This window comes from Alosa pseudoharengus, unplaced genomic scaffold, assembly GCF_046254945.1.
Source record: "Alosa pseudoharengus isolate Yale_2024_CS ecotype anadromous, Long Island Sound unplaced genomic scaffold, YU_APseudo_1.1 YU_APseudo_1.1_scf_9, whole genome shotgun sequence".
NCBI classification, from domain to species: Eukaryota; Metazoa; Chordata; class Actinopteri; order Clupeiformes; family Clupeidae; genus Alosa; species Alosa pseudoharengus.
The window spans coordinates 8254628-8390323 of NW_027468881.1; the positions used below are offsets into that span (position 1 = coordinate 8254628).

Sequence of the window (135696 nt, forward strand, 5' to 3'; positions counted from 1 at the left end):
CTTTTTAATATAGCAGAAACATTTAAATAAAATCACAACTATCAAGATATTAGGTGAAGGAATGTGTGTTTCCCTGGTCGTTAGAAAACAACGTATATTCGGCACAGTTAATTCAAAAGTACTATTATGCCGGTGAAATGGTTAGCTGATAGCTTACCTAAGCAAGCTAATCAATAGCAAGTCACATTATGTCCATTGACTTCAATGATAGCTATATAGCTTGCTAGCTAGCAACACTTCACAACCAAGTTAGCAATCAGCCAAAACAGATAGCAGATTTCATCTAGCTGTCTAAGGTTACCTATTTCCTAAAGAAGTATCATTAATCAACCACAACTGATGTGGTATTACAGCTTTTAGTAATAAGGCTGTTTTACATTAATTATAAAAACTACTTTTAAGTTCTCAGTTGAACTATGTAGTTTGCTTACTAGCTAACGTTAGCTGATATCGTAAGTGCTAACTGGATAGCTGCTAGCAGGGGCTGAAATCTCGATGATGGATATCGAAGGTACAGCTAGCTGAAAATCTGAAATCTCGCTCGCTTAAATGCCAGTCTCTCTTAAATTGAACAATAGATAGTAGCTGCGTTCACCTACCATTAAAAGCTCCTGTAAGTGTGTCGATTTCCATGGTCTTGGGTTGTATTGCTACTTAGCTAGTTCCTCCGAATCCTCCTGAAAACAGGCTGCTAACAGCGTCCCTGACAGAATTGCAGCAACACTTTAATATGGCGTTGATGATGTCATTACGTATACACAGAGCATGTCATGATGCTACATAACCTGCCTAAAAAATCTAAATATTTCCAGCAGCAACTAAACCACAGCTTCATAAGGGTTTCTATGCTGCTGCCTAATTTTGCTAACAAAGAAACTTACACATAGGTGCACATATAGACAGGTATACACAGACAGACACACAGACATAGGCCTATTGCAAAGGAGTATACAGTGCATGTATAAGTAGTGTGTAGGCTCTCATTAAAGTTTCTAATGACATACGCCTCAACACAGATTCAGGTAAAACATCAGTCCTAGGGCTACTGGACCTTAGTGCAGCATTTGACACTGTTGATCACAATATTTTACTACACAGACTAGAACACTGGGTTGGATTTACAGGCATAGTTATCAACTGGCTAAAATCATATCTACAAGAAAGGAGCTTCTTTGTTGCCATCGGAAACTGTACCTCAACACCAATGTCCTTGACCTGTGGTGTTCCCCAGGGGTCGATCTTGGGGCCACTATTATTCAACCTCTATATGCTCCCACTTGGACAAATCATTCAAAATAATTTGATTTCATATCATAGCTATGCAGATGACACACACATTTACTTAGCTCTATCACCAAACGACTATGGTCCTCTTGAATCTATGTGTCAGTGTATAGAACAAATCAAGACCTGGATGTCTCAAGATTTTCTTCAGCTAAACAAAGAAAAAAATGAAGTAATTATATTTGGTAAAAAGGAGGAAAGACTTAGGGTTGCCACTCTCCTTGACACAAAATGGTTGAAGGCAAAGGATACTGTTAAAAATCTTGGTGTATTAATTGACAGTGATCTAAATTTCAACAGCCACATGAAAGCGATAACCAAATCAACTTTTTACCACCTCAAAAATATCGCCAAACTCAGAGGGCTGATGTCAAAACATGACTTAGAAAAACTCATTCATGCATTTATCTCCAGCAGGGTTGATTACTGCAATGGACTGTTCACAGATCTTCCTAAAAAGACTATTAAACAGCTTCAGGTGATACAAAATGCAGCAGCTAGGATTCTAACAAAAACTAAAAGAACTGACCACATTACTCCAATTCTTAAGTCCTTGCACTGGCTTCCAGTAAGTCACAGAATTGACTTTAAAGCACTATTGCTTGTTTATAAATCAGTAAATGGAGCAGGACCTAAATACTTGTCAGACATGCTTCAGCAGTACACACCTTCTCGTCCTCTCAGGTCCCAGGTGAAAAACCTGCTAGTAAAACCTACAGTTAGAACTAAACATGGTGAAGAAGCTTTTAGCTGCTATGCGGCTCAGCTGTGGAACCAACTTTCGGATGACATCAAAAAGGCCCCAACTGTAGCCAGTTTTAAATCTAGACTTAAGACCAAACTGTTCTCAGATGCTTTCTGCTAACTGTGCCGAGTTACAAATTCTGAATCTGCCTTGATAATTATTCTACCTTGTCTTTTATTACTTTTTTTACTACTTTTGCCTTTGTTTTTGCTTACTAATTATTCTTTATTTTTAAATGATTTTACCTTGTGTTTTATGTTTTCTTTTTATTATGATCTTTACCTTTTAACTATTCTTTGACTATATATGCCCTTCTATGCTTTTATTTATTATTATTGTTTGGTTTTGTTTATGTAAAGCACATTGAATGACCTCTGTGTATGAAATGCGCTATATACTGTTAATAAACTTGACCTGACTTGACTTGACTAGGCCTATAATGGCACAAGTATACTTGTGCAATGTGGATAGAGAAGTACATTTGGCTTGAACTTGTATTGGCCTAGCCTACAATCACTGTGATTTTAAAATCCAATGTCATACATACTATCAGGGAAACCAATGTATTCGGTATAATGTTAGAGTCAAAGAACCAAATAATACTATTTAAAATAAATAATACAAAAAAAACAAAAGATCAATGGTACAATAACAAAATGTACAATGTTCTGTAAAACACTGGATTGTCAGTAGGCCTATTTACACAAAGTCATGTCAATGTAGGCTAGCTGATGAAGTGGCTGTCAATACACTATTGGTAGCCTATAGGTAGGACTAATATATTTGTATGTGCCTTAATTCTTGTTTAGGTGTTCCAAAATGAAATGTTGGTTAGAAATAGGCTTATAATAATTAGTACTGGGGCATAAGGACCGGGTCTGGCCCGGCATTATGTGTTCATGTGTCTGAGTTAGTTGTCAATGAAACTACAGAAAACGATTCTGACATTGGGGTTCGTTACAATACGTTACATTAGCATTTTCTTTTCTTCCATTGAGATTTTACAGGATTATGTTAATCCTATAGGATATCTTGATATTCCAACATTCCAATGGGATTTGTATTTTCTCTGTCACAGGATTCTCAACTGTTAGGCCTACTGGTTTTGTACCCTCATTGACACCAGGTTCGTACGGGTATTTCCAGGCTAGTTTTGTCCAGTAGGATTTCAATCAAGATCGATTTCTTATAGAATAGGGGTCTTATTAGGATTTAAATATAGGATTCCAACAGAAACAATCCTATAGGATTCCTATCATATTTTGGAACCACAATCCTATAGGAGTCGTACTAGGATTATCCTACAGGATTCCAACGGAAACAATCCTGTAGGATCCCCATCATAGAACCAAAATCCTGTAGGAGTCGCACTAGGATTATTCTATAGGATTCCTGGTTCCAAAATATGATAGGATTGTTTCTATTGGAATCCTTTATCATTTTTTACTAGGGTATATGCCAAGTTTCGTGGAATTTCATCTATGGGAGGCTATAAAATAAATTAATGTATGCGTTCAGTTAGTGACTGTACACCCATTGACCTGTAGATGGTGGTGTTGAGCAAAAGGTTGCTGGTAGAGGATGATACTGTCTCACGCACACTCTTTCTTGCACACCCACCCATAAACACACACATGCACACACACACACACACATGCACAGACACACACACACACATAAACACACCCGCACAATTACACACACACACGCACAGACACACACACATTCACACACACACACACATCCACAGACACGCACACACACACACATGCACACACATGCACATACTGCATTTCACATACTGCACTTCATGTCAACGAAGGGTAGGATGATTTTCACATGAAATGTAATACCCATTTCTTCTTGAAGCCGAAATAAACCTGAGAATGTTTATCGGACATGCTTGGCTTTTACCGCAGGTACGTTAATCTTACACCAGCTTAATGTTTTATCCATAGGAAAAATTATGTTACTGTTAGCATTGGTTGGGTGATGGAGACTAGTTTAATTGTTGGTGTATTTGTGAAACATAAACGCGGTTATACCAAGCAAATTGATGTATACCAATATATATATTGATATTGATATATACCAAACAGCACTGTAATTGTCTCTTTCAACTGCCATCTTATTATTTTCTGACCATACAACGCTAACGTTCGCTAACACGATTGTTTGCTAATGGAAGATATACATGAAAGGTAACCTGTCTACGATGCATCCTAAACACCGGGGTTTCTGCTTGCTAAATCATCTACATGAAATAAATGTGAGCATCTGAGCTAACGTTCATTCCCAAACACCCCCCAGGGGCGTTGCTAGTGTGAAGGTTATGGGTGTCATCACCACTTTTGCTGAAACATGATTCTACCCCCATCACTCCCCCCTCCCACACACACACACACACACACACACACGCGCACACACACTTTTTGTCACCAAAATGTACAAATGCAGGGAGTCAAAGAAAGCGGTCATTGAAAGCGGAGGTGCGCGCACCAAGCCACTTGCTGTTTTTGTGTAGACAGGCCCTTAGCTACACTTGACACACAACTGTTTTGTTCTCAGAGCATAAACTTTCTCTGTCTATGATCTGCAGCTTTTCTCAAACTAGCTAGCTCGCTACTTCCTCCCCCTCCCTCCCGTGCTGCTCCCGTACAATTTAAACTCTCCTAAACGCGCATCTCGTCTGTGATTTGCTGGAACAGTTTGTTATGTTTTTATGAGCTAGGTTTGCCCAGGTTGTTTTTGTTGCCGCTTTTGGAGCGTGGGCTGTCCACAGAGATCGCGTTTTTTACAGTGTATTCAGGACACAGATAGCTAGCGGTTAATTATTTTGCAGTAAGTGACATAAAATGTTTTAGCCTAAAAAACGCGTGGCATCACTTAGAGCACCTTTAATAGATATTATAGTTAGGCCTATGCATTAATAGCCCAGTGATACCTCGAAATTAAGCTGTTGTCTGTCAGGCAACTTATTTTAGCCTAACAGAGGTAGCCTATATCGTAGCAAATAGCCTATTGTGGTAACAGTTTTAAAAACATCCACTTTAAAAACATCCTCGCTGGAGTGAACGCAGACCATGGGCTTGCACAAATAAATTAATTAGTGAGATGATCTGCATCTCCATTCACCTAAAGCTGTGGTTGTGCTAACCCATTTGCACAAAACATAATTTCTGAAATGTTTTCTTCATTGATAACATGTCTCCATGTAGTGTAGTGTCAAGCAGTGAGGTGAATAATGTAGGCATACATGTCACATGAGCCACACAGAAGAGGGGCGCTGCTTGCTCTGTTCTGTCCCTCCCAAACTGCATTAAAATGGTGCGTTTAGCAACCAGAATTTCAATATTTTCCCAGGACACCCACCAATATCATCCGAACCCCCTCTCAGAAAATACTTCCCTATCCCAGAAGTTAATTTAGTTTTTGAAAAACTCAAATGTCGAAATCTGTATCGGCCCTCAAAATCCCATATCGGTCAGGCTCTATAAGAAGATGGAGACAAACTGACATACACACACACGCATGCACACACACACGCATCCACACGCAGACACACACACACACATCCACACAAACACACAGGCACGCACACTCGCACACACGTATGCATGCACACAGAGACACGCATGCACACAGAGACACACATGCACGCACACACAGGCATGCACATACAAGCAAGTTTCAAGAGGATGTAGTAGGAGATGGAGACAAATTGACAAGTGTGATTTATTTTCGCAGAACGGATGTACAGGACTGAGTGTCGTTCATATTTTGTACCGCTATGTGGTATATATCATAGTTTTGCTATGAAATGGTCAAAATGTCAAATGTTTGAGAGAAAATGTTGATATTAACCCGAAGGTGCCATTGCTAATTGGTACACTATTTCTTCTCCCCGTATAGTTAACTCTGGACCCTGCCATCACAGGGCCCTGTCTAACTCTCTCTGCAGATGGGAAACAAGTGAAGGTTGGAGTCAGTCGAGAATAGCCCTGACAACCCAAAGAGGTTTGACTATCCTGCAGTGCAGACTATCCAATGTTATCCTGCAGACTCACGTTATGTCAAAAAATAAAATAGTCAGTGTCACATTGCTTCTCTACTGTATTTGAACCCCCTTTGACCAGCACTGCCCTTGCAATCCTTTATCAGGCAGCCACAAACACAGACTTTTTGTATGTGCTTTGTTAGTGTTTATGTGTGACCTGCGAAAAAGTCTGTTTTTGCAATAAACCCAATTGCTGTCTTGTGACTTTTTTTTGTATCACTAACAAATATAAATATAAAAATATATTTGTACTATTTTTGAGTAATTTGAGCTACTTTTTCAATATCCTTAGATAACCAAAGATTTGACTATAATGTAGTTCAATTTTCTCCAAGCTATAAACTTTCAAAGTAGCTCAAACACATTGCAAGGTGACCCAGGAATGTTCTAGAGTAGGTTGTGAACAACTGACCACTTGTTTACTGAGTAAAAAAAGTCAATCTGTGTTCCAAAAGTCATCTGCCCCAAACTTTGATCCTTGCACTCGTAATTGCACATGGAGCCTTGCATAACTGACATACACCCTTAGTAATTATTACATTTCCATGATTTCTGTTCAATCCATCCTGCCACCGATTGTGAACCTTGTTGGTTCTTCAGTTGTTTACTAAGGCCTGATTGGTCTTTTCAATGGACCAAGGGCAAGACTCTAGTTACCACTTAATCCATTCCAAAACAACATGCGTGAACAGGGTTGGGAAGTAACTGAATACATGTATTCCATATTACACATTTAAAATACAAAATATGAGTAACTGTATTTAAACATTTTGGTTCGCTCTCATTTGGTTTCAGCTGTGTGGCAACACTGTACTTTATCCCTGAATGATATCAACATACAAACAACATAAGGTGATCAGGTAATTTATCTGATGAAGGTCTAAGACTGAAACGTTGTAATTTCTAATAAATAATTGCTTGCGGAATGGTCAGTTTGCGGGATTCTTTCTAAGCTCCTGATCTGCGACCTTCCAATGCACCTGCCCAACAAAATAGGTGTGCAAAAAGCCTTCCTACGTTGTAACATCAGGTGATTGAAAGTATATATATACCCCCACATGCAGTTTTTGTGAAATTGTATCTGTGTGCTCTGGTTGAATCCAGTCATCCATTGAAGTCAATAATCGTCTAAAAAGGTAATTACTTAGTGACCCTAGTTGTTGACTATTTGTGAGAAAAGAATCAATACCCAGACAAAAGAAAACTCATATCAGAGTTCAATGTAACTAAAAAAAATAAATTATCAGTGCAACTTTACTGGTAAGTAAAACACAAAACACACCATTGGTTAAGATAGTCTCTAACTTCTTTTGTTGCAAGTGAGCAAGAACTTAATTACTTTATAGACTCACATTGGTGATGTCAAAGAAAATAACTTGCTGACTTTTCACAAAGCCTGAGATAGCATGTTTAAAATGGACAAAGTACAGGAGAAAGGGGCAGAGTATTTCTGGCCTCAGCCAATGATGAGCAATGTTGCTATCACACTGAAGAGGATAAGAGAAGACTTAAAGACAGAAACAGAAGGGGCATTCATGTCATTCTTCTTGGAGCCTGCAAAGATGAAAAGAAGCTCAACCAGTCTGAGAGTGCGACTGCCAGCACTTGTGCTCCTGCTGGAGGTCATCATTGTGACACTTTACACTTTCTTCGTCACCTATGATGATGATGCCAATGCCAAACTGCAGAATAATCTCACCAAGCCAATGGAGAACTCGCTCTACCGTGACTATCCTTTCTTCACTGACATTCAAGTGATGATCTTCATTGGCTTCGGCTGCCTGCTGGCATTTTTCCGCCTATATGGATTTGGCGGCATGGTTTTTAATTTCCTGACAGCTACATTTGCTATCCAGTGGGCTATCCTTGTTCAGGGATATCTCCAGTTCTACAAAGAAGGCAAGATCCACCTTGGCGTGATAAACTTAATCAATGCCGAGTTTGCATGTGCAGTTGTGCTGATTTCATTCGGGGCAGTTCTGGGGAAGACCAGCCCTGTGCAGCTCCTGGTCATGGCTCTGCTGGAGGTGCCGGTTTTTGCCATCACTGAGTGGGCTGTGCTCACATACCTGAAGATCAACGATGCAGGTGGGTCCATCCTCATTCACCTCTTTGCGTGTTACTTTGGTCTGGGTGTCACATTTGCCCTGTACAGACCCTGTCTCAACCAGGGTCATGCCAAGGAGGTGACAAGCTACCAATCTGACATTTTGTCACTGATGGGAACACTGTTTCTATGGGTGTTCTGGCCTTCCTTTAATTCTGCCCTCACCCTAAAGGGCGATGACCAACACCGGGCTGTTCTGCATACCTTCATCGGACTGAGTGCCTCAACCCTCACTGCCTTTGCCCTTTCTGCAATGCTAAACAAGAATGGCAAGCTTACAATGGCCGACGTGCAGAATGTTACGCTGGCGGGGGGAGTGACTGTGGGCGCTTCAGTTGACATGATGATCAGTCCAGCTGCAGCCTACATGCTGGGGATGATAGGATGCACAGCATGCATGCTGGGATACAAATATCTGAGTCCTTTCATGTCCCAGCACTTCAGGATCCAAGACCAGTGTGGCATTCATAACCTCCACGGCCTGACAGGTCTCATCTCCAGTGCAGCAGGCATCGTGGCTATCCTGCTCGCCAGTGAGGACACCTACGGACCCAGCCTCTATGAGATCTTCTGCTACCGTGCACCCCAGGAGGGTGACCCTCGGCTTGAGGAACTGCAAAGCTTAATTCCGGGGCTTCAGCCAGGGCTAGGCCGCAGTGCCCGGGAGCAGGCGCTGTACCAGGTGACGGCAGTGTTTGGCACCATAGCAGTAGCAGCTGTAGGTGGGGTGTTGACAGGCCTGGTACTGAGACTGCCTTATCTGGCCTCCCCGGATGATGAGTCTTGCTTTGATGATGAGCTGTTCTTTGATGTGCCTCCAGACTACGACTACATGGCTGGCCAGGCTGGTTCATCATGTGTAAACACAGAAACCAAACTAGGAGACTCAAAGGACTAAGGACTGTCTCTAAACATACTCATTCAGGGCAAGTACAGGGAAAACTGCAGTTCAGATTGACATGTCATTACTTTAATGCAAGCAATGTTTAAGTTGCTATTTTATTTTTCTACTTTCTAAATAGTTACCTTAACTCATTGAATGCCAAGCTGTTTTCGGAAGCTTTGTCCTAGAGTGCCAGCAATCTAGACCATTGTTGATGATTTTTGTACAGCCACAGCATATTCTGTGTTATAGCTATGAACACATACAATGGCTCATTTAAAAGGTGAGACTTTAAGCTCTCAGTGGGTGCAAACCGTGTATTTCTACACGCCTCTGTTCCTGAGAAATCCCAAGCTAAACAGTGGCTAGTTTTCCTCAAAATCGCTGTTTTTTTCTAGAAATGGAGATATAACGTCTTTCATGAAATATGAAGTGTTGCCTGTAAACTTTCCAGGAAGTGATCCGCGAGACCTGGCGAGACTCCCACCTAGTGATAGACCCACGAAAATGGCCTGGTTTCGACCTGACGTGCATGCGTCACTGATTCGACCCAAAGCGGCAACCGAGTTATGATAAAATGTCCAGATAAAATGTCCAGATTGTGCGTTTTCATGAGTTTTCGATCGTCATATATTTCATTTCCATTCATTAAAGAGTTCCCAAAATCACATATAAGGTGTGTTAGAGTGTCTAGTTTCATAATAAAAAAAAAAGCTAAAAACGTAATATTAAATTTTTGGCACTCAACGCATGGGAAGGAAAAATTTTAGGAAGGTAACGATATTATTAAGCATCTAAATCATTAAAGGTTTGATCATTTTTTGTGACAGTTATGCTGTTATCTATTTTCTAAGAATTAATACTTCTAAAAAATTATATGAAAATATGTGGTATCACCGTGTTAGTCACAACTGCTTGTGTAACGTGGTAAATAAGTTATTACATGTATTTTACTTTTAAATCCTGCATACATGCGTAAAGACTTATTTAGTCATATTTCCTGACAGTCATTACAATGTGTGTGTGTGTTCTACAGCAAAAAGAATGATAACTGCTGTAGCTTGGGTAAAAACAGGCTCCACATTAAAAGTAATAGGCTATTGATTACCGTAATTCGATAATATTTTCTATCTTTGCAGAGGAAAAGTTTTGTGTAAAGGGAGTTAAAGGCCTGTCTCAAATACTAGCCGGTGCAGTTTGGCGATTTGGGAAAATAGAAGCCCGGGCTATTATTTGGAGTTTTACGGTACGTTAGATATCTCACCTTATAAGTATTATGCATAAACTTCCCTATAAGTCACATTTCTGCAATGTTTAGCACTTGCCACTTTTTTTAAATTACATTTATTTTGTTCAGGTGGACCAGGTTGTGAATCTTGTTATGAATGCATGCACGTGCATGACAATTTACCCATCTATAAGAAAGTTATATCTGACGTCTGATTATGAGGCAGGCTACTACATGGTATTATCAAAGTCAGTTATTTCTATTATCAAAGTTGTATTATAGGCCTACGCCTATAGTTTCACCAGAGAATGTCTAATAAGGGGAGAACCGCCACTCTCGGGAAACTTCCGGTTTCTGAACTGGTTGCAGTTCCTTTTCTGGTTCCACATGTGGGCGCTCACTAGGGTAGGAATTTCATGGCGGCCACGACGGCCATGGCCGTCGTAGCCCCTTGCGTTGGCCGTGAGGCCCCTTTTAAAATCAGAGGTTTACAGGCCACGGTGGCCTTGGTGCCCCCTTCTTTCACTATTCTGCTTTGCGTCCTACTAATAGCGATTTTTATTTAGCCTGTGGCCTGTCAAAATAATCTTAGCATTCACAGCGCAAATTAATTTAGTATTTTACGCAGTGGAGAAAGTGACAGCACAAGAAAGAAAGTGCGTCCAAATTCACCCATAGCCTATGCATCACACAGACATCACCAGTATGACATGAAAGAGCTTTTTCTCAGCTTTTAAACGATGTTACCCGATAATTGCTGTGTTGAACGGTTCGCCAGAAAAGTAAATATAATTCAATTTAATCATACATTCTACTGAAGGTTATGCGTCCATGATCTCCCTACCCATTCATCTCTGTGGAATACTTCACGAACCCTTCTTTTAACACATGACAAACCATAGCAAACAGCAGACCTTACCAAACACAAAGGTGTAAAGCAGTCCCCTGTACAGTTAGCCGTTCCAGAGTAATCCAGTTTTGAATTTGCAGTAAATTTCGACATGCATGGATGTCTCAAAATTTGTGCTTTAAGTTTTACAATGTGTTTAAATTGTTCCACATGATTTCATAACGGGCCAAATACAAAATAAATGTTACAAATATCGCCTAGATATTAGTAAATCAGAGGACAGCTGACTAAGAGTTTGTGAAAGTAGTGATCACAAAATGCTAAGCATGCATCTAGGCTATTTGAGTTTCTTAAAGCTGAGCTGTGCTTTTCTGTTCAATACATGATTTCATAGCAGGCCAAATATAAAATAAATGTTATATATTGCCTAGATATCTGTAATTATTAGATGATCAGATGATTTACAGTTCTATGTAATATGCCATGTTTCATGTTTTTGTAATGTTTCATAGGCAGTGATGCAGTGAATGGGCTAAATACAACTTTGATCATTTTTATAGCCTACTGTATAGTTAACTTTGGCCTTGGTGCCCTGACATGTGGCCTTTGTGCCCCCAAATATACCCAACTGAAGGCCAAGTGGCCTTGCCCCCAGAATGGTGAAATTCCAAGCCTGGCGCTCACAAATAAGTGCAGAATGAATGAGTAAGTATTATACTCTTTTGGAAATTTGGTCTCTGCATTTATCCCAATCCGTAAATTAGTGAAACACACACAGCACACAGTGAACACACAGTGAGGTGAAACACACACTAATCCCGGCACAGTGAGCTGCCTGCTTCAACAGCGGCGCTCGGGGAACAGTGAGGGGTTAGGTGCCTTGCTCAAGGGCACTTCAGCCGTGGCCCACTGGTCGGGGCTCGAACCGGCAACCCTCCGGTTACAAGTCCAGAGTGCTAACCAGTGGGCCACGGCTGCCCCAATGGAGGTCTATGGAGCTGTCCCCCTCAAATCCACTTTTCTCTGGATATAATTTTTTGCCCAGAAATTTGAATGTTGCATGCGAAAGAGGGAGAGAAAATACAGACCGCTGAGTAATATGTTTTTTGAGTCACTTATTTGATCTAAAAAGCCTTTCAAATGCGTCAATGACGTCATTCATTAGCAGAAAGCTAGTGTGTTGTGGGCAACAACGACCCAACCTGTAAGAAATCGAAAGGATGTAAGTACTCGTTCATTCAACTTTTGACCTATAATCCATATTGAGCTTGCAGAAACCACAATCAAATCTTCGATTTTTCAACGACAACCAGGTGAAAGAGACACATTTAGCCGTCTAGCTCCATAGACCCCCATTGTTTTTTGCACTTATTCGTGATCGCCCCTAGCGGAACTACAACGGATTGCAGGTACAATGGAGTTAATTGGGAGTGATCCGGCTCTCCGTAAACGGGCTCTGGTTTCACTCACCAGAAGATAGATCCTTCTAGTCGGCATCTAGTCATAATCGTCGTTACCGCCCCCAGTTGCCGTGGTTACCGTGGCTGAAACGCCCCCAAGGGGGAAAATGGAGTACAGAAAACACCTATAAAAATATGAAATCTTTTAGCAAACATCAATAAACGGCATGTTTGCACTGAGAGTTATCTGTGTGTCAACGAGGTTAAGGGTAACATTAAGTTCCCTCATTTTGCTAATTCCAGTTAAACGGCCAGAACTGTGAGTGTACTCATTGTAGAACTGCTTTCAATGGCCAGACTGTGTAGCTCGGTTTAGCAAACTAAGCCTTTTGCCATAACACCACATACATAAGTTGCATCTTAATTTACTCTCAGATGAATGCACATTCCCTACATTGTCTGTGGGAAAAGTTTAAACAAGTAATTTGTACTAGTTGGTTATGTTACACTGACGATATAAAGTTAGCCAGCTAGCAACCTAATGATGCTACCATCGAATATAGCTTCCAGAGAAATGTGTTGTCAACATTGCATACACCGGGCAGTTTATTCCTTTAAATTATTGTGTTCAGAAACAAGCAGAACTCCACCTGAATGTAAAACGAATGTATAAAGTCTAACTGCTAGCGAGTTCGCCCATTGACTTCCATTGTGTGATGTTAGCATGCTTTCCTCCTCATGGGGGGCGGTAACCTTTCCGAACGTCTTAACCGACTGTATGTATACTAATTGTGCAGACGCTGTATCATAAACACAAAACAAGCAGGGATATATCATGCTTACGAATGAAATAATAGCCTATATGAGAAATGGCAATGAGTTTCTCATCAGTTTTCCATGTGTTTATTCACATAGACTAATGTCAAACCTTCCAGTGGGAGCTTGTTTTATAACCTCTGAACAGCAAATATGTTGCAAATTTCACATGAAAGCACTTCCCCTTTATTAGCTGGATTAAGATATTCTCCTCTATTGTTCAATTCAAAACTAAAATCAGGAACATCTGAACTGAGATGTTGCTTGGCTGTGTGTGTACTGTAGTCTACAGGCCACTTAGCTGGTTCTGATTAAACTCAAAGCATTTTCAGGACAAAGATCTAGCAGCCTACTTGGACAAGAAAGAGCAATTAACACCACAGTGTTGGTAACGTCAATGATGGATTGGATGGAATGATGAACGTCTGGATGAATTTGCAATTATTTTTGTCACACCAGACATCTCTCTTACCAGAGATCACTGTGGGACAAAAGTCTGGTCCATTTGGCTGATTTAGCCTGTCAAATACTTGGAGCTATGAACAGAGTTATTTGAGGAACATTATTGAGGAACAGTCTTCATATCATGTGTGTTGCTAGTGCAAATGAGCTGATCAGGTGTCCATCGTGTTTGTAGAGATAGGCTACCATGAATGTCAAATGTGGACAGACAATCAAACAACAAAATCATGCTAACACACAGCACACCAAGGTCAATAGTAAAGGGAAATCGGCTATTTAGGTGGGAGTTCAACTAGACAGCATTTACATAATTATTTGGCAACATAGGCTACTTTTAGTGAAGATAAATCGCAGACCAAAATTAAAGGTGCGATTTGTAAAATTGTTACCGAACGTTCTGTAGGGAGAGCGGGGTTAGATGTCACACGGGTAAGTTGTCACATGTGTTAGATCTCAGCCACTCAAGGGCACTGGTCAAAACTGTTAATACAGAAATGATCAGAATTAGTGTCAGAGGTCATCTACGTTGGAATTTAAAATGAAAGATTTATTACCTTGATGTGAGACAACTTTAACTGTTTTTCATGTCTAAAAGTAAATTTTGAGACATTCAGTCTTTTTCTTCTAACTCATCACACAATGGGTTGACAATAAAATAATTAGTACCATTTAAAGGTATAAAGACAGAGCTACAATTCAGTTACCTTTCATCATAGCTATGCTAAAACATGTGGCTGCTGGCCATCAAAAGAGCTTGCAATGTCAGTTGGGGTTGGTTGTCACATTTTTTGTGGGGTTAGTTGTCACATGTTGGCCTATGGACTCTTCAGTATTTCATTATATCATCATATTACCTTGGTTTCAATAGGGATTTAATCTAAATAGTCTAAAAACCAACTTAAAACATAAAATACTGTAACGATTTGATAGCGAACCACACAGTTGTCCAATCAAAAGGTTTAATCACTGAGATCGGGAGCAGGGATACAGACCAAGACCAAGACCAAGACACCGAACACAATGCAAACAGGGCAGGTCAAGCACGCACACACACTACACATACAGGGGAGGACGCAGCCTCCCACACAAAAAGGATCACACACGAGGGAGAACTAAAAGGGAAACATGTTACAATAAAGACGCTAACATTACACACAAAACTAAGGAGAATAACGACATAAACCCCCCAAATGTTCGCTCTCGTATCCCAGGATCCCCTGCGCGGGAGAACGCTAACACTGTCTTTTTCGCCGACGTTACATAGCTCCCCCAACAAGCCATTGCCGTCCTCGGCAATGACCACGAGGTAGCCACATGCTAACGTCGGCGCGCGTCGCCCGCCACTCAGTTCAGTGCGACGGTACCGCCAACTCACGTGGGGTGCACACGCCGCAGGAGCTCACTCAACGGGGCGCCACGCTGCTAGCAATCCAGTTCGGGCGTGCTAGCAGCCACGTGGCCGACCCGCTCGTCACCGGCTCCCTCTCAGCAGCCGCCCTCAGGCTGCACTTTCCACGGCGTGACACCGCGGCACTCCTCCTCTCCAGACGGGGCCCTAGGTGGCCTTACAACCGTCGACACTGTACCAAGCACCGGGGTTCGAGGGGGGCCAGATGAAGCTGCGCCAACGCCACTCCGCTCCGTCGAGTCGCCGACCAGGACAGACAGGCACCGACTCCACAGCAACCGGACCGCGCTGAGCTCTCCCGCTGCAGCTACCGTCTTCGGCGTCCCTCCTCGTGTTGCCATCTCGCAGAGCCGTACTGCTTTGTTCCCGGCCCGTTCCACTCCTTCGCGGCCTCGGCGAAGGCACGACCCCCGAGTTGGCCGTGCTATCGAACTCCACACACAAACTTTTTTCAAAAAGGCGCCGGCCAACAGGCCAACTAGAACGGCCGCCCACACAGCACGGTGCCTCTCACATGCACCCAAAAGTTTTAAAGTTCAGAGGGCCTTTCCGACGAAGCTGCCCCACCGTCGTGAGTTCGCTGCCCTCAGCGGCTCCGTCAACCGTCCAACGTCTAGGAACCTCTTCCTCGCCGCACTCCCTCGGCTCTGCTCACGCGTCGCGGCTCGCAGCGGAGTCAGCGCCCAGGCCAGCGTCGTCTTCTCCGCGAACGCTTCTTCAGGCCCCTCTTCCGGCAAGAACTTCTCCCATGGCCGCACGCAGCTCCAGATGATAGCTCCTCTCCTCCGTCGGCTGTAGCGATAGAAGGCCCCGAGCTTTTTAGTAGCCCTTACAAGGGCTCTCCCTGGATCCTCTTGCGTGGGCCTCCACCCAGTGGTGAGGTCTCCCGCTCCCAGCTTCTCTCGCTGAGTGGAGGCCATGTTCGAAAGTCGCTTCTGACACCAATGTAACGATTTGATAGCGAACCACACAGTTGTCCAATCAAAAGGTTTAATCACTGAGATCGGGAGCAGGGATACAGACCAAGACCAAGACCAAGACACCGAACACAATGCAAACAGGGCAGGTCAAGCACGCACACACACTACACATACAGGGGAGGACGCAGCCTCCCACACAAAAAGGATCACACACGAGGGAGAACTAAAAGGGAAACATGTTACAATAAAGACGCTAACATTACACACAAAACTAAGGAGAATAACGACATAAACCCCCCAAATGTTCGCTCTCGTATCCCAGGATCCCCTGCGCGGGAGAACGCTAACACTGTCTTTTGCGCCGACGTTACAATACTAATGAAAAGAACATACATGATGTTTCCTGTTCATGTTCTCAACGCATAAGATGTATGTAGTTTTGCATTTCAATGAAATTAAACTTTTTACATTATTTTTAAGAATGTATCCATTTTTTCATTTTTATCCTATTGGAATAACATTGGGACAACTAACCCCATAGCGTGTGACAACCTACCCCGTGATGGGGATGATTGTCACATTTGCGCAGAGTGCATTTTGACAGCCCACATCCTTCTAACTGACAGGATTTGAGCAGATCAAGGTCCCTCCATTTGTACCTGACACATGAGGCTTCCTTTGTGTCCTGAAAGGGAATTTGTGCAGGACACGGTTTTTGTGGAAACTAATTTTAAGTAAAAAGTGTGACATCTAACCCCGCTCTCCTAGGCCAAAATCAAAACACTGGTGAACGTTCTCAAGACTACCAGACGAGCCTCTTCTGGGTTGCCAGAAGTAATGAAGATTAGCTAACGTTAGTTGACCTGCAGCTGCTTTAACGTTTTCTTCAACCATGACCCAGCTGATTTAGCTGAAGTTAGCGATGCAGATGAAGTTTAGCCTAGGCCAGGGATTCCCAAACTGTGGTACGGAGCTGCTTCTAGGGGGTACGCAAGATGAAAAGGGCGTCCCGCCTGCTAACTTCCGTATCCATCCAACTTCCGGGCGTGGATTGTCTATGGGAAATAACATGGCGTTTTGAAAGATCGTACCTGTCAAACTCTGTAGGTGACAAAGTAGAAAAAGCTGCTGGGTAGATTAGCCTACACACTTCTGCCATCTAGTTTCCACTGGATTTTTTGATTTTCGGTGCCGTTTAAGTAGTATAGTCTATAGTATACTACTTAAACGGCACCGACAATCAAAAAATCCAGTGGGAACTAGATGGCAGAAGTGTGCAATCTGCCCACCAGCTTTTTCAGCTTCGCTACCTACAGATGTTTTACCGGTATGATATTTCGAAACGCCATGTTATTTCCCATCATAGACAGTAAAAGACTTTAGCATTCCCAAAAGTATTAGCAAGGAGTCCCAAAAGTATTTCATTCAAAATGTGTGAACTCTGAACTCTGTGTCTTTGCATATACAGCTCAAGTTGTGAACAAGCAATATCCTACATATAATTTAAAGTTCTCAAACTATGAGAGTTTTATGAAGTGCTAGCAAAAACATCTGAAATCACCTGATGAGAACTTTCTGAACTCTATGAACATTTAAACGAGTGAATAAAAAATAGAAATAATTATCCCAGAAAGTCCCAGAAATATGACTTGAATAGAAGTTAGTTAGTTAGTTATTAACACTTTTAGAATACTTTGAGCACTGATGCAGTCAGCATAGGCCTCTTACATAGGGAGGGAAAGGGAAAACCAGCGCCCCAAGCAGTTGCGTTCCTATCGAAGAGCAGCTCCAATGTTAAGTCCCACAGACCTATTTTAAAGGACCAATGTAGGAAATAATGGAAAATAAACTGTAACCATTCCAAAAATGATCACCATTTGTTGTCAGAGAGTAAGGAAAATCGATGAATTGAAGTAATTGCTTATTTGAAAACATACTCTAACCTGTAAAACCCCGTAAAACCAATGAAAAAAAATTAGTTATGGGGCGGAATCTCTTGGAATTTTCGTTTATGTTTTGATTGAACGATTCATTCTAGAATAGCGTATTAATGGGCTAGCGCGTCCTCCCAGAGCCATATAAAGCCTTTATATGGCTCTGCGTCCTCCTATTTGGGTTGCCAAATTAGCAAAGGCCAACTGTCAAACGTCATGAACTCCTACGAGAGGCAGGCAAATTTCCAAAATTAAAACAAGAAACAAATTAAGTGGACATCGGAGGAGCTTCCTGAGATGGTGACGTCTTCGTCAAACGAAGAATATCAAGTCTGACGCAGAGCTGGCCATATTTTTCCACAACAGGTAGCCTAGGCCAGCGGTTCCCAAACTTTTCCCCGCATACCACCGCCTACATTCCGACTCGGCTCACCCCCCCCCGCGCGCGTTGACAATATTTGTCCGTTTCCTGGTTTTAGGTGTGTGCATTTGGTCATTTAAGAAGTTATGAAAAGTAGCCTGCATAGTAGCCTAACTACAGCCACATACAATATCTAATAATAGGCCTACAACAACGCCTGACAAGGATGTATTCGTTTGGACAACATTAGGCTATACAGACTAGAAAGGCTAGGCTACCTTTAGTTTGATAAATGTAAAGCCTAGCTTAATGTTACCTTTCTTGCCCATCTGAAATAACTCCTAGCTTTGCTCCTTCCCTCCTTCCTGTTTTTGTTGTTTTCAAAAACCTGTTATATCCACGAAACTTTCCCCCCACGGACCATCCAACGCATTCAAAACATAGACTGATTCAAAAGTAACGCATTCTATTAGCTATTCCAGGCGTCATGTTTAACAAGCTGCCCTTTTTTTTGATGAACACACAGAGTTTATAAATGATATCCTTTAATTTCATGTTTCCATATCATTATGACCTGATTCGAAATTATGTATTTATTCATGAATTAATTACAAAAGATTTAAAATTTTCATTTTACACCTGTCCGCCATTGACCTCTCCAGAATAAGTCCCGCCTCCGTAACTTCCGTATCCATCCAACTTCCGGGCGTGGATTGTCTATGAGAAATAACATGGCGTTTCGAAATATCATACCGGTAAAACATCTGTAGGTAGCGAAGTTGAAAAAGCTGGTGGGCAGATTGGCCTACACACTTCTGCCATATAGTTTCCACTGGATTTTTTGATTGTCGGTGCCGTTTAAGTAGTATACTATAGACTATACTACTTAAACGGCACCGAAAATCAAAAAATCCAGTGGAAACTAGATGGCAGAAGTGTGTAGGTCAATCTGCCCAGCAGCTTTTTTTAATTCGTCACCTACAGAGTTTGACAGGTACGATCTTTCAAAACGCCATGTTATTTCCCATAGACAATCCACGCCCGGAAGTTGGATGGATACGGAAGTTAGGAGGCGGGATATATTCTGGAGAAGTCTATTGACCTCTCCAGAATAAGTCCCGCCTCCGTAACTTCCGTATCCATCCAACTTCCTGGCGTGGATTGTCTATGGGAAGTTATTATTTTGATGTAATTTCGTCTGTTTACCCAGAAGGATGTACTTGGTATCAAATGATAGCTCTGTGTCTCCTCTTTCATCTGACATGCGTGGCATATCTATCCGATCACGGGTTCGTGAGTAGGGCCTAATTCAAACGTGGGTAATGGGTGTGCAGTGTTGGTTTTTGTACATTATGTTATTTTGCAGTCATGTCGTCTGTTCTTATAGCCCAGAAGCATCGATATACTTGGTACCAATAGATAGCCCTGTGTCTCCTCTTTCTTCTGATATGCTTACCATATCTATGCGATCACGGGTTCGCGAGTAATTCAAACGAGAGTAATGGGCGCGCAGGTGAACTGTAAATATGAATCAATTTGATTTAATTTCACGATTTTTTTGTCATACTTGATCGCACAGACAAGTGTTTAGTCTCGTTGGAAAGCCCCACTTCTGCTCTGTCACGCAATTAAGGTTTCATATCGCTGCGATGAACAGTTCCGGAGCAATGTAACAAAGAACTCAGGCAAAGCAGCCTGCCTCTGTCTGACCAGCTATGGGAAGAACCACACTAGTGGACTATCAGCAAATTATGTTTTTATAAAGTAGCATAGGCTAGGCCCTATTAGCCTACTTTTATTGGAGCCATCCGGAGATATGTGCCTAATATGCTTGCATTTCACCCGAATTTTATCGAAATATTTTTGTAACAGCGTTACCGCGGGCATCCGATTATTTTTGATCAGCCCCACATCAATGTCAGGGCCTAGGCTACCTAACAAGGACAGCCCAACGCAGCTCACTAGGGTATGATTCGTGACACATTCTAACATCTTATTAGCATTAATGTTACAACTCATCATCAACTCACCTGTTGTTACTGAGGTTAAGTAGTCTACTGTCAAGTGTTTTTAACAGATGACTTGAATTGTCCCGCTGCTGCTGCTGCTGCACTACACAGTAAAATTGTCAGAGTTGTTTTCAACTCTAATAGAGTCGATTCTGACTCTGTCATAGAGACCCATTGGTCCCACCCCACAGAGAGTAAATTTGACTCTTCTCCTAGAGCACATTTTTCAGAGTTAAATTTACTCTACAGAGAGTTGAAAAATCACCAAGATAAACTCCACAGGGAGTAAAGAAAAATCTACTCTATAAGCCAACAACTCTTTCCAGAGTCATCTTAACTCTTAATGGGGTAATCTTAGTTTATCTCTATTCAGAGTTTATTCCCAGCTACTCTTGCTAGAGTCACCATTTTGCTTGTCTTTATCAAGCTCTACAAAATCTGAAGGACATACAGACAAATTATTGAAAATATATTTATTACAAAATATTAAGTTAATGTATCAATATACAATATAAAAAGTTTCATTTTTTTTTCCTTTGGTAAATGCATGTACAACACATTTGGCATCAAATGGAACAAAGCCACTAGAACATAATATCAAGTTGTTGTTAGTGATACATTAGCTTACATACCAATTTTACTCACTCTACAGCCTGTACTGAAACATTCTAGCATCACCGACATGTTTAAGTCTACACATTCTAACAGTGAAGCTACACCAGGCGCGTAACTGAAGCGTTACGTTCGCATAGCGTCTGTTGCAACAATTAGCTGCCACTATAATCAATGGAGGTAGCTACACCAGACGTGATAGCGGCGCGTACGTTCGAAAAAAATAGACCATTCATTTAAAATGAATTTTACGCGTCGCGAACGGAACGCTTCAGTTACGCGCCTGGTGTAGCTCATACCTAAGGCATGATCCAATGGATGGGGCCTAGAACAGATTTTCAAGATGACTTAAAGTATGATTCATTTCCTCAACACTTTGCTTATCACTCAAAAAACTGAATAGTTTCCTTAACCTGTATCTCATGTACAGCAGAATGCATAACAGGAACCACTGTATCAAAATCTACCGCCAAATCATTACTTCTGTGTTCACTACAGTTATTTTCCAAAACATGAACATTATTAACGCTATACTCATGTAACATTTCCAAATGTTTTCTAAAAGCCAGAAAATGTCCCTGAAACACCCAGTCTCACCACACTTTAACCTGAGTGTTCTACCGGGACACAGCCCATGTGGTGATTCTGCTACCTGGATCCTTTTTTGCAGTTCGATGCTGGAGGAAGAAAGACCTTTACTCTGTTTAATAGTCTTCTCTTTGAACATAGTTGACTACCTCTCAAGAAGGTTCGCTGAAATCTCACCAAACAGTAACAGTCTTGCTCAATCTGATCCATTACATCCACGAATCGAGAGAATGTTGCAAGCATATGAGGTGATTGAGGGTCATGGACCATTTTTTCTGACGATAATCAAACGTTCACCTTCAGCCGCACAACTTCTTCATCAGAAGAATGCTTCATTAGAGATACCGCCTCTCTCAGCTGTTCTTCATTCAGGATTGGCTCGGGCACATCTTCAGAAGCTGGTCCTCCATTATGTTCATTGTGTGCTGGACTTTGTGGTTCCTGAGGCTTTCCTCTGAATTGTTTTAATGCGTCAGGCCAGGTACCCTGCTCCGCTGGCTGGATCATAGAAATGTTCCTATAAAACAGTGTAAAGTAGGGTGAGTTCCAGCATTAAGGGGAAATCCAGCGATTTTCCAAAAAGATCTCCATTTATTGGGTCACCGAGTATGTAAAACGAAAACAATCGGTTTTACATAGCTCGAGTTGCTAAAGCCAGCAGCTAAAGCGACTGTGCAGCTACAGCGCTACACTCTGGGGTCATGAACATTAGGGCTCAGGAACATGCCCCTAGAGTGTAGCACAGTAGCTTCCTTGCTGCATTTCGAGCTAAGTGAATCCGATTGTTTTTTTGTTTTGTTTTTTCCCCCCTGTACCGACAGTTCTCGGTGACCTTGAGAAATGGAGATCAATGTGAAATTCAGTGCACTGTAAACAATGTATTTGATCTTAAACAGATTCATTACAATTTGTATGCAGAAATACTTATGAAATGGTTTCATTTCAAGTTCAATCATTTAAAAGAGACAAATAATACTGTTCATCTGGTGGTGGAGATGCTGGGATTTAAAGTCAAAAGTCAAGCACAGCATGACAAATCCACACACTCACATCTGTGCAAAATTATCTTTTTATATAGCTTTCGGTCATGGGCCTTTTTCAGGATTCCTGAAGAGGGTCTATGACCGAAATCTAGAATAGAAAGATCATTTTGCACAGATCTGAGTGTGTGGAATTTTTTTGAAGAAAAAAAAATACCTCAGTGTGGGTTTCAGTTTAGGTTACCTTTGTGTTAATGGGCAGCATAAAGATTTTACCAATATTTAACAAGGGAAAAAATGCCACTTACTTGCTCTACCCCATCATCTCCCTTGGGCTTATTTGGAAACAAGGCAGTGGTGTCATCTGAATCACATAATGCATCTACTACAAAGCAGAGGACAGAATAAATCAGTTATATAGTCATGTCCAGTACCTGTGACGGCTGTATGTCATGTAGTCTTTGATGGCTGAGATTTTTAAACACTAAATAGGCTCAAAGACGGACATAATCAACATCCACAAACCCCACAGAGTGGAATTCCATCAAAACAATGTGTTGCAACCGCTGTTGATATATTCACAAAACTTGTACCAAGTTTTAACTACATTCCATATTACAACTCACCATCATCTTCTGCAGGCTTCAGCTTTAATACACCACATTTTGGATCCTTCACCACATCTTCAGACACATAGTTGTCAATCTTCTGTACCAAACTCATCATACATTTTAGCCCAGCTTGGTGTTTGGCTTAAATATCAAATTTCATGAACACTAAAATAAAAACAGAACATTACAAAAAAAACTGACAATAGACTTAAACAATGCAACAATTGAATAAATCAGTACCTTGGTTAAATAAATCCTCTAGAGTGGCATCAGTTTCCACCATTTTAATGTATCTGGTCTGCCTGGTATTTAACTTTCACCAACATCCTGAGAAAACATAAAATCAAACATTCAGACAAAATCAACACTACTTTTAAAACAGTTTCTTAAAAAAAAAAACAGGTAACAACTATCTCAGTGACACTGACTAAACTAGTAAATGTGGCACGTGCACCTGTTGGCACTTTGCACTGAACACGTGTCTTCTATGCTATCAATGATGCACATTCAGCAATCAACACGTCCTTGATAGTCAATTAATGCAGCTAGTTTTGAAATAACCAACTTGTGAAGGCCAAATTCATGCTTATGGATGCCTGTTTTACGTGAAACAAGCTTTTTGGTAGAGCATGAACTTTAAGCTAATTTGCCCTATTAATGACTGTTAATGTTAAGTAGCTAACAACAGTAACTGTTACCTCATTAAGCTAACCATAGCCTTCATTTGATATCTGATTTGCATTATGCTAAGCTGCCAATGAGAGCTACGTTGGCTGATAGGCTAGCTGCTAACCAAGTCAATGTTGACCATGAAAGACGATTATACTGGTATCATATTTGGTTGAGTAAATATTAACATGATAAAAAAAAACTTATAGCATTGTACAATACGGGAGCACGAATTGACATGTACCTCATGTTACACAGAGGTAACGTTAACGTTCATGTTAACTTTCAACCTTCGTTAGCAGTTAACTTAACGTTAACGTTAGCCCCTGAAGGTCAACACATTTCAGAATGATATCTTGACCATACATTTACGTTAAGTTACACTCCTCTTGCGCGTCACCGCTTATTGTTTATCATTTTCGAGGCATACTACGGAACATGTGAAATAAATCTCTAGTAAGTGTATTTTAGATGAACATCTACTCACCTTCAACTACACTTCAGAGAGATTCTTCTAACCAGGCTCCGCCGCATCGCTGCATTCTCTCAAATGGAAGGAAGTGGGTGATAGGCTACTAACGTTCGTCTCTGACGTGAAATGCCAGAGGGCACGTTCCGCCAGTTAGTAATTTGTCTGAGCCCTTACACACTTGCATGTAACAAACATACAGTACTTATAATTATTAGTATTATTATAATGTTTGTTCGCTTTGACTATTCTTTGTGAACAGCTATAGGCTTGATAACAGAGACTCCGTTTATAGATAGCTTAGCAGTATTTGCCTATTTTACTGTAGCACATGCTAGCCTACAAACTTGCAAGTAATTTTTTAGTAGCCTAGTCCAGAAAAAAATCTTAAAGCTACCGAATGACTTTGGAATAAACCAGAAGAAAACACTTGATTTTTTATGAATAATATCCAAATAATAATTAGGCAAACATCTCCCAAGAAATGTCTAAAATGGCGTCCAAATGAGAAAATGAGGTGGTTGATTAACTCTTGTGATTTTAACTCTGTTTTTTAACTAATATGCTAGAGTACATTTTACTCTAACTGTAGTAAATGTAACTCTATTAGAGTCAATAACAGTCTACTCTGTCATTTTAACTCTTGGGATTTTACTGTGTAGGCCTGATCAGAACCGTAGGCTACACTTCCTGACTGGGCCAATGGTCGTAGATAAAGTGCAGTAATTGGTTCAGTCCCTGCTTTGCAAAGTGTTGTCAAAGTGCCGTCGAAAACGGCAGCAATTCTTTTTTTTTTTTTTTTTTTTTTGACTTTTCACAGAACGGAGCTGGGGGGGCCAGCAGGGTGGCCAAGCTTTGACCAGTGGTGGCCGTGGCCCCCCCTGGCCACCATGTAGCTCCGCCCCTGGATGCGTCTCCAGCAACGCGATGCACGCAGCTGTGTGTGGGAGCCGTACATTTATGGACGTAGGCACGCTTCAATTAAACTGAAATACACATTTTGCGCATCATGTACAAAAATCCGGGACATTCAGTGTCCAGGATTTTTATTTTCCTGGACAGACCATGAAAATCCTGGACAATCAGGAAAAACCTGGACAGGTGGCAACCCTAGGTTAGAGTAATGTTGTCAAATAAGCCATTACTTCAATTCATCGTGTTTCCTTACTGTCTGACACATATGGTGATCATTTTTGGAATGGTTTCAGTTTATTTTCCATTATTTCCTACATACTGGTCCTTTAATTTACAACAATAGCCTATCATAGACTGTGTAAGAAAACGACTATGTATCGCCTAGTCAGCATCACTACCGTAATATTATAAGGAAACAGTAAAAATTCCTGCAACAATAACAGCTCGACGCTATGCAGGTGGCCGACAGGTAACGTAGCCTACGAAACAAGACAGCAAAACAGCACTAGCCCCTGCACAGTCCTTCGTGAAACCCCTTCTGCCTTCTCTGTCGTCAGTCAACGGCAGCCTTCTACCAAGCTGGTTCGCTGGCGAGTTACCCAGGAAGTCGACTGTGAGAAACAGAAGTTGCAGCTATCAACAGACACTTCGGTTTAGATTATATCCTGAAATATTTTGCTAACGTTACCTAAAGAAATACTGTGTGTGCATTTATTTAAAAAGCAACCACAGAACATTGAAGAGTGTCGAGTTTATAACTGAACTCTGTGACGGTGAGGAGACGAGCAGTTCGAAACTTGTCCTGTCAGGCCAGGCCTGGCCTTGCTAACTACGCAGCTAGTAAATATTAGCTTGTCGAGCTAGCTAGCCGGATACCTTGAGGAAGTCAACGATACTTGGGACGTAATTGAAAAGGTATGCTTTTGTATATTTTTTGTTTCTATAAGTTTGTTTGTGAATTACATCTGTATTATCACGATTTCGATAACTTATGCTAGCTACTTGTGATTGCAGCAATATTACCCACGCTGCGGCTTGTGGCTGGAATTAGCTTCCCAGCTAACGTTCTATGCAGCTAGCTACGACTTGTAAGCTAGCTAACCTTAGCTGACACGATTAACGTAGCTGTAGATTCGTGTCGTTCGTGTCATACCCAAAATAAATGAACCAAGCACGACGTTGAAAGACAAAAGTGTTCGACTTCTTTTCTTTTTGAGTCAATCAATTTGGAAGTCAGGGACCTCGAGACTGCTGATATTGGCCCTGTATGTAAATCAATGTTTCGTGTGCACCAAAAGGGTCTCCTTGGCGAAGTTATGGCAACCACGTTTAACATCTGTGTCAAGTATTTGTATTCTCTCAGGATTTAACTACTTATAAGTATATTCAACTCCAGGTGGTAATAGTGTGAAGTCCCTGGTAGTACTGGCTAGCCAAATGAACAGTAGAAATAACGCCAACACGCCAAGCATTTACGCCAGTAAAAAGATAAAAAAATAAAATAATAATTAAAAAAAGCAGAGCAGGAGGTATTAGCTGAGCTGGTTAGCTGCAACCAGTTAGCTTCTAACATTACTTTCAAATGCTGCTAGGCCTATAACGTGAATTTTACTAAAAGTTCACTTTCACAGAAGCTCTGAATAACAGTGCAACAATCAATAACGTTAATGAAAGGTTAAGTTGTATTTTGATTAATTAGCATTTGTTTTTATTTTTCATTGTTATAAGTAAATTTGCTATGATTATAACTTATGGGAAGTTTGAAATTGCCTTCACAACGATTACTAAAGGAGGCTGTTACATAATAGTCTTCACTCTCGAATTATTGATAACATGGTAAGAACCATGTTCTATGTGCAGTTTTGCAAACCAGATATATTTTGCCCCCAACTTCCCCTCTGTCCTCTTTTTATCTACATTTTCAGTGTATCAGACGTATACATTATGTTAATATTTTATGGGCAGAAATGTATGTCAAGGTGTGGGGCATATTGGTGTACACCATGATTATTTATTTATTTATTTATTCTTTTTTTACAATTTATCTTTGAATGAAATTGAAGGCCCCATGCTAGTGGGTTTTCTCTAACAAAATGCCAGTTGAGTTCCAGTCCTCTAAGCCTGACTAACTTTTAAATAGGTTGCACAGGTGCATGTAATGTTTCCACCAGCACATTGTCAAATTTAGGTGCAACCACCACCACACCTTATTGTTGCAGTGGGCTAACTTCATCAGCTGTCCTCCAGGCCCCTAGGCATTGCCTGCTTTGCCTCCTTTTCACAACACTGCCATTGCAGAGTGTGGTAAGACACACCTGTTAAATGTCAGGGGGGCTGTTACAAGTGCGAGCAACTTAACGATTAATCGGTTAGTTGTTGACTTAAATTAATCTCCATCTATTTTCATAATCGGTTATTCAGCCAATACATCCAAATTCTCTGAAGCTTCTTAAACTTTAATATTTTCAGCTTTACTTACTCTTCTATGACTGTGAGCTCAATATCTTTGGTGTGTGATAGGGTTGGGCAATATACCGAATGCTTGATATATCGCAGTTTGCTGTATGTGAGATACATTAAAGTGTTTTTGCAAAAAACCAAGTATTTCACCGTCATAATTTTTTTTAAGCGGCAACACTTGCTTTGGCAAATACGCACACATCTCACTTTCCCACACATGGTTTTCTTGTGCTAAATGTCCGTCTATGCTTCCTTCAGTGTGATTTTTAAAAAAACATTTTTTTTTATATTAAACTTATGAGATCCGAGCATTACGACAGATTAGGCTACTGTCTATGAGTGCATCTGACTTGAACCGGTCTGAAAATGTAAGCGCACCATGTCTTATTTATCAACCGATAACCGAAAGACTAATTAAAGGAGAATTCTGGTGTGATATTGACGTAAAGTGTGTTGAAACATGATGCCGAGTGTGAACGTTTGTCTTATAGCCCATCTCGGCTTGTCCCCTGCACTCTGAAATCTGGCGCTAGTTAGCCGATGCTACCAACAGCTTTTTCAATGGGGGTGCCTCGGGCATCTGCCTAGCCATGCAAATAAATTACTGTTTTACACCATTTACGAGGCTCAACATATCTCCACACTTCATTGGTAGACTTCCGAGGGCCCTGACATTTAAAACGAGACATTGAGAACTTTGAAAAAGCACTGGTAGTTTACTTACAAGACTATTTATGCCCACTACATATTCGCCGCACCCGACCGGTAGCGTGACAATGTGACGTCAAAATGACGTAGATCTCTCTGGTGCACCAGGATTTTGGTAGGGTAGCACACGGTAGCGCACCACTCTATTTTTTTCAGCTGAGCGCGACAAACTGGAAACCGGAAGATGGACTAGTTCGAGGGCAAGCGAGAGTTGCAGTGTTTTGTTACAGTCGTGAATTTTTAATAGTTTGCTGGATAAGTTAACAAAGTTACCAGCGAGAGTTGCAACACATGGAATTAAGAGGAAAGAATAGAGACTTTTTGCAGACCTTGGAAACTAGATGATAATGATGATGGTAGTTGTGAATAGCAGAAACCAAAGTCTGAAGTACCATCACAGAGGCTAGCTAGTGTTTCTTACTGCAGCTTCTTCTACTGTGTAACGTAGTTAGCGTTGGCCTTTTCACAACAGCGACACCTCTGTTCAGGATAAGACTGCAAGTAGTGTTGCGACCGCCACGCGCAAGTATAAATAGGTACGGCGCTCCTGTGACGTCACATTGTCGCGCTACCGGTCGGGAGTGGCGAGTATGTTGAGTGCTTTATACAGACTGTATCTTCACAAAGTTTAGCGTTTGCAGCCATCTTGAATTTAGTCACGATAAGTCGAGCGACAAGTAAGAATGAACAAGTATGATGAGGGATCAGATTCCAAAAATAATTCTGTGGAAATGCATGGATTCCAGTTTCTTCCAGTAGCAGCAACTGGAATCCATGCATTTCCACGGAATTATTTTTGGAATCTGATCCCTTATCATACCTGTTAATTCATACTCGTCGCTCTTCTTATCGTGACTAAATTCAAGATGGCAGTGAATGGTAAACTTACTGAAGGTACTGTCTGTATAAATCGTCTTGTAAATAAACTACCAGTGCTTTTTCAAAGTTCTCAATGTCTCGTTTTAAAAGACAGGGCCCTCGGAAGTCTACCAATGAAGTGTGGAGCTACTTTGAGCCGCGTAAATGGTGTAAAACAGTGATTTATTTGCATGGCTAGGCCAATGCCCGAGGCACCCCCATCGAAAACCTGTTGGTAGCATCGGCTAACTAGTGCCAGATTTCGGAGTGCGATATCACACCGAACTTCTCCTTTAAGACAAAGCGTTTGTGTTGCCATAGGAACAAGATAGAACTTATGGTCTGAGCGTTGCGTTGCGCTTGCCGCTGGCTAATGTGATCCCCGCCTTATGTTGACCAATTGCTGATTGCATTGCTGATTATTATAACTAAGCTACAACACATCCAGAATCAGCTTCACAACGTAAAATAATCACGAATGACAGGAAGTAAGATCATTGGATAAACACATTTTCACATTCCCAGCAGGCCTTTTTACCACAGCTTTACGGACAAATGTGGATGTTAAGATATTCACAATAATCTTCCTCCTTTTTGTAGATTCCACTGTCTCTCAGGACACAATGGCAGACGACTTTGATATTGAAGCCATGTTGGAAGCTCCTTACAAGAAGGTGAGTGCTTTGCTCTGGGTCTCGTTGGAAGGATGGTGCTAATGCACTACTGCACATCATGTGACAGAGTCTAATATACACTAGGCTGCTCATAGCTATTTTAATTTCATTGTTTAAAGTATGATTGTGTGTATCTGTCACTGTGAGAGTTTTGGTGTGTGGTGTGATACTTCAGACAAAATATCCAGAAACGTGAATAAATGCCCATCTATCTCTCTTTGTAGACTTGCCTAATGATATCTCACCTCTACTCCCCTGAATTCACCTTTGATTCCAGTGTGAACTGTGAAAAAAAGTAAGGTAGTAATTGCGCAATGTATTGATGTACTGTGATCCCCTAGGTAAAAAAACAGAGCCTCATCTTAGAACATCCAATCACCTATTCGGTCGCAACAAGGTGAATGCCCATGGATGTCACAGCGCATTTAACCTGACATGCCACAGAGACAGTATTCAGATTTTCTGTCGGCATGGCTTGAACATCATCTGGCCACGTTAGCTGTTTTGTTTTTTAAAAAGTGGCCAAAATGTTAATGTTTATGTTTTATCACTTGTCAGCTAATTTCTCACTGTGCCAAATTTGGCTCCTGGTGGTGACTTGTATTGGGCGGGTTGGTAGTGCTTTTGACAACATTCCATCTTTTACACATGCCACAGATTTACCACCATTTAAATATGAATACTGTCTCTTTACCAAAGTCTGTTGCTATGATTTTCAATTCGTAAAATCAGCATCTTTTTTGCATGCCTTTAATACCAGTAACATTTCAAAAAGTTGATATCTTTTTTTAAATTATCCTGTAAGCTAGAAACTTCATCAAAACTCATATGGCATCATAAACACAACTTATCTCCATCAGAAAAGTTTTTTGTCTGTACTCTTTCCAAGTGAAACTCACAAATACAAAAACACAAAACTAGCTTAGAGTGGATCACTCCATGCGACTGGTACAAAAAGAGACATGAGATGAATCTGAAATGAAGCTATAGGATTTATCTACTTTATTTTCCTTTTCTGATCTTTTCTCTACTTGAGGTTTTGACTGGTGGTCTTTTCCATTTAGCCTATGTTTTTGGTTTGGTTTTTGAAAATTCAGTTTTCTTTGATTCGGTTTCTGTTTGGGAGTCGATATTACTAAAGCAGTGTGAATCCCTGTTTGCTTCAGGGCGAGATGTGACAGAGGTGCCCTCGAGCTCTAACAGTCCAACAGCGAAAATGGGTGAAGATCTCATGGATTCTCAGCATCCACAGGAACTCTTTTAGCATGGCTACAGCGGGCTATAGGCATAACATTAGAGGGGTATTGGTACTCATCAAACAAGAGGAACCTTCACTGGACTTCATGGCTCACTATAGCATGCCTCGAATGGGAAACTCCATTGTAGAATCAGTGTATTTTCTGTTTGGAGACAGATTTGATTTATTGCTACTAACATAAATAAATAAATAAATGAAAAGCCATTGATAAAGAATTGGTTTGGGTGGGAGGAACGGGTATTTTATGACCAATCCCGCTTGTAGTAAGTAGTCCTGAGAGAGAAGTCTCCTTTTTCTGTAAGAGTAAACTCATTAAATGATCATATTCTGTATTTTCTCTTCCCCTCCCTGTTCCCCTGACGACTTGCTCTGTTTCCTCTGCGTCCTCATGATGTTCTTCTATCAACCCCGCTTAGGATGACCACAAATCCTCTAGTGCAAATGGCCACGAGGAGCGCAGCAAGAAGTAAGAAAAAGGCTCAAAATTATATTTTGAATAATGTATAATTTGTTCAGTGTTCAATTTTGAAGCACATATTATATTCCTTTTGGTGAAAGTGTCAAGTCCTGCGCTCAGTGTATGTGTGTGTGTGTGTGTGTGTGTGTGTGTGTGTGTGTGTGTGTAGGAAGCACAGGAGCCGCAGCAGGAGCCGGAGCGGCAGTCCCGAGCGTCGCCGGAGTAAGAGCCCAAAAGAACGCAAGAAGAAGAGGAGCCGCAGCCGAGACCGCCGGCGCTCGCGCAGCAGGGACAAGCGGCGCTCACGCAGCCGAGAGCGCGCGGGCCGGTACCGTGGACGGAAGAGCCCCTTGTACGTGTGAACTCTTACCTGCACCCCACACTCCCTCAGCCAGACACTATTGTGTTCTTTGTAAATATTTGCTTTGACATTAATCTGCAAGATTTCTGGAGAAGCACAACACACACTGTTAGTGAGTCTTTGCTCGATCAAATGGAAGGAAGTAAAAGTAGGTTAAAATTACTTAGCGCCACATGCAGCTCCTCTGTCTCATGTCAGTAGTCCTTTGGTGCTGCACTTATAACTCTTAGCTCTCTGATCTCTGCAGGAATGTGCTCTAAAACGGGCCAGTATAGTGAGGACCGTGATTTCCACGGATATTAGTTTCAGCACACACCAGGGTTACCCAAACAAAACTGTCATTGTAAGCAGTCAGTCACACTATCATAGTTCACACTTCGCTGTTGAAATTCTCTCATACCACTAGTAATTCAAAGCTGGTTGCTCATTCCTTAGTTCCTCTGAATGTTTACTAATCTTTGCTATAGTGTGTGCAATGTTTGAGGACATTTGCCTGTCCAACTAAATGGATATGTATACTACACAACACTAACCAATTGTTGCATTTAAACTTGTGAGGTAGTAAGACTGACATTGAAGCCCTTTCAGACTGAAAGTAATATTGTTAGGGGTTATGTCCTAACCCACTGAAAGCATTATGCCTAGGGCCATATACACTTCTTGAGGTTAAATGCCTTTAGAAGCTGTAACAATAACCCACCAATGTTTATAGCTTGTTTTGTACTACACAGTTCTGACTCTTGGGGGTGCTATTTCTCCAGTTTTGTCTTTTTTTCTGCTGCTTCAAAAGCAGTTTGAGATTAATACAGCGTTCCAGTTGTCTTGTAAGTGGTAACACTGGGTAACTGGGAATTGCGTCACATCCGAGTAATAAAATATGGATGTGTTCCAGTTTTAACCAGATCTAAAAACATGATGCTACTGTTTGTTAGCAATTGTCTGTTGTAAGTGATTATATAGCAATACCATAATAGTTAGTAATGATGCATTGCACAGTATTTTACACAAACTTAGCCATATATACACTACCAGTCAAAAGTTTGGAGACGCTTACACATTTCTATTCCACTGCATTATAGACAGAATACCAGCTGAGATCATTTGCATTGTTTTTTTTACTCAGTGCAGCAGTTTTTAGATTACATTATGTGCTTACATAATTGCAAAAGGGTTCTCCAATGTTTTCTCAGTTAGCCTTTGATATCAGATTAGTGAACAGAATTTACCTTTGCAACATTGGATGAATGGTTGCTGATAATGGGCAAAGTAGATATTGCATTAAAGATCAGCCATTTCTTTTACAACAGCAGAGAACCCTTTTGCAATTATGTAAGCACATAATGTAATCTGAAAACTGCTGCCCTGATTAAAAAAAAACAATGCAAATGATCTCAGTTAGTATTCTGTCTATAATGGAGTGGAATGGAAATTTCTAAGTGTCTCCAAACTTTTGACTGGTAGTGTGTGTGTATATGTCGCGTTTGGTTTCTCAGCATACGTAAATGCTGCCACCATCTTTGTCCAGTCATTTGACGTTCTGGACAAGCTCTGGTCGCGTCCTGAGCAGCTCAAAAGATGCTGGACTTTTGTGCTGCATTTGGTTATTCCAATGCAAGGCATTTAAAAAACTAAAGAGCAAGGAATAACATTTCACAGGTGATAAGCTGTTAAGATAGAACAGGCCTACTATGTATTATATTTATTTTCCTCCACATAAATAGTGTTGAATTATCCATTCCTACATGTAGTATATCTACCTTCAGATGTAAAATAACATCAAAGGCTATCAGTTGAGCAGTGTATGCGTTTAAGGCTTTATATCCCAAAAATCCTACAGCTTGTCATTACACTCCATTCCTTTGCCGGTAAGTGTTGACTGGACAAACGTGGCGGCTGCGTTGACGTATTCCATCGCATAGACTTTAGCGGACAAGGCGACATCTAGCTATATATTTATCTATGAAACGTAACAACATAGCGACAGATATAGGCTGCTTTACTATAGTTTCTATCACTGATTTAATGAGACACAAATAGGATAGAACAAGTGTGCATCTTCAGCCCTCATTTACTGTTAATGAACAAAGCCATCTTGAAAATTGACACTTGGGGTTTGATCGAGTAGGAATTGTAACTTCCAATTGCAACCCCCTACTTGTAACTGGGAAATATGACTGGGAATACAACTTATGAGTTAAACTGAAATGCAGCATAATTTCAGACTCTTTGTTGTATCAGCTGGTAGGGTGGCCCCTCAGACCCAGCTCTCTGCTGTTGTGCTACAGTAGTTGGGTTGTTGCTGCATGGTGTATGCTTCCAAAAAAAACACCTTGTTTTATATCACAGCTTTGGGGCGAAATTTAACGGTGGTCCTGGAGGGAAGATCGTCCCACCACATGCCACCAAACAAAGGTTTTTATGATCCTATTCCTCACTCGTGTGGGTGTTTGCCTGATGAATGTCTTGCTAATAATGAACACTAACACACACACACACACACACACACACACACACATAGACTTTTGGTAAAACCTGATCATGTATTTTATGCTGTGTCTCTTTTCCAGCCGACGACGCTCGCGAAGCAAAAGTCCCTTCAAGAAAGACAAAAGTCCCATCAGGTTTGTTTTTGTTTTTGTTGGTAAGCTGTAATGACTATATGATGTTATAGTGTTTGAGCAACCATACCATATTGCTTTTCTTTACATTTCATGATACAGCAAGTATTCCTAGTCAGTTTATTGTGATTTATTTCTTCCATATATTATATTTTTGTTTATGCTGGAGATCTCACCTGCCAACTTGGTGCGTTACATTTGTCCTCGACTGACTATCAATTTCTGCTGTTTTTGTTATAAGTGCAGATGTATCCACCAACATACAATTAATAATAAAATAAAATTCTATGTAAATCTATTGCAATACCACACCACTATGGAGCTGTTATACAACACTTTTTATGTCTACAAATATATGGTCGTCTTGTTTAGATTAGCTGAATCCTGTTACCTGCTTTTGAACCTCTGTTGTTCTTCACAGGCAACCCATAGACAACCTGACGCCTGAGGAGAGAGATGCACGCACTGTTTTCTGCATGCAGTTGGCAGCACGTATACGTCCCAGAGACTTGGAAGACTTCTTTTCGGCTGTTGGCAAAGTAGGCCACTAACCGTGCCATTCCTTGTCTTCATTTGTTTCCACCTTTTACTGCTTTTCCATAGCCCTTTGTTGTTGTTTACCTTTCTTGCTTTCATGTAGCCTGGCAGCAGGTTTTGCCAGGTTGGGTTTAACAGTGGTTACTAGGTGTCAAGTTGTGCAGGGTTCGTTTTCCCCAACTTGAAAAGGAGTTTGACTCATCTACATGGAGAAAAAACTGGATTCCACTCAGTTGTGTCCTTTTCCTCTTTTTTTTCCCTTTTATTCAGATTTCAGCAGCTTATTTCCAGATGCATTTTCAATGGACAGCAGTAAATTGATGGCAAGGATTAATTTCAATGAGGAATTGGTTGTTACTAGCTTGTCACTAGGTTCTCACTAGGTAAAAAACCTTCAAACATAACCAGAAAAGAAGAGAAACACACATCACTAGTACAAACCACACATGTGCAAAACATTTAAATATCTACCCTCCAGTATGAATTGCACAGTATTTGCAAAATATTACATCCCGATAGAAAAATATACATTTCAGTTTAAACTACACCTGATGGTTCACCAATGCATATTGCACAAGCCCATTAGCAGTAGCAAGTTAACTGATACCAATACCTACATGTCACCCATCATACTCTCACCATGCATTTTAAAACACGACATGCAAATTAACAATAACCAATTTATACCATTGTGTTCACTAGACAAACATTTATCAACAGAGTTACATAGCCATACACATGACCCCGAACACTACACTACGTGCATTATACACGCATGACCAAACTATTCCAGTAGCAGGAGCAGCATACTCCAATGGAACAGGTTCAGTTTCTTACCGGCTGCCTCTCCAGTCTTTGTATATGTAGTCAGCTCTGCACGGATGTCCACGGTGGTAAGTCTCACAGCAAACTTTCACCGTGGCCTTTTTAGCTTCTTTTCCCGGGTAGAGTCTGATTAGGCACCTGCGAGTTTCTGGGTTGCGTCGAGTGTATTACGTCACGCAATTTTAACACACAGGGCGGCAATAAGCTGCATTTTTTCAGTTATCTGATATTCTGTTTGTCAAGTGAACTTTTAACACCTCTTTATTAGATTTTTTTGTGCATTTTTTTTCCTTCTGTAAAACCCAAGCTTTACTAAACTGTAGTTTGACTTGACATTAGGTCTGGGTAGCCTGACGAGCCAGACCCACATTAAAATGTAGGGTCTGGGGACTCACCATTCGCAATGCTCAGTCCGAGGGGCGGGATAATCGGTTGTCTTTCAAATTCCCTCTGCACGCAATACGATAGGTTCACCCTTGATTTGCAAGGAACCTAACCACCACAAGTGTAAGTTGGGGTGTGCGATATACAGAGCCGGACAGTAACGGAGTACATTTACTTGAGTACAGTACTTGAGTACAATTTTGAGGGATCTGTACTTTACTCGAGTATCATTTTTGGGGAGTACTCATGATTTTACTCAAGTACATTTCAGAGGCAAATATTGTACTCTTTACTCCATTACATTTCTATCCATAACCGTGAGTACCCGTTACTACTTCTAAAAAAAAAAAAGAAAAATCTCGGAAACCTTCAATTTCTTGTTTCCCCCTCAAACGTGATTGGATTGTGCAGGCGCCACTGATTGGGACAGCCTATCAGCAATCCCCTTCAGCTTTCCGCCAAAGTCGTTACTCCATGGCAAGATTTAGATAGGAGACGAAACCATGGATGAAACATTGAAGAAGCAGCAGGACCATTCTAGGAATGTGCCAACATGTGGCCCCACCTCGCCAGACTACTTCAATTTTCTGAACAAGTTAATGATAGTTTTCGCTTCAAGTGTTTAATTTACAAAATAGTATTTTGTATTTGAAATACGTATTTTAAATACATGTATTAGAAATACTGCCCATCCCTGGCAACATGGTAAAAAGATGAAAATGACTTTTTGAAATTACTTCTTCATTTTACATTCTCCAAGGTATTAACATTAGCATTTTTCATAACTCCATGTAGGACGTTTCTGTACATAAATGTAAGCACTGTGGCAGTAGTAATGCAATATTTAGAAAATGTAGGCTACTCTTGTACTCTTGATACTCAAGTACTTCAGTACTTTTACTTAAGTAGACATCTGACTTGTACTTTTACTTGTACTTAAGTAAAATTTAGCAAAGGGTATCTGTACTCAAGTAATGAAGCTGTGTACTCTGTCCGCCTCTGGCGATATATATGGTCTATGATAATATAATATTGTAGTTTTAACAATGTGTGAACTGACATTATTGTGGCCGGTTTGCAACGAGGAAACTACTGGCTCCGCACACAGGACAGCTCACTGGTAAAGTCAAATTATAAAAAAGCACAATTTAACATTAAAGGATAATTCCAATATTTAGCACTTTGAGTCCCTTTTCTGGTTGGTTATGGATACACTAGAGTGGTGGACACTGACATTTTGACGATGGGTCCTGTCTTGACTTTCTGGCTCGTTTTGAATAGCCTTTGACTGTTTCAGAGTGGCTGGCTATGGGCATGCACTAAGGGTGTCACGATTTCGATTTTATTTCGAAATCGATCGAAAATACATCTCAATCTCGAACTTCGAACTTAAAAGTGGAATCGACGATGCAGCCACACCCCCAATGTCACGTCCAGCATGTATGCCAAGACGCACAAACACACATGCACGTGCTGAACTGCAGCGTCAACACTCCTCTAATTTTAGGCTGCAGCCAGTTGAAATATAGGCCTACACATCAACCTACCGAAATCAAAGCCCCTCTTGCTACTTTGAAATCACCGGTGTGGAAGTATTCGTTCATTCACGTCAATTAAAACTAACTTGGCCTACTCAACTTAGCAAGTGAAAAGATGGTCTAATTACAGTCCAAAGTTACTTTAAGGCTTAAAATGCACATTTATAAGTACATATTCCATGAACACTAACCTTGGGTCTCTTCGGAGTGTGCTGAAACAATCAAATTAACATTCTGTGTTGTTTCATTTTACTATGTTCACGTCTCTGTTTTAGCCTAAAGTTAGTTCTGTTTACATTACAACCTCGCGGTTGGAACGGTTTCAAAGCGGTTTCAAAATAAAAGCCCCCCGAAAAGGAAAAGGCCAAAAAGAGTAAATAACATATAAGGAATGCATTAATAGTAATATTTAAAAAAGATCGAAAATCGAATCGAATCGTGACTTTAAAATCGAAAATTACATCGAATCGAGGATTTGGAGAATCGTGACACCCCTAGCATGCACAAACATGTCCTTAAAACAACCCTTAACCTTCATTAACTGTGCAATTCACAGAGGGGTTAGTGGTGTTCGTTGATTATTAAAAACAAATCTATTGGCGCAATGTATGATTTAAATCCGTGTTATTTGCTATTGTGGAACTATTTTTTCAGATGCCTCACAAACTGTGTATAAACTTCCGCTCAATATTTGATTCTGAAGCATAGACAGTAAAAGAAGGTCTCGCGGAAAGACTACAACCAAATGTAAACAGACCCCCTTTCCGTTTCCAGTAGCGCAGTAATATCAACGAGTAATGAGTCTTCCAAAAGAAATCAATGGGATTTTACAAAATGCCAAATAAAACACGACAGAAACTGTGTTTCGCTACGCTACTTGTTTTGGAACATCAAGGGGGGCAGCCGTGGCCTACTGGTTAGCGCTTCGGACTTGTAACCGGAGGGTTGCCGGTTCGAACCCCAAACCAGTAGGCATGGCTGAAGTGCCCTTGAGCAAGGCTCCTAACCCCTCACTGCTCCCCAAGCGCCGCTGTTGTTGCAGGCAGCTCACTGCGCCGGGATTAGTGTGTGCTTCACCTCACTGTGTGTTCACTGTGTGCTGAGTGTGTTTCAATAATTCACGGATTGGGATAAATGCAGAGACCAAATATCCCTCACAGGATCAAAAGAGTATATATACTTATACTTTATACAATGAACATCACTAACCACTCGGTGAGTTGCACAGTTTTAAAAACGAACGTTAAGGATTGTTTTAAAGACATGTTTGAGCATGCCCATAGCCAGCCACTCTGAAACAGTCAAAGGCGATTCAAAACGAGTCAGAAAGTCTAGACCGGGACCCATCGTCAAAATTTCAGTGTCCACCACTCTAGTTCATCCAAAACAAACCAGAAAAGGGACTCAAAGAGCTGAATACCGGAATTATCCTTTAATTACAGAGTATATGGTTAGGAGGACAAGGCCATATAAATCTTCTAGGCGCTCTTATAACCTGTGGCCACTCAGTTTCCCCTAGAATGTTTTTGCAACGGAGCAGGCCAGTCCGCAACCTCCAAATAATAAGTCTCATTTTTTCCACTACTTAAAAACACATTAGTCAGGGGAGTAGAAATTATGGCAGAGAGATGTAAGGGTTTATGGAGGACTCTGGGTTTTATTTGGTGTACTATGACACCTGTGGTGAAAAAGCCAGGATGAAGGTATTTTGACAAGTAGTTTTAATTCAAAACATTTTCTTACAGTCTCAATCTTTCAATTCAAAGCACATTATGGGTAAATGTCATACAACTGTTGTTTAGTAGATGCAGTGCTTATGTCTTATCCCTCACTTCTTGCTCTATCGCAATAAAACATAATTAAATAGTTGGAGCAATGAAATGTAATTGTTTCATAACAATGAAAATGATATTAAGTTGCCATTCATCTCTGTTTACGCCATCCATTGTAGAACGCCTTGTAATGCATTTGCAATGCATTGCTGTAACCTGAAGGAGGCGACTTGTGTTTGCTTCTTTTGACCAAAAACCCAAGGGGTCTACCCTTTTGCTCTTTCATGTACTTGGCTGTGGTTATATTTTAGTTTGATTGTATTACATTGTAGTGTAATATTTATTTGTCTTAAAATGGTCTTCACAGGTGAGGGATGTGAGGATGATCTCAGACAGAAACTCCCGCAGGTCAAAGGGCATTGCCTATGTCGAATTTTTGGAGGCCACCTCTGTGCCACTGGCTATTGGACTGACGGGCCAGAGGCTACTTGGAGTGCCAATCATCGTGCAGGCCTCTCAGGTGGGCTTTGGACGTTATATTAGGGATGAGGCAACAGCAGTTTTAAGTGCCTTTACCTGTTATGCAGCACATGTTCCAGCCTGGGTCATTTACCCCTCTCCCCCCAACATTCAAAATAATTTTTATACTTCAGATTGTTATCTAGCCTAGTCATATTATACATCATTTGAAAGTTTGGACTCTTGGGAATCAGACATTCTTTGTAAGTCATTCCAGATCTGAACCCCTGAAGTATAATCCAAATACAAGCATGAAACTTAACAGTGTTGCCTTTCATTTGAGACCAAGATTATGCTTCTTCACAAAGGGGTTCATATGCAGTAAGCATTTGATTGTCAGTATGCATTTTGGATAACCAAAAGTCCTATAGGGAGTTTCCAAATGAAATGTGGTCAGTTCATAGACGCTTGTTATCCGAAAACAATATTCTAGCCTCTCAGTACATCACAGTTTTTCTGATTGTTTTCCAAGAAACTACAGTGTCTAAGCTTTCCAAAGTGTGTAGGAGCAATGATCTCCTACTGTAAGTAGATTATGTGCAATGTCAGGCAAAAAAAAGTGGGTCTGAGTATATAACCCTCTGCATGTGTGCATCACATCTGGAAATGACTTTATCTAATCTTGTTTTGTGAGCAGGCAGAGAAAAACAGGGCGGCTGCAGCGGCCAATAACCTCCAGAAGGGCAGTGCTGGCCCTATGCGCCTGTATGTGGGATCGCTCCACTTCAACATCACAGAAGACATGCTGAGGGGCATCTTCGAGCCTTTTGGCAGGGTATGCAGGAAAATAATTGTTATATTTAAATCATGATGTTTTCATGATCATTGGTCATAATTAACGGTTAATTTGATTAATTGCACAGCCCAACTTTGGTGTATGCCACATCATAGTTTGGCAATAATTTATGATCACTCTGCTTTCTGTGAGTTTTATTGTTGTATTATGTAATATTAGCTGATGTATCACACCCTGGCAACAATGCAGTGATTCTCTGTTAAAACATTCAGTGACTCCCTCAAAAATGCCAGCTTGTACAGTAAAACTAGTCTTTTCCTTATTATTGCATTGTGTGCCAGTCTTAACAAGAGACAAAAGGACTGGTAATACCCCTTAGTTGCCTGTCCCAAACAAGACTGTGTTTTTGTCCCACTTCAAACTGCGCAGGAATGTGCTTGTACTTGGTTGATGCTAGTGTGTCTGATCCTTTTCAGATTGAGAGCATTCAACTCATGATGGACAGTGAGACTGGACGCTCCAAAGGATACGGATTCATCTCTGTATGTTCCCTAAGCACTCTCAAACCCTTGTCCTTGGTTGTGCCGTTACTGTCAGATTTCAAAACAGAACATTTGACACTTTGTAATTTTGTGCACTTGTGTTTACATTTTGGTTGGTTTTGTTTGTCCATTGTGCGTCCATTAAGTTTGCAGATGCTGAGTGCGCCAAGAAGGCTCTAGATCAGCTGAACGGCTTTGAGCTGGCTGGCCGGCCCATGAAGGTGGGTCACGTGACTGAGAGAACGGACGCATCCACAGCCAGCTCCTTCCTGGACAATGATGAGTTGGAGCGCACCGGCATTGACCTGGGGACCACTGGCCGCTTACAGCTCATGGCCCGCCTTGCAGAAGGTAGGGAGAAATGATTGTGTGTGTGAGAAAACAGGGGGGTCTTAACTGGAATTAGCTAGTTTAGCATCTTTTTTGTTTTTTGTGTGTGCATGTGTGTACACTATCTCTGGATAGGTTAAATGCACAAGACAAATTTCCTTCTGGACAAATAAAATAACTCGTTTCAAGTGACAAGAAACTGTCTTTGAAGTAAACTCAAATATGGAATACATTTTGAAGGGCAAGCTGCCTATTACAGAACCAGAAAGGAAGATCTCTGGCAGATGCACGATAGGCTTGGTAAGCTGATGTTTGTGTGTGTGTGTTTTCAGGCACTGGCCTCCAGATCCCTCCAGCTGCCCAGCAAGCTCTTCAGATGAGCGGATCCATCCCTTTTGGCAACCTTGCAGCTGTAACAGGTCAGTCTAGTCATCCAGTCCTGCTCCACCCACCATAACCCCCCCCCCCCCCATCTCATCATTCCTCAGATCCATTTGCCTCCACTTCTGCTCCTCACTTTGCCTCACTGCATGATGCCTGAGTTGGCAACTGTCTACAGAATACTCTTGGATTGTCCCCCCCCCCCTTGTAGATATTTACCATTGTGAAATTCATATTTGTCATATTCCTCATGCATTTGCACACTGTGTTCTGCCACAGAAAAGCAGGGCATTCACTTTGCATTCCACTTGGCAATGGGTTTGAAGAATTAGGGTTAGCTTTTTTTATTATATCAGGGAAATAGTTGAGAGTAGGGATGTCCGATATTGGCTTTTTTGCCGATATCCGATATGCCGATATTGTCCAACTCTCAAATTTCGATTCCGATATCAGCCGATACCGATGTCGATATGTGGGTTATTTTTCCTCAAAACTAATTTAGGTAACATCATATATCTCCTGTTGTGGAATTAACACAACATGCTTAATGTTACTGTGATGCCCCACTGGATGCATTCTTGAATGCAACAAGGCTTTCCAAATGTTAACATTGTCTGTGCAAAATAAGAAAAATAATTCAACTTAATTTAGGGAAAAAGTGCCATGTTTATTTTGTATTTTTTAATTGTCTCAAACAACAGTTTGGATTACACTCTCCCTGAGATAATCTTGACAATGCCCACAACAAATAGGGCAAATTTGACTTCTTCACAAATGATAAAACATTGTACCTGAACAACTATGTGCAACATAGCAGAATGTAAAGCCAACTAAAATAACAGGCATAGTGTATGACAGGCTACCCTTTTTCTGTGTTAAATCAGCCTGCATTTGTAGGATGCTTCATGAACTGTTTCTTTAACTAAAACTCAATCACCTTAATTGAATGAATGCACAAATATGAGTCAATTACAATGTGGCAAGCAACTATACTGCACAATTTTGAAAACATTTGTTTGAGCTACAAAAAATACTTCAGGCTTGAGGTGAAGTACATAACGGGCCATACCCACAATCAGGCTTGGAATTTCACCATTTTAGGGGCAAGGCCACTTGGCCTTCAGTTGGGCATATTTGGTGGGGGGCACAAAGGCCACATGTCAGGGCACCAAGGCCAAAGTTAACTATACAGTAGTAGGCTATAAAAATTATCAAAGTTGTATTCACTGCAGTAGACCTGCATCACTGTATACAAAAACTTAAAACATGACACATTACATATAACTGTAAATCATCTGATCATCTAATATTTTCAGATATCTAGGCTATATTTAACATTTATTTTATATTTGGCCTGTTATGAAATCATGTATTGAACAATTTAAGCACAGCTCAGCTTTAAGAAACTCAAATAGCCTAGATGTATGCTTAGCATTTTGTGATCATTAAGGCTACTTTCACAAACTCTTACAGTCAGCTGTCCTCTGATTTACCGATATCTAGGCGACATTTGTAATATTTGTTTTGTATTTGGCCCGTTATGAAATAATGTGGAACAATTTAAACACAGTGTAAAACTTAATCCCAAATTTGGAGACATCCATGTATGTTGAAATTTACTGCAAATTCAAAACGGGATTAGTCTGGAACGGCTAACTGTAGCCTACAGGGGACTGATTTACACCTTTCTGTTCGGTAAGGTCTGCTGTTTATTCTGATATATGGTTTGTCATATGTTAAACGAAGGGTTCTGAAGTATTCCACCGAGATGAATGGGTAGGGAGATGGACGCAAAACCTTCAGTAGAATTTATGATTGAATGATATTATTTACTTTTCTCGCGAACCGTTCACCACAGCAATTAGCGGCTAACATCGTTTAAAAGTTGAGAAAAAGCTCTTTCATGTGATACTTGTGATGTCTGTGTGATGAGTAGGCTACTTCGCGAGTAGTTCAACTGAGAAGAATGGGTTAATTTGGACGCACTTTCTTGCGCTGTCACTTTCTCCACTGCGTAATTTGGCCATAGGTTAAATATATATCGCTATTAGTAGGACGCAAAAGCAGAATATTTAAAGAAGGGGGCACCAAGGCCACCGTGGCCTGTAAACCTCTGATTTTCAAAGGGGCGTCACGGCCAACTCAAGGGGCTACGACGGCCATGGCCAATTCCAAACCACAGACATAATGTTGAAACAGAGCGAGCAAGTTTGTTACTGCAGCCATCCACGCTTGTTTGTATGCTTCAAGACGCAGCTTGATGAGGTCATCATCTGTGCGCCGGTAAACGCTTCAGGAGCGCATAGGCACTATTTGGGTGTAACGCAAGCATTATTTTATCGGTTTTAAGGCAAAAAAAATCCGATAACGATATTAACAGATAATACATTTTTATGCTAATATCGGGCCGATAATATCGGTGGGCCGATATTATCGGACATCTCTAGTTGAGAGTGTAGAAGTATTACTCTGATGGGAACATCTGCTTATCACATGGAGGTGCTGAGTGATGCTGAGACATTTGAGACAGATAGATGGACAGAGTTATTTAATTTTGTTTATCCCAGAGAGTCTAGTCAGACGTGGTGCAGATGAATGGAAGCCTGAATAGATTGGCATGGTTCTGAACAAAGGTTTTGATATTTCTAAAATGTCTAAAAGTAGGACAAGTTCTTTCAGAGGTGTATTTATAAACAGAGATGTAATACTGTCTGTCTACAGTATCTGACAGTATAACTCACTGGATCTGGAATAGTATAAGCTAGATATATTGGTTTGTATGGGTGTTTATATTCTCGATAAAATCACCATAATTTCCCCTTTGACAAGTACAGTCTATGGGTTCCACTTGGTGAAGACAAAACCATGTGGTTGTAGTTGCTTAATGAAGATGCCATACAACTATTCTGATCAGTCAGATAAAACGGCAAAACACTTTACAGTTTAACAGGGCTTAAATTTCACTGCGGGCTTTGCGCATAATTTGTTCAAGTCCCGCAACTCTAGCCATCATAATGCGAGAAATTCCCGCATACACTTTTACAGCCTGTCTAATGACGTTGATATAATCATGAAGTGGTGTGAATTCGGTGCTATTGACCGGACACACACGCGGAGAGAGAGAGAGAGAGAGGGAGAGAGAGAACCACTTTGCGCTGACGCAAATAGGCTATGCAACCATGGCAAACTTTTACATCTGGAAAGAGCTCCTTGGTAACTATCCTGCTAGCTCAGGTCACGTCAACACTTGATCCCAGAAAGATTGTCTTCGACTTGTTAGTTTTTTGAACATTTATTTTATCTAGTGACATAGAAAACATAATGAATTGCATCCACATATTCTTATGCACTATGCACAACTTTTATTCACTAGCGACTAGCCTAAAACCATCAGGCTGAAGGGAGGCTAATTACTCTCACTTTTTTCTTAAAGTGACAGGCACTCAATTACACCTACTCATCACCCATAGATATATATATACTGACAGTATATATATCTATGCTCATCACCAATGTGCACTCAATTAGACCTACACACCACATTAAAGATATGCCTAAGTGTTATAGTATAAACGTCAATATGAAGCATTTAAATTACTAAATATGTTTAGCTACTAGTAATTACTAGTAAAATGCTATACATTAAAAAATACATTATTAACTAAATACACTATATATGAATTTAACATTGTGTGTATGGAGAGAGTCAAGCAGAATCTAGGATGTCCACTGTTGTGAATGATCCCACTACAGTATATATTACTGATGATGTCAGGGTGGTGGGGGCCCCAAAATCAAACACATTTTGAAAAAAGTATCGAAGAAGTATCGAAATCGCAATTCTTGACTTGGTATCAGAAATTGTGTAAATTCCCCCTACATGAATAACCTAAGGGGGGAATTCCCGCCTATTTTGAAAAATGAATTTTAAGTCCTGGTTTAATGTTGAGGTCAGCTGGCTGGAGTGAGTGCCCCTACATACTATGTGCTGAATCATGGAAAAATGCCTGAATAAATGGTCAAATATTCAGGGTCATTTTTGAGTTAATATCAGTTTTTAACTAGTTGTCCCAAACCGGAAGCTCAGTTGACTTTGGCTATAGGATATATATATATATATTAGGGGTGTGAATCTCTCATGTAAAAGACGATACGATTCGCATCTAGATACATGGGCACGATTCGATACAAGAAAAGATACATGTTCATAAAAAACAATTCAGTATGATTCAATGTGATTCGATGCAGTTCAAGAATGGAAAGCATTCTGAAATAATTTTTTATCATTTGCTGAAGGTGCACATTAATTTTACATTATCAATTATCATGGTCATGGTTGTCTATTAGGCAAAAAAAATGTGTGAATATGATTACCTAAACTGAGGTTTGTATCATATACTGTATTGAAATGAAAAAAGAATAGTCTACATTTCAGTCGAGCACAGCAGCCAAATACAACATGAAAATATTTTTTTTTATAAACTTAGATTTTATAGATTTTATAGAGTTATATCTGATTGTTTTCAAGGAGCTGTAGCCTTTTGTTGAGGTAAGACAAAACCAAAATAAAATAAAACAGTGCTTAAGACACTCTTGGCCTTTTCTCATATAGCCTACAAGAATAAAATAGGCCTACATATCAGTGAACTCTCTGGGCTTATTTTGCTCCAACGGTAGACCTAATGCAGAAACTTATAATGCCACTGAGTGAATATGAACAAAATAATAATAATTTATGCATAGTTTTAGCAGCAAAGGCCAAATTATTATTTAATATTAAGGAAATGAATCTTGAATTTCCCCTTGGGGATCAATAAAGTATCTATCTAACTATCTTATCTATCTAAATCCCTTCATCAAACGCAAGGCTACTCCACAGACTATCGTTGCTGTTTAGGAATGCTATAGTAAGTGTTTAATTTCGCGCTGGATTTTGAAAAACAAAAGAGTAAAAACTGTCAAACAAACGACCCATCTTTTGTCACAAGTAGACAAGAGACAAGTAGAGAGGCGGCTGGTATCTTTCCATCCATTGTCTAAGTAAACAGGAAGTCTACACATCAACTAGACATCAGTCATTCTGACAGTAGCTTCCCACTCACTCACCCACCCACCCATAGTTGAGAGATGACAGAAACTACAGTTTGCATTTGAGATGAGCCTTTCCATTGGTCTGTGCTTTTTGTGCATGTGTTTGTGGTCATCTCCTCACTCACTCACCACCAGTATCTGATCTTCTTCTTCTGTGTGCTGATTGAGCACATGCTGTAATCTCTCTTCTTCTGATCCTTAGATTTACAAGCCATGTTGATTCAACCCCCAGAAGGTGAATTTGATTTACCCGTCTAATTTTAAAAGAACAAAAAAAACCAAGACATGATATCCTTTTTTGCTTTCATATGCTGCTTCTTTCAATGTCACGGCACAGTCCACAAGGATGTAAATTCCTCTTAAAACGTCTGGTCTCATTAATATTCTAGTGATTCATTGGTATTTTGTGGTATGGCATCATTTTTTGGAGTTAAAAGTGGTATGGCATATTTTTTGGAGTTTATTTATAAGTAATTTGGTTTGTTATAGTGTTGGACAAGCGCTTCTGTTGTCTTAATTATTTATTGTTCCACTTCTCTGTAGCAAATGCATCCTTAAATGGTACATTCGGACCACAGAGAGATGTTAACTCAAACCAGCCTCATGGCCATTTTAAAAGAGTATCATTATTTTACTGATTGTGTTAAACGGAGAATTGTAACAGACCTTTACAAGATCACTTCAATTGCCATACAGAGACCTGAGTTATTGTGCTGTTAATGTATCAGAATGATTCTGCCAGCTCTCAGCTCCCTTTTTGTAGCTCTCAGTTGGAGTGAACTTGTGTTGTGTTTCTTCTGTTGTAGCGGCCGGAGCCCCAACGCTGAACTTGCCCAGTATGAACCAGGCCATGAACCTGCCCACCCAGCCCCTGGCCACACACTGCCTTCAGCTCTCCAACATGTTCAGCCCACAATCGTGAGTGACCTCTTCTCTCAGGACATCAGTACTTTCTGACAATATCCCCTTTGATGCACAGATGTCAACTTTATTAGTGCTAAAATCTAAATGGCTATGAACGCTACTAGAAGACTTATTTCAGTATATTCTTCAAAAGCTGCTCTTTTGTAACGGGTGCGAGTTAAGTGAAAAGTAAGGTAAGAAAGGAAAAATAATTGAAAAAAAGCATGCCCTGAAGAAAGCCATTATTAAATTGGCAATCTTGCAGCATATTTCAAATGGTTAACATCATATTCAATACAAAGGTAAAGGAAGCTAATGTATTGTGTAGTAGTCTAGGTTAGACATGAGATATGTTGCTCCATCCCCACAGAATTAGAAAGACTATTCCATTGTCTTTATCAACAGCAGTTGGTACCTGTAAGCTATTTCAGCCTGAATTCTTCAAAGCACTGGGGTTTTGTGTAAAGTAATATAAGCAGTAGGTTTGTTTTGTAGCCAAGTTTTCAATAAAAAAGGGGGATTTAGTGAATTACTTCAAGTTCTAAATATTGTAAGAAACTATTACAAAGCTTTACTAGCCCACAAAATTTTTAGGATATAGCAAAGTGACTGAAGGCATATAGGCATATCGACTGAAGAAGAGTGAGGCTACCACTTCAGATAGGATTTCTTGTTCTCACACAAAGGCTAATGAATTGACTCATTTGGACCACCCTGGGTGTTAGCAACGGGTTGTGCCCGATTGATTGTGATTGGTAGCCTAATCGATCTGCTTGATCGACCAAGGTCAGGAGGCAGGTAGAGAAGTAGAGGAGGGTATCGCGGGTTTGACATAAAACAGGGCTTACAAGTTATCACGGACTCTGCCGAAATTCAGATGTGGGCCAGGCCATTTACAATTTGAAAATTGATAATGAGTTTTTTGCCGGTCTGGAAGGGCAGGGCTCCAGAGTGCGACCAATTTGGTCGCATATGCGACCTAATTTTTAAAAGTGCGACTAAAAAAAATCAGAGGTCACAGATAGTGAAGGGGGGGCCTCCCCTCTGATTGGCCGTGGCCCAGTGCCTGTGTGTAAAAATTTATAGGAGTTATTGCAGATGAGAAGACGTCTTAAAATTGCGAACAATGCATACAAGGCCTTTCTGAACGACATAGATACAGATATTGCCGAAAAGGAGTGCACCATTGACCGCAGTTACATGCAGGGAGTAACCCGGTTTTCAACAGCAATATTCGTTTTGCGCGGGAGTTGTGTAAACTCATTCTGATAGCATCAATCAATTTAATCCGGTATTTGGCGCAAAACGAATATCGCAGCTACATTTAAAGCCCGAATATTCCCTGCATGTATAACTGTGGTCATTGTGTACGGTGAATTGAATGGACACATTTAGATCGAGCATGGCAAGTCATTGCAATAGCCTATAATAATAGGCCTACCATTTCGTTACTGCATTAACCATAGTGATGTTCTTATTGAAAATTTAAAAATACTAAAATTAAGGCGAGACACGGCAGGTGGAAACATCGTTTTTTCATGCACTGGTCAATTTCGAGATTTTGAGCTAGTCTGTTACCTTAGCATGTATTCTATCACACTAATACAACAAAAAAGTCCGATTTACACATTTAGGTGTTTATTTCATTATATTGTGTCTACTCGCGCCTGTATATTTATCCTAAATTCAGCAAAAGTTAGCATTCTAACCTTGCATGCACTCCCGCGACTGTGACCCAAAACATATCGTGTGTAGTACCGTTGGAAAGCTCTGTTTTTCCTGTATCACGCTATGTGATCCATATATGGACACTTCCTTTGTATCAGCAACCAATCGCGAAAGTTTAAAGACGAGTCTAGGCTGAGAACGGAATCTCATTGGCTGTCTTTCAAGGCTGTTTTCTCAAAACGAGTTTCCTCTCCCACTCTGAGCAAGGAAACTCCACTTCAGAAGCACTTACATACACCAAACTTTCTAGACTTATGCCTAACTATATTTCGAAGATATTTACAGAGGGGTTTGTTGATATATTATTCCTAGCCTGACTTACATGACATTTTATGCCTAAAAACATGGCAAAAATCGATTTTTTAGGGCTATTGACATTATATTCTGATTTACAGGATAACTAAAGTAGATATTCATAAATCCCTCTGTAAATTTTTCAACATCTATTATCTGAACACAATGAAAACATAATTTTTAACCTGGCTGTATCCAATGCTCAGGTTTCTTGTTTTAAAATGTATGCAAATTAGCACACATTTAATTAGATAATGCCTAATTTGCATATGTAAACATTAAATTACAGAAAACTTGTAATACATTTTTTTCTCATATTAATGTAAGTAATCAACTGGGTAAGTTTCATAGTGATATCTGCTTGTTAAAAATGTTACCCTATTCACCTGTAGTGTCTCGCCTTAAAAAGTAAATTGCATTGTGGGGCTGTCATGATTATTGCTATCATTGCAAAATCACATAAAAATTCCCCAGGCTACTTGGAACATCTCTTTAAATTGTGCTCATACATTTCTATGGAAGATGCTAGTCTGGCGAGCTGGTTTAGCCAAGGCCTAAAGATCATGAAGGATAGTATGTAAGACATTGAGCCATGAGATGTGCAGTTTGAAGCCCTTAAAAGATGTGCACTGTTAATTTACTCACTGTTATTTTTATTTAATTCATCTTGATGTTTTAAGTTTAAATTTCAGCTCAGTGGAGCACTTAAAGCACCAACACTTCATTAAGTTACTTTTCTTGTAGAATTGTAAATCATAAGTCATAGGACAACCTATATAGGACAGTAATTAAGGATAAAAAGTGAACCTGCTGCGGTGTTAAATGCGATGTGGTTGAAAATTTGAATGCACCTAACTTTTGTGCTGGTGCACCTAAGAAAAAAAGTTAGGCGCACCAGTGCAAAAAGTTAGTCTGGAGCCCTGAAGGGAATACTCAACATTGTCAAGAATGTCGGCACCAGTAGAGTAAAAATCCTGATATACAATGGCTGGCAACCCCTGCCAAAGTTCCTGGCATGCAACTGCTATTGTAAAGTAGAGGGGAGCTCCAATTTCAAATTAATTTACCTGCCATGTTCCATGTGGGTTGGATGCACTCTTTAATAACTGTTATCTCCCTATAGTGAAAATGAACCTGGCTGGGATAAAGAGATCCAGGATGATGTCATTGAAGAGTGCAACAAACATGGAGGAATAGTCCACATATATGTGGACAAAAACTCTCCTCAGGTGAGTTCATAAAATATGCAATACATTGCTGTATTCTGGTTTGAGAACAGAAATTGTAAGTAAAATGGTATATTGAGAACAGAAATTGTAAGTGAAATGGTATATTGACTTGCTATAATGGTGTTGGCAAGGGTGGGGTCCAGACCTTGAAAAGTGTAAGGTTTGCAAGGATTAAAGTTCTCCGTCGTAGGACGGATTTCCGTCAATTTGATTTTAGAAATGTCATATTTGAGATCGATGCAGATCCGATGAGAAAAAAAAATAGGAGGGGGGCGACTGTCACCTTTGCTTTTCCTTTTTTAAGGCAACTACAAATATTAGGGTAAATGTTTAAAGACCTTAGCCTAGAAATCTAGACGCACAATATAGGATGGCCCGCCAGGCTATAAAGACCTAATAATGTTCTTGAGAACTTTCTGTGTCTCAATCAGTGACCGCTCAAGAAGATAGCCTACGTCAGCCATGAGTTTCGCTTTGTTTATGTTGTAGCTACACATCTCAAGCGTTTGCTTAAAAAAAAAAAGAACACGTATGGAGGACTATAACGGTCTAAAAGTTGGATTATAGTGACACAATCGAGACAGCTGATGAGGTTGGCCAATCCGTTTAACTTTTTTGGATAAGAGAAGAAGCGTAGGCTGTGTTCTTTCCGTGCATCAATGTACACAATTTCTTACTATCGCGAACTCTCAGGAGAGGTCATTCGTTTTGGATGTCACATATGACTTGAACAGATAGCCTGCTATGCCACCCGATGTAGGCTACTATTATTGTTACAGTTTTTAATCAGTGCAACCAGGGTAGGAATTTCACGACGGCCATGGCCGTCGTAGCCCCTTGCGTTGGCCGTGAAGCCCCTTTGAAAATTATAGGTTTACAGGCCACGGTGGCCTTGGTGCCCCCTTCTTTCAATATTCTGCTTGGTGTCCTACTAATAGCGATTTTTATTTAGCCTGTGGCCTATCAAAATAATCTTAGCATTCACAGCGCAAATTAATTTAGTCTTTTACGCAGTGGAGAAAGTGACAGCGCAAGAAAGTGCGTCCAAATTCACCCATTCTTCTCAGTTGAACTATTCGCGAAGTAGCCTATTCATCACACAGACATCACAAGTATCACATGAAAGAGCTTTTCTCAGCTTTTAAACGATGTTAGCCGATAATTGCTGTGTTGAACGGTTCGCGAGAAAAGTAAATAATATAATTAAATTTAATCATACATTCTACTGAAGGTTTTGCGTCCATGATCTCCCTACCCATTCATCTCGGTGGAATACTTCACGAACCCTTCTTTTAACACATGACAAACCACATTTCAGAATAAACAGCAGACCTTACCGAACACAAAGGTGTAAAGCAGTCCCCTGTACAGTTAGCCGTTCCAGAGTAATTGGGGGCCAAGCAGCGAAGCTGCGAAGGCACCCATTGTGTTTCTATGTTTTCTTATTGGGGGCCAAGCAGCGAAGCTGCGAAGGCACCCATTGTGTTTCTATTTTTTCTTATTATTATTATTATTATTATTATTACGCTTCCGTCATTGAAGTCAATGGCAGCCCATAGAACCGTCTGGTGAAAAGTTCTGAAATTTGGAACACTGATTGGGGACAGTCTCATGATTAATTACACCAAGTTTCATGATGGCAACTCAAGCACTCTAGCGCCACCAACAGGCCAAAGTTGGACGTGCGTTCACGCATGTAACTTTTGACCCGTATGGCCGATTGTCAAAAATGATGTATCGTTGGAATCCTTGGACCAAGCCGAGTTCAACGCACCCTATGACGTCAATTTCCGCCATGATGGATTTTCCGCCATATTGGATTTCATCAAAAACACTTAAAAGTCTTCACAGGTCACAAATTTTGTCCGATCGATACCAAATTTCACAGATATCATCTACAGACCATGCCTCATTAATGCATTGCTTTTTGGAACAATTGACAGTAGCATGTGGCTGTAACCGCCAATCGAAACTTGCGGCAAAGCCGCCAAACAGGAAGTGAGCTCATATCTCAGCAACCCTTGCATGTATCACAGCCAAACTCGGTGCATGGACTCAAGACCCAATCATGGGGACGCTCAAGAAATCTGGTGACCTTTGACCTCTAGGGGGCGCTGTAATTAAGACACATGCCTTTTGGCCTGTAGCTGCAGTTGTGCTTAGAATTAAAACGCACAAGTGGTGTCTGGTAATACTGTTGGAGTTCCTTAGGCCGACCCAAGTCAAATTGTGATGTCATCGTAATTGATTCGGCCGCCATATTGGATTTAATCAAAAAAACGTACAAGTTTTCGCAGGTCACAAATTTCAGCGGATCCTTACCAAAATTGGCAGAGAACATCTTCAGACCATGCCTTATGAGTGCATTGCTTTCTGGACCAATTGACAGAAGCATTAGGCTGTAACAGTCAATCGAAATTTGCGGCGAAGCCGCCAAACAGGAAGTGAGCTCATATCTCAGCAACCCTTACATGTATCAAAGCCAAACTTGGGGCATGGACTCAGGACCCAACCAGGGGGACGCTCAAGGAATCTGGTGACCTTTGACCTCTAGGGGGCGCTGTAATTAAGAAACATGCCTTTTGGCCTGTAGCTGCTCTTGTTGCCCTATTGTTGCTGCCCTATTTCAGCCCTGTTGATCCCGGGTGTCTGCTGAGTTCTATTTTGTCACCGTGGCTACTCCGGCCTATACTGCTTGGCCCCCTCATTGCTGCTTGCAGCTATATTTATTATTATTATTATTATTACGCTTCCGTCATTGAAGTCAATGGCAGCCCATAGAACCGTCTGGTGAAAAGTTCTGAAATTTGGCACACTGATTAAGGGCAGTCTCATGATTAATTTCACCAAGTTTCATACCGGCACCTTGAGCGCTCTAGCGCCACCAACAGGCCAAAGTTGGATGTGCGTTCACGCACGTAACTTTTGACCCGTTGATCCGATTGTCAAAAATTAGGTATTGTTAGAATCCTTGGACCAAGCTGAGTTCAACGCACCCTGTGACGTCATTTTCCGCCATGATGGATTTTCCGCCATTTTGGATTTCATCAAAAACACTTAAAAGTCTTCACAGGTCACAAATTTTGTCCGATCGACACCAAACCTGACACACATGATCTTCAGACCAAGCCTCACAAAAGTTATTCCTTTTCGTCTTCGCAACTCAAACCGTTCGCCCGTAACAGCCAATCGAAGTTTGCGGCAAAGCCGCCAAACAGGAAGTGAGCACATATCTCAGCAACCCATCCACCTATCATAACCAAACTTAGTACATGGACTCAGGACCCAATCAGGGGAACGCTCAAGAAATCTGGTGACCTTTGACCTCTAGGGGGCGTTGTAATTAAGAAACATGCCTTTTGGCCTGTAGCTGCAGTTGTGCTTAGAATTAAAACGCACTAGTGGTGTCTGGTAATACTGTTGGAGGTCCTTAGGCCGACCCATGTCGACTTGTGATGTCATCGTAATTGATTCGGCCGCCATATTGGATTTAATCAAAAACACGTACAAGCTTTCGCAGGTCACAAATTTCAGCGGATCCTCACCAAAATTGGCTGAGACCATCTTCAGGCCATGCCTTATCAGTGCATTGATTTTTGGAACAATTGACAGTAGCATGCGGCTGTAACAGCCAATCAAAACTTGCGGAGAAGCCGCCAAACAGGAAGTGAGCTCATATCACAGCAACCCTTGCATGTATCAAAGCCAAACTTGGTGCATGGACTCAGGACCAAATCAGGGGGACGCTCAATAAATCTGGTGACCTTTGACCTCTAGGGGGCGCTGTAATTAAGAAACATGCCTTTTGGCCTGTAGCTGCAGTTGTGCTTAGAATTAAAATGCACTAGTGGTTTCAGGTAATACTGTTGAAGGTCCTTAGGCCGACCCATGTCGACTTGTGATGTCATCGTAATTGATTCGGCTGCCATATTGGATTTAATCAAAAACACGTACAAGTTTTCGCAGGTCACAAATTTCAGCGGACCCTCACCAAAATTGGCAGAGACCATCTTCAGACCATGCTTTATCAGTGCATTGCTTTTTGGAACAATTGACAGTAGCATGCGGCTGTAACAGCCAATCAAAACTTGTGGCGAAGCCGCCAAACAGGAAGTGAGCTCATATCTCAGCAACCCTTGCATGTATAAAAGCCAAACTTGGTGCATGGACTCAGGACCCAATCAGGGGGACGCTCAAGAAATCTGGTGACCTTTGACCTCTAGGGGGCGCTGTAATTAAGAAACATGCCTTTTGGCCTGTAGCTGCTGTTGTGTTTGGAATTAAAATGTACTAGTGGTGTCTGGTAATACTGTTGGAGGTCCTTAGGCCGACCCAGGCCAAGAAAAGCATTCGCCCGTAACAGCCAATCGAAATTGGTGGCGAAGCCGACAAACAGGAAGTGAGCTCATATCTCAGCAACCCTGCCATGTATCATAACCAAACTTACTACATATATTCATGACCCCATTACGAGGACGCTCATAAAATTTGGTGACCTTTGACCTGTAGGGGGGGCTGCCATTAGCAATATTGCATTTTAATGTGTAGTTGCTGATGTGTTTTATCAATCTTTTATTTTTTGATGTGAAACTGATGACAACATGTTCCATCCAGTTAATTCTAATGCGTGCGTGCAAGGGCAGGGCAGGACGGGGTCGGACGGGGTGGGGTGATTAGGTGGGGGGGGCTGGCTGGCGGAGGCGGTGGCAATACTCAGCCCTGTTTCAGCCCTGTTGATCCCGGGTGTCTGCTGAGTTCTATCTTGTCATCGTGGCTACTCCGGCCTATTCTGCTTGGCCCCCTCATTGCTGCTTGCAGCTATATTTCAGTTTTGAATTTGCAGTAGGCTAAATTTCGACATGCATGGATGTCTCCAAATTTGGGCTTTAAGTTTTACAATGTGTTTAAATTGTTCCACATGATTTAATAACGGGCCAAATACAAAATGAATGTTACAAATATTGCCTAGATATTGGTAAATCAGAGGACAGCTGACTAAGAGTTTGTGAAAGTAGCCTTAATGATCACAAAATGCTAAGCATGCATCTAGGCTATTTGAGTTTCTTAAAGCTGAGCTGTGCTACATTTAAATTGTTCAATACATGATTTCATAGCAGGCCAAATATAAAATAAATTTTATATATAGCCTAGATATCTGTTTTTATTAGATGATCAGATGATTTACAGTTCTATGTATGTCATGTTTCATGTTTTTGTAATGTTTCATACAGTGATGCAGGTCTACTGCAGTGAATAGGCTAAATACAACTTTGATCATTTTTATAGCCTACTATTGTATAGTTAACTTTGGCCTTGGTGCCCTGACATGTGGCCTTTGTGCCCCCCACCAAATATGCCCAACTGAAGGCCAAGTGGCCTTGCCCCCAGAATGGTGAAATTCCAAGCCTGAGTGCAACTACATTATGTGTAAAGCGACGCAATATAAACCTTAGCCTATGCAATTTATTATCCCGTCTGTTATGACAACAATGTTTTTCACAATTTGCGACGGAAGGTTTTAACTGAGCGTGTTAACATAAAATAATAATAATATTGTCATCATTGCGAACTGTCGAGTAAGGGGGTCATCGTGTTTGTGACGCACAGCCTTGTAGCCTATTTTGCTTAGGCCTCACTTTTAACGACAGTAGGTTGTGAGTGTATGTTGACAAAAAATAATCATGCAATTAAAATAGTCAACTTAAAACTTTGCTATAAAATATTATTAATTTATAGCACAAAACCATAACCAGTAGGCCTACCAGAACCTCGCATATTAGCGTTATGATTTGTGTGCGTCTGTTTGGCAAGGCCACTAGCTGTCATGGATGCGTTGTTGCTAAAGGAAGGCAGGTGTCAAAAGTTAAAAAATAAATGGAGATGGGCAGCTGTTGGACACGGAGGAGAAGCCATGGTGTAAAGAAATTAAAGTGCCAGGGGTGCTTTTGCGCGGTTCGCTGCAAGAAAATTGTTTATGGATGCAATAGGAAAACGTTTTAGCACGCCACCAATCAGAAGACCGCCATAAGGTTAACGTTCGTGCACTTCAGGACATCTTCCCTACCTGGTGCAACTAGCCACCACGACAGAGGTAGGCTACGTTTATCTATGGCTGACCGTTTTTACGTTTAGAAAGTAGGCTACGCATGTTCTTTCATAGCGCAACACGACCTGTCCTTCACCATATCGCAACCTCTTGTCAACCTTATACAATCTGTTGCTGAAGACAAAAGCGCCGTCTCCCGATTGTCGTTATCAAATGCGCAGACCTCCTGCATGAGCACACACAGTATTGCTGCTCATTGGAAAACTGAGTTGTCTGTAAAACTCAAAATTACCATGTTTTCATTAAATGCGGATGAGGCAACAAATGGAAATATGAACAATATCTAGAATGTTCTGATTTGTTACTTTGATGAGGAAATGGGAAGTCTTGCAAACTTGATTTTATAGATTTTACTTGGTGTTGAATTGCATATTAACAAGAAAAAAATCTCCCCTTTAAACACTTTTGGCCTGAAGTAATTAAATAAGAGTGTGTTAAAGCCTTTCTACAATATTGCTGCAGTAGAAAAGAACAGTAATGGCTAATCAGCAATGGTCAGGGATGGTACTAAAATATATTTTTGTTCATCAGGAAAACTCAATCTCAATCAAGAACACTCTCAATTCGCCTTATTCACATGGTGGCCATTGGCGGCTAAAACGAGGCTACAGAGTACACAAACCATAGGATTGTTATGTTCTATGCATTCACCTGTAGGTGGCATTAATTATATAGTAAGTGTACCCTGTAGCCTCGTTTTGGTTTAAACAATGGCCGCCGTGTGAATAAGGTGAATACTCCCTTTACTTTGCTGTTTGCATCCAATACCAATAGGTCGCGACCGCAAAAGGGGTGCTATCTCTATAGGTAGATATGAACAACGTATGACTTATGGCCTGAAAAAAGTTCAGTCAAACGATTTTTTTTCACTTTAATCCCTGGGTTTGGTAGCTGTATTATCACTCGTCATGCTTGAAAAGCCCTAAAAAAATACCTCTTACGGCCTCCTTCCTTCCTCTTTTTTCAAGAAAACTAATGAAAGTAGAGACTCCACTTTTTGTACTTTTCTTCTCAGGAGGCAATACTGAGGTGGTATGCCTGGGCAATAAATCGATAGTCGTATGTATCGCCATAGACAATTCATGAATAGCAATAAGAAAATTGTTTGCGTGGCATTTACACTTCGGATGCAAGGGTAAACTTCAAAGGTCTCCCTCCCCGTCACGTAAAACGCCCATCATGACCCAAATTCTTTGATAATATATATATATATATATATATATATATATATATATATATATATATATATATATATATAGTATAATATATATATATATATATATATATATATATATATATATAATGTGTAATGAGTGACGTATAGCAAATAGCCTGATCAGCCTCTAGTCTAATCATTTGAAAAAAAATTGAGGTTAAAGAAGCACAGATTTCATGATAAATCATTTTGGCCTAAGTAATGACAGCCTCTAAACAAGGAGTGTGTGTCCCATATCTTCAGCAATGCTACTGGTGTTACTGCTTAACTGTGTGTGTATTAGGGCTGGGACAACGCGTCGACGTAATCGATGACATCGACGCAAAAAAATACGTCGACGCAAAATATGAGCGTCGATTCGTCAAGCATAACGTGTGCTGCTAAATATTTTGAATTTTACACCTTCAGTGTTTTCCAATCTGTGGCTGGGCACCACAAAATCAAAACTGGCCACCACACATTGATGTTCTATGTTGTAGGCCTACTATTTAAATTAAAGATAAGATAAAATAATTTCATTGAGCTGCACTTTTTACTCACACAGCCTTTCCTCGCCCCGCCCGCTCTTAACGAGCCCGCTGCTCCTCCTCTGCATGTGCATTTAACAAAATATTTATGATTGTTGAAGGATTGTTGTTGCCACATAGAAGCACTGCATAGAACACAGTGGGCTAAATTGCTATTAAATCCGCTTAGCATCGTGACCATGCTGCGCAAATTTGCAGCATTAAAACTGCTGCATTAAAGTTAAAGTAAACTCTGCTAAGGTCTTATCACAACATAGTTTAGTCTCCTCAATGTACTAAGTTAAGTTACAGTATGCAATCAAGCAGTATCTCAAAGCTAACGTTAGCATACTGTTTGGGTGTCAAGTTTAGCATGCTTACTTGCAGCTGCTTATTCGTTACTAATGCATGGCTCATTTTATTGACTGAATGTTTGCAAAATCCCGATGTAAATGGAAAAGTGTTTTCCAAGACTCAAAAGTGCTTGTCCAAAGGAGAAGTACGAACCGTTATTTGAACTAACTACGTTATGAATTGCATCCACACATCAGCAGCCTTTTAACTGTGTTAATGTTAATTGCAAGGATTCCCACACGAACGTTTTAAAATGACAGGCACTCAATTAGACACCGAACCGAAATCGAATCGGACTGAAAAAATGAATTGTTAGATTAATCGATGCATCGAAAAAATAATCGCTAGATTAATCGTTTATCCCAGCCCTAGTGTGTATGTGTGGGGTGTGTCTGGCATAGAGAAGCAGTGTTAAAATTATAAAATTTTAATGAATTCAGGGTTCCTAAAAAAAAAACCTGGAAAAGTATGGAATTTGATTTTATTAATTTCCAGGTCTGGATAAGTATGGAAAAAAGAAACAAGGGTATGGAGAAATATTTGTGTTTCCAGACTATTGCATCTACAGTACTAATCACTTCACTCAGGTCATAATAAACCATTCCTACTGTTGTGTAGCTTAAGATGTCAGTCCACATCATCAAGATACAATTGAATGGGGGTCCTCAGAAAAAAATCTCTCCCACAAGGGGACCCTGGTACCAAAACCAAATCGAAAACCCCAGTTCTATGCACGTGCCCTATACCTAGCTCTGCTATTTTCGGCTAAAACACTGGTGGACTTTTTTGATTTTGTAAAAGTTACCAAGACATGGATACTGCATTATCTGATAAACTGTTATTGCAAACAAATAATACTGTTTACGGTGTTTTCTGAGGCCTCTGCCAGCAGTGCACTAGTCTCCAACATATGTAGTATGCTGTATCAAATGTGAGTGCACCTTCCAACACAGCACTTCCCCATCGAAAAGTATCCAACAATGGGCAAGTGTTTTCTGAGGGCTAACGAGTTAATAATAAACATTATTATACACAGTGTTGGGAACGTTACTTTAAAAAAGTAATTAGTTATAGTTACTCACTACTTGTTCCAAAAAGTAACTGAGTTAGTAACTGAATTACTCTATGATAAGAGTAACTCGTTACCAGGGAAAGTAACTATTTGCGTTACTGTTACAAAAAAAAGTTGCTATATGTCAAAAAATTTGGATTTTTTTGAGCAGTTTTGAGCAGCCAGTTGAAATGAGTAGAACAGACAGGTGTTTGTAGGCTACATAACTTTCGATATTTATTAGATAGATAGATAGATAGATATAGATAGATAGATGATTTATTAATCCCAAAGGGGAAATTCAAAGATATTGCACATCCACAGACCTACGGTTGACTGTGTCGTAGGTCTTAGGTTGCCTGTGTCATAGGTTTTTGTTGCGAGGCAGAAAGATCGAGCTTTTGCTGCTTGGAGGACTTTGCTTCGAGTCCTTCTTTGCTAGTGGATGGCGAGCTATCATCTGTGGTGGAGGTATCGGTGTTTTTTGGCCACTAGCTTTAGATGTGTGTGTGAGATGCTTCATTAAATTACAGTTGCTTACAACAGATGTCGACAAAGTCTTCGCTTCGACATAATGTACACATTACATGCACGTTCTTGCCTTTGACCACAATGAATTTGAAGTAGTGCTTATATCTCCACCTTGAAAATGCCAACTTTTCATCGTCGGATTGCTCCTGACCTGCTGTTTCGTCGAATCTCTTTTAGTGTTGCGTGTGTGTGTGTGTGTGTGTGTGTGTGGCGCGTGTGTGCTGGCAAGTGTGTAAAATCACTGGCTCTAATTGGCTATCATGAAACATGACTCTGCCTTAGCCAATTATAATCGCCTACGTCGTTATTAACCCACCTCCTCACTAGCTGTGAGCCAGGGGTGCGTTCGGATTACACAGTTTATTCAATCAATGCATAGTAACGCACCGCATTTAACGTCCAGTAACGTTAACGGCGTTGTAACGACAGGAAAAATAATTAGTTAGATTACCCCGTTACTGAAAAAATAACGTCGTTACCTAACGCTGTTCTTTTAAACGGCGTTATTCCAAACACTGATTATACAGCTCTTCACAATGCTAATAGAACACTCCATTGACAATATCTAGAATACGGTCAGAAAAATCTACCGAGAAGTTTGAACATTTGAGTATGGAAAAAGTATGGAATTTTTAAATGGAAAATGTGTAGGAACCCTGTGAGTTTCTGTTGAATTTCTGTGTGTGTGTGTGATCAGTTAGATATCGGTTAGAGATTAGGGCTTAAGTCTGTTGTACCAGCCTACTCTTTGGTGTTTTAATGCCCTTCTCTGAAATTTATCAGTCTGCTGAAACCTCATCCCTCTCACCCTCAGGGCAACGTGTATGTCAAATGTCCAACTATTCCTACCGCAATGGCAGCAGTCAACGCCCTCCATGGACGCTGGTTTGCAGGTTAGACGTTACTTTCAGTTGCTTATTTTTCTCCAGTTTTGATTTACTCTATGCTGTTCCATGTGTATACTCACTGAAGGCTGCTAAAGTGCTGTGTTGTATGATCTGTGGTTTTGTCACACTCAGGAAAAATGATCACGGCTGCCTATGTGCCCCTGCCCACGTACCATAACTTGTTCCCGGACTCTGTGACGGCCACACAGCTCCTGATGCCCACACGCCGGTGATGCCCAGTCGCTGCTGTGTCTAAACATGTACATAACGTTCCGCTCAGAGGGGGCTTCCTTTACGGCCTCCGCGTCTCTTCAAAAGTATGACCCCCACCCCAAACCACACACACGTACGGTGGGACTGATTTAGTGTAGTTGTCAGAGAATCTGGGAAAGAGACTGCCGACGGCTAATGGCTGTGACAAACTGGTTTTATGAAGTTTTATTTAGCCTGATATCAGTGCCCACAGTATCCCTTTCATGACTGGAGTGTTTGGGGTGGCTCTCATGGTAGAGAGATTATTTTGAAGGCTGCAGCAGTTCTTTATGAGAAGCAGGGCTTTGTGGTTTGTTTTTCTGTTTGTTCTTTGGTATGCTTTCCAGTAGTGCACTTGTGTGTGATTGGAAAATTAAAAACCTCTGCATTTTGTCATGCCAGGACTAAAGCTGCAGTTGGCTCTGAGTGAGTGTCCTGTGATCATCTTGTATATAAACACACATCCTTTTAGTCTTCATAAGTTTTGCAGCTCACAGTTTTTGTTTGTTGCAATTGATCAGAAGGTCAGAAAAGAAATGAGAATATTTGGTTTCTTCCCTTCTTCGTTACCCTGCCACAAATAAACAGAATGAGGATGGATTATCAGAGTCCACATTTGTAACTTTTTGTAATCAAGAATTTTGTTTTTCTAAAGAATGTCTTGATTAAACAACAACTTGATGAAACAACATTTTTGATCTCTTGTGCAAGTGTGATTGATTTTTTTCAGATTTACTGTAGACATCCCTCCAAGTTAACTGTACAGTCCCAATGCTGGTTTTTAGAAAGGCATGAGGGACCTAGCCTGGCAAGCCAAATTCATTCAAAATGTGAATAGTCTGGTTACGAGATTGGGAATCGTTTACAAGTTAGCATGGTGACCGGCGTAGACATAGGGCTGATCTCAAAGGTCTATTTGCATACGATCTCTCTTCTCGGTCCTCCAGCTCGTGCCCCAGAAATCGTTCAAAGCTCAATGTCATCGAGGATGTCTCATTTATCTAATTGCAACTAGAGTTTTGGTTCACTGGTTTTGGATCACTTTGTTTAGGGACCAGGGATAAGTGCCTTGGAAGGGCAGAACGGTGGCAGCTGGGAATCACCCTCACAACTTTCAGGCTACCACATGCTAGACCAGTTCATTAGCCACTGCACCACCTTTTATCAACAGCCGGTTTAGTATAAACAAAACATTAGTTTTGATGTTATGTAATGTAATTGAGGTTTTTATAATGTAATGAAGTTTATACGGGCAATATGTGTTTGTGAACTACATTGTTGGCCTTAATTCGTTGTCTGCAGTTTCTGTTTAACTGAGGGATTTGCTTAGCCATAGACACATCTCGTCTCCGATTCATTGGGTTTGAAGTTTGTAAATAATGATGAACAAAAAAAACAGTCCAACAGCCTGTCATCAAGATTTGCTAAGTAGTTGGATGTTGAAACATTTTCATCTTGCATCTGACCATATTCATTTTTTGAGAGTTTTCAAAATCAGTTTATTTGAGAGCTATGTTTTGTAAACAAAAGAGATACTTTTAAATGACATTTATTAATTTAGCATACACTTTTATCCAAAGTGATTTGCAAAAAGAGGATTGACATTTAAGCTGCATTGCAAAAGAAAACCTCAGGGTAACAACTTTATAAACACTAGATAGATAGATACTTTATTTATCCCCAAGGGGAAATTCAAGAAAAAGACTAAGACTACCAGAGGATGAGAGTACAGAAGTTCAAGTTCTAGATCTCAATCAAAGAGAAGCTCCACCTCTGAGACTGATACGTATATATATACTCTTTTGATCCTGTGAGGGAATTTTGCTTTCTGCATTTATTCCAATCCGTGAATTAGTGAAACACACTCAGTATGGTGAAGCACACACTAATCCCGGCGCAGTGAGCTGCCTGCAACAACAGCAGCGCTCGGGGATTAGGTACCTTGATCAAGGGCACTTCAGCCATGCCTACTGGTCGGGGTTTGAACCAGCAACCCTCCGGTTATAAGTCCGAAGCACTAACCAGTAGGCCACGGCTGCCCTCAATACACCGATACAAAATTTTTCCAAGAAATCTGGAGGAAAGATTTGTTTTAGTTTCAGAATGTGGTGCCTTGGTCTGTTTTTTTATAACCTCTATTGTCCTTACAACAGAGGCCTAAACCTACTCTCGAGGGTTTAGTGGTTGAGAGGAAAGCTGCAGAATGTGGTTAGAGTTAGTATATTTAATATACAAAAACTGATATTTGTAACATAATGGGAAAATTGAGTTATATGTTGCATTGGCCTGTCTTAACTGTAAAACAATCTTAAACTTAAACTTTGAATTGTGGCAGCCAGTTGTCTCAGTAGTCTGGCTGACAAGTTTTCTTTTAAAGCATTACTGTATATCTTAAAGCATTACTGTATATCTTAAGTCCTAACTTATGACATGTCAATTAGGTCTTCCATTCTAGTTTCTAGCCTAAAGTTAAAAGGTAACAAGGCTTTCCTCATTTGTATATCAAATAACCATAGACCTCTGAAGTTTGCCAAAAAGGAACCAAAGCTGCCATCTTTGCCCATATAAGGAGATCTGGGTGTTAATTCAAGCTACCTATGGCAAGTTGCATCGCAAGTTGGCTCTGGGGTAGCAAACATCTAAGTTTGCCGTCTTAACGTATCGAAGATCACAGTACCCACTTGAAGGCAGAGGACAAAAGTGTGTTGAGCAAAATGTCTGCATTTCAGACTTCGACCCCGCAAGAGTTTAACAGGTGCGATAATTCAAAATCCCCATGTTATTTTCCCATAGGAAAAATCGCATGATACTGGATCTCAAAGATGGCAGCTTTTTTGTAGGTGAACTTCAGAGGTCTATTAGTCTGCTTGAAAGAGGTTGAACCAAAGTCCTTATAGGTAAGCCCTTCCCACTCCTCGGCCATCTTGGTAACGCACTTTGGGCAGTTATCAGGCAGCTAGTCCCATAGATATTAGGGGTGTAACGGTTCATGTATTCGTATTGAACCGAAACGGTACGGGCGTCACGGTTCGGTGCATGAATTTACACGGAGAATACACGGTATAAAAATACATAAAACTCGTGTGGGGATTAATTAATGTCATGCGCAATTACTGTTAAGTAGCGAGAGTTACGGGAGTTCTTTAGCGACACCTAACGCTAATCTGTAGCCTCGCCTTAGCTCTGAAGCTCTGATTGGCGCCTATGTTTTTTTTTGTCAGGTCGTCGGTCGAGTCCGTCAGTCATTAGCAGTACTAAGGTTAGACCTACAAGAGTTAGAGGATCCGCTGGTCTCTTTAAGATCGCAAGTTTGAGAACTTCAGTTACAGTAACGTTAGTACAGGCGAAAGAGTGGTGGATAAGATGAAATTGTGTGTCGGCGTTGTTCAGCATTGGGTATGTGAGTGGAAAAAATGCTACACATATTCGAAGCCATCACCCAGATGATGTAGGCTACCAATCACTGAAACGAGGGGAAAGAAACTTCCCGTGCGCTTCAGCAGCCTTTGGATACACATACAAATAGGCCAAAACCTATGGCTTAAATTAAATGATTTCGTAATGACAGAAAGCTATGTAAATCGCGTGGTAATTACCTTTATGTTGGGGTAACTCGTAACTTCTCACATGAGGAGCTGGTAGTGTAAGTGCAGACAGTAAAATAAAGTGACAACGCTAACCAGGCTAATAAACAAACCATGCTACGGTGAGTTAACGTCAAAGGGCAAAGTCACGTGACTTCTAGTTGTAGTCTGTTTATGAAATGAACAATTTCGGGTTTTTTAAAAAGGCAAAATAGTGTGATATTTTCACAGTTAGTAGGCTAGATTATTACTTTACACACAATGAAAAATATTGAGGCAAATTGTAGACCCTTCCATATACAACTAAACACAGATGTTGAAGGTCTTGCTTAAGTGGATTTTTAAAAATCATTTTCTATGTAATTTGCACTTTCAGAAATAAGAGATGCTGTAGGCCTATTTTCAGTTTTATAGCTGATTGTCTTATTTTGTTTACAAGTTACAGATTGAGTCTGGGCACTTATTGTACTGTTCAGCCTACATCTTACACACTTCAGGCTGTTGCAGATAGCTCAGGGAAGAGACTGTATGACACTAGGTGGTACAGCCTGAGACATGTACAAAAAAAAATGCTTTCTGCATTTTTGTTTTGCTTTTCCCTCCATTGTACCGAACTCGTATCGAACCGTGATGTCCGAACCGAGGTATGAACCGAACCGTGACTTCTGTGTACCGTTACACCCCTAATAGATATATATATAGAATGGCTAGATGTCTTATGGCGGAGTCTCCAACGGCATCACTGGCGGCCATCTTGTCATAGACAAGCTATCTGGTGGGCTCTGTGGTACCTGATGGCTCTTCTACTAAAGGCAGAACAATGCCCCCAGGCTATAACAATGACACCTTCCTACCTGTCATTACAGTGCACCATTGAAACACAATGTTGAGTTAGCGAGCTGACTGGCAAGATGGCCGCGAGGTGCGGACGTCGACCTCCATTGGCAAGCAGCGCGGACGAGACATCTAGCCATTCTATATATATCTATGGCTAGGCCTACACTATATTGGCAAAAGTATTGGGTCACCTGCCTTGACCTTGATGATGTTGCAGGCAGCTCACTGCGCCGGGATTAGTGTGTGCTTTACCTCACTGTGTGTTCACTGTGTGCTGAGTGTATTTCACTAATTCACGGATTGGGATAAATGCAGAGACCAAATTTCCCTCGCGGGATCAAAAGAGTATATATACTTATACTTGCATATGAACTTTAAGTGACATCCCATTCTTAATCCATAGGGTTTAATTAGGGACTATTTTCAGGTGCTGCATGATATCATTGTGCTGCTGTGCCCATGGTGTTCCTTGATTATTACGCTGGAATGAGAACTTGAATGAAACTTGGCACAATGCAGTCAGATTCTTTGAGTGTGGTGTGGATTCTTTGAGTGCTGTGTCTCCTAGAAAGTCTCGAAGATCTAACCTTAATTTTGCTTGGTAAGTGACCAAAGCAAGATGAGGATGAAAGCAAAGGACCAAATATTTGGTGCTTGAATTGTGGGTGTGTAACAACGAACTAATTGGTTACTTACAAGGTGAAGTGAAGCTGTGTTAAAATGATGACCACAAACCAAATCTCACCAACAGGGATGCAAAAATATAAGGATTGCTGTTATGGCCAGGCAGTCTCTACAGCGGGGAGAATGACTGGCTCATTGTCAAAATAGGTTATGAGATTAATCAAATGAAATGTCAGAACAACCATGTGCCCCTTGTATGACCCCTGTGACTCTGTGGTGAACCAATGAAGGCATTATAGATGTAGTGACACATTACTATTTCTATTTACTCTATGAGCAGGGGCAGAAATGACCACCAACATTTCTTCATGGCAACAAAATATGAAAATGACAACCTACAGACACCACACAACTGATAACCAGAACCAAAACCATGTACTGATAGGCCACACAGCTTTACTGAAACAGAGGTATAACCGACTGGACCAAACTAGACAATGTTAAAGCTCTGAAGACTGCCCCCTCTCATGTGGTCCCACATTTTTGTCGGCAAGCCTAAGTACTACAGACCCCCCGTACCTAATCATTAGAAAAAGAAAAACCAGCAGGGACATTCAGAGCAAGAGGCTCTGTGTGGAGATGTCAGATGACAGGACGGATGCCAATACGCTTACAGAACCTGAACACATAGTTCTGTAGAAAGGGAATATGGTTATCCTGTGCATTTTTTTAATCCATCTGGAAGAAATCATGCTACAGCTAAGTGTTTGTAATAAAAAAAGAGTCATGAAATGAAACTGCCAGATCACCTATGGTGCAGAATCAGAACACCCTACAATTAAAAAAAAAATAAATGGTTCCCAGAAAAAATAAAATAGTCAAATTCCATGGTCTCCACCATCATGGGACATATAATTGAACTAGAAGGGCTCTCAGAGATCTCTACCAAGGCCAAGTGACCATCTTGCAATGTTAACAAAAATGACAAATTCTTTGTAGTTCTTACTTGGCCATGCTGACCTCTTCCATCAAGTTTTATGGAAATCGTGTGACCCACACTGGTAGTGTGTTGCACAATCCTAATTACAGATGTCCAAAGTTCCATGTTCACCACAGTATTGTTAATTTTATTCATAATTACCATGAGTAATTTTCTCCTTGAGGAGTATGGGAGTTGTTAGTGCTACAAAGATTAATGTACCTGAAAATGCCATAGTGGGAAATGGACCTGCGCTCTTTAACTTTTGTGTGGTCCTCCCCCCTCATCATTTTGGTTGAATTTCTCCCTGTGGACCTATGAGCAGTCTTGGTTCTGAAGGGAGAAGAAAAAAAATAAAAATGCTCCCCCACCATAGCTAATTCACACTATTGGCAGAGTTCAGATGTTTTTAATATTTTTCTAAAAATATGTATCCTGTGTTTCTGTCAAAACTGGTATATACCCACCATATGTGCTGGCTATCCCTGCACTAAAGATCACCCATGGGAGGAGCTTAACTTATATGATTTTGGTGGTCTGGAATCTGTTCAGTTCGACACCCTTAAGGAATTTGAGGAGTTGGACCGTGATACATTTACATACACATACACAAGAGCTGCCAGACAGGAAGGTATTACCAGTAGACTCTTGTGTCTGATTTTCCCAAATGCTTTTAAATTGCCCCCGAGCTGAGAATAGTGTTACAGGACTATTTTCTAGATTTTCAGAGTGATTCTCTTTCTAGTTATTAACACAAAAACACAGTTAAATTGACAGTGAGAAATTGTAGTTATCAGAATTTGAATTTAAAACATTCATTATAAAGTAGAATAATAGAAAATAATTCTGAGACATTTATGGAGACATTTGAAGAATCAATCGCAAAAGGGTGTGAGTTATTACAAAATAGACTCAACCATAAAAATCTGAAGGTACCTGAACATGCACCAAATATATCACATAGACATAGTTAAAAATATATAGTGAAAGATAAAGTAAAGTAAATAAGGATTTTAGGGAGAGGCCCATTTCCCAGACATGGATTGAACCAGTGAAGATCTTAGCTGATGTTTTCTTTAGTTCATGACTATCAATATGCAGGACAGCGGGGCAAGTGTTTGAATAAAACATCGTAGCTTAGCCACTCTACAGTAGTGAGAGTAAATATTTAATTAATTTAATTTCAAACTATGTTAAACTCTGATCATCAGTACTATTCTCTTGATTGGGTCAATGTCATCATCATACTGTATTATCTGAAGATTCAGACCATTCTTAAAATTGTGTGGCTATACTGAGTCACTGTGCCTACAAACACTTAAGACATGAGACACTACCCTAGTGCATGTCTACAGATTTTACTCTCCAATATAATCATAAACTAACAGTTAAAAAAGATTTCCGCAAAACAATTATACAATGCTTAACTGTACTTCAAGATATGCAACAAAGGCTGCAGGACCTCCATCGCTTTCTCTTGCTAGTTTTTTGTAGCTTGGAGTTTGGATCTGTGAGTTGGCATTTATTAGGGGGTAGGTTGTCTATGAGCTCGTAGAGTGTGAAGATGCTGAAGGATATCTCATCATAAGGTGTCCTTGTGCCGTTCTCAAACAGACAGGCAAAGGCCGTGACTGGGGGAGCACCGGGGGAGGGCAGCTCCAAGTAGGCCAAGTCTGAATAGGCACTTGGGCCCTCATAAATAACCCAAGGCCCTGACCAACTGTCTGGATCACGGGGAAAGAGGCTCAGGTACACCCCCAGGTCCCTGCGTGCATTGGGCCAGGTGGGGTGAGAATACACCACCCAGGTCGGAGTGAGGAAGTTCTGCCCACGTTTTGAGACTAAAGCAGCAGAGGAGATAGGGGAAGCATGGAGCACCGATGTCCAGTGTTGTAGACGGGAGTGTTTGACCTCCTGCAGAAGCTCCAGAGGGGCAGGAAAGCCCATGATGCTGCCATGGCACCCGTTGCGTGGCTCCACCAGTTTCTGGACCAGCTGACCGTCCTGAAACACGGCGCCATCGTCCAGGCTGAGGGACTGCACCCGGCACCCTAATGGGCTCCTGGCGTTGCAGTACAGGATGTTAGAGCCGTCCTCCTCGTCGACCGACACCATCTGGCACTCTACACTCTCCGGCCCAGGGACCGCTTCTCCAAACCGCCACACACGGCCATGCGTGTCACTGTGGAAGCAGAAGGAGTGGGGTGTGGTCAGACATACCCTGCCCAGGCACTCTTTGCAGTCGATGTGGTATGCGTACGCTGGGACCAGCAGGCGGCCTGACTTCAGCTGGATTCCATGGCCCGGACCCAGAGCGAAGGTGGCCCACTCTGAAAACAGGATAGAACCAGAGAACGAACATCAGTACAGTAAGTGAGTGTTACTTTAAGTAAGTATTCCTTGTTGTTCCATGGTTGCAAAGCAGGACAGTTTGAATGTTTTTGACTGTATGTGTCAAGCATGATTGTCTTAACCTACTGTACTAATGTGGCCTCACAGAATCTATCTGAATTGGCTTATCAGAATGGCGTACACTCTGACTCAGGGTGTACTTCATGCCCATGATCTAACAGAGCCATCTTTCTCCGCTCTAAGATCTTTGCAACGTACGTCAGTAAGTATTTGCTGATATGTGACAATTGTGGGACATCATGTCATGGGTCATGAATCCAAAATGTATACTTTCCATCAATCAGTTTCAGTTATCCCTTTTCTTTGAAGTTTAAGAAAAGGGATAACTGAAACTGATTGATGGGTTTGAAGCAGGCAGAACTGTATATCTTTCTTGCTTAACAAGACGGGGACCCAGGTTTGAGAACGATCTTTCACAATTAATTAAAGGAAAATTCCGGTATTTAGCACTTTGAGTCCCTTTTCTGGTTTGTTTTGGATGAACTAGAGTGGTGGACACTGAAATTTTGACGATTGGTCCTGTCTTGACTTTTCTGACTCATTTTTAATCGCTTTTGACTAATCAGAGTGGCTGCCAACAGGCGTGCTCAAACATGTCCTAAAACAACCCTTAACGTTCGTTTTCAAAACTGTGCAACTCACCGAGTGGTTAGTGGTGTTCGTTGATGTTCAAGTAGCGTAGCGAAATACAGTTTCTGTCGTGTTTTATTTGCCATTTTGTAAAATCCCATTGATTTCTGTTGGAAGACTCATTGCACGTTGATATTACTGCGCCACCGTCTATGCTTCAGGTTCAAATATTGAGCGGAAGTTTATACGCGGTTGTGAGTTGTCTAAAAAAAAGTAGTTCCACAATAGCAAATAAGACGGCTGGAAATCATACATTGCGCCGATATACTTGATTTTAATAATCAACGAACACCACTAACCACTCGGTGAGTTGCACAGTTTTGAAAACGAACGTTAAGGGTTGTTTTAGGACATGTTTGAGCATGCCTGTTGGCAGCCACTCTGTGTAGTTAAAGGCGATTCAAAACGAGTCAGAAAAGTCGAGACCAGAAAAGGGACTCAAAGTGCTAAATACCGGAATTTTCCTTTAATTTCCCAATCCCACCCCATCTATATAAGTATATACTTATATAATACTTATATAGATAAGCAAGGTTGGACTATAAAAATAAGGTGGAGAGGCGTTTTTGCACTGGCAATGCCAAAGGTGCTTGGGTTGGATTAAATCAGATGATGAGTAGAGAAACCAAGCAGAGTGCTCCCACAGGCTTGTCCCCTTCCCTATCATTTGCAAATGATTTCAATGTTTTATATAGATTTGATAAAACAGATTTCTCCACTGAGAGGGATGAAGTGTGTAACTCTATCCCAACATATAGTCCAATCATCCTGACAGAACAAGTTGTTGCAAGTCTGGCCCGCATTAAACCTAATAAAGCTGCTGGTCCTGATGGCTTGAGGGGCAAGGTGCTTAAATTCTGTTCTCACCAGTTAAAGGGGATGTTAACAAGTTTATTCCAAGTACTGCTCCAGACATCTACAGTTCCCAATACATGGAAGCTGTCAAACATTGTACCCATCCCTAAAAAACCTGGTGCAACAGAATTGAATGATTTTAGACCTATTGCACTCACCCCCATTTTATGCAAATGTATGGAAAGGGTGGTGAGCAGGCACATAACAGCCACTGTATCCAACACATTAGATCACCTACAGTTTTCATATAAATCCCAAAGGGGCACAGATGAGGCTACTGTAACACTGTTTAACACCCTTGCCAAACATTTACAAGTTTCATCTCATTAGGCAAGAGTATTGTTTATAGACTTTACATCTGCTTTTAATTCTATGCAAATTCATATTCTACTGCAGAGGCTTGTGGACCTGGGGGTTAATGGAGGGATAATTCAGTGGGTTAGACACTTTCTATCTGACCGCCCCCAAAGTGTTATCCTTGGAAATGTCATGTAAGACTTGAGCGTACTGAATACTGGGGCACCTCAGGGTACCATATTGTCACCCTTGCTTTTCTCTATTTACACTAATGAGTTTAAGATACATGGGGAATATTTTAGACTGTTTAAATATGTAGACGACATGGCTCTGATTGGTCTATTTAGAAGGGGAGACTTGGAGAGAGAACAAGCCTATATCCACCATGCAACATCTCTTTAACATTGGTGTCAGACTAGCTTTTTAGAAATAAATGTCACAAAGACAAAATAACTCATTCTGCAAAATGATAAGGACCAGCTACTTCCAGTTATCATTAAGGGGCAAGCAGTTGAATTTGTGTCTGATTTTAAATATCTGGTTCCTTATATTCAGATTTTTACCTTTGTGGGAAGTTTTTGGGGATTAGGTAAACTATACATTTTTGGAAAGGTTATTGTATAAGGAGTAAGAAAATCAATGTTTGCATTTGATCAGATGTCTATATGGCAGCCATATTGAAGTTTAAAAAATGGCCGCCATAAAATTAAAAATGGTAATATCTCGACTTCTGAATAAACTGGAATGTTGATTTTTACTGCTAAACCCACACTGTAAGGGTCAAGGAATCCAATGGTGCTACTTACACTTTACCATACTAACTCTTCAGTGCATGAGTAGGTAGAAAATGACCCCGTGTGGTTGTTTTCTTGCAATATCTTTGTAATAAAAAGTTATCATTTCATATTCCCGCTGTTATTCAAAAAATAAAGACTTTTTATATCACTCATTTAAACATTTAATATTTATTGTGGGAATTATTACAAAGACATGCACATTGCAAACCTAATAGAATGGGTGCTGAGAGTGATCCACACACAAAGTAGCTCCTACTTTATCCTTAGATTTTATTTGCAGTGATTTTTCGTGCAAGAGATCGCAATGCACATGCTTTAGCTACAGGACACTACACTGCCAAAAAGCGTGGACAAAAAAGAAGAAGCACAGAAACCGCTGAGCCCGACCCCTCAACATCTGTTTCTTCATTGCCATTCACACGATCCCATACAAATCTACTGGTTAAGAAAGAGTGCTTCTTCTGCAAAAAGGACACAGGAGTATGGGCACAGGCAGCCATTGCTCTGCAGAATCCACAGCTGGATCCTCTGCAAAATGGATACTTCAAACACTCGAATGGCATGCTCAAACCAGTGACCACAGAGGTTCTCCCAGCCCCAAAGGCCATCCTTGAGTTGGTTCAATGCAAGTGTAAATCTCGCTCTAAAAAGTCGCTCTAACATCAACACAACATGTGATGAAGACAATGGAGCGACTGGTCTTGTGCATACTCAGACCCCAGGTACGCCATGCACTAGACCCGCTACAGTTTGCATACCAGGAAAAAGTGGGCGTGGACGATGCCATCACACAGGACACATTCTCACCTAGACAAGGGGAAAGTGCTGTGAGAATCATGTTCTTTGATTTCTCAAGTGCTTTTAACACCATCCAACCCCTCAGACTGAGAGACAAGCTCTTGCAGATGGGTGTGGACGCTCACCCTGTGATCAGCAGCACCGGAGCTCCACAGGGAACTGTGCTCTTGCCAGTCCTGTTCACCCTGTACACATCTGACTTCTGCTACAACACTGAGTCATGCCACATGCAGAAGTTCTCTGATAATACTGCAATTGTGGGGTGTATCAGGGACGAGCAAGAAGAGGAATACAGGAGCCTGGTGGAGGACTTGTGCAATGGTGCAAACTCAACCACCTTCAACTCAACACTTCAAAGACCAAGGAGATGGTGGTGGATTTCCGCAAGTCAAAGCCCGCTCTACTACCAGTCTCCATTGATGGGGTCAATGTGGAGGTGGTAAACACCTACAAGTATCTGGGCTTACACCTGGACAATAAACTGGACTGGTCAGCCAATACTGAAGCACTCTACAAGAAAGGGCAGAGCAGGCTGTACTTCCTGAGGAGGCTGCGGTCCTTCAATGTCAGCAGTAAGCTCCTCAAGATGTTTTACCGGTCTGTTGTTGCCAGCGTCCTCTTTTATGCTGTGGTATGCTGGGGAGGAAGCACAAAGAAGAAGGATGCTGGGCGACTAGATAGGCTGGTAAGGAAAGCTGGTCCTGTTGTGTGAGCCGAACTGGAGTGCATCACTTCAATATCAGACAAAAGGACCCTGAACAAACTGATCAACATCTTGGACAATGAATGTCACCCACTCCACATCACTATTACAAAGCAGAAGAGCTTGATCAGCTGGAGACTTCGCTCACTGTCATGCACAACTGACAGACTGAGGAAGTCATTTGTCCCCAGGGCCATAAAACTGTTCAATGCTTCACTTAAGGGTAGAGGAGAGAGAGACTTCTCTGCATAGTCTGTCTGTCTCTTCACCTTCTCCAAGTTTGTGTACATACTGTCCACTAGCCTACTGTTTTACTGCCACACTGTTTACATGCTATATTAGCACATATGCACAACCCCTCCCTCCCTCCCACAGCCTGGACTGTGGCCGTACTTGATGCTTAATACCTTATACTTAATACTTGACCAATGGCTGTGACCCTATTACCTCAACCTACTCTTGCACTAATATAGTTTTTTTTATATTACCTTGTCTACATTATTCTGTTATATGTCCATATTTATTTTATGCTGGTCTCTAGACTTTATTCTTGCACTGTTGGACTTACTTATTTGCACCATCACCATGACACTCACTCTCATAGAGTATTTGCACCCATACTGCACACAGAATTGCAGTCCCACCCCTGTCATGCTTGATCATCCTTAAGCACACTATGTGGATATTTGATTTAGTTTATATAGTATATTTAGTATTTTAGTATCTTCTACTGTCTCTATTGTACAGTGGAGTTTTTTTTTATATGTATATAACTTTTTCTGCTGTAAGTGCATGTTGTGTGTGATGTCTGTATGCTACAGAGACCTTGAATTTCCCCTTGGGGATCAATAAAGTATCTATCTATCTATCTATCTATCTATCTATCTATCTATCTAAATCTGACTGCTCTTCTGGAAGGTGCTCCTGCAGAGCTAAGGACTTAGCCTGTACTGACATGTGTCAGTGCAGCAGCCAGTGCCAGAACGATGATGATTCCCAAGCCGTGATGTATGAAAGTGTTGATGATTATGATGATGCATAGAAACTGTCTAATTAAAAAGGTTGTTTAATCATAATGTGCATGTCGATAGTTCCAGAACATCCACGTTTCACTTTAGCTAATTTTAATTTCAATTAAAGAAACTCCGAGCTATCTGACCAACTGCTTGTGATGTGTAGTTTTTTTTACCCATATTGTGGATATATTTCAATGACATGATAACATGGAATATTAAACAGGGGGGCAGCCGTGGCCCACTGGTTAGCACTCTGGACTTGTAACCGGAGGGTTGCCGGTTCGAGCCCCGACCAGTGGGCCGCGGCTGAAGTGCCCTTGAGCAAGGCACCTAACCCCTCACTGCTCCCCAAGCGCCGTCGTTGTAGCAGGCAGCTCACTGCGCCGGGATTAGTGTGTGCTTCACCTCACTGTGTGTTCACTGTGTGCTGTTTGTGTTTCACTAATTCACCGATTGGGTTAAATGCAGAGACCAAATTTCCCTCACGGGATCAAAAAAGTATATATACATACTATACTTAAACGTGAACAACCTTTCATGATATTGCAAGAAAACAACCACACCGGGTCATTTTGGACCCACTTATGCATCTATGGGTTAGTGTGGTAAAGTCTTGTAGCTTTGTAACTAGCACCATTGGATTCCCTGACCCTAAAAATGTGGGTTTAGCAGTTAAAATCAACATTTTAGCTTATTAAGAAGCCGAGATATTACAAATTAAAGTTTTATGGCAGCCATTTTAAAAAAAATCAATATGGCAGCCACATAAACATCTGGGCAAATGCAAACATTGATTTTCTGACTCCTTATACAATAACCTTTCCAAAAATGTATAGTTTACATAATCCCCAAAAACTTCCCACAAAAACACATAGTGCACCTGACTAAAATTGACGTTTAGGGAAAACACAGTTTATTTTCAAAAAGTGCTCCCAGCGCCTTTACCTAATTCGGAGGCTTAATAACTTTGGTGTCAATAAGGACATCCTCCAAATAGTGTATAAAAAACTAGTTGAGAGCATTTTGTCCTTTAATTTGATTATGTGGTATGGTAACCTAAATGCCAAGTGGAGAAGCAAACTTCAGAAAATAGTGAACATGGCCTCAAAGATTATAGGGAAGCCACAAAAGCAACTGAGCATAATCTACGAAGAGAACACCTTAAGTAAAGTCAGAAAAATCATCAGTGACCCCTCCCATCCATTATACAGTGAATTTGAGCTTCTCCCCTCAGGCAGGCGCTATAGGGTGCCTAACGCCAGTAAGAATATTTTTAGAAATTCTTTTGTCCCAAATGGTATCAGGGCAATAAACAGTGCAGGGACTCTTACTGGAAGTGCTTTTCTGTTCAGTTATTTTTTAAGTCATTTATTTATTATATTTATTAGCTAGCCTAGCATGCATGGGTTGCTTAGGCCTACTTATTTATTGACTGGTATATAGACTGGCCAGGCTTGACTGTATTTTATATGATATGCAGTGCTTATGAAACTGAATGTGTTGTGCTTGTCTGTCCTGTGTACTGTATGGTGAAACTAAAGACGAATTTCCACTTTGTGGATAATAAAGTTTTTCGTATTCGTATTCGTATTCGTAGATGGGGTGGGATTGGAAAATTAAAGGAAAATTCCGGTATTTAGCACTTTGAGTCCCTTTTCTGGTTTGTTTTGGATAAACTAGAGTGGTGGACACCGAAATTTTTAACGATTGGTCCTGTCTGTTTCCCGCTTGCTTCCTGTCAGTCTCTTCACTGTGCAATAAAGGCAAAAAGCCCCAAAATATGCTTCAAAAACAAGAGCGAATACAGATGGAGCATACCAAATTACCAACAGCAACAGGAAATTGTCAGTTTGATGTGTGACCAACAGATGGGAGCAATTTAGTTCATTAGCTCAAATGGAATAACCTGTGGTGTCAAACGCAGTACTTGGTTTGAGCTGCACAAAAGTTGAACACTTCCCAGAATTTCTGTGCAATGACTGTCTAAAACCATGATAGATTTTTTAAATGTCATGCAGTAGTCACCTTTAATGGTGTCTCCTATCACTCTCTTGGTGAGGTCTGTGACAGGGCTCCAGGTGTCACCGTGATCGTTGCTGGAGACGTAGCAGAGGCGTGTCACGTTCTTCCCCGTCACTAGCTGGTAGGCCTCTGATGTGTGTCCCAGCACAGCGATGAAGAAGAGGAAGAGGGTGCCGGTGAACTCGTCGTACACTGGGCAAGGGTTCATTGACCTATGACCCTGCAGATGTGCTGTGGCCAGCACGCGCATGTCGTCCCACTAATAGCGGGGGAGGGGGGGTAGGATAATTCACCATCTACAGTTTTATGCAGCGTGCCTGATTATAACAAATAATAATGTTTAACATTTTACTGCTGCTATAAAGAGGAAGTACTGACTATATGTTTATGTTTATGGTATTTATGTGACTAGAAAAACAAACCTACACCTGACCAAAATATGCTCCTCAGTAATTGTCAAGGACAAAATGTATCCAGCTCTCACCTCCACGTAATTCCTGTAGAACTTGCCCTTGCGCATAACCAGCAGGTTGGCCTGAGCGTCTGCTGGGCTCAGCCGCTCCTCACAGAAGGCCAGGAAGGACGCGGCGTTGGGGAGATAGATCAGAGCAGGTACTCGGTACGTCACTCCACTGGGCTCTTTCCGGAACAGCACACTGCGCGCTGGAAAATACATCTGGGATCCCCTCATGTCTGCAAAGACTCACAAAATGAGAGATAATGTCACAAATTTACAGCCTTCATAAAACATAAACATGCAAGCTGAAACTGAAACAAAGTATAACAATAGACAAGCCTGTATATAGTTCAATAGATTTTTGTATTTGAGAGAGCATAATCTCTCTCACATAGTGTCACTAAGAACTTAAAATTCATAAAGAGTACTCTAGGAATTGATACTTACTATTGGAAAGTTGTGACAGAAAGAAAAATTGTGAAATACGAACTCTGGATATGACCAGATGCTTCTCAGTGGTGTTCGTATCTGGTGTCTCTCTGTCAGAATGATCAATGGTTTCAGAGTTGACTCCAGGACACAATGGGAGAGAGAATAAAAGAACTGTGTGTGTGTGTGTGTTTCGACCAATATTCCTATAGTCGCTGGACAGTTGGAAGGACAGTTCCAAAAACAAACAGAACTCCCACAACAGAATGTTTCCCATTCCAGTGACGGTGCTCTGCTAACAGGCCCCTTGGTTTAGGTCTAATGAATAGTGAATGAGACAGCCCTTTTTACAGCCACATCCTCATCATCTGCCTCCCTCAGCATTGTCCAGAACTCCCTCTGGTTCTCTTTTGGACTACTGCCATCCATTTTGTTTCCTACAGGTTTTACATTTTGTTTGCTGCACTATTACAGTGAGTATGCTGTATAAACACACAATCATGATGGTATATGATTTAGCAGATGCTTTTGTCCAAAGCGACTTACAAATGATGAATGCATTTCATTAAATTACTTAATAACAAGCAATTTTACATTCACCATTAGACACGACATACTATTCCTTAAGACTAGCTTTCACATTCTATGCAAATGTCCGCTGTCCTTTTCCCACACTCTGTCTACAATAAGTACAGATATAAACCGAAATATCCATATTTTCACCAACAACTGTCATATTCCCTGGTGGTCTCCTCATGATTGTTGTTTTTAATCAGCTGCTTATACCTCCTCTGTGCACAAACAACTCTGTGTATAGTTGGCATAACATATTAGTTGGCTTAACAACAAGAGCTTTTATTCTGACAAGCCATTTTTGCCAACCGAAGCCCAGTAGGTTTTTGTTTTGGCAAATATTTAAAATACATCATGATCCTGATGTCATTTACACATTAGTAAAAGAGGACAAACAAGCTTTCAAGAAGGGAAATAATAAATTTGGTACTTACAGACTCTTAACAGTGAACAGGATGCAAGCTTCTGAAAACATTTGTGTCAGCGTATGAATGTGGGTGAGACCGTGTGAACATGTGTGCGTAACTGTGTGTGTGTGTGTGTGTGTGTGTGTGTGTACATTAGGGGCATGCTTTGGCCGGCCCTGCCTTTTCAGAGTCAGGTTGACAGCGTGTGCAGTGACCCATAAATGGGCCAGACTCATCAGAACTATAGCAGCCGATGAATCAGCGATCAGCAGCCATTGTGTGAGCACTAATTACTGCTGTAGAACCACTGTGTGTGTGTGTGTGTGGGGGGGGGGGGGGGTTTGGGGACAGAGGGAGAGTTGACAAGTTTTATTTGGAATGAGGAACATGTTCGGGTAGCCTCCGGCAAATTAAAGCCAGTCTGTTTCCACTTCTGCAGGGAAGGCAGAGCAGAAAACCTCACACCACCGAAACCACACAATTACCAGTACCCCAATATTTTACTTCCTGTCTTCTCCATCCCTCATGCGAAGAGCAATATAGCCATGTTTTACTAGCATATTTATGAGTCTTACTCTGTTGTTATTCTTTAGTTTAACACGGATTGATCAGTCTACGGTAAAATGGTCTTTAAGACATTTACTTTACAAGAGTTCTCTAGCAGACTAAAAGATTATATAGTGTGTACGTGCAACATGCAAACAAGTGGCTGTAACGAGAAAAAGCACGCAGTAAGCTTTATTACCCCAGTGTAATTTAGGCCACATGATTTTACCCATATTTGGTATACAGAGCCTAAAAGTGGCACATTGGGACACTGTTTAACACAGGCTACAGTTGCACTGTTAGGAAGTGAGATTTACAGTGAAAGGTATATGTTTCATATGCCCCCCCCAGACGTTTTGGGTAAAAAGGGAGAATTAAAGAATAAATAAAATGGATATTTACATCCAGGTGGCATCAACTATGTGTAGGCCTAATAATATTTCTGTAATATCATAAATCAATTAAACCTAGCACTACAAACTTTCCTCAGGAAGGAAGATGCCAAAAAAGAGAAATGCGGTTTGCTGCTCTGACAACATTGTTGTAGCCATAGACTGTATAGAACATATGTAAAAGTTCTATACAGTCCAAGAGTATATCATCAAACAACCCATGCAGAAAAGTGATAATGATCAGCCCCTACGAGGGCTCATTCCAACAACCGGCCCACTGCCTACTGAGTCTGACACCCCTTGGCTAAAACATACTAGTTATATTATTTTATTATATAGTGTATTCATGCACAGAGTGCACCTCAAAGCGGTAGGCCCTGCCTAGGCCTAGGTTGTGAGTTCCATGTTGCTTTGGATAAGTGTCCACTTACCTATTTAATATTTACTTCTTCTATCTACTTAATCTTAAAGTTATAAAAAGATTGTTAGCTACATAACTAAATAAATACTACAACCCCTGGCAACAATATGGAATCATCATCACTCTTGGAGGATGTCCATTCAGCTGTTTTATTTTTTAGGGGAATAAAAGGCCAATCACAGATGCCTCAAAAATATTTTTCTGTAACAGATGAACAGCTGAATGAACATCTTCCAAGAGTGGGGTTGTTTATGGCGTTTGATGGCTATTTCTTATGGGGCGCCAAATGTAACATGCCTTATTTCGTGAACAGAAAGACTTTTGTATGACAAAATAGGCCTACATATATTCATTACGAAACCATGTTACATCGTAACGCCTTTTGTCCACGGAATGCACAAATTGGTTTGCATTGTGTCCAAGAAACACTGAAGAGACTACATCATTTCGTGGACGAAATTGACTGGTGGCCTTTTCCTTTCGTGGACATAATGCTGAATGCACTATTCACTGTCATAGACGAAATAAAGTCTTTTTTTTTTGGTCAAAAGTAATTCTGTCTACGTAAATACGGAATGCACCTACACGCATCATTCTGTGTATCCCGTTTCAATTTCGTCCACAAAAGTAATTGTGTTGTGTTACAGAAGGCATTCCGTCCACGCAATAGTAACTTAATAACTTACGAAATGCATTTAGTGACATATGCTTTCATTCTGTGGACGAAATGCATAGTAGAATCACGTACAATACACCTACATTTCGTGAGTCATCAGTTTACGAAATTACGTGGACGAAATGCATAACAGAATCACAAAATCAGTTTTAGATAGATAGATAGATACTTTATTGATCCCCAAGGGGAAATTCAGGGGGTCTCAGTAGCATACAGACATCACACACAACATGCACTTACAGCAGAAATGGTAAATATAAGTATAAGTATAAACATATAACCAAACTCCACTGTACAATAGAGACAGTAGGAGATAAGAAAAACTAACAAAAGTAAATACTAAATATACTATATAAATTAAATGTAAAAAATCCAGTGTGCTTGAGGGTGATCAAGCATGAGACGCTTGTAGTGACAGGGCCTGTAGTTCTGTGTGCATGGTGAGGTGCTCAAGAGAGTGAGTGTCATGGTGAAGGTGCAAAAGTAGTCCAACAGTAGTCCTGTAGTTCTGTGTGTATGGTAAGGTGCTCAAGAGAGTGAGTGTCATGGTGAAGGTGCAAAAAGTAGTCCAACAGTAGTCCTTTAGTTATGTGTGCATGGTAAGGTGCTCAAGAGAGTGAGTGTCATGGTGAAGGTGCAAAAAGTAGTCCAACATTAGTCCAACAGTGCAGCAGTGCAATAATAAGGTCTAGAGACCAGCATAAATAATATGGACAAATAGGAGAGTAGTATAATGTAGACAAGGTAATATAAAAAACTATAAAAAACTATGTCAGTGCAAGAACAGGTTGAGGTAATAGGGTTACAGCCATTCAGTATTGTAGCAGAAGCCATTGATCATGTGTGCTAATATAGCATGAAAAACAGTGTAGCAGGAAAACAGTAGTAAAAACATTAGGCTGTGGACATTAGTAAAACAGTAGTAAAACAGTAGTAAAGCAGTAGTGGGCAGTCAGTACTCAAACCTGGAGAGGGTGGAGAGGCAGACAGACTAAGCAGAGAAGTCTATCTCTCCTCTTCCCTTTAGTGAAGCATTGAACAGTTCAATGGCCCTGGGGACAAATGACTTCCTCAGCCTTTCAGTTGTGCATGGCAGTGAGCGAAGTCTCCAGCTGATCAAGCTCTTTTGCTTTTTAATAGTGCTGTAGAGTGGATGGCATTCATTGTTCAAGATGTTGATCAGTTTGTTCAGGGTCCTTTTGTCAGATATTGAAGTGATGCACTCCAGTTCAGCTCCCACTACAGAGCCAGCCTTCCTTACCAGCCTGTCAAGTCGCCCAGCATCCTTCTTCTTTGTGCTTCCTCCCCAGCATACCACTGCATAGAAGAGGACGCTGGCCACAACAGACTGGTAGAACATCCTGAGGAGCTTGCTGCACACATTGAAGGACCGCAGCCTCATCAGGAAGTACAGCCTGCTCTGCCCTTTCTTGTAGAGTGCGTCAGTGTTGGCTGACCAGTCCAGTTTATTGTCCAGGTGGAGACCCAGATACTTGTAGGTGCTTACCACCTCCACATCAGTGGTGATTGCTGCTCTTTGGAACAGGGGAAGCTCTGATAAAAATGGTAAATTATTAAATTAATATTATTAAGGTGCTATATTGTTCTTTGAGGGCAAAAAGTATCCCTGCTAGGTTATAGAGTTGGCATGGCAGACATGGCATAATGTAGCCTACACCGTTATATAGCGCGCTACCTAATTTAGCCTAAATACACAACTGGAACAAAAGCAAGTCACAAACTCTGTAACTCCACATTACGGTTTTATTTACAGTATGCTATTTACAAAGACAAATTGAAACCGACTGTATTCCCAAATTATGAGAATTTGAGCTGCAACTTGCCTTGTCTCTCGACTTCACCTGCTAACACTAACGTTAACGCATCCCTGCCTTGAACTTGAACCACTTCCTGTCAGATCGCGACATATGCTGTCAATCAAAAAGAGTCCAGCCTCTATGACGGTTCCTCCAATCATCATACAGAAGCTCGGCGTCCGGGCCATCCCACTGTCCCATTCACTCCCAGAGACGCCGGGCTTCCCTGGAAATGACGATTTTGTGGCGTTTGTCCAATAAACATGTAGCTTTTCTGCACTGAGATCAGCCCACTCTGTAGTGCCATTGAAAGTCCAGTGAAGCCGAGCGTCTATGGGTTTTTGCATGGTTTTTTTTATGGATCGCGTCGTCACAGCAATGTATTACGGGTGCAAAATCACGATAAATGACCGGCAAAACCTTATTGCTGAACAAACTAGCCATGAAGATTAACATGTTTTCAGCATGTTCTAGTTGGAATAGTAGGCTAGAAGCTAATGTAATAGAGGAGGCTGAGCTTCCCCTGTAGTCTTAGAGCAATCGCCTCTGCTCCACATTGACCCCATCAATGGATACTGGTAGCAGAGCGGGCTTAGACCTGCGGAAATCCACCACCATCTCCTTGGTCTTTGAAGTGTTGAGTTGAAGGTGATTGAGTTTGCACCATTGCACAAAGGCCTCCACCAGGCTCCTGTACTCCTCCTCTTGCTTGTCCCTGATACACCCACAATTGCAGTATCGTCAGAAAACTTCTGCATGTGGCATGACTCGGTGTTGTAGCAGAAGTCAGATGTGTACAGGGTGAACAGGACTGGAGAGAGCACAGTTCCCTGTGTCAGAGAGCAGTTATTCAGTCTGACGAACTGTGGTCGCTCGGTCAGTCTGTAATCCAGGTTACCAGGTGAGCGTCCACACCCATCTGCAAGAGCTTGTCTCCCAGTCTGAGGGGTTGGATGGTGTTAAAAGCACTTGAGAAATCAAAGAACATGATTCTCACAGCACTTTTCCCCTTGTCTAGGTGAGAATGTGTCCTGTGTAGAAGATAAGTGATGGCATCGTCCACGCCCACTTTCTCCTGGTATGCAAACTGTAACGGGTCTAGTGCATGGCGTACCTGGGGTCTGAGCATACCTAAGACCAGTCGCTCCAGTGTCTTAGAGCGACAGGCCTGAAGTCATTAAGCTCACTGGGGTGAGGCTTCTTAGGGACGGGGGTGAGACATGATGTCTTCCACAGTGTTGGAACTTGTCCGAGACGTAGACTCCAGTTGAAGATGTGCTTCAGTGGCTCCCCCAGTTCAGCAGCACAGGCCTTGAGTAGCCTTGGACACAGTCTGTCAGGCCCGGCTGCCTTCCGAGGATGACGTTTTTTTAAAAGATAACTTACTTCGGAAGCTGTAATGATGGGGGGGATGAGGGGAGTGGAGGGGGAAGAGGAGGAGGGGTGCTTCTGAGAGGGTTGTCGTGTGGCTAGAGACTGATGGCCGTTGGCTGAAGCCATTGTTGCCGCACTGCTCGTGGTCACCATGTGGGGGAGAGGTGCAATAGCCTGATCTGCAGTGATGGTGGAGGGGGGGAGGGGAGGGGGAGTGCATCTGGGGTCTGTGTGTCTGATGGCTGTTGACTGAAGTCGTTGTCACCTCATTGTTCGTGGTCGCCATGTGGGGGAGGGGTGCAATATCCAGTGATGGTGGGGGTGAGTGTTGCACTGGTAATGAGGTGGGGGGCTGGGGGATGACCACCTCCTTGATGTCCCTGTCAAGGTTGCCATAGTCTTGGACAGCTTAACAGGCACAGGCAAGGAGGCATCAGGCGGGGGCAGAGCGTGGGGTGATGGGGGATCAGATCGTTGGATGTCCCCGGGATGCAGAGCTGGAGAGACTGGGAGACTGGGAGGTGGGGGTAGGGCGGGCACGCAAACAAGAGCAGTACTTGGAGCTGGTGCAGGGCAATCGAACCTGTTGTAAAAGTGGTTCAGTTGGTTCACCCTGTCCAGGTCTCCCTCCACAGAGCTGTTGCTCTTCTTAAGGCCAGTGATGGATTTCATACAGTCCCACACCTCCTTCATGTTGTTTTCTTGCAACTTCTGTTCCATCTTCCTTCTGTAGTCCTCCTTAGCCTCTTTCAGCTTATTCTTGAGTTCCCCCTGTACTCCCCTCAGCTCTGCCATGTCCCCCTCTTTAAACGCCATCTTTTTCCTATTGAGAAGGGTCTTGACATTACTGATTATCCAAGGCTTGTTATTTGGATAGCAGCGTACAGTCCTTGTGGGAACAACAATGTCCATACAGAAGTTCAGATAGTCAGTAGTGCAATGTGTGACCTCCTAAGTCCTCTCCATTAGCACACTCCATTCAGTGGACTCAAAGCAAAGTTTTGTGACCTGCTGCAATACATTTCGTGAGTCAGCAGTTTACAGAATTAATTATGAGTCACGATAATTTCATTACGTGGACGAAATGCATAATAGAATCACGAAATCAGTTTTGTGACCTGCTAAAATACATTTCGTGAGTCAGCAGTTTGCTGAATGAATTAGCCAGTGGGTAGCCTAGGCTACCATTTAGAAGTGGCCACTTCAGTCGCGCCTCCCGTTAGTCAGAGCTCCATGAAACAAAGGAAAGCCCTCTATTTGGACGGGCAAGTATAGCGATTAGGCCTATTATGCGCGCGAGTTTGTCAGTTTCACTTGCAGACACACATAGACTTTGAATGAGCACTCACAGCCTACCACTACCACCTAGGCTAATGTTATGCCTCTATATTTGATGAATTAAGAAGTAGGCCTATGCATTGATCAGGGAAACATTTCGTTTCTTTTTCTTTCTGTCCACGGTTCCAGCAGTTTTCCAGCCGCAAAATTAACAGACAGAAGCACCAGGCATAGGGGAGCGCGGGGCACAAAGTAACTTTTTGGTTATGGCTAAATAATTCTAAAATCATTTGAGTTTCACTAGTTATAGTTTTTAACAAGCAACATACATATCTCTGTTACACATATGCACTGGAAGTTTGTTTGTAGGATACTGTTCTTTTACAATTCCACGAGAGTGGCGATAGGTGAAATGTTACAACCTGCCCCATATGCGGGGTTAGTTGTAACACTCATTCAAAAGGCTGTTTTTAATTATATTAATTCAATAAATGTATCTCAATGTGTATGATAGAATAGGATCTGACTATTTATGATACATAAGTCATGAACTAACAACAGACGTGTGTCGAAAATTGACTTTATTTTCTATACGGAGAAATAACATGAGAATATGCGCCAATGGAAGCAGTCTAACCAAGGTCAATCCTGCCAAGAAAAGCCCTTAAACATGAAAACACATGAGGCAAAATGCAAAACATCACAAAAACTAACTAAACGAACACTAATACGTGCATATTTTTGTATTGCAACATCTTAGTTGTAACAGTGCGTTACAACTAACCCCGCTGGGTCACGTTTGTTATAAGATAAGCTAGCTCCTGCTATGAGTTGGCTACATGTTTCAAAACGGTGTTCATTTTTAGCCTAGAAGACGGTTATTAAGATGATACAAGATTGGAGTCAGTGAGCTGCACCCACAACTCAGTAATGGAAAGACAAGTACCACCTAGACATTTACGTTGATGTCTTCAAAAGGCGTTTTGCTGCAGATCTACGTGGAAACACGTCCATACCAGAGCCCGTCTACGGAGAGCCTGGCCACTCCGTATTAAAGGGAAACTTGGCAGGATTTCCCCCTCTGCTGGAGAAATTGTGCATTATTTCAAACTGTGGGAAAAGGTAACGATAAAGCACATGGATTTGTTTACAAGCTAGCGAACGGTTAGCATAAGTTTGGCAGATCTATATGGGTTGTTACAAGGTAAGAAACACGATTTAAAACGAGTTTATTGTTTCTGACTTCTCTTTCCAGGACGGTAGTCTCAATATTGCAAGGTTGGTTTTCCGCCTGGGGACCCTAGGCGCAGCGGGGAAAGTCACCATTTTCACCAGAACAGGTTGAAATAGTTGCCAAGTTCCCCTTTAAGTTAACCTGACTCTCGCCAGATGAATTTCGTTCCGCTTAGCTCCGCCCATAGATATATACACTAGATGTCGCCTTCTGCTTCTCAGCATGCGTCAACACCGCCGCCATCTTGGTACAGGGATCTGAAGCGCTAAACTAGTTCTCCTGTATTATCAGCGTTACCTATTTAGCGACGTTTGGCCATCCCCAGCGATAGAAAACCTTTTTAGCGATTAGCGACAAATTTGGGAACTTCTCACAATAATGGCAGATCGGCTTCTTTGTTGTTGAAACGTAAGAAAATCACCTTTCTCATGGCTTTGTCATTTATGAATTCAGCTACATCTCGTTTGCCCATGGCACTGACCCATGATTATAAAAGTAACGACTGGCGTAGCCTATGTAGTAGCAGAGGTAAATGTTCTACAGATCTACAGCAACTGCTGGTGAGATTACAACTTACATGAGTAAACGAGACGAGGGGTATGTGGCCTCAACCAGAGCCTGTCTACGAAGAGCCTGTTTACTTTCATTGTATCGAACCTGGTTGCAGTTTACTCATTGTTCCTCTAGGGGCCGCCGCTAGCTAGTGCAGAATAAATGGGAGTCTATGGGGCTAGACGGGTAAAATGTATCTTTATTATCGTCTTAAGTTTAGTTTTCTCTAGACTCAACCATAAATACATGCCTGTCAGTTGGAACAACCCAAAAAACTAGATAATTGCTTGAGATTTTGACGATTTATGGTGATTTTATTTTCGCTAGATCTTTGCCCAGATTGACGCTAATGCATTATAGAGGAGTGGATCACTGAAGCAAGATGACGTCTCGATTGACGCATTCGTTCCAATGAACAGCAGTAGTCAAGGCGACATCTAGTGTATATGTCTATGAGCTCCGCCTAGCTTCACTCACATCCATCTGGGACCTCTTCAATAGAGCATCACAGTCCCGCCCACAGGAGTTTCTGGAAGTAAGAATTCAATGCAATTTCTCCATTGACAATTCGGGTATAAGCCATAAAAACTTAACTGCACATGGTAGACTCAAAACCAGCTAGGGCTGTACTAAGCGATTGTATATGGTCATATAGAGGGCGAAAAAAATTTTTTAGGGGCACTAACCTTGTTTTGAAATAAATGTTTTAATCGCGATGTCTTGGATAAGTACTTCATTGCCCACAATCCTGAACAATCCCACAATCCCACAGTGATGCCTCTGATTGGTGGAAAGGCCGTTATGATCATAGTTTGAAACTTTATCAGCGAAAATTATTGACAAAGATGGCGGAGTCTTTTACCGCCTATGGGGAAAATCTTAATGTGAATAAAAACTTTCTAGACGAATATTGGTACTTGTATCAACAAGGATTGTGGTTTATATATCACACAAACTTAGTCAGGGCCAATACACCATCAAATAGAACACTGTAAATGCTAGTTTAAACACTTAACTTTTCGGGTAGCCGATAGGCTAATCATTGTTGCAACAAATCGCTCATTATCATAAACTGTTTGTGAATGTTAGAAAGTTTCTCATATATTGCTAAAATATAAACCTTTTACAAATGTCACGGTTAACGTTTCAAGACAGAAAAGTAGCCTATGCCTACATCGCCTAATCAGTGAAGCCGCGTTCACCTTACCTTTTCCGATAGCAGTCATTGTAGCCTACGGTACTTATTGAGACATTGGCTACAAATAAAAATGACAACTTCTTGGTTGTTTTAATCTAATATTTCTCCTAAATATCAAATTAACCCTTCTCTATATACGGCTCTGGCTACAAGGGACCTGTCTTTAAAAAAAATATGAACGGGAGTTAATGGAGAGATAACAATTATTTTTTGGTCCAGTTTCAATTGTGCCACGAATTTCACATATGATGTGTGTGAATTTAAAAGATAATTTTTCACGTCAAGAAAGTACTGTTGTTCGATAGACTTCAAAAGTTGCACTGACCCATGATTATAAAAGTAACGACTGGCGTAGCCTATGTAGTAGCAGAGGTAAATGTTCTACAGATCTACAGCAACTGCTGGTGAGATTACAACTTACATGAGTAAACGAGACGAGGGGTATGTGGCCTCAACCAGAGCCTGTCTACGAAGAGCCTGTTTACTTTCATTGTATCGAACCTGGTTGCAGTTTACTCATTGTTCCTCTAGGGGCCGCCGCTAGCTAGTGCAGAATAAATGGGAGTCTATGGGGCTAGACGGGTAAAATGTATCTTTATTATCGTCTTAAGTTTAGTTTTCTCTAGACTCAACCATAAATACATGCCTGTCAGTTGGAACAACCCAAAAAACTAGATAATTGCTTGAGATTTTGACGATTTATGGTGATTTTATTTTCGCTAGATCTTTGCCCAGATTGACGCTAATGCATTATAGAGGAGTGGATCACTGAAGCAAGATGACGTCTCGATTGACGCATTCGTTCCAATGAACAGCAGTAGTCAAGGCGACATCTAGTGTATATGTCTATGAGCTCCGCCTAGCTTCACTCACATCCATCTGGGACCTCTTCAATAGAGCATCACAGTCCCGCCCACAGGAGTTTCTGGAAGTAAGAATTCAATGCAATTTCTCCATTGACAATTCGGGTATAAGCCATAAAAACTTAACTGCACATGGTAGACTCAAAACCAGCTAGGGCTGTACTAAGCGATTGTATATGGTCATATAGAGGGCGAAAAAAATTTTTTAGGGGCACTAACCTTGTTTTGAAATAAATGTTTTAATCGCGATGTCTTGGATAAGTACTTCATTGCCCACAATCCTGAACAATCCCACAATCCCACAGTGATGCCTCTGATTGGTGGAAAGGCCGTTATGATCATAGTTTGAAACTTTATCAGCGAAAATTATTGACAAAGATGGCGGAGTCTTTTACCGCCTATGGGGAAAATCTTAATGTGAATAAAAACTTTCTAGACGAATATTGGTACTTGTATCAACAAGGATTGTGGTTTATATATCACACAAACTTAGTCAGGGCCAATACACCATCAAATAGAACACTGTAAATGCTAGTTTAAACACTTAACTTTTCGGGTAGCCGATAGGCTAATCATTGTTGCAACAAATCGCTCATTATCATAAACTGTTTGTGAATGTTAGAAAGTTTCTCATATATTGCTAAAATATAAACCTTTTACAAATGTCACGGTTAACGTTTCAAGACACTATGCCTACATCGCCTAATCAGTGAAGCCGCGTTCACCTTACCTTTTCGATAGCAGTCATTGTAGCCTACGGTACTTATTGAGACATTGGCTACAAATAAAAATGACAACTTCTTGGTTGTTTTAATCTAATATTTCTCCTAAATATCAAATTAACCCTTCTCTATATACGGCTCTGGCTACAAGGGACCTGTCTTTAAAAAAAATATGAACGGGAGTTAATGGAGAGATAACAATTATTTTTTGGTCCAGTTTCAATTGTGCCACGAATTTCACATATGATGTGTGTGAATTTAAAAGATAATTTTTCACGTCAAGAAAGTACTGTTGTTCGATAGACTTCAAAAGTTATGTTGGTTTTGTACGAATCCGCTCAGTGGACTACATCTCTCGTCTCGAACGATGTACGTCACCAACGTAATGAAACGATAAGATTAGATGAACGTCAAACTTTGAAATATAGTCTGAAATGAGATGTTATTATCATTGAGACAACAGGGGTATACAAAAAAATCCGATTGTAGCTTACAGCAGCCGACTATTTAGGTTAAGTTAATAACGTTGTGGACGGCCACCAAGCGACTTCTGCCTCAAGGCTGCGCGCGCATCTAGTTTTGTTGGTAAACGGGAAACCCGTGTATTATCCACGAAAGGAAAAGGCCACCAGTCAATTTCGTCCACGAAATGATGTGCTCTCTTAGTGTTTCGTGGACACAATGCAAACCAATTTGTGCATTCCGTGGACAAAGGCGTTACGATGTAACATGGTTTCGTAATGAATATATGTGTATTTCGTCATATAAAAGTAATTCTGTCCACAAAATAGTTACATTTGGCGCCCCATAATGTGTGGGCGTGGGGGCGGTATAGGAGCAAACAAGATGGTGGCTGGTGAGTTCATTGCTGTCTGTGATTGCTGTTGAGAAAGTAGAACAAAATAGACAAAAAAAAAGTAGCCTAACTTATTACTGTTAATGTGCAGTGACTGTAGGGGACCTATAATTGTAATACAGTATTAATGTATATTTGAAACCAAGCACTTGAATTAATTAAGTAACGCGTTTTCATTTTTAAAATCATGCTGCAGTGGGAAATAGCTGAAGAGCTAGCCTACAACAGAGTTTCCTTTTGCAAGATGGACCGTTCGTGCGAGGCTGCATTGGACATGGGTTGTTCCACAATCTCTCTGTGAGTGAACTGATCTTTTCTAAAGACTACATTATACAATGTGCCCTGTAGCCTACAACACATACAGGAATGAAGGAATAAAAGCTCAACCTCATGCAACAAACAAAGCCAACTGTGGGTTATGATGGAATGCGTGTGCCAGCTTATGTATCATTTTGGTATTCAAACTAATTTTGTATGCACCGTGTAGCCAAAAGACACTAGCTAGCTGCTAACGAGCGTTTAGTGCCAACTGCTAGCAAACTGTAGGCTATATCAGAGCCCGTTTATTAGACATTCTCTGGCTATATCTTGTGTTGATCAAGGGGGTTCACCTGTTATTACGACATCCCGTTATTACGACAGCCCTCTATTACGATACCGTTATTACGACATGCCCCTACTCCGATTTTTTTTAGTACCACTAACGTTATTGCTCATTTTCAATTTATCTCTGCAGTTCCTGTATCCTATCAAATTCCAACATTCTAGATGCATGGATGACCTGTAGTCATGTCATCTGCACCTGCAGCTACATCAACAATCCACTCGCCATCCACTCCAAACAATGTTTTTCCCAATAATGGATATCGGCACACATTTCAGTCAAAACCTTAGGTGATTTTGAACTGGCCATGTGAATAAATGTTACACATTATGTAAAACACAGGTAGCTCTCCTCACTTTATTCTCTAAGCTCTCAGGGGAAAACGGTCGGAAACTCCATGCATCAAACAAACTCTGTGCGTGCAGGCCAGTAGTCCTATATTAATTAATTAATTAATGGCGGTCAATCAATGGCCAATTGCGCAAAGACGGGCGGAATTCTTATGCTCCAGTAGCCTAAACCACTTCTCACAGCCTAAACTGTCTCACAGCAACTGCGATAACTGTGGCCACACTTATACCTTTTCTTAAAATAGTTATATATATAGATATATAGATTTTATTCTTGCACTGTTGCACTGTTGGACTTACTCATTTGCACTATCACCATGACCACTATCACCATTGCACTATCACCATGACACTTACTCACACAGAGCACCTTACCTTACCTTACCATGCACAGAGAATCACAGGCTCAGTCCCTGCCTCAGTCATTGCAAGCACCTCTTGATTGATTAATCACCACTATGTGGATACTGTTTTTAGAGTTGATTTAGATTAAGTGTTAGTTAGTATAATTTGTATTTTATTATATTTAGTATTCTTTATCTTGTACTGTCCTTATTGCTTAGTTGTGTTCTTATATTATATACTTTTAATTACTTTTTCTGCTGTTAGTGAATGTGTGTGTGTTGTCTGTATGCTACTGAGACCTTGAATTTCCCCTGGGGGTCAATAAAGTATCTATCTATCTAACTATCTATCTATAACCTTGTTTCTTAAAGGCTATCCTTACCTCCAAATATCCACATCTAATGAGAGTCGGCGACTATCCAATACCCAATACTATTTGCAATACCCTCGATATACATATTGTTGGAAAGCTTAGTGTATGGCCGTTCGTGTGAGTACAATAAAATTAATTTTACCAAAACGACTGGTTTCGCCTTGCAGGGTCACATTTCATTCGCTGTCTTCATCTTTTTTTTATTCAAAACAATTCGTAGGTATCCATACTCAAGTCTAATTACCACCAGACACAAATAATCATCACCTAGGTTAAATCCTCTCTCTCTCTCCAAAATCTCTTCCTCTGAGATGCACGCGCTATAGGCTATAATTTAGGCTACCCGACATTTCAAATGTGACTCTCTAATCAACTCTCTTGGACTCTTCGCACACTCTTGGACTCCTTGAGACGCGACTAACCTTTCGGTTGAAGGACATCTTAAAGCCTTTCCTCTGAGAATAAATACTGGGACCTTGTCTCTTCTCGTGACAAAACACTTCGCAGATTACAATTGGAGTGGAGGAGTGTGTGTGTGCATGAGTAGACATGTCCGTGCGTGTAAGTGTGTGAGTGATGAATCATTTTGTATTGAAATCAGCAGGAGTGGCATAGTATGAAATGTAAGTCGTAGTACTTTATCCTAGTGATAAGAGGGAGTGGGTATGAAGTTTTGAGTATGTTGGGTTGGGTCAGGCCTAGGGGGGGCAGGGCTTCCAAGGGGGGGGGGGGGGGGGGGCACATGATGCTAGAACCACCCCCCTGCCACCCTCCCATGCCCCTGACACCAGTTGTTATCCCACTGACGGGCCAGCTCATCTACACACCCCACTATCCCTGTGGTATGTGTGCCTTCTAATGTCTAAGTGCATTAAAAGAGGTGCGGAGCAGGGGGGTGAACTTATTCAGGTCTCCCCTCAAGCACCGCCCTTGCCCTACCTATGGATTGATATGGAGATGCATTAAAAAGAGGTGGGGCGCGACTGTGCAGGGCCTCTTCAGGCGCTTCAGTGAAAAGGCCCACGCACCCGTACCCATCAAGTTCACACAATTTGACATTTGATATGTTTTGACTAAATGTGTTACTGTTTGACTGTTTACAGTAAGTAATGCATCATACAAAGGGTGTGCATCACACATTACTATGGAACCTGCAGGAATCAAGCGCGTCTCCCAGGGCTGTAGTCAAGACCACCTTTGTCGAGTCCAAGTCAAGTCCAAGACCAGGACTAGTCGAGACCAAGTCAAGACCGAGTCCAAAGAGGTTCGAGTCCAAGACAAGACCGAGTCCAAAAAGGTTCGAGTCCGAGTCAAGACCGAGTCCAGGATAGGAAAAAAAGTCTTATGCATGACAGTATCAAGACAATCATTTTGGGTTATTATTATTATTATTATCTAAAAGCAAAAACAGTGTGAACACACCCAGGTGTAGCCATTCCCCTTCTCCAATATTATTATAGGGCTGTCAAACGATTAAAAAAAGATATTTTGAAATGAATTAATCTCGATTAACCGCAATTAAAAAGTTCCTAAAGACTAAAGCTTCTTACATGGCATATTAAATACAACATAAATCACAAAATTAATGAGTAACCACAAAGGTAAAAGTAATACACTTTTATATTATTTAAATGATAATACTGACACAGTAATTGTGTTTTAAAGTATTCATTCCTTAACCTTTAAACACTGTTCGTTGCTACCCCCCTTAATTTACTGTTCGCGGTCAAATTTGACCGTACAGTTTTAATTGCTCTTATTTGTAGGAGTGCATGTATGGAGATGTCTTAAGGGGCTATCACATTGTACACGGTATGCGCTGCGCTCACCGCTAGGTTGCTCTTGGTTGAGGTAACGTCCCAAAGATTTTTGTTGTGCTTGCCGCTGGGCTCAGCGCAAAATACCAATGACTTACAGCGTGCCGCGGTACAACCTGAACCTTGACCGCGGCACGCGCAAGGGTGGCAAAGTGTCAAAACTTTAACATAAATTAAAAATGTACACTATAAAAATAGTAATAATAATATTTTTTATGTATATATTTTTAAGATTTGTTGCCTCAATAGATGTTGGTATGGTAGTCAGGGCACATACTCAACCATAGCGCTGGCATTTTGTAAAACTTCATGAAGCACACTCATGCACTTCACACAAACAGGTGCCCCTCTTCCATCCTTCCATCCACTGTTAATCACAGACACAGGGTGCCTCACTAATGCATCGCCTTTTCATGGGGGCCCTCATACAGGGGTCAACCTGACCTAAGGGTCCCTCATACAGCTCTTACTTTGAGCACACTTCCATTAGCTTCACAGCAAGCCCTTTCACTTCTGGCATTATGTAGCGACAGGAGAAAGCAGTCACCCCACCTGGCCTCAAACCCCAGTACAAAACCTGCACTCTGATTGCATTTTATTTGTAGAGCGCTTTATCATGTACTCAAAGCACTGTGACTGAACATTGTAGGATACAATGTAGCAAAATGCCGCTTGTGCTGCGCTTTGCTGAGCGCAGCGGCAGACCAGTTTTTGCGCGCGCAAGCCATTGACTATAATGCATTTCATAGCGCATGTCGCGTGTAATGTGACTGGCCCTTTTCATCTCCTTGATGAAAATTATACTCTTTCGCATTCATTTCCTATGGCGGTCATTTTTGACCGTAAACAAAAAAAGTGTGACCAAGTTGAATAAATCACTCAAAATTCAAAGAAATTAGTCACAATAAATGTCATGAGTTCAAATGCCTTTTGTGAAGGATATCATAAGGTCTTGAGGCAATTTGATGAAAAATGCCATATTTATGGTACAGGGAATGTGTAAATCGGTCATTTTTGACCAGAACAGTGTTAGAAGGTTAAGAAATACTACACATTTGATGCTGTTTAACTCATTTGTAAATGGTGCACTGTCACTTTAAGCCCATTGTGGCCACATTCTCATAATGATCTTTTTTTTACAAGCTCCATTGAAATATAGCCTATAGCTAGTCCACAAGCTCTAATATTGTTTGTACCACATGTATTGTACAATATTAACAATGATAAGGCATAAAAAAAAAATTTCTTGGGTTCCGGTTTCCGACCGACCCTGTCAATTTATGTGCGACCCTAAATAACACTAAATAGTCTAGGCTACATTAAATAAATCCACAAATAAAAGGCGAACTATAATTACATTAATTACCCCTTGCGTTGTGTATAGGGATAAGCGTATTCTCTCTGTTACAAAGTAGCCTATGCACAGCTGTTCACGAAGACGATTGTTTTCGTCACTTACCAAGGCACTCGCAATTTTGTCCAAACACCGCAACTTTTTCGCAAATTTGACCAATCATCGTAGTTTCACTGTGAAATGTCACCTACCGCAACAGTCCCTCGCGCAGAATATTAAGCCAGGTGGCACACTTACTTCTGCACCTTCTGCATATGACACCAAAGACTGCCCTAAGTGTTCGTTCCTCTGCAGTTTTGATGACTATAAATAGAAGGCTAACGTTAACGATCTGCTTACTTGCATCTCTCAACCTGGTGTTGCTAACCTACCTAGGCTATGAAAGTAAGTTAATTAAGGCCTACTTGGTTTACTGACATTTGAGTAGGCTATGCAACCCATTGGCAAACGTTTACCTGGATATGTCCTTTTAGTTTATGTCATGTTTATGTCAAGCTTATGTTTGCTAGCTTGTGGGCTTAGTTTGAGTAGTGCTACCAAAATCATAGAAATTAATAAAATTGCAAGACATTTACCTCTTCTATGATCCAAGAATGATTTCATTCGAGTTGTTTTTTTTAACATTTATTTTAACTAATGACATAGAAGACATTCCCAATTGCATCCACATATGGTAATGCACTATGCAAAAAGTGATTTACACTCGTAGCCGAACAGTGAGATGCAAGCCTTCCAATCCACTCAGAAATGTAATTAGGCTACTCTCACGTCCTTAAAGGGGCAGGCAGTGAATTAGACGTACACCACCAATGTAATGACATTAAACAGAAGTGTAGTCAAATAGTTTAAATCAATATGAAATTACTAGATACTTACTTGGATATTAGTAATTATGTAGGCCACAGTCTATGATTTATTAAAAAGATATGAACTTAATATGAATTACAAAATATATGAATGTATTGAAACATATGACATGATACCATCTCTTGGTTTGATTTTCTACTTTGATTTTCTGTAATCCTTACTGTTTACCTTGGATTATCCTTTTTAATAAGCATCAAGATTATCAGTGTGATTTTGGTCTTACTAACCTTAATTGCCTTAAATTTAAACTATTTTTGCAATTTTCAATTTCTCCACAAGAAACAGCTAAAATCACTGCAACTTCCATCCAGGCATATTAGGTCGCAACAGTCTCAAAAAACCTCGCGAAATCCTGGAGGGATTGATTTTCAACCTATCCCTTACTGCCACTGGAAAAAAAAAAAAAAAAAAAATTCCCTACCGACCCATGGCCTCAACAGTCAACCAACAGGAACCAAACCTTTTTTTTTTTTTATGCCTAAGCATGATATTAAGTTGGTATAAACAGCTTTCATTCCTTTGGAAATAGAAGCATGTAATGACATGATGCTAGCTAGACATTTTCTGTTTGCAATTAAAAGTGAATGATGAGCCTGAGCCAGTCACCTAGCTGAGTGGAATGTGTTTAAATCGGCATAATATGTGCTTCATGTAAACAAATTATTTAAGACTTCAAGACTCACCAGTTCCATTACACAAAGGCAAAGACAACTCTTCATATTTTTGTCCATTTTTCAAATCACAGTGAGTGCAGCCTACATGTCAAAGTGCCCTGGCTCTCACAGTTTATAACTGGTCAGTGGAAATCGGATAAATCCGCAATCTCCTCTAACCTCGTCTTTGTTGCCTTCCTTTTATAAGTTTCTTATATTAAAAAGGAGATATCAATTATCATCAATAACGACAAGCCAGCTGGAGCCTGCCAATCGTTTTCTCTCCCTCTCGTGTGCGCTCAGACGCGCTCTCAATTAAATGGAGTAGCATACGTTCAAGTTGGATCGATCTTAATGGAGAGGACCCGAAAAGTATCATCTTTATGTAACTGTTGCTGTTGGTGCATTTTGACATTGTAAACGTTATCTAACAAGAGTGAAAAGCAGTTTGCAGTAAAGCTACTATTTATTGGCAAAATGTTGGTTCCTCTTCATCTTCAGCTAACTCCACAGACAGTAAAATAAACTCTCAGGCTTGCGGTTTTAGGTTTTGCGGCTTCCGTTACGTGACATCAGCCCCCCACAAAGGTAAACACTATTGCGTTAATATTTTGTAACGCATTATGTATTTCAAAATGAATCGCGGCGATTAACACGTTAATTTTGATGGCCCTAAAGACACCTGGACTCGGTCGAGACCAAAAGCCATATTTGGCAAGACCAGTGGCCGAGACCGAGACAAGACCAAGTCCAAATACTAGCGAGTCCGAGACAAGTCCGAGACCATAGAAAAACGGTCTCGAGTCCAAGACCGGACTCGAGTACTACAGCCCTGCCGTCTCCCCTGGAGTTCTTAGTCGAGCCTGCCACTTACCAGCCAATCAAAAATAACGAAAGGGGCTACACCAATAGCCAATCAGAAAATAGCACTATTGCATCTGGGTAAGATTTAACGCAACAACCAATGAAAAAAAGCGGGGAATGTCACTCTTGCCTGTCCTCAAAACTTGAGCCCTGTGAAGTAGTGTTTCTACATGTTGGCACAAAATGTAATTTCTGTTAGAAACCAGGCTAAAATGCATGGGGTAACGTGAGGTGAAAATGCATGGGGTAACGTGAGGTGAGTCAGACAGACGAAGGGCCTGTCGGTGCTTACACACAGTTGCGTTCCGTCACCGCATGCCAGTTGGTGTTCCGGACGGTCGGGGTAGCCTACAATGCAAATGCCTTGAAGTAGGCCTATAACCGTAATTTGATTGGCTGGTGCCTTCCGTTGCTCTCCGTCAGTGCAGCAAAAGTTGAACTTTTCAGCGGGGGCAATAGAGTGTCCCAGTGACTTCCGTTTTACTTCTGCTACAAGGGACCTATCTTTCAAAAAAATATGAACGGGAGTTAATGGAGAGATAACAATTATTTTTTGGTCCAGTTTGAATTGTGCCACGAATTTCACACATGAAAAATATAAGATAATCTTTCACGTCAAGAAAGTACTGTTGTTCGATAGACTTCAAAAGTTATGTTGGTTTTGTACGAATCCGCTCAGTGGACTACATCTCTCGTCTCAAACGATGTACGTCACCAACGTAATGAAACGATAAGATTAGAAGCTAGCTGTTATGCTAGTTAACGGTTGCATCTTGCTGCCTGCTATGCCACTTAACAGTATCTAATGTACAGTCTATGGACGAATACAACTTACCTGATGTGTTTAATCCTCTGACTCATGGTATTTTCATCGGCAAGGAAAGCCCAATTAAGACCTGTTGCTGGTATGCTTGTACAATCTAGTGTGGCTGTGAATGAGCTAACGTCACTAGCGCGACTCATAGATATATACATTAGATGTCGCCTTCTGCTTCTCAGCATGCGTCAACACCGCCGCCATCTTGGAACAGGGATCTGAAGCGCTAAACTAGTTCTCCTGTATTGTCAGCGTTACCTATTTAGCGACATTTGGCCATCCCCAGCGATAGAAAACCTTTTTAGCGATTAGCGACAAATTTGGGGACTTCTCACAATGATGGCAGATCGGCTTCTTTGTTGTTGAAACGTAAGAAAATCACCTTTCTCATGGCTTTGTCATTTATGAATTCAGCTACATCTCGTTTGCCCATGGCACTGACCCATGATTATAAAAGTAACGACTGGCGTAGCCTATGTAGTAGCAGAGGTAAATGTTCTACAGATCTACAGCAACTTCTGGTGAGATTACAACTTACATGAGTAAACGAGACGAGGGGTATGTGGCCTCAACCAGAGCCTGTCTACGAAGAGCCTGTTTACTTTCATTGTATTGAACCTGGTTGCAGTTTACTCATTGTTCCTCTAGGGGCCGCCGCTAGCTATTGCAGAATGAATGGGAGTCTATGGGGCTAGACGGGTAAAATATATCTTTATTATCGTCAAAAGCTTAGTTTTCTCTAGACTCAACCATAAATACATGCCTGTCAGTTGGAACAACCCAGAAAACTAGATAATTGCTTGAGATTTTGACGATTTATGGTGATTTTATTTTCGCTAGATCTTTGCCCAGATTGACGCTAATGCATTATAGAGGAGTGGATCACTGAAGCAAGATGGCGTCTCGATTGACACATTCGTTCCAATGAACAGCAGTAGTCAAGGCGACATCTAGTGTATATATCTATGAGCGCGACTGATGGGTTTGTAGTCGTTGGAATTACGATATTTCACAATGAAAAATTGACTTGACAAACATCATATGGGTAATTCAAGGCACAAGTCAACCGGGACCAGAAAATTATTTCTTTTTCGCATTCAAATTTTTTTGAAAGATAGGTCCCATGGAGGCAAGTGGAAGTGGCGTCACTGGGACACTCTATGGGAGCAACGCAACGGACCCACAATTCAGTTCGGCAACGGGTGACGTATGCCCATGTAAAGTGAACGAGAACGAGCGTCTCAAGCACTGCACGCAACATCAATCCTGTCCCTTTCAAACTACGTTGAAATTGTGTGATTAGCCACCAGCATAATAAAATCAAAATACAAATACAAAATTAACACACACATGCAGGCAAGCAGGCACACACACACACCATTACCCCCACACGCACACACTCACAAGCTAACGTACACACATACGCGCACAGACACATAAAACAACACACACATGCAGGCAAGCAGACACACCCCCTCCTTACCCCCACACTCACACTCACAAGCGAAAACTCACACACAGAGAAGCACACAAGCTGTACGCAAACGCACACATTCACACACTCATTTACATACACCAAAGTTGCAAGACTAGGGGATGGAGTAGATGGAGACAAATTGACAAGCGTGATTTATTTTTGCAGAGAGAATGTGCAGGACTGAGCGGCAGTCATATTTCGTACTGCTTTGCGGTACATCTAGTTTTGCTACCTACTGCCACCCACTGACATAAAAGAGTATTTATTTACTTAACAAGTCACTACATTGCATGCAGGGATGCTCAACAATGGCATAGCCTACTATTTGCAACAACTAAATAATAAATGTTTTTGGACCGAATATTTGAAATTGGACAATTTCCCACGGCACACCTGATAACACTGGTGAGCCACGGAACAGTGGTTGAAAATCTAGCCTACTGCCAATTACAATTAGGCCTACTGAACTTCATAATAGGCTATATGATTCAAATCCAAATTTCTAGCCTGCTTAGGCTTTCAAGACAGAGCAATAAGCCTATTTTCTAGGCATTTTTAACATTTGAATTTATCCTTGATGGCGGTTGTTAGGGACCTGAAACTGGTCTTATAGTGCTAGCTTAGCCTTAACCATTTCTGACTTGGACTACTCACCCTGCAACTAATTTCCCCAATTTATTGTTTAAGCCTACTAGAGGATTGAAGGTCATGTTTAACATAGCCTTATAGCTTGATGTTATTTCTAGTCCTGAGATTAGCCTACTTGTTGTCTGGTGGTTCACACTCATTGCTTCTGTTGGAATGAGTGTCATCCGTAACGTTAGTCTTGTCTGCACCCCTTACTATAAAACCAAATGCCGCTAATTTCGGCAGCTTTGCTTTTTGCTGCCACTTTTATCGGCAGGCCATAAACCGCTCCTCGCACTCATCAGATTTTCACAACTGAACGAAACTCTCCACAATATTTTCCGAGTGAGGGCCCGCTAAACACACTGCAATCGCACCCCCTATAGTTACACCATTGCGCCATTTTTTTAATTCTCAAGTGATACTACTCTATCTTCTCCTAGACCGTCGTTCCGATTCTCATAGGATTCGGTACACCTCATTTACAGACCAAGCCTAACTAATTGGCTTTTTCCAATTTCTATTCTATTATTCTATTTGTTACCCGGTTTCAAAATGATGTGTAAATCAACTTTTTGGGTGTGGCCTATAATTATTCTATTGTCTATACCTTATCTTGTAAAGGTCCAATCCTATTCAATCTTGGTACACGCAATCAGTACTACTTTCTTTGCACGCACACTAAATTTCGTGAAATTCCGTCCGTGGGGGCCGCGTCAATATTTCCCAAAATGGTCCAATCTTATCCAAACTTGGTACATACAATCAGTAAGGCATTATTTGGAGGCACAATGAATTTCATGAAATTTCGTCTATAGGGGGCACTATATTAGTGTCTGCAGCCATAACCGTAATAGGTAGACACTAGGGGTGTAACGGTACACAGAAGTCACGGTTCGGTTCATACCTCGGTTCGGACATCACGGTTCGGTACGAGTTCGGTACAATGGAGGGAAAAGCAAAACAAAAATGCAGAAAGCATTTTTTTTTATTGTGCATGTCTCAGGCTGTACCATCTAGTGTCATACAGTCTCTTCCCTGAGCTATCTGCAACAGCCTGAAGTGTGTAAGATGTAGGCTAAACAGTACAATAAGTACCCAGACTCCATCTGTAACTTGTAAACAAAATAAGACAATCAGCTATAAAACTGAAAATAGGCCTACAGTATCTCTTATTTCTGAAAGTGCAAATTACATAGAAAAATGATTTTTAAAAATCCACTTAAGCAAGACCTTCAACATCTGTGTTTAGTTGTATATGGAAGGGTCTACAATTTGCCTCAATATTTTTCATTGTGTGTAAAGTAATAATCTAGCCTACTAACTGTGAAAATATCACACTATTTTGCCTTTTTTTAAAAAACGAAATTGCTCCTTTCATTTCATAAACAGACTACAACTAGAAGTCACGTGACTTTGCCCTTTGACGTTAACTCACCGTAGCATGGTTTGTTTATTAGCCTGGTTAGCGTTGTCACTTTATTTTACTGTCTATGCACTTAACACTACCAGCTCCTCATGTGTGAAGTTACAAGTTACCCTAACATAAAGGTAATTACCACGCGATTTACATAGCTTTCTGTCATTACGAAATCATTTAATTTAAGCCATAGGTTTTGGCCCTATTTGTATGTGTATCCAAAGGCTGCTGAAGCGCAGGGGAAATTTTTTTTCCCCTCGTTTCAGTGATTGGTAGCCTACATCATCTGGGTGATGGCTTCGAATATGTGTAGCATTTTTTCCACTCACATACCCAACAACTGCTGAACAACGCCGACACACAGTTTCATCTTATCCACCACTCTTTCGCCTGTACTAACGTTACTGTAACTGAAGTTCTCAAACTTGCGATCTTAAAGAGACCAGCGGATCCTCTAACTCTTGTGGGTCTAACCTTAGTGCTGCTAATGACTGACGGACTCGACTGACGACCTACAGATTAGCGTTAGGTGTCGCTAAAGAACTCCCGTAACTCTCGCTACTTAACAGTAATTGCGCATGACATTAATTAATCCCCACACGAGTTTTATGTATTTTTATACCGTGTATTCTCCGTGTAAATTCATGCACCGAACCGTGACGCCCGTACCGTTTCGGTTCAATACGAATACATGAACCGGTACACCCCTAGTAGACACTACATTTTCACCATAGGTCCCAAATCAATGCATAATCTCACTAAACAGAAATGACCCATTTCTTTCAATAGGGGGCTCTAAAATAAGCACATTTACCTGTTTGCTCATATCTCCAGAACCGTAATGAATGTTTGGCCAATTCTTCATTCTTCTTTTTACAGTGCATGAAAATGCACTGTACTGTTCTTCCTAGGCTTCTTATTAGAGTGCATGAAAATGCACTCTACTGTTATCCGAATTATTACAGTGCATGAAAATGCACTGTACTGTTATCCCAAGGCTTTTTCTTCTTCTTCTTCTGATTATTACAGTGCATGAAAATGCACTGTACTGTTATTCCAAGGCTTTTTACAGTGCATGAAAATGCACTGTACTATTCTTCCTAGTCATCTTCTTATTAAATGCACTGTACTGTTCTTCCTAGGCTTCTTATTAAAGTGCATGAAAATGCACTGTACTGTTCTTCCAAGGCTTCTTATTACAGTGCATGAAAATGCACTGTACTGTTCTTCCTAGGCAACTTATTCTTATTACAGTGCATGAAAATGCACTGTACTGTTCTTCCTAGGCAACAACTTCTTCTTATTACAGTGCATGAAAATGCACTGTACTGTTCCTACTAGGCAACTTCTTATTATTATTCCGCTTACCACTTTGTCCGTACGCAATTTCTCTTGAACAGTTTAACTTAGAAACTTCATTCAAACTTTGTAACGTAGGTCTTCAAAGGGACCAAGCTGCTATGTCTTTTCAACTTTGAAACTTTTATACTTTTTAAACTATTAAAGAAAAACTTTTCAAAAATCCCCATAGACTTAACATTGCCGATTGTGACATCATAATACGGCCATTAAGCAAGCAGGCCACCTGCAGCCTCAGGCTTTAAGCATACAATCTGGATCAATTAAAACTACACATCCTATTCAAATGTTTCCTCTGCCCAAAACTGTTTCAAAATAAAAGTCCTCACTACAATAATCCACTGTTAAACAATGTAACCCATTAAACTACTGAACTTTTTACATTCAACTTTTAAACGGTCTACTTTTAAACTATTATTAAACTATTTATCTATTAAACTAGCTGTCTATCAACAACTTTTAAACTATCTACATTCAACTTTTAAACAGTCTACTTTTAAACTATTATTAAACTAGCGGTCTATCAACAACTTTTAACTTGTCATCAACTATGTCAACACTTGTCATCAACTATGACTCTTACCCACTGTAGCTAGTTAGCATGGTTAACATAGTTAGCATTGCTAACATTGTTAGCATTTTTATCAAAACTGCTAAAAATGATTAGCTAGGTTAGCTAAGTCACATGGTTAGCATAGGTAGCATTGTTAGCATGCTAGTTAGCATAGTTAGCTTAACTACTAAAAATGATTAGCTAGGTTAGCTAAGTCACATGGTTAGCATAGTTAACATTGTTAGCATGCTAGTTAGCATAGTTAGCATAACTACTAAAAATGATAAGCTATGTTAGCTAAGTCACATGGTTAGCATAGTTAACATTGTTAGCATAACTGCTAAATATGAATAGCTAAGTTAGCTAAGTCACATGGCATGTTAGCATTCTTAGTATTTTAGCACAACTGCTATAAATTATTAGCTAAGTCACATAGTTAGCATAGTTAACAGCATTAACATTATTAGCATTTTTTAAAAAACTGCTAGAAAACATTAGCTAAATTAAATAAGTAACTTGGTTAACATTATTATCTTTGTTAACATAGTTAACATAACTGCTAGCAAACATTACAGCCATTCCAACTGTCAGTTATCGTCAACTATCTACCTAAATAAATTAACCATTTAAACTATCCACCTATTTAACTGTTCAGTCATTCCAACTATATTAAACCTCATCTACCTAGCAAATAATTTAACCATATAAACTATCCACCTATTTAACTGTTCAGTCATTCCAACTATATTAAACCTCATCTACCTAGCAACCAATATAGTTTGTTTTTACTCTGTATGATATTTCACCTCATATTTTTGCATTTTCATGCACTGTATTTCCTTCAGGAAATGCTTTTCTAGTTCTTCTTCTTCTAACGCGTTTAATGCAGCTTCAACCGTTTAACATAGAAACTTCATTCAAACTATGTTACGTAGGTCTTACTTAGGACAAGAGTGCTATGTATTTTTCAGCTTTGTAACTTTTATACTTTTTAAACTATTAATTAAAAACTATTGCAAATTTCCCCATTGACTTAACATTGGCCTTTATGAAATCACAGCAATTAGAATCTTCTGCCAGGTGGCCAGACAGATCAACTGTCAGTTTCTCAGGCTTTAAGCATACAGTTTAACCTTTTAAGCTATCCACCTATTTAACTGTTCAGTCATTCCAACTATATTAAACCTCATCTACCTAGTTCATTCATACCAACTATATTAAACCTCATCTACCCAGCAAATAATTTAACCATTTAAACTATCCACCTATTTAACTGTTCAGTCATTCCAACTATATTAAACCTCATCTATCTAGCAAATAGTTTAACCTTTTAAACTATCCACCTATTTAACTGTTCAATCATTCCAACTATATTAAACCTCATCTACCTAGTTCAGTCATTCCAACTATATTAAACATCATCTACCTAGCAAACAATTTAACCTTTTAAACTATCCACCTATTTAACTGTTTAGTAATTCCAACTATATTAAACCTCATCTACCTAGTTCAGTCATTCCAACTCTATTAAACATCATCTACCTAGTTCAGTCATTCCAACTACATTAAACCTCACCTAGCAAATAATTTAACCATTTAAACTATCCACCTATTTAACTGTCCAGTCATTCCATCTATATTAAACCTCATCTACCTAGTAAATAATTAAACCTTTTAAACTATCCACCTATTTAACTGTTCAGTCATTCAAACTATATTAAACCTCATCTACCTAGTTCAGTCATTCCAACTATATTAAACCTCATCATGTTGGTTGCCAATTAGCACATCATCTGTTTTAACAATATATTTCACACCATATGTTTTGCATTTTCATGCACTGGTAATTCCCTGGAATTGCGTTTTCTAGTTTCTTTAGATCTCCTGTATCCAATTAACCCAGCGACACCCATTTCCGCCATTTAAAAAAAAACACAAAAATGAAACTAATCTATCTCCTCTTAGATCGTTCCTACGAAATTCGGTAACCCTCACTTTCAGACTTTCCGATTTTTGATTCGTCGGTTTCAAAGTTACGCGTCAATCAACTTTTGGGATGTTCCCTATAACTAGTCTATCCGTTAGGCATTTTTGCTATTTATTTGTTTGGGTCTTGTGTGTGAAGCACTTTTGTTGCACTTTTGTGCATAGAAAAAATGCTTGTCATGTTTGTTTGTAAGCACTTTGTGCTCAATGCTTGAAAAGTGCTATATAAATAAATATTATTATATTATTATTATTATTATTATTATTATTAGTGCTGTCAAACGATTAACATTTTTAATCACGATTAATTGCTGAAATCCTATAGTTAATCACGATTAATCACATATTTTATCGCATTATTAAAATTCTATTATTTTGCATTGCTGAACTTTCCAGGAGTCCATATTAACAATATAAAGCAATTATTGTGTATCTTGATTAGGAGACGTAGGTCTATTTATTTCAAATCAAATTTCAAAAGATGTGCAGCAAACCTGAGCCAACACAATATATTCTTCAGAAATATAGCTAATAAAGGGCATAACAAACTAAATACTAATATAATATATATAATATATAATAAAATATATAAAAAATACTATATTAAAATACTATATTCATTATCTTTGAGTTCAGTTGAAAATAAGGAACTTTTCGACACGAGTGCACTGCCATTTTATAGGCTTACAGTCTATGGTGCACTGTCACTTGCCACACACATCAGCGCCGAAGTTTTTAACACGCAAACACTAGATGAACAATGGATTTTATGGAGCGGCTGACAGCTAGCCTAATCACACCTTAATGTTACATCTAGTTATTAATTTACAGGCCATTCAATCATTTTACTAACAGGGCAGTTATGAAGAATTATGTTTATGTAATTTACTCATGTCGAAACTATGTAATTACAACCCATTCAGCACGTAGCCATATCCCATGTAAAACGGTTAGCTTGCTAGCTAGCTAACTGTGGAACTTCAGTATAACAGGCATAGCCAATTATCTCACCTAGTTGTAGGAAAAAGGCTACGTTCATATTACAAGTGATAGAATGTGTGACTTATGTTTAGTTGATGTTATGACATGTAAAGTTAAGCTTGCCGAACTTATAGTCAGCCACGGGCAGTTTGACTGTGCCTACATTCGTGACACTCCTGTTAGGCTATAAACTGGAAAGAGCAAAAAATAGGAACATAATGGTCACATTAATCCCATAAACACACAGATAACTCTCACACCAACCTTATTTTATGCCTTTTATTCACGTTTGTTTCAAGATTTAGTAAGTATAAGCCATTTTCGCTCCCCACTTGGATGCATAGGTTTCCATTATCCAAACAGCTCCCTTTCCCCTAAAAGGGGGCGTGTACATGCAGCACGGTCTAGCTAGATCCAGTGTGGTGTTGTAGTTGTTGTAACGTTACTAGTTGTTGCAACAGCATGTGAAAAAACAACAAAGTTTGTTACACCGAAAAGAACGTTAATCTTGCGTTAAATAAATTGACGCCGTTAAAATAGGTTTACGTTAACGCCGTTAATAACGCGTTTAACTGACAGCACTAATTATTATATCTTATCTAATCAATAGGACACTCTTTGGACGCACACCAAATTTCGTGAAATTCTGTCCATTGCGAGTGCTACAGACCCCACTATCAACCTGCTGTACGGCACTTCTTGCCATTTTGCTTGGACGCCGACAATCACTGCGGATATTTAATCGGATTTTAGTGTGCAAAATAGCATACATTTAATGCTCATAATGATGTGATGTAACAAAAATGTAATTAAAGCTGCAGTTGGCAAGATTTTTTGATCATATTCACTTAAACCGACACTATGCTCGGACAGAACAATATAAATCAGCCGGTATTAGAAAAAAACCCGCACTTCTATCTCCACCTAGAGCCTGTTACTTGTTTTGCAAAAATCCACAGCTCCCAGTTTTTCTGGTCCAATCAGAGCAGGGCTGTGTGAGATCTGACTGTCAATCACAGTCTGGTGCAGTCTGGTGTGCACTGACAAGCACAAACTCGATGAGAGGGTGCTTGGTGGTAGTGGGGGAGGGGCATGAGAGTTGTAAACATCAAAATTCAATCAAAATTTTGGCTAACGGTATGTTTCCACACCGAAATTTTGCGTCGCTCTCATTGAGGTTGAATGGAGACGAAATTCGCCCTGGTTGGGTGAAATGAAAGCGAATCGCCGAGGCAGGCGAAACAAAGTTGGCCAAAGTTTAACTTTATTCAAATGAGGACCATTCGAGATCCAATCAGGTCCGCATCTTTGTGTTGGAGGCGGGAGTTACAAAAAAGTCTGACCAAGATGGCGGAGACTACCTGAGCTGTAACACGAAAATTATGTGATTAAAATGTTTCTACACGAACATTGGCACTTGTATCAACACAAATTGTGGTTTATATGCCACACGAACGAGTCAGAGCACATACACCACTAAATAGACCACTATATACTAGTGTTGCACGGTGTATCGATACTAAAAAGGTATCGCGATGCCTTCATGCAAAAAACGATACGATTTCAGACGTTTTTAGAATCGATACTTTATTAAAATAATAACGTTCTGTGTCTGTGTGAACTGCTGCTCTCACTGCTCCTTGCACGCATCTAGGCAAGTGGGCGTGTCTAAGCAGGCAGCTCTGAGTGAGTGAGTGGGCAGCCAACGTCAACTTAGTTCTTTGCCGACAGTTCTAGGCCTTGTGGATCATGGATAAAACAAAAGGTGCAGTGAAATCTGCAACTATTTCGGATACATCGCGAATAGTGAAGGCAAACCATCAGGTACACAAAGTCATTTAAAAGCAGTAGGCTACGCATGGAACTTGGCTAAACACCTCGCAGACATATCCCAACATTTTTAAAGAGTTCAAAGAACGACAGGTTAACGATTATGCTATAGAAAACACGACTACATGGTTAGTGCCAAGTTATTCTCTTATGTTTTAGTCTAGCCTAAGTGAAACGAGTATGGTTATCTGGGATAAAGCGAACCTTCCTTCATCCATGAATTTTGACGAGACATAACGAGCTGTAATCATTTTGACGAGACATAACGAGCTGTAATCATAGGGTGCTAACGTGATGAAAGCGCAATGTTCACGCCAGAATAACATTACCATAACTTGTAAACGATCTATTTCATGTTCGGTCAGTAGCCTACTACTGGTAATATTTGTCATGGCATGTAGACTGCAATTTGTTCAATAATTATTGCCCAGATGTAGGATAGGCTACCCGAAATGCGCTAATTAAAGCCCACAGCATACCACCAAAGCGTGTTGAGTCCTAATAATAATAGCGGCTTATTGTTATATGGTAGCAAATCGTGTTATCAAAGAAATAGATGTAATGTAGGAATGCACACATATATATTGCAACAGGTAATGGTGTAGGCCTATCTGACGAAGACCTGAGTGGTTGGAACGTCGTACTTGTACACTGGGCGCAAAGAAGACTATCCTCACATTTTCCCCTTTGCAACTGTCAAAGAAATCCCATGAACACGGGAAGGCCTAGGGTAGCCTACTGTACATCAGATGGCCTAAAGATTAGGCCCCTCTGCATAGCATTCAGTGATTTGCATGCAGTAATTTTAACACTGACCTAGTGTTGTCACGATACCAAAATTATGACTTCGATACGATACCTGCCATAAATATCACGATGCTCGATACTAAAACGATACTACGGCGAAATCCTAAGATATCTGGAGAAGAAAGGACTCATACCTCCTCCAAGTGTATTGAGTCATTTGTGTTGAATTTGGTGCACTTTTGTAGTGTGTAGGTCAATTCTGGGTTCTAAACTTCTAAACTTCCTACATAATGATTATTTTTTTATAGTCAGTAAAATAGTAGGCCTAATTTCTGTGATTAAGTCCTTTATTGTTTGTTATAGTTAATTTACATTGTGTTGTGTTTTGGCAATAAAGTAGCTTTAAATAGCCAAACTAGGCTAGATCAAGGTCAGTGTTCAAATTACTGCATGCAAATCACTGAATGCTATGCAGAGGGGCCTAATCTTTAGGCCATCTGATGTACAGTATAGGCTACCCTAGGCCTTCCCGTGTTCATGGGATTTCTTTGACAGTTGCAAAGGGGAAAATGTGAGGATAGTCTTCTTTGCGCCCAGTGTACAAGTACGACGTTCCAACCACTCAGGTCTTCGTCAGATAGGCCTACACCATTACCTGTTGCAATATATCTGTGTGCATTACTACATTACGTCTATTTCTTTGATAACATGATTTGCTAGCACGTACTGTAACAATACGCCGCTATTATTATTAGGACTCAACACGCTTTGGTGGTATTATGCTGTGGGCTTTAATTAGCGCATTTCGGGTAGCCTATCCTACATCTGGGCAATAATTATTGAACAAATTGCAGTCTACATGCCATGACAAATATTACCAGTAGTAGGCTACTGACCGAACATGAAATAGATCGTTTACAAGTTATGGTAATGTTATTCTGGCGTGAACATTGCGCTTTCATCACGTTAGCACCCTATGATTACAGCTCGTTATGTCTTGTCAAAATGATTACAGCTCGTTATGTCTCGTCAAAATTCATTGATGAAGGAAGGTTCGCTTTATCCCAGAGAACCATACTCGTTTCACTTAGGCTAGACTAAAACATAAGAGAAGAACTTGGCACTAACCATGTAGTCGTGTTTTCTATAGCATATTCGTTAACCTGTCGTTCTTTGAACTCTTTAAAAATGTTGGGATATGTCTGCGAGGTGTTTTGCCAAGTTCCATGCGTAGCCTACTGCTTTTAAATGACTTTGTGTACCTGATGGCTTGCCTTAATTCGCGATGTATCCGAAATAGTTGCAGATTTCACTGCACCTTTTGTTTTATCCACAAGGCCTAGAACTGTCAGCAAAGAACTATGACGTTGGCTGCGCACTCACTCACTCAGAGCTGCCTGCTTGACATGCCCACTTGCCTAGATGCGTGAAAGGAGCAGTGAGAACAGCAGTTCACACAGACACAGAACGTTATTATTTTAATAAAGTATCGATTCTAAAAACGTCTGAAATCGTATCGTTTTTTGCATGAAGGCATCGCGATACCTTTTTAGTATCGATACACCGTGCAACACTACACTGACCTTGATCTAGCCTAGTTTGGCTATTTAAAGCTACTTTATTGCCAAAACACAACACAATGTAAATTAACTATAACAAACAATAAAGGACTTAATCACACAAAGTAGGCCTACTATTTTACTCACTGCTCCAGGTTAATGTGTGCTTCAATGTGTGACCTGTGTGTTCACTAATTCACGGATGGGATACATGCAGAGACCAAATTCCTTGTATACCAAAGTATACTTGGCCATAAAACCTGATTTACATTACATTTTACACAATTGAAGCGAATTAGGTTGGTAATGTGTGTAGTCTCAGAGTAAGTTACACTTTACGGTAAGGGTACATGAATTAATTCATGATTTATGTATTACTTCATTCATTAATATCTAATTAATCATAGGAATTTACTGAGTTCATAGTTTGTCATTTGTCAAATGAACTATAACAAACAATAAAGGACTTAATCACACAAAGTAGGCCTACTATTTTACTGACTATAAAAAAATAATAATTATGTAGGAAGTTTAGAAGTTTAGAACCCAGAATTGACCTACACACTACAAAAGTGCACCAAATTTAACACAAATGACTCAATACACTTGGAGGAGGTATGAGTCCTTTCTTCTCCAGATATCTTAGGATTTCGCCGTAGTATCGTTTTAGTATCGAGCATCGTGATATTTATGGTAGGTATCGTATCGAAGTCATAATTTTGGTATCGTGACAAAACTACTATATACAGTGGCGTAACTATAGTAGGTGCAGCAAGTGCAGTCGCACCAGGGCCCGTGACCTCCCGGGGCCCGTCGCTACCCCCGCCCTGCCTTTTTTTTTTTTTTTTTTACTTTAGAAATGTTAGAGCACGGAGAGTGAAGCGTCACTTTGACGAACTATCGGAAGATGAGTGCTTAACCGATGCAGAGAGATACTTCAAAGTGCAGGTATTTAATGCAACTCTGGACATCATAATCAGTCAGCTCTCCCAAAGATTTGCAAGTATGCGGGAAACTTGTCATGTGTTTGAGTCTTTACGTCCTATGACCCTTCAACTCGCAGGTGATGATGAACTGCTTGAAAAGGCAAGACGTTTGTCAGACCATTATAGCAGGGACATTGCACCGACATTCCCAACACAACTCCTCTCATTCAGGTCTTGCTTTAAAGCAGAGATTTCACAGAAGTCATCTATTTTTCAACTTACCAAAATGCTGGTGGTAGATTATGACAGTGTAACATCCACATTCGGGGAAGTGTGTACTGCTCTCATGTTGTTTCTGACATTGCCTGTGACTGTGGCAACAGCTGCGCGATCTTTTTCCAAACTCAAACTTATTAAGACCTACCTAAGGATCAGCATGGGGCAGGAGAGGCTCAGTGGGTTAGCTATCCTGTCCATTGAAAATACGAGAGCCAGAGCATTAAATATTGGGAACATTGTTGACGATTTTGCACACCAAAGGCTCGTAAGATGGCCTTCTTCTAATGGCCTAATTCACACATATTGGGGATTGTATGCATATGAATGATTTTATTTGGTTTCTGGACGGTTAAATAAGTTAGGCTACATTAAGTTTTGTTTCTGCGCAGTGCGAGTTTATAAGCAAGCAATCTACGCTTGCAGTTTCAGCAGAGGGTTGAAGAGGCGCATTGAGCGCATTGAGTGTTCCCATAATTCCATGCGAGTTGATGTTAATGCAGTAATATTAGATTACCCTGGCCTGCAGGCTGTTAATAAAATTATTTTTAATGTTTTTTATTTGAAATTGTAATCTGTAACTACTAAACTACTTCGGTGCCTCAGGCCCTTTGCATAAACAATTGAAGTCACCCTTAATGTGTATTGCATGTATCAGAGCTAATTCATCCTGGGCCAAAGTATATCGGTATGGGCCCGCATAGCGCTCTCGCACCTGGGCCCACCATTGGGTTGTTACGCCACTGACTATATATGTTAGTTTAAGCACATGATCTTTTTAGCTAGCTGACTGGCGAAATGCTAGTATTTTAGGACATTGGACTGCATTGTAAACCTAGCTAGACAGGTAGGCTACATGCTGCAACACAGGTATGAAATATATTATGTCTTATTGACCTTGTTGTTTCTATGAACATGAATTGTTGTTTATAGGCAACATCAACTTAGTCGAGGCATAAAGACCCCTGAATATCTTCATTAAGTTCTTAAATGTTTGAATTAGCTGATTAGCCTAATTAGCTCGCTTGCCACCACTGGCTAGACACTGCAGTCAAAAGGTTAGCGGTTTCGCCGTCACGCCCCCGAGGCGAAATTTCGCTGGCCGAAAAATCGCGAGGTGTTTCGCTGTGTGGAAACCCACCGTAAATCCCCTCAATCTGTCAGACTTGCCAACTGCAGCTTTATGTACATTGGCAGTTGTGGGCTACCTTTTATTAGGCCTATAAGGTAAGAGCAGAGTATGTTATTTAAGCCTACACATTTCCTCACTTTCTTACTCAACCTCTTCCTCATCTTCAAATGTCTTCTTCAGTGACACTCCAAAACACTATTGTGCAGGCAGCACACACTGGGACTCTCACATGTAGCAAAGAACAAGCCACACAAATGTACCCTACTAAGCAGGCTTGCATGCTTCCTGCCCGTAAAAGTCCTGGCAGGAAGCATGCATAAGGATGTAGATCCAGGAATGCACTAATATTTTGTTCGCAGTACCAGTTTGCAACAATTATTAGTTAACCCTAAGTTGTAAACAGTTCGGAAAAAAATATTAAAAACTGGATATACCAAAAAACTTTGATGTAATCGCTTCCTGCCAGGACTTTTACAGGCTTTTCCCAAATCACGGAAGTAACGTTGACGCAGTGGTGGATAATAGCAGATAGTAGCATCCATCAGGCAAGTGTTATTTAAATAAACTCCTGGTGTACTTACAAACTTTTCAATGCCTCGTTTTATGAGTAAAGAACATAGTTGTACTACTGTAGAAGTTTTGTACCATTCAGGGCATTATTAGTGGGGTAATTTACGAGATGCTAAGTTGGTTCCATTACGCCTGCATTCGTTTCTGACAGCGCTTCTCGACCAGGGTTCGACCAAGGGAAAACAGGTTCTGGGAGGGGGTTTGGCTCGGGGTCATGGTGCAAAGGACTAGGGATGTCCGATATTGGCTTTTTTGCCGATATCCGATATGCCGATATTGTCCAACTCTCAATTTTCGATTCCGATATCAGCCGATACCGATGTCGATATGTGGGTTATTTTTCCTCAAAACTAATTTAGGTAACATCACATATCTCCTGTTGTGGAATTAACACAACATGCTTAATGTTATTGTGATGCCCCACTGGATGCATTCTTGAATGCAACAAGGGATACCTTCTTATACGTAATTTCTGCAACAATGGTAGGCTAGCCTACTGAAAACGTTTGAATATTCTGTTGTTTTCTGCTGTTGGTTAAATAGATAGACACACATATAGGGAAAACAGTTGATATTGAATTTATGTGCTACAATGCAGGCCTATTAACTGTATGACAACAGTGGTTTATTTAAACTACATCATAAGGATTTATTTCGTCAGTCATCATGCTCATTTTAATGAGTAAGAATGAAAGTTCTGCTGTGTTTATTGCAAACAAAATTCCGCGATATCTCCCGCGATGTCTCCCGCGAGTCACGTCAGGCAGGCTGTAGCCTGTCTGTCCGGGATGAGCTGCCCTCTGTTTTAGCTCCTCCCAGGCTAGCCTCTGAAGATCACGTTTACGTAGTAAGCCAGACCAAGTCAGACTCAGTCCATCTCAAACAAGCCTATTGCAAATCGCAAGTTTAACGTCCGAAGGAGACACTTGAAAATAATTCCAAACCACAGACATAATGTTGAAACAGAGCGAGCAAGTTTGTTACTGCAGCCATCCATGCTTGTTTGTATGCTTCAAGACGCAGCTTGATGAGGTCATCATCTGTGCGCCGGTAAACGCTTCAGGAGCGCATAGGCACTATTTGGGTGTAACGCAAGCATTAGTTTATCGGTTTTAAGGCAAAAAAAATCCGATAACGATATTAACAGATATTACATTTTTATGCTAATATCGGGCCGTCTCTGCAAAGGACCCTAGGGTGAAATTGCTCCGAACCATCGATTTAAAGAATGTGATTTTTCTCAGGAGATGTATTGAGCATTTTACTTAAGACACCGGATTATCAGCAAACTGCGATGATAACTCCTACACTCTTAGAAAAAGCTGGCTACAAGAGTTGGGTGTAACTATTTGTTAGTAACAAGTAGTGTAACGCGTTACTGTTCTAAATTCAGCAATCACACTACAGTTACTAACAGTGTTTGACCAACGATTACTTTATTCTTCTATTTGAGATAGCCCACAAGGAAATGGGAATCTTCCTCCTCAAGCCATGGAGAGGCATGTTGCGGTGGTGTGCTTTACCGTCATGAGCAGGGTGCGTGGAATCAGGCCGCCTCCTACTGTACAGCACTGCCTACTGTGTTCTTGGCTTAGATGATACTTCTTTGCTTTTCTATTTTGTTGTACAATCAGGCCGTTTATAAGAGCAAAAAATAAAATGCTAAAAATGCATCTGTTTAAAAAAAAAAAATCTGCCGTTCAAAATGTCGCGGTAGCGGGTGCATTCTTATTTAAGACAAGACAAGAACATTCACAAAAATAAAACCCATCGGATTATTTGTTATCATAATAGCCTACTTTGCAGGGGAGCGCGAAACAGTGCACAACTAACTAATGACTAGTCTGAAGTCATTCACACCACGAATTGCCTCCAAAAAGATGTTAGGGTGCTATACAAGCTGACACTGTTTTCAATGTGAACAAGAGCATCTAGGCTATTAATGACAGAAGGTGCGCAACTCGCGAGCGCACTTCACTCAAAGCAGTTAAATTTTTTGCAAGTTGTGCGCGATCAGGGCAGCAGCGCTTTCATAAAGCAATTCAAATTTGCACAGTTTTTTTAAAGCACCACTGAGTGTTTGTGAACTTTAAGGCAGCTTTCAGTAAGACAAAGCAATGAACAACTCTGCAAGAAATGCTTGGTAGGCCTACAGCACAACCTGGGTTGGAGTAGTGTATAGACTAGATTATGCTATCAAATGTTTCATAGTAATTAATTAAATAATAAATAAAAGGGGACGATATCAATAACATAGAAACATTTCAATCCAGTAACGCAAAAGTAATGTAACGCATTACTTTCCATAGAGAGTAAAGAAGTAATGTAAGGAAGTACATTTTTTTACAGTAAGGAGTAATGTGTAATACATTACTTTTTTTTGAGTAACGACCCCAACAAATGTGCCCTCTTAGATTCCAAAATGAACAATCACACGTTTCATCTACGTAACTCTCGCCAAAATGCATCATATAGTGTTTTGTGAATGTACCCAAGTCAAACTTTCATGTAAATGCATAAGTACGTCCAAAGCGCCACTTTTAAGCTTGTATGCGTTGTCGTTTTCGGGTGAAATGACCTTTTGAATGGGATTCCTATAGGGCCACTACTTTTTTTGATACAATCGCGTCAAAATCGCTATTTTTCAAACACTATGAAGGCTCGACACAACATGAAACTTTGATCAAAGTATCATCAGTGTCTCTACACATGAACTCGAGCATTGAGAACATTGTTGGTGTACACAGAGTTTACTAAAAAGAAAGATTTTGGACAACTCACTCGTTGCAAGATGGCAGCGAGCAGAAAAAACAAGTGAGTTGTTCAAAGCCTCTCTTTTAGTAAACTCTGTGTAAAAATAACGATTTTGACGCGACCATGTAGCCTACTAAACTACAGTTTGACTCGGGTACGTTCGTAGCCTTTTTAAGTGACAAAATCTATGACTAAAGTTTAGCTGACAATATAACATCCTACTCCACTGTGACTTCGTTCGTGACACTCCTGTTAATAGGCTAAACTATTATTCACATTTGCTCAAAGATTTCATAAGTATAAGCCCTTTTCGCTCCCTACGTTGATGTATTCCAAGCGATCTGCTTCGGGGGCGGGGACGTAGTAATTAAAACACCATGCCTGGGTACGTAATCGCTCACAGGGACGCCCTCTGTTCGCTGGTTGGTCCAAAGATTGTTAAGGCGGAGTCGGCTGCCCAACTGCCGAAGTAAACGAGCGCGAATCAACCTATACACGAATCCGGCGAGCGTTTTGTGTAGGCTGCCATCTTGTGGCGACGCCATTACTGAGCTGTAAACAAACCTCCGTGATAACGCACCTTCAATGACAGCTACAGCCAGGCAGTATGGCTTGTTGGGTTGATGATGTTAGACAGTGGCCTCCGGTCACAGATGAAGGTACAAGCGATCTTACAGATTATTTATGAAAATAGCTTAGAGTAGAGAATGAGGAAATAAAGACATAACTGGGACTAGGTTGATATTATATCTACTTAACTACTGTAGCTAGCTAACGTTAGCAATAACTATGCTAGCTATGCTACCTAACGAGGAAACTATACAAATATCTGTCAAGTTGGCATGTTTTCCTACTCGACATTATAAAAGAAGTAGTGAGACAGTCGTAAATCGCGGGCTGTTATCCCAGTGGACACAACCAATCCAATATGGTATGTAAACAAACCTCCGTGATAACGCACCCTCAATGACAGCTACAGCCAGGCAGTATGGCTTGTTGGGTTGATGATGTTAGACAGTGGCCTCCGGTCACAGATGAAGGTACAAGCGATCTTACAGATTATTTATGAAAATAGCTTAGAGTAGAGAATGAGGAAATAAAGACATAACTGGGACTAGGTTGATATTATATCTACTTAACTACTGTAGCTAGCTAATGTTAGCAATAACTATGCTAGCTAGGCTACCTAACGAGGAAACTATACAAATATCTGTCAAGTTGGCATGTTTTCCCACTCGACATTATAAAAGAAGTAGTGAGACAGTCGTAAATCGCGGGCTGTTATCCCAGTGGACACAACCAATCCAATATGGTATGTAAACAAACCTCCGTGATAACGCACCCTCAATGACAGCTACAGCCAGGCAGTATGGCTTGTTGGGTTGATGATGTTAGACAGTGGCCTCCGGTCACAGATGAAGGTACAAGCGATCTTACAGATTATTTATTAAAATAGCTTAGAGTAGAGAATGAGGATATAAAGACATAATTGGGACTAGGTTGATATTATATCTACTTAACTACTGTATCGATAGCTCTAATGTCAGCAATAACTATGCTAGCTAGGCTAGCCAACGAGGAAACTATAACAAATATCTGTCCATTTGGCAACAATAAATAAATAAATGGATATCAAATAAACAAATTCATGTTTTTCATTTGTGACCATTGTTTATCTAATTTTCACATTTCAAAAGGAAAGGGTAAGGTACAACTAACTGCTATCTGTGCAAACCGTATGGTAACGTTATCTACCAGACAGGGGCAGTCGACCTGGGGTATTTTGTGTATCTCACATTTTTCTTTTGTTCCAACTGGTAATTTTATTGCTGCTATTGGAACAATTGAAAACGGAACATGTTTTCCCACTCGACATTATAAAAGAAGTAGTGAGACAGTTGTAAATCGCCGGCTGTTATCCCAGTGGACGTAACGAATCCAATAGGAGGCACGGGCGTAAAGCTACCCAGCAACAGCTCAGTAATGGCGCCGGCTTACTTCCGGTAGTTTCGCCTGATTCGTGTATTCCAGACGGAGTACTGTAGGGAAAATAAATCGACCAGAAGTACGTAGACAGGCCAAGGCCAGGCTAGCAGTTCTCCCATTATTAGACATTCTCTGGGTAGGCCCAAGGGGGCAGGCGAATTCACGGAAGTAGAAGAATCGACGTAGGCTGGAGGGACCACCTCTCTGCTAACTCCCATAGAAGTCCATTCATTCTAGGTTTTTTTTTGAAATACCATAACTTCATATAACATATATCCTGTGCCGATATTGTAGCTCCTGTGTAATCTACATAAACACTACAAAGGCAAAACAGACTCCATTACCTCGTCCGTAACGTTGGTTACCCGTAAGAAGAATGGTTAGCTTGTTCGGTTGGAGGGAAGCTAGCTTTGACGTAATCTCTCTTTCGCGCCGTAGGGAGATAACCGTATTGTTTGGATAAGAAGCTCAGTCCACCTTACTGTCTATGACGGTAACTCATAAGCAAAACCTATAGCATACACGACCGTATGTTAAGGTAAAGCATTACACAGAGGCAACCTTATAATAGTAAAAAAGTAAACCTAATTTTTTTTAAAAACGGCACTAATCATTTCAGAGGTTTTCGATGGATTGACCGTAGGTCGGAAAAGTGGAAAGAAGATTAGCTTCAAGGCTATAACTTTTTTGTTTTGTTTTAGCATGACTGTTTTTGAAGATGATCATGTATGGTAGCTTTAACATTAACACGACTTGGTGAGGATGATATTAATAATAATACATAAATAAATGTTTAACTTTGAAGACTTTGAAGGCGAAGGAAGTGTGAGAAGAATTGCTGTGTATCTATCATATGAGTTACAAGATTCAGTTCTATGGCTAACGTCACAAAGTTAAGTGTGAGTCTGCGCAGTACTGGGGGGACCAACTGAAAAATCGTTCTATTTGACTCAGTGCCCTCCCATTGAAAACGACGGAGTCTGTTCGTCCATTTCTTTTACTGTCTATGGGTAGGCCTTGACTACTTCCTAGGGGAGTGGCTTGGTCGGGCAGCAAAGAGCAGTGAAAGGAATTATGGGAGTTGTTGGCTTTCAGCCACATGAGCCAGAAACACATTTTTGGCTTTTTCTCGGTCAAGAAGGCACTGACTTCCATGATGACTCCACATTTCTACTACATAAATGACCTAATTTTAATACACATTCATCTTCCCAGCGTTTAAACGCTCCTTTAACCCTTACAAGCCCGACCGTTCTAATTTCGTTCAAATTTTAACAATGACGAATCATCTAATATCTCAGCTCTCCAATGATTTTATTTCTGAAATCTTCCCCTTAATGATGACAACATAAGCTTCAATTTGATATGATTGGTTAAGGGGTTTATGGCGAGAAATGTTTTGGATACTTGAAGATGAGTCATGAAAAAAAACTTTTCACAACAGGTTATTATGGATTGAGGATTGGACACACGTTTTTGAACAGTACCTTATTTAATTTAGGAAAGCACCAGAGCGGCTTGTGTGCATGTCAGGAACTTGAGACGGTGCAACATGTTTTGATTTTTTGTAGAAAATATGACTGCCAAAGACAAGAACTACTTAGAGAACTGCGAGAAATTGGTTTGGGAGAAGTATCTCTGAAAAGCATTTTAGAAATAGGGTTAAGCGGGAGGGGAAAACGCTGTTTTTTTCACATTTTTAAAAGACACTGGACTATATAGTAGGATATAGTGCACTACGGTGCTAGTCCCGTAGGAGACAGCAATGCAACTTTTTGGATGCCGGCTGTCGTAAAACCCCAAAGAAGAAGAAGAAGAAAACTTTTCACTTCAGTCATACATTTTGAAATGGACCGCCAGATGGTTGCCACCTGCACTTCGTTGGAATTTACCTCGACTGGAAACCACACAGCTGGATAAACTGAGGTAATACATGTTTTTACATCGTTTCTAGTTATGGTTAATCTTAATTTGTAGTCATAAAATCATGTTATTTGACAGTAATATGCTTTCTCATCAGCGTCAACATTATGGCATAGCGGGGGCTAAGTGCATCGTCATGTAACTTTAGCTAGCTGCATTACTCTGAACTGCTTGCAGTATTCTCGTTTGCTTTTGATATCAGTTATTTTCATTTGACAATTTCATTTAAAAACCTGTTAGTATAACCTGTAAGTAAGTTTGTTTTCTAGTACCAATTTGCTTGTTAGGTGAGCATTATATTGGCAAGTCAGTATAGCATACCAAAGCTGAATAAATCAATGGGCGCCGCGTTTCTAAATTGCGTTCTCTTACATGAAATAAGTTGAGCGATATTTTTACTCCTCTCAATATGTAGTTGTAGAAAACAAGATGTGAAATCACGGATTCTGTCAGAAATGTAGTGCTAATTAACTTATTGCCTCTCCTCGGGTTGTTACCTCGCTAGGCAGTTTGTAGTGAACTGTTTTACCTTGCTAACTTCTAAATGACAAACATCAGATGTGCTTGTCTCAACATTTTCTAAGATGGCATCAGTGTTGCCACAGTTACCTTGAAAAAGTAATCTGATTACTGATTACTACTAAGTAACTTAGTTACTTTACTGATTACTTGATTTTAAAAGTAACTAAGTTAGATTACAAGTTACTTTATTAGTTACTTTCAGCAGCTGCCGACAACACCCCCAACGCCTCAACATAAAAATGATAACCGGTTTTGCCAATACTCACTATACTGGAAGTGCATTTTAACAGCAATGTATAGCAGACATCACAACCTAACCTACTTAGATACTGAAATTCAGATGTTTGTTCAATAATGTCTAAGTACACCAAATAAGGAAGGCCTATTGATAGAAATTGTTATAGTAAAATATGTAGATTTTTTTTCATGTAGCCTTGGCAACTAGCCATCTTGTAGCCTATAGGCCTGAGTAATATGCAAATGAAATTACACTTGTTAAACTCACCTCAACAAGTCTTTTGCAATCATTTAACCCGCCGTGAGCAATGCTAAAGTCGCTGTTACAAACAGTGCAGTGTGCAAGATTATCATTATGTTTTAATCTTTTGAGACAATTGGGTACACTTTTTTTGTAGTCTGATGTGAAATGGGTCTTAAATCTACCTAGATAATTCCTAGATACACTGACTGAACTGATTAATTATGTTTGGGAGAAAAGAGATATAAGCACTTACACTAAAAACTGATTGGTTGATTTAGCAAAACAGACCAGGATGCTCTCTGTCTTGGCAACCACCAAGTCTTGGATGCGCTTCAGGCACAAACGCACCACTCCTCTCTCTCTCCCTCTCTGTTGTGTGCGCATTAAGCTATGCACACGCGATTTGAAGCAAAGATTCTAGAATCTTTGATTTGAAGTCCGGTCTGGTTTGCGTGCTCTTGTTCGCTCTAGGTTCCGGGAGATTTTATGTAATTTGCAGGCGTCAGGAAGCCGCTATCAATATGTGGGAGACACCCAAAACTTCGGAAGACTTGGGATGTAGAGCTAGACAGCACTTTGTCGCCAGCACAGAATGTACAATGTACCTTAATGTTGTCATGTTTAGCTGACACAAACTCAAAGTAATGACTGATGAAATGTGCATCTCTCTCTCTCCCTCCATTGTCGTTTGTGTCGCTGCGCGTGAATTGTCCTCATGCTGAAAACGTGAGCATAGCCTACATGACATTAATCCCCAAGACAAGAAGAAAGCAAAGAATATATCTTTTTATTAAGGAAAATGACAAAAATAGTAACGCACAGTAACTTAGATAAGTAACTTTAATCTGATTACTGGTTTGTAAATAGTAGCGCGTTAGATTACTCGTTACTGAAAAAAATGGTCAAAGTAGACTAACGCGTTACTGGCATCAATGGATGGCATGACTTGATATTCTACTCTTCTCAATATGTAGTTATAGAAAACATGATGTGAAATCACATATTATGTCAGAAATGTCATTATTGCATTTCAGCAGTTAGTTACTAGGTGAAATGTTATCTGTCTTTATCTTAATGCCAGCCAGGCAATCAGATTTAAGGTAGCTAAACCCATGTGTAATAAAATGACTTTTCATACTTCTAAATTTTGAGTTACTCAGAATGCTTCAATAGTTTAGGCTACCTATTCTTGTGTATGTATGTGCACACACGCACGCATCTGTAGTTTTGTGATTTTATTTTTTAAATTAATAAAGGTATTACATTTGTATGATTTTACTGTTGTTTCAGATGGAGGATGACAAGACCTACACAGACCTCCTTGCAGGCCTGAAGAGGTAGCTGACTGCTGATGAGCTTGCACTCACAATGTTGAAGACCATGTGAGGATGGAGGAAGAAGGTATAGATTTAGGTGGCGTGCGTAGGGTGGTGTAGACTGCCACTAAAACACTGTGAAATAGACTTGTGATGTTGTTTTTTATATGTTGTCCCAGGCATATGTGGTTTTACCAACCGGAACGGGTGGGAGGTTGTGCTTAGTAGGCCGTCGTATGCAAACACACAGTGCAGGGGCATGGGACGATGAGACCCCAGAAGAGTTTTAGTTTTCTGGGATTGATCATTGACATGGGACTTCCCTTCCCTCCCTAATATCCATTGCTACTGGGGAACCAAGTCTCTGAAGGGATCAGGGAGCGTTGACCAAATGAGAAATACATATTGTGTACACTTTTTCTCCATTGACATTGCCGTTGTCAGTAGTTCCTTATTATTTCAAGTAGGGCTGCACGATATCTAAAATCTATCGTTATCGCGATATCAACATTTGCGATGGACATACCGCAAAGATTACTTAATTTTCCATACATTTCGATACATTTTCTGTGCCGTGCGCATTCCATACAGTCTATGGTGTATTCACATTCTGAAATTCAACATATTTTACCAAACCGATGCTGACTTTGGCGAAAATCTCTCACAACAGCTGGCAGGCATTTCCGTCAAAATTTCAGCCTCGCCTTCAGCTGCTCCAACTACTACTCTGTCGTCTTTTCATCAAGTACATATTACTGTACAGCAGGAGCCAAAGAAAAATTGTTGGCTTTGTTATAAAAACAATACATAATAACACTAAAGTAGCTTGTATGGCCTGGAGTTTAGCGGTAGTTGACTGTTTTTTTGGGTAAACAAAATTGCTGTCAGATTTGGCATTCTACAGAAGGGGATGCGTTTCGTTATGAGTCATAGGTCTTCTGTGTTTAACCTTCAGGTTCCCCACCCCACCTTTCCCTATCCTCCTCTGTGTGTGTGTGTGTGTGTGTGAGTTTGTGTGTATATGTGTGTATGTGTTTATTCTCAATAGGCTTGTTCTATGTAATCCACTTTCAAATGTTTAAAACACATTGATTTTTGAGTGATGTTGAAGTTGATTGTATTCCTAGCTTTTCATAAATAATACATTTTATAGATATCATTTTCATAATACACTAATTTATATAAGGAAGTTGTATCTGTTGAATCAAATGTATTCTATGTCTCTTCAGAATTGATCTTCAATAAATATACAGTATTACTTCCTGTATTACTGGTAAGGTACATGTTTTTCTTTTATATATCATTGTAGCTGCATTGGTTTAATAAACGTCCACGCTTCATACTGATGCTTTTTTGTAGCTTTATTTTCTCTGTTTCTTATAAACTGTAAACGTGAAGTCATAAAAACACCGTGACAACGTTAGCGCCATAAACCGAATGCAGAGTCCATCTTTCATTGAAACGTCTGTGACTGGTTTGCATCTCTCTTGGCGCTTTTCCCAAAATTCCCTGGTTAAGACCCCGTATACAAACAAACTCTTAATACAGAAAAAAGGAATATTTTTTAAATGTTACATGACACATGACATCTCATTTTTAAAGCAAAAACTTAAAACATTTTTAAACAAAAAATAAAACATGAATTCAAACATTGATAACAAGATACTGTATATTTATCTATTTATATCTTTATATGATCACACTGTCTGAGACAGTTACACTCCCACCAGTTACTATGATTTATGATACATCACAAATAAATCTAGTAATTCCTCAATCCATTATGAACAACTGTGAGACCTTTAACTCATAGCCAATCCCCCCATTTTAACAGCACATGTGGGTTTTAAATGAACTATAGAAAATAATAATTTCATTTGCTTTCTATGAGTACAACTAATTTATGAATGGGACGCGCAAGTATTGATGGATTAGTAAGCCTTTGACCCCTTTTGTCTAGACTCCTATTTCCTATTTGCACTGAAGCCTTCCTTACCAGGCCATCTTTGTCTTTGCATACATCTGTTACTCTTCCGAGTCTCCACTCGCTGCGAGGAATTCCTTCCTCTTTCACTATGACTACATCTCCAGTTTTTACATTTCGCCTGGGAGAATGCCAGCGCTGTCTGAGTGCGATGTTAGCCAAATATTCATTTCTCCACCTTCCCCAAAACTGCTCAGCCAGGTACTGGACTGTGCGCCATCTTTTCTTGGCGTACAGGTCTTCTGCTACAAATTTTCCTGGAGGAGGAAGTGGAATAGTGGCCTTCATGGTAAGTAAGTTGTTCGGAGTAAGTGGTTGTAAAGCATTGGGATCGTTAATGCTATCAATGGTGAGTGGGCGGCTATTTATGATTGACATCGCTTCGTAAAGAAATGTTCTCAAAGAAAAGTCATTCAAACGCCCACTACTCTGTGAAAAAACACAGCTTAAGACGCTTCTTACGGTCCTAATTTGCCGTTCCCATACTCCTCCCATGTGACTGGCATTGGGCACATTCATTATGAACTCACACTGCTTTTGAGCTAGGTAAGTGGCTAGTCGCTCTTTGTCTAATTCCATCAGAGCCTTTGTCAGTTCATTTTTTGCGCCAGCAAAATTTGTCCCGTGATCAGATAAAATTTGTCTTACTGCTCCACGAATACCAATAAAACATCGCAGGGCATTTATGAAGGAATCTGTGGTTAGGTCCTCTAGCATCTCTAAATGTATTGCTCTTGATGACAGACAAGTGAAAATGAGGCCATATCTCTTATGCTCTTTACGACCTTGCTTAACATGAAAAGGTCCAAAACAGTCCATTCCACAGTAAGAGAATGGCGGAGACGGGTCGACGCGATGATCAGGTAGATCTGCCATCTTTTGCGTTTCTGTTGGCCTGCGAGCTTTCCTACACGACACACACTGTTTAATATGGCTTGCCACAACTTTGCTGCCACTGACAATCCAATATCCATTTGCCCTGACTTCATTTAGAGTTATTCCTCTGCCCTGGTGTTGTGTGTTTCCATGACAGTAATCCAAAATAAGGCGTGTAATCACTCCATCTCTAGGCAAAATTACTGGATGTTTCAGTTCGAGGGGTAGTGAAGCATTTTTTAATCTCCCACCTATCCTTAGAACCCCATCTTGCAACACTGGGTCGAGCTGATATAACGGATGGCTGCATGGCAGTTTGCCATTGTTCAGTAATTGTATTTCCTCTTTGAAAGCCTGATTTTGTGCCAGTTTCACAAGTGTTAGACCGGCCCTTTTTCTCTCTTCAACACTAATGGGGTCTATCTGTTTTGTTCCTTTTGCTAGCCGCTGGATCCGAGCTACAGCGTTTAAGGCAGTATGCCAATTTGAAAAGCGCTTAAACCGGTCTAGAAACCATTCCTCATTCTCTACTTGTGTGTGTAAAACTTGCGTAGTCCTTACTTCAGGGTCTCCCACCATGAGCTCTGGGGTTAACTTTGGTGTAACTATCTCCCTTTTCCACAGGAACTCTGGACCAGTAAGCCAGTTTGAATTAATCAGCTCAGTCACACTGAGGCCTCTGGAGGCATGGTCAGCTGGATTTTGATCAGTGCTGACGTAGTACCACTGGGAAGGATCAGTTATTTCCCTGATTCTCTGTACCCTATTTGCGACAAAAACATGGAACCTACGGGCTTCGTTGTTAATGTAGCCCAAGACCACTTGGGAATCAGTCCAGAAATATTCTTTGTCAACATGAAGCTCTAGCTCTTCTTTTAACATGCTGCTGACTACTGAGGAGACCACTGCAGCTGTCAATTCTAGCCTAGGTATGGTTATAATTTTAATGGGTGAGACTCTAGCCTTACCTATTACTAAAGAGCAGTGCACTTTGCTCTCACCTACAACTCTGATATACGAAGCCTGACCATAGCCATTGCAGCTCGCATCTGAAAAATGATGCAGTTCGGTTCTCTGGATCTTTCCAACATCAATAGGAGTGAAGCATCTTGGTATCTGAAGACTTGGCAGTTTTTCCAGATCCTTCAGCCAGTTATCCCATCGTGGCACTAATTCTCTCGGCAGTGGTTCATCCCATCCCACTCCTTTCTGGCACATCTCCTGCAGTATTTTCTTCCCCAGCAACAGAAAGGGAGCTAGAAAGCCCAGAGGGTCAAAAACGTAGGCTACAGTGGAAAGGATTCCCCGACGTGTTGCTGGTTTTTCATCCAGGTTGACTTTAAAAGAGAAATTGTCATTGCTTATGCTCCACCTTACTCCTAAGACAGTCTGAATGGGGGTCTCGCCATGACTGAGATCTACATCACAAACTCCACCTGCCCGTTCACTTTCGGGGATTGACTCCAAGACTTCTCTGCTGTTTGAAGTGAACTTATGGAGATGCAGTTTTCCTTTTTCACACAGGCTTTGTGCTTCTTTCACTAACTGGATGGCTGCACCCTCTGATTCCACGCTGGCTAGGCCATCGTCGACATAGAAGTTCTTCTTGATGAACTCGGCCGCTGCAGGGTAATCTCTTTCATGCTGACTTGCAAGATGTTTCATCCCGTAATTTGCACACCCAGGTGAGGATGCAGCTCCGAAGAGGTGTACTTTCATTCGAAACTCCTTTGGCTCTGAGGTCGTATCACCACCTTCCCACCAAAGGAAACGCAGGAAATCTCTGTCGTCAGGGCTTACGTGAAACCTATGAAACATTTTTTCAACATCACAGATGACTGCGACAGGGTGTCTGCGGAACCTGCAGAGAACACCTGTCATTCCATTCACTAGATCAGGTCCAGTCAGTAAGTGATCGTTCAGCGCTGTGCCCTCGTACTTAGCCGAGCAGTCAAACACTACTCTTATTTTGTTTGGCTTCCTAGGGTGGTAAACCCCTTGATGTGGGATATACCACACATTTCCTGGCTCAAGTTCATTTTCAGCCTTTTCTGCATCACCATCCTTGAATAGGCCCTCCATGAATTGAATGTAGTCGTCTTTGAATTTTGGATTTTTATCAAGTTTTCTCTTCAAGTGCTTCAGTCGCACCAGAGCTAGCCTCTTATTTTCTGGTAGGTGTGGCCGTGTCTTAAAGGGCAATGGCATTTCCAGGTGCCCATCTGCGTTTTGGTGAACCGTCTTATTCAGCAACTGCATGAACTGTATGTCATCTTGTGATATGCTCTTTTCAAGGTGGTTACTATCTTTGAAGTCAAACTCAAGGGCTCTGATTATGGTAGCTGGTGTCAATAGTGGAAGTTCTTTGACTGCTATACGGTGGCACAGGCCTGTTACCTCTGTTGACTTTGCACCTCGGGATGAGCTTCCGACAACACTCCAGCCCAGATCAGTTTTGATAGCATATGGTTCATCGTCTCTTCCTGTAATGACTCGCCGTGGTGCTAATGCTCTGGAACAATCATAGCCTATGAGAAGTCCCACCTTGCAATCCATTAACTCTGGTATTTCCTGAGCTATTCCCTTCAGGTGATTCCATCTCTCAGCAGTTTTTGGTGTGGGAATGTGGGAGCGCTCAAGGGGAATGAAATCTCTGGTATAGGTAGGTGGCAAATTGATCCAACTTTTGGATGAGAGCCCTCTAACTCTAAGACCACTAACTCTTGCACTCTGAACAATGGAGTCTTTTCCCATCATAGTGGTTAGCTTTAACTTGACTGGCTCTGAACTTGCTCCTATCGTTTGGCACACCTCTTGATCTACAAAGGTATTGCTACTCTGAGTATCAAGTAAGGCATATGCAAGTGTCTCTGTTTCAGGAATCTTTGTTGAAGAAATCCAGACGGGCACTATCATAGATGTGCTCCCACCATTACTTCTTTCTACACAGCAAGAAAGGGAAGATGTGTTCTCCTCAACCTGCATAACCTTTGGATCGTAATCTGCCACTGGTCGGTCTTCATGTAATGACGTTGGATGATGTTTGTTACATATTTTACAGGTAGCCTTTTGTTTGCAGTCTTTTGAGTTATGTCCCTTTCTAAGGCAGCCAAAACAGAGGCTGTTGTCAAATATGAACTGTCTCTTATCCTCTGCAGGCTTACTGGCAAACATCTGGCATTTGTGGAGGGAATGACCTTCTCCACAGCAAGTGCATTTGATTGGGTTTGAGTATGTATTTGATGCATTATTTTCATTAGAGCTGTTCTCTACGGCACTATTTGTTGCTGGCCTATTGAAATTATCTGTTGCTTTCATGGCTGTGATAAATGTATTAGCCTGTGGACGCTTAACATCTCGAGATGACCTTTCTTCCACAGGTTTTAGAGCATTAAGTGACGTCATGGGGTTACAGGCAATTTCTGATTCCTCCGCCATGAACTCAGCAAACTCTTTGAAGCTAGGATATTCTTCTCCTTGGCGTAATTGCTTTGTTACATGACGGTTCCAACGAGATGTAATCCAATCTGGAAGCTTTTGAAGCATTTTCTGATTTGCCTCACAATCATTCAGCACCTGCAATCCCTTCACATGTGGCATGGCATTGCTGCACGCTGACAAGAAGTCACTGAACTGTCTTAGCTTAACTGAATCTCTGGAGCCTATTTTTGGCCAGTTATTTAGCTTTTCTCTGAATGCACGCTGGATTACAAAGGGATGACCATAGCGAGCTTGCAGTGTCTCCCAGGCTTGGTCATAAGCTTCATCATCCTTTCTAAAGAAGGTTCCTTCTAATACGGATCGTGCCTCACCACCAATGTACTTTTGCAGATAAAATAATTTGTCTGCTGCGTTAGTGCATCGTCGCTCTATCAATGTTTTAAAGCTTGTGCTCCACTCTAAGAAATTAAGTGGATTCCCTGAGAAAATGGAGGGCTCGGGAGCAGGAAGTCTAGTGAGAACCATTGAATCATGTAGGGCTTGTACTAACAGTGCTTCATTTTTGACAGTGTTCGTTTGTTTGTCGTTATTGTTGTATGCTTGGTCCCTCTTCAAGCTTTTAGGTGGTACTAAGGGACCAGTAGTCGCCTCCACGAGTGCTACTCTACCTTTGTCATGGGTTTCGCTCCCTTCAGCTTCAGAGTACACTTTAAGTTTAGCAGCCATTACTTGCAGATCTCTCTGATTTTCTAATCTTTTAAGTTCTTGTCTTTGAGCAGCAATTGCATCCTCCATTTGTATTTCTGCCTCTTTTGCAGCTAGCTGCGCAGCGTAATCTGCTCTTTTGGCGGTTATGCTCTGCCGCTCCGATGAACAGCTTGACTTAAGGCTAGGGGCTGTATGGTCGATCACTGATGCCTCGAATATAGACTGTGCATACTCTCTGTCAAGCACCATGTGAAGTCTAGCATTTTCTGCCTTATCATCAAACTCCTCTTGACCCACTTCACTCATACGCACCTTTAATAGACCCATCAAATCTGCCGTTACTGCTGTACAAGAATCAATCTTTCTTCTAATCTGAGGGGGAGGTGCATATTGCAATCGTATCTCTTCATACACATCTTTAACTTGCGTCTCGAGTCCCTCTACAGCATCCATCATGTCGGCTAACTCGTTTTCAGTGCACTCATTTTTAAGTTTATCACGTGTAGTTTTAACTTCCTTTTTCCAGCATTCATATAATTTGATGAATTTGCTCTCCTTTTGATAGATTTCTTGTTGCTTTAGTTCTAGCATCTTGGGGGTTAATTTTCTTTGCTCTACTGCTATTGAAGTGGCCGAAACAGGCTCAGACTCAGATATTTTAGCGTTAACTTCTTCTATGCCGGATTCTAAATTTTCTGTGTCCTCAGGTTGTAAAGACTCTGTGTGTTTTTCAAATGTATCGCCTTGTGATTTTCCCCCATGAACTGACATCTCAGAAATTTAATCTCTCAAGCACTAATAAATGTTTAAATTTGGTAACTCAATATATCACTATTAAACTTGTCACCGTATACTCAAAAATCTCTTAATATAGGCAGTTTGCAAGTACTAGATAAATGCTAATTAAATCAAAATGCAATACCACTTTAAACACATTAAATCAAACTGCAACAATAATGCAGGAACAACCATTAAGCTATAAATGTCTCTGGTTTATATTTATCAAGTCCACTCACATTTACAAATGACCATATGTTTCAAATGATCTCAAACTTCAGGGCAGCGTGGTCAAACCTGATACCAGTGTCCAATGTACGCCGAAGATTAGTCGGAAGGCCCTGGAGACTAGCTACGCACTGCTTAGCTTACTGTAGTGTAGAGGTGGAATGGAGACAGTCGTGCTACTTGCGAACGTCGTTCTCTGCCGGCCGATTCGTGAGACTTCGTGGACTCGCGAAGATCCCTGTGTCTTGCGCTGGTCTTCTACTGCGAACGTGGATGACAGCTGTCCATTTGATTCCTACAGCGGTGCAAGTCGCTGTAGACCAACTCCGAAGCCGCTGTGTTGTTGTAAGTAGGTTTAGCTACGTTGAAGCTCACGTTGTTCTCTGATAGTAGACCAGTCTCTGAAAACGTCTCGCGCCGTTATTCTGGCCCACTTGTTAGCTTCAGACCACCAGCTAGCTTTTTACTTACATAGCCACATAGGCGGTACGTTGTCACTGTAGCTGCATTGGTTTAATAAACGTCCACGCTTCATACTGATGCTTTTTTGTAGCTTTATTTTCTCTGTTTCTTATAAACTGTAAACGTGAAGTCATAAAAACACCGTGACAACGTTAGCGCCATAAACCGAATGCAGAGTCCATCTTTCATTGAAACGTCTGTGACTGGTTTGCATCTCTCTTGGCGCTTTTCCCAAAATTCCCTGGTTAAGACCCCGTATACAAACAAACTCTTAATACAGAAAAAAGGAATATTTTTTAAATGTTACATGACACATGACATCTCATTTTTAAAGCAAAAACTTAAAACATTTTTAAACAAAAAATAAAACATGAATTCATACATTGATAACAAGATACTGTATATTTATCTATTTATATCTTTATATGATCACACTGTCTGAGACAGTTACAATCATTATTATTGACTAGCATTTGCTTATGTACAAATAAATGGTTTATTCTTATGGACCAAATAAATCTAAACCATTGTGTCTGACTTCATTATTAGTTTTTATGCGTACTTTTATGTTTTTGGTGAGAAAGAGAATGTGAATTCTGTCAACATTCTAAATCCCGTTTCCTGCATTTTTTTACACTGATCACTAATAGAGTGTCCCAGTGACTTCCGTTTTACTTCCGCTACAAGGGACCTATCTTCCAAAAAAATATGAACGGGAGTTAATGGAGAGATAACAATTATTTTTTGGTCCAGTTTGAATTGTGCCACGAATTTCACATATGATGTGTGTGAATTTAAAAGATAATTTTTCACGTCAAAAAAAAGTACTGTTGTTCGATAGACTTCAAAAGTTATGTTGGTTTTGTGCAAATCCGCTCAGTGGACTACATCTCTCATCTCGAACGATGTACGTCACCAACCTCTTATGCAAATCTTTCTTTTTCACTTTCCACCCTGAACATGGGCAAAATGCACCATTGACATCAATATGTTTTGTATAGAGCTACCACAGGTTACTCTATACAACCACAGGTGGCAGTGTGGTGAGTAACTATATAAAACATATTGATGTAAATGGGGCATTTTGCCCATGTTCAGGGTGGGAAATAAAAAAGAAAGATTTGCATAAGACAAGTCAAATTGGTGTTTTCAAAAAGAAGGGATCATGGAGAATAAAGAAAAACATATTTAAAAAATCTTTGTATATTCCCACAAGGTGTTTGGGTGCTCTGAAAATGATAACCAAAATGATTTTTCAGACTGCTGTTCAGACCCTGAAGGGATTTATTTTCTGTTTATTGCTTTTTGTGAGAGTGTTTCTACTTATCTCAGTAAGGAAAATAAATCAAGAGCCTATGTTGAGTACAAATATGTCTTCTGAAGGCTTAAACAGAGCCCAGCCAAAAACTCCAATAAAATTTGTATCAACTTTGAGGGACAGCTATGACCATGCAGGATTATCCAAACCAAACGTGATGATTTTGCTACATACTATTCCTATTTATGTACCAGCATGCAAAATTTGAGCCTCCTACATGGTTTAGTTCTTGCGCTGTGGGCTTGTGAACTTTGACAAAAAAAAGAGGCCGAACAAAATCGACACCCCCCTCCCCCTGTAAAACTGGCTGTATCTTGGAAAGTATTGATCTTACATAAGGGTAATTTTACAGTGTGTCTCCTGGGTAACATAGGTACACCTGGTAATTTTTTCAGAATTTTTTGAGACCTAAGTGCGTGGGCCCTGGTTGAATTGACGTGGAATGACCCAATTTATTTTTCGCCATAGACTGGCATTCAAATTTTTTTGAAAGATAGGTCCCATGGAGGCAAACGGAAGTGGCGTCACTGGGACACTCTATAGTCCAGTAGTAATAGGGTTACACCCGGAACAAATTAGTAACAAACTGAATTTTTCAGGATATGTTCAGAATACCTTTAGGAATGACATACTAAAAGTCCCCGTGAATCCCCCTTGTGCTCTCTGAGATATTCAAGATGGCGTCCAAAATGGCCACCATTTGGAGATTTCTCCGTATCTCAGGCTTAAAACCTGATACAAATGCAATTAAAAGGTCAAAATATAGGTTTTTTTAGGGTAAGTGAGTCAATTTCATCATTAGTTTCTTGAATGGAGACATTTCATAATAATAAATCACTTCAGTCATCATGTTGCTTGGATACAGCACTTTGGACGCAAGGTTGCCAACTGGAAGGACGAGGAAAGTGAAGTTCTGCTGATTGCCTTATTGTAAGCAATGTATCGGAACTGATCCAGTGATTCACAACTGGAAGCTCCATAAAGCTTCAGGAGGAAGCTTTTACCTGCTTTTTGTACTTGCTGATGAGTACTTGCAGCAATGATGAATGTGTCAAGTAGATCATACTCTTTCTTCTTATGCACCAGATTGAATGCCTTACGCTTCCCTTGGCGATACAGAGCAGATACAGTGTCACATCCAGTTATAGCATGTAACACCATCAGATATTTACTGGTGTTACCAATGCTCCCTTGTATCTCGTATATGTTTATGAAATGGCTTTATTACTTGATGTTTAGGACTTTATATAGTATAATATATTATATACTATATATAAAGTATAATATTATATGCAATATGAAGTCAGCATTATATATAATATTATGTGCTATTACATTACAAAGGTTATAGAGGGAAAATTGCTGTCTGATTGTTGTCTAACTGTGCGTTCAGACCAAGAGCTCCCAAAGTTGCAAAATCGCTTTTGTCACATGGTAAAATGCAGCTGCTAAATAATAATTATGTCGTTTTTGTCGCTCAAGTCGCTCACGACATGAGAGATTTGAACCTTCTAAGATCACATATTTTTCATAGACACTAAGATGGTTTATAAACATGATTAAATGTATAAAGAAATGCCTGTAGCCTAAATATGCTTTAAAAATTGCCATCAAAGTTATTCCTCTTTTGCCAAACTTTCTGAATGAACAAGGTATTCTTATTCAAAGTT

At 40.6% G+C, this 135696-nt stretch overlaps 3 protein-coding genes, 1 long non-coding RNA gene and 1 pseudogene across 5 annotated transcripts in view; 2 read left to right on the forward strand and 3 right to left on the reverse strand.

Annotated features, from left to right (window-relative positions):
• ppp4r2a (protein phosphatase 4, regulatory subunit 2a) overlaps window positions 1-717 on the reverse strand; it is a 7661-nt gene extending 6944 nt beyond the window's left edge. Inside the window, exon 1 of the mRNA XM_076276439.1 lies at window positions 600-717. Coding sequence (XP_076132554.1) covers window positions 600-633 — 34 coding nt within the window. The 5' untranslated portion in view covers window positions 634-717. The remainder of the gene's footprint in view (window positions 1-599) is intronic.
• Window positions 718-7648: 6931 nt separating this feature from the next.
• Window positions 7649-9091, forward strand: LOC143114948 (ammonium transporter Rh type B pseudogene; annotated as a pseudogene).
• Window positions 9092-20922: 11831 nt separating this feature from the next.
• Window positions 20923-25051, reverse strand: LOC143114869 (uncharacterized). The gene is made up of 5 exons (XR_012985011.1): window positions 24412-25051; window positions 23496-23582; window positions 23271-23420; window positions 22953-23029; window positions 20923-22181 (listed from the first exon to the last, which is right to left on the reverse strand). It is a non-coding gene; the product is annotated as an uncharacterized LOC143114869 (long non-coding RNA).
• Window positions 25052-25857: 806 nt separating this feature from the next.
• Window positions 25858-63105, forward strand: LOC143114517 (RNA-binding protein 39-like). 2 transcript variants are annotated; one of them, XM_076276173.1, is made up of 17 exons: window positions 25858-26223; window positions 29935-30008; window positions 31683-31732; window positions 31893-32075; window positions 34431-34496; window positions 34652-34705; window positions 35124-35241; window positions 40126-40278; window positions 40915-41052; window positions 41490-41555; window positions 41702-41906; window positions 42218-42304; window positions 47560-47592; window positions 48164-48275; window positions 51406-51511; window positions 62090-62168; window positions 62295-63105. In XM_076276173.1, the coding sequence occupies exons 2-17, from the start codon at window positions 29958-29960 to the stop codon at window positions 62393-62395; spliced, it is 1602 nt and encodes a 533-aa protein (XP_076132288.1). In that variant the 5' UTR covers window positions 25858-26223; window positions 29935-29957; the 3' UTR covers window positions 62396-63105. The 2 variants fall into 2 exon arrangements, with proteins under 2 accessions (XP_076132288.1, XP_076132289.1); XM_076276174.1 differs by lacking the exon at window positions 47560-47592.
• Window positions 63106-69824: 6719 nt separating this feature from the next.
• On the reverse strand, window positions 69825-78659 carry neu4 (sialidase 4). Its single transcript, XM_076276136.1, has 3 exons — window positions 78453-78659; window positions 77972-78227; window positions 69825-70768 (listed from the first exon to the last, which is right to left on the reverse strand). The coding sequence occupies exons 1-3, from the start codon at window positions 78657-78659 to the stop codon at window positions 69873-69875; spliced, it is 1359 nt and encodes a 452-aa protein (XP_076132251.1). The 3' UTR covers window positions 69825-69872.
• Between the last annotated feature and the right edge of the window lie 57037 nt (window positions 78660-135696).

Coding starts and splice junctions, on each gene's coding strand:
- LOC143114517 (XM_076276173.1), top strand. CDS start 29,958: ATGGCAGACGACTTTGATATTGAAGCCATGTTGGAAGCTCCTTACAAG. Junction 42,305..47,559: donor CAACCTTGCAGCTGTAACAG/GTCAGTCTAGTC, acceptor TCTGATCCTTAG/ATTTACAAGCCATGTTGATT. Junction 51,512..62,089: donor TGGACAAAAACTCTCCTCAG/GTGAGTTCATAA, acceptor TCTCACCCTCAG/GGCAACGTGTATGTCAAATG.
- neu4 (XM_076276136.1), bottom strand. CDS start 78,659: ATGAGGGGATCCCAGATGTATTTTCCAGCGCGCAGTGTGCTGTTCCGG. Junction 78,228..78,452: donor TCTACAGGAATTACGTGGAG/GTGAGAGCTGGA, acceptor CCCCGCTATTAG/TGGGACGACATGCGCGTGCT. Junction 70,769..77,971: donor GATAGGAGACACCATTAAAG/GTGACTACTGCA, acceptor TCCTGTTTTCAG/AGTGGGCCACCTTCGCTCTG.